This window comes from Syngnathus scovelli, chromosome 2 (assembly GCF_024217435.2).
Source record: "Syngnathus scovelli strain Florida chromosome 2, RoL_Ssco_1.2, whole genome shotgun sequence".
NCBI classification, from domain to species: Eukaryota; Metazoa; Chordata; class Actinopteri; order Syngnathiformes; family Syngnathidae; genus Syngnathus; species Syngnathus scovelli.
Window position 1 is genome coordinate 22,926,487 of NC_090848.1, and position 113,514 is coordinate 23,040,000.

Genomic DNA, 113,514 nt, shown 5'->3' on the forward strand with positions numbered 1-113,514 from the left:
GTCACGTGACTAGAATCAGGAAGTAAGGGCATGTTTCAGCACAGTGTTGAAAGAGCACGCTGCTTGTTCAATTCTCTCCTGCAGTTCGGCAAAACAACTACCTACATTTTGTGTTATACAAGGCATCGTTGGTATGTAGCTTTGTTTAAGTTATTATGTATCGAAATAGATCTTTTGAGTTCTGAAATGATAGTTTTCTGTGATGTTAGACGATAGGATAAAAGCATGATTGAGATTTCGTGTCGATTTGGTTCATTTGGTTCGTATGACTGTTTATACAATGTGGTCTGTATTCTCCCAGTTTCACCCTTTCCCTTGTTATTAAACCTGGAGTCAACCTTCAACCTGGCCTTCAGAGTCTTGATGAGTGAAAGTGGTTGAGCTTACTGTCTTTGGATATTCAACATATTTGGAGGGCAGGATAGTTATTATTTTAATCTTTAACTTTTCTGGTAGTGCAATTGACAACATATTCTCATTTGCAATATCAACCTATCTGCAAAGGATATAGTAAAGGATATATTTACATATTTACAAGTTCCTTCACAATAGTAATGGTTCGTGGAATGTCAGTGCGAATGGTCGGCCCCTATACAAGACTCTCTCAGAAAATTAATGCATTAATGGTGCACCTCATAGTCCGGTGCGCCTTATATATGGACAAAGTTTTAAAATGGGCCATTTATTGATGGTGCGCCTTATAGTCCGGTGCGCCTTATAGTCCGGAAAATACGGTAGTCATTGCCCTGTGTACTAATATGATGTTGTCCCGGGAGGGGGTTGGGGGGGTGGGACCGAGGCCTTTTGAACAATGGTGGGTGGAGCAGGGCGAGTCCTTATTGAAAGGAAATGTTATTCATGACACCAATAAATGTGTTGAGCTTTAGACGTGACCAACGGGACATGTTTGGAGTCTGAGGAGTTGGTGCTTCAGCTGCAAAACGTTTATTGATTGCCTCAGCAATGAAACTTGAAAACAAACATTTTGATAACTAGTACAAAGTCAATAACACAAATGAATATGTATGTATATATGTATGGTAAAACTAACCTGTCTCACAACGGTCTAAACCCAGCTCACATTCCCTACTAGTGAGTGAACAATCCAACGCTTGGTGAATTCTGCGTCACAATGATAGGAAGAGCCGACATCGAAGGATCAAAAAGCGACATCGCTATGAACGCTTGGCCGCCACAAGTCAGTTATCCCTGTGGCAACTTTTCTGACACCTCCTGCTTAAAACCCAAACAGCCAGAAGGATTGTGAGGCCAAGCTTTCACGGTCCGTATTGAAAATCAAGATCAAGCGAGCTTTTTCCCTTCTGCTCTGCGGGAGGTTTCTGTCCTCCCTGAGCTCGGCTTAGGACGCCTGCGTTACTGTTTGACAGGTGTACCGCTCCAGTCAAACTCCCCACCTGCCACTGTCCACGGAGCGGGTCGCACCCCAGGCCAATTTGGGGGGGAGGCCCCGCCGCTACCACGCGAAAGGAGCGACGCAAGGGACCCGCACGCTCACTTGCCTTATTTGTCATGCGCTTGGAACCAGAACCGAGAGCACCCCGCGCGGGGTCGCTCGCCTTCCCCCCTCATCACGTAAGTGAGGAAACGATAAAAGTAGTGGCATTTCACCTGCGGCCGTGCCGGCGGAGTGTTGAGGTCCGTTTTTGGTGGTGCGTCCTCCCACTTATTCTACACCCCTCATGTCTCTTCACAGTGCCAGACAAGAGTCAAGCTCAGCAGAGTCTTCTTTCCCCGCTGATTCTGCCAAGCCTTTTCCCTTGGCTGTGGTTTCGCTAGATGGTTGGTTGGGACAGTGGGAATCTCGTTCATCCATTTATCCAATGTTTGGGTACCCTTTCCCCTAGGGCCTAGAGGTGTCAAACATACGGCCCGCGGGCCGGAACCAGCCCACAAGGAGGTTCGACCAGGCTCACGTTTGATCAGGCCCGCAGGGTATTTTTAAAGTGAAAAATCCATAAAAGACACGAAATTAATATTTTTTAATAATATGCAATTCATGGATTATCCGCTATGGGGCACACTGTTTTGATCAGAGTAGAAGACAACATTGTTTTGATCAGAGAAGACAGACCCAACACAGCAGACAGTAGCAATGCGCCAATTGCTGCTTGTTAAGATGTTGTTTCTACCCTGGTCCCGTTCCTTTCACAATTGACGTGCAAAAAAATCATGGGATTGTGAGTTGGTTGTGAGGTACACCTTAAAAAATAAAAATGTTGATTTCCATGGAAAAAGATTTGAGATTTGGTATGGTGTTCAGGAGACTCATGTTCGAGTTCTGCTTTCTGTAACGTTGACCATTGACACAGAAGAATGGAATGTGTAGGACGCGAACCTGGTTTTCCTGATCACGAGACAGAAACTAACTACAAGACAGTGGGAACTCACTCTCCCACGGCAGTTATCTGTATTGGGCTAATACCGTGGACATACACTGGAAACAAATATTCATCCTCGAAACGACGGCATGTCGGCCGACGCGTAACATATTCACCTGGTGATCAGGCAATGAGGGTTTGACAGAGATGGGTACTCGAGTCACTGTGACTTAGTCGAGTCGCTGTTTTGATGACTTGTGACTTGACAAAAAATTTGCACCGCTCGCTAGCTACACACACCACAGCAACCGGCACCTGACATACATAACGCCCCTTCCTCCACACGCGCTCTGTGTGGTTGATACGGAGGGGGCGGGTGTTAATTGATATAAACCAATCGTCCTTCCCTCCTCACATGGTCCTGGCCTGAGTGGCCTGGCCTGTCTCTCTGATAGGCGCGCCGCCGCACCGGCAGAATTAAAGGTTAGAGCGAGCGAGCGCTAGCGGGCGAGCGAGGGCTAGCGGGCGAGCGAGAGAATACGCGGTATTAGTTGATTCAACAATGAGGTGTAAGTTAGGTCACCTATCCTGCAATTGTGCGCTTTTCTAAAAAGACACATTTTATCGTCCCACGACCATACACTGTCAACCATGAACGCGGCTGAGCAGACGGTAACGTGGCTCATTACTCTCGGGGTGCTGGAGTCTCCCAAGAAGAGCATCTCTGATCCAGACGCTTTCCTCCGGACATCTCTCCAGGACGGGGTGGTGCTATGCAAACTGCTGGAGCGACTGAAACCCGGGACGGCGGAAAAAGTATGTGGAAATACTAACAATGCAAACATATATTTCAATATCATACACAATTTAAACATAAAAACAAATTACCACGAACATAGATAATCTTTGTTTACTGGGGAAACGCTATGGCTTTATGTAATGAAGATCCGTAATTGAACTACTAGGTGTCAATTGTTTATAAAAGACATCTAAAAATAATTATTTCGAAATAAAGGCGTCCAACTGCATCATCCGCATGTGTGGTATTATGATCGACAGAAGCGTCTCGTTTGTAGCGAATCAATGTATTGTAGTTAACGGTGTTGCGTTTAGGAAATAAATTACATAAAAATCACAGTGAAACGAAATAAAATTACGTCTAATTGAATCTGTACTTTGAAACCTCAACCGGAACTGTGGCTAGGCACTCATGCTAGTGATCACTATCAACGAAGTGGCAAGTGCAACAAACCACGCTTGAATTAAAAGCTATTTCCGTGTAGAACAATTTTTATCTGTAAGTGCGGGGAAAATGTGGGTTGTATTCTGCTCTAATTGGGCGACTTCTTATGTATAGTTTTTTCAGGAACCGAGAAGTGACAGCGAGTATCAACTCAACATTAGCGAATTCATCAAAGGCATCGGGACTTTCGGCGTGAAGGTGGGTTACTTGTATTAATAATTTTATTAATATGCTGAAATGACATTTCATTATAGTTCCCACCATTTTCAAATACCCGGTTTCCGAATATTTTGGTATTCAGGTGTGCCTGCATGCTCTTCAGGTAACGGATAGGTACGCACTGTTTGGCAGGAAACGTCACCTAAACGCGGAAATAGGACATTGAATGTACTCATTCAGTATAATGTGAATTACAAATAATGTCAATAATTATTTCCAGGGTTTCCGTTTAATGAAAATTTGAGCCCGAGATAGAATTAACAGAACTAAGCACTAATAAAGTCGCCAGAGATAATGGAAAAGTGCAAATTGAATAACACAGGGTCCACTGCGGAAGTCCATAACGTCAGAAACGGGGAGGATAACCGCATTGTGGGAAACATGAGGGGTGTGATAGGGTTGGGTGTGTTGGGGCGTGCTCAATGTGAACAACAAAAGATGAAGGAGAGGAGAGTAGTAGGCTGATGTAATGCAGCTAGTGGAATTTCCAATCAAGTTGATTAAAAATCGACCATGATGCTGGATGCCAAGTGCTCCATTAGTGGCAGCCTGGCTGACAACAGTGTGGTAATTCGTACAATTCTATCTGTCTCCAGTAGTGGAGGACTTCTAATATCTGCAGGAACTGATTGATTGATTAAATAGCAATTGCAATCATATAGTTTGGCCCTTTGGTAAATTATTCGAATTACTAAATTAAAGGGCTAGAGACATCCCTTTTTTTTTTCAATTAGAACGGAATTTGATAGAATGTATAAAGTGAACACATTTGCCGCATTGGAAATTAAAAATGGACACCGATTACTAAGAATAAAGCTGAAATGAAATGCCAGTTTATCGATCGGGTCCCGCACGAAGCCAAACTGGCGGCGCCATTACTGTGACGTCACAAGTTGTACATCTGGATGTCAACAAACCCAAACAACATGGCAGATGATAGCGACAGCTCCGTTTCTAGCGGCAATATTAGCATCATTTTATCCGATTCAGAAACCTCTTTTGACGCAGAATATGATGAATCTAGCAGTTCACTTGGGCTGAGCTGAGCACATTTTCTGAAATGTGCCCCTCCCGTCACTCTGGTTAGGTTGGCATAGTAAACAGTGCTCTTGGGGGCTTTAGAGTGCCGAGTTGATCTCGGCACATGAAGACATGACCACCTGCAACGTTTGGTTTAGGTTTTATAAGCATTTTTAATTTTATTGCTTAAATCGCATTTTCTCGACGAGCTGAGCACGTTTTCTGAATTGTGCCTCTCCCGTCACTGTGGTTAGGTTGACATAGTAAAAAGAGTAGTCAAAGTCAAAGTCAATTTCTCCACATGCCAAAGACACACAAAGAAACCGAAATTTCGTTCCCCCCTATCCCACGGTGACAAGACATGGCTCACAACAGACAAACAAGTATAACAAAAGCGTGCTGAATAAATAATAAATAAATAACACAACAATAAATAAATAAATAAGAGGAGCAGAAAAAAAAGGAGCAAGTGCGCGTACAGCAGACATTCCCGAAAATAGCGCAACAGTGCCGCACGCTACGCAGAAGGGGGTAGCGAGTTCAGGGCCCTAACAGCCTGGAGAAAGAAGCTGTTGGCGAGTCTGGTGGTGCGGGAGCGCAGGCTCCTGTACCTCTTCCCAGAGGGCAGAAGGTCAAACAAAGAGTGAGCCGGGTGACTCACATCTCTGGCAATCGAGGTTGCCTTGCGGGCGAGATGGGAGGTGTAAATGTCCTTCAGGGAGGGGAGCGAAGCACCAATAATCTTACCAGCCGTATTCACTATGCGCTGCAGGGCCTTCAAGTTCTGTTCAGTGCAGTTACCACCCCAGACAGCGATGCAACTGGTGAGGACGCTCTCAATGGTGCCACGGTAGAATGTAGACAGGACTGCCTGAGGAGCACATGCACGCCTGAGCTTCCGCAGGAAGTACAGGCGGCGCTGAGCTTTCTTTGCCAGTGACGAGGTGTTTGCGGACCAGGAGAGGTCCTCACTGATGTGCACCCCCAGGAACTTGTTGTAGCTCACCCTCTCCACCACAGCACAGTAGAGTGCCGAGTTGACCACTGCGAATGAAGAAATTAACATCTGCAACGTTTGGTTTAGGTTTTAGGCGCATTTTTAATTTTATTTCTTAAATCGCATTTTTTTCGACGAGCTGAGCACGTTTTCTGAATTGTGCCCCTCCCGTCACTCTTCGACATACTTTTCAAAGTCAAAGTCTCAAAGTCTCCTTTATTGTCAGTTCCTCCGCATGTCAAGACACACAAAGAGATCGAAATTACGTTTCTCACTATCCCAGGGTGACAAGACAGCGTTCACAACGCACATACAAGTAAACAACACAGGAAAAATAAAACAAGAAGATGAACAATAAGAGTGATAGCACGCTAGCCGCTCCCGATGCACAGCAGAGTCCGGAAAGATAAGACAGAGTTCACAACGCACATACAAGTAAACAACACAGGAAAAATAAAACAAGACGATGAACAATAAGAGTGATAGCACGCTAGCCGCTCCCGATGCACAGCAGAGTCCGGAAAGATGACAGTCAACCAGGCCACTGTGAACACGAGCACGCAACAGGCGCGCACTGTCCGGTTCGTGGATCCTATCAGGCGAACTCAACCCATCTTGTCGTCCCGCGAACGAATGTACGCCAGGATAATGGAAGGCACGGCTAGGCGAGCTGGGTTGGCCGCAAACCTGGCCCGACGTCTACGCGCTGGCCCCTCTTCTCTTTTTGTTTACATTCACTGAAGCTAAACGCGTACAACTTGAGACGTCATGAGACGTCTCTTCCGGCTGGCGGCTCGGTGCAGTCAAACTCGTCTGTGCGGCAAATTTAAATTATATTTTTCAGAGCAACAGCTTCCTTTTCGTTGTTTCGAGCGTCAATTTATATTTATAAGCCCATAAGCTAACTAAAACCGATTTATACATATACCGGTGTCTCTAGCCCTTTAAGGTCTCACGAGAATAGCTGTCTGGCCTCTAAATTGTACCTTTATGCTCTTTTCAATTAAACCGTCAATATTGAGTCTCTATTATGGCTTCCTGTGCTAATGGAAATGGTGATAAATTAAAGTAATGTGTTTTATGGCTACTCTTCAATTGTTTTGTGTTTAAAGCGGGGGAATATGTTGTAACGCAGAGCAATCAAATGCAGCACTCTAACTACTACTCAACTAGGCTACATTAATCAATGAGCACTACATTGGAGTGCACAGCACTGGGGTTCTGGTTATTTTGAACAAATTCAAAGTGCTATTAAATACATAATATTCATAAGCCAAATGTAATATGCATTAAGTGCTCCAGTCACACCTTGGGAATGTCAATGTGTTTTTTCACAAGATTAGGTATTTTGACTGTCTCTGCATGTGCGCGCGCATGTTTTGTGTGTAATGGGGAGATTACCAGGGGGAGCTCAGACTTGGAGTAATCCCGCCTCAGACTGTAGATGGAATGACATGCTAAACCCCAACCTAAACACTGTGCAAGCCATAGTTTGATGTCTATTCTAAGAAGAAAATGCAATCGTGTGATTGTGCATCCCAAAAAGATCATGATGTTGCATATAATGATTCCATCTTCTAAATTCTGCAGCCTTTTGAGGTTAATGACCTACTTCAGGGGCTGAACTTCACCAAGGTCCTAAACTGCTTGGTTGCACTGAACAAAGCCACTGAAGGTAACAGTGTTTACATAGATACTCCTAAATGTATTGTAAAACTATTATTTTAATTTAAAATGGCTCTTTGTTGTCCAGATCCATGTGTTTCTATTTGCGTGCCACACTCCGCCACATTGAGGATTAAATCGTTTGATTCCGTAAACAGTCAAAGTCGTTCGTCCAAACTGCAACCGCCTCAGTATCACAGCCTTGTAAGTTATTACAGCAAATAGTGCTCACTTGATTAACAAACAGAGAAAATTTCACATTCTGTCCCCCTATGGTGCATGTGCATTTTTCTCTCTCACAGGACATGACTGAGGGCAGTGGGTGTGGCCATTTTCTTTTCAAGGCACGCTTCCCTTTCCAGCAGACAAATGAGGACGAACTCTCTTTCTCCAAGGGCGACATCATTAATGTGAGCAGGCAGGAGGAGGGGGGCTGGTGGGAAGGCTCTCTCAACGGCAAGAACGGCTGGTTCCCCAGTAACTATGTGAGGGAATTGAAAGGAAGCGGTGGGTGCAGCAATGTCACTACACCTCTATCATCTCATCTGAGATTATGCAAAGATGTTCGAAACAGTGAAGGCTCAAACACACCCATTCTCAAGCGAGATGATACAGTTGGAAGTTGTGTTTTTCTTTTGGGGGAAAAGAAAGGCAGGAAGGAAACTGGACTGACAAACAAAGCCAGGACGTTCCACAGATGCTGGTCGGAAAGGAACCTAGTCCATTGTAGAGAACTGCGATTAGTGGAGGGGCTGGGAGGCTGTGACTAACATCACTTGTTTTTGCTGTGAGGCTGTAGGTTACCGTCATACATTGTCATTGACAGACACCAAACGCAGTTTATAGCCAGCCTCCTGAAACACGCACACACACGCACGCACGCACACACACACACTACAGGATTACGGTATAATGGATCTGATAAAACGTCAATTCAATACTGAAAGTCTGAAATTCTGCTAAGTGCACTTGTGCTCTGATTATTTTTCTCCCATTTCCTTACTTTGCAGACAAGCCATTTGGCAAACCAAAGTCTGTGACGCTGAGAAGTCCCCCAAAAGGTTTTGACACTTCTATCATCAGCAAGACCTACTACAATGTGGTTAGTATCCTATGTTCATAGAAGCTATTGTCAGAAGTGGCGTGAACTGATCTCTTGTCAATCACAGGACTGATACGTATACTAAAGCTGACAAAATAGGTGCCCCTGAGATGGATAAAAACAAGTGAATTTTGCTGCCTAACTCACTTTCAACAAACACAATGTTAATTTGAACGGCAAGTTTAAACTTGTCGGGTACATGCAACATATTATTGTAAAGGAAATTTTTGGATTGACTTCCCCTTTTAAGTAGACGTCTCCATTAAATGAGGACATCGAGTAGCATCGCCTCCCCCCCAGCCCCCCATTTAATTTATATTTTCTCATCTCGCCACTCTAGTGATATGAAAGGATAAAATGAGCCCCTACTTGTACACTTGGGACTGCTATATTTACTAAATATAGAAATAAACACTGTGCCATGTGAGTTTTTTTTTTTTTTTTGTGCATGTCACTCGAGGTCATGCTTTGTGCGCTTCCCAGCGCATTGCATTCATATTATAAATCATTATTGATTTTATAATACGAATGAGTAAAAAAAAAAATTGATTTAACAAAAGATGAATTGGGCATCATGCCCTTATGTGATCTTTATTTAGTGCACCTCATGACAAAATTAAATTGAGTAAATTCAACATAAAGTCTATAGTGGCTGTATAAAGGGTTAGGGGTTAAGCTTAGGCGGTGTTAAAATAATATGGTTTTGGATTCAATTAAAAAAAAAAGAAAAGAAATAACATCACAATAAACCATTTCAAAAAAAATTTAACAATTAATGGGGCCTGTATCCTGTACAATTGATAATAAAAAATCTTTTAGAGCAGAAAAGTAAAAATAAATAACCGAGTGGATTGTAGTTAAATCAGAATTAACTACTAATCGCATTCAAATTCATGTTAAGTGGAAGTCGGCACAAACCTGCTCTTATTTCAGTTGCCTCTGATTAAACCCAAATAAATGTTAGATGTTCAAATAGACTTTCCTGACATTAGTCTAGTCACATTTTACAACACAATACATGATCCTCAGAGATTCCAAACCATGAGAGGGAAGAGAAGTATTTCCATGTTTGCTAGTATTTAGCAGGACACATACAGACATGGCATTCTTGCTGACATTCACACCTTTTTGGTACGTAGCCATCATTGAATATAACATGAAACACATGATTTTGCATGGTTGGTGGATGCTGGAATGACTGGGAGAAGTCACATGAGCTCATGGAGAACAGCTCCTTACAAAGAAAGGCCTGAGATAACTTTCAAACATAGAAATGTATGACTGTGAGACGACAGTGTCAAACTCATTACTTTCGCCGTGTATCTATTTTTAGTTCAGACCATATATGTGTCGTAACTTGTGATCTCGTAAAATGTCACAATCAATCATTTTGTGTGTGCTCGCGTATGTATGTGTGTGTGCGTGCGCACGTGCATGCGTGCGTGCGTGTATATGTATGTCTGTGTAATAATGTAGGTTATTTCTTCCGTTCCATTGGTTTCTGGGACAGCATTGCCTTAGGGTCGCTGCGCCTCTCTGTGTGTGCATGTGTTTTAAAAATGCAAGCTGCCCCAGTCTCCCCAGGCTTCCCACCTTCAGTTGGGGGTGGTTGAATCTACCTTACTAACAATTAGATGAACCTGCCTTGAGTAAAATGTCAACGAAATTTCTGCTTCTCCTCTAATGGATTCCTCTTAAAAGAATGAAGTGCTAAGAGGCTTTTAGCTTTTATCTTGTTTCTCAGCTTTAAATTTTGTGTTGTGAAGGTCCTCCAGAACATTTTGGAAGCAGAGAGTGAGTATTCCAGGGAACTTCAAAGTCTTTTGGGATCCTACCTACGCTCTCTACAGCCGACAGACAGGTTAGTTACTTTTTCATTAATTTCAAGTAAATCAACATTATGCTACAGAATGCAACACCAGTGAAGACACAATGACTGGAAATAGGACCAAAAGAGAACTTCTCAATTATGAATGACACCCCCCCGATTATTCTGCAGGCTGAGTGCTGTTGACATCAGCCACATTCAAGGCAATCTGGAGGAGATTTCAACCTTCCAGCAGATGCTGGTTCAGTCCTTGGAGGAGCATACAAAGTTAGTAGCTACATCTGTATTGTGTGCTAAGTATGCACCAATGTTACCATCGATGTTCAATCATAAGTAGTGCAGATAAAAAGTCTACATAACCCAGTTAAAATGCCAGGATTTAGTGGTCGAAACAAATGAGACCAAGATAAATTATTAAGATTATTCCACTGTTAATGCGACCTATAACCTATACAACTCAATGGTAATAGCACAAGTGTGCACACCCTCTTAACTATATGTGGCTGTGTTCAGAATTATCCAGTCACAGTTGAACTCATGTTATATGGGAGTCAGTATGCAGCTCCACCATTTCAAGTGCCTCGGATCTTCAAATAGCCTTCTTTTTTTTTGTTTTTGCTTGAAGGGTTTGTGTTCTAATACCGTAATTTTCGGACTATAAGTCGCGTTTTTTTTCCGTAGTTTGGGTGGGGGGGGGCGACTTATAATGAGGAGTGACTTGTATGTGAATTTTTTTCAAAAATTTTCCCCCCCAAAAAAGTGGAACCGCGATGTAGCAAGAGATTACTGTAATTTAAATTTCAAGTGACGTCAGCGGCGCGGCGTGGCGCGGCGGTTGTTTACAAAAAGGACAAAGATTGATTACGGGATGACGAAGATGACGAAGGGCCCCACGTACTACCGGCATCATTAGCGGCTTTGTTTCTAAGTGACACGGAGAACGAAGAGTTTGAAGGATTTAAGGATTTGGAGTGACACAGAAGGTTTGAAAAACTATTATGGCTTTTACGCACGCCCGGTCCTACTCCACGGAGCTCTCTTTCACCTCCGTGGATAGAAGTCGGGGGCCGGCGCTCGGCTGGGTGGCTGTCCAGGGACGGTGGATGGGGCTCGGTTATGTCTTTTACGCACGCCCGGTCCTATTCTATGGATCTCTGTTCCACCTCCGTGGCTGGAAGTCCACGACGCCACACGCCTGGAAGTTTGTTTTGTTAAATAAAGAGCCGTTTACCAAACCCACGTCTTTCCTTGTACTTTGTTAACGGTACAATATAGTTATATACTAGATCTGTGGAATAACGACGAGGCTGACGTCAGGGCGCACGCGCAGCATTGTTGACAAAGGACGAGGAATTTGATCAATGGATTTAATGATTTAGAGTGCACAGATGGTTTGATAATATTATTGCTTATATAATAGTTATTTGATATCTAATTTATATATCGTTATATGGACCTGTGGAATATTTTGAAGTGCAAGCGCCGTCAGCGGTATACACCCATTGTTGACGAAGGACGATCGATGGATTTAATGAATTGGAGTGACACAGATGGTTTTATAAATGTGTTATTCATGTGATAGTTTTTTTTAATAACTCTGAATGTTACGTCAGGCCCGTTCTCAGCTCTTCGTTTGTGTTTGTCACGTTAGCATACCTATCGTTTAGCCTGTTGTTGCTTGTTCATGTCTGTTCTTGGTGTTGGATTTTGTCGAATACATTTCCCCCCAAAATGCGACTTATACTCCGGAGCGACTTATATGTTTTTTTTCAAGTTATTGTACATTTTATGGCTAACGCGACCTATATTCCGGAGCGACTTTTAGTCCATAAATTACGGTAACTAGTTCATACCTTGAAAATCTGCTATATTCTTAGAATAAAGAGGGGTTAATGCAGAATTTGGGGAAGTATGCAATGGTGATTGTGAACTATCACTATTATTTACTAATATTAAGCGATAGCCATTGTTGAAGGCATGTAATGGAAGTCAGCTAACGTTACCTGCGCTAGCATTTACACGTTCCCACTCACTCTGTCCTGCGCTTTCAAAAGCCTGCCTCACCTGTGGCTGCTGTTTTATTTGGTTCAATACATGGCCCTCATCTTTTCATGCATGAAACTAGCAAACCACTTTGTCCTGATTGCTGATTCAGTACACACTTTATTCTAAAGTTTGACCAATAGAATCTTAGGGAAGAGGTTAAGCAGGTTTCATAGGCTATGTGCATTAGTTCAGTTTACTGTCTCTTTTTGGGTTAGTCACTTTGGTTAAAGAAGAATGAAGAAAAAAAATCAATAGCACCACATCTGCCTTAGAAAACAGCTGGCCAGGCAGGCATATGTATATGTATGCCCACTGGCCAGTCCAGCGCTGCCTTTGTGCCATATTTTCTTCCTCACTTGATGTCTTCATTCATATTATAATGCCTTGAAAATTCTTGTGTATGCTTCTGAATGATAAACCTTTCACCTGTGGTATCCTGCTGATGCCTTAGAACACAGGTGTCAAACTCAAGGCCCGGGGGCCAGATACGGCCTGCCATATCATTTTATGTGGCCCACAAAGACAAGTTGTACATCAAATTCGTGTCATTATTAGAATTGCAAATTGTTTTCACTTTTAATATCTTTTTTATTTTTTTTAATATTTGACCAGTTTTTACTCGTCTGATTTGAAAACGAGTTATTTGTCAGTTTGTTTTGTAGCTTTTACTGTATATAATATGAGGTGCTCATACATTTATTTGGGTTTACAGTCATAATGGCCCTCCGAAAGAAGCTATGACTACAATGCGGCCCGCGAAAAAAATGAGTTTGACACCCCTGCCTTAGAAGCTCTATGCAGACTACGGATTATGCGTCTGATGTGACTACAGAAATATCAGGAAAAGCCTACAGATGTATGTAGTTAATCAAAAGCGAATGGTGATGCACGTGTACTGAGTCTAATTTAACATCTAGTATCATCCATCCACCCCGCCGTCCACTGGTCCGTCCGTCCATTGGTCTCCCTATAATGTAATAATGTTTTAAACTTTTTGTGTTATGGTGCGTGATATCTGATGTTAGATTTAAGCAATGTAATGCAGTGTCAATGCAAAATTCACTCAAATCAACAAACGTGATTTAATCAAATATAGCCAATGTGCTATGATATCCGTATGTATTTTTTATATAGGCTTCCAGAAAATCAGCAGAGGATAGGAGGCTTCTTCCTGAGTCTAATACCCCAGATGAAGAATCTTTATGTGGCCTACTGCTCAAACCATCCATCTGCTGTCAGTGTTCTCACTCAGCAAAGGTCAGAAACTCCTTTTATAAGAGCATTTTAGGGGTAACCCATAATCTTCGGAACAGAGAAAGATGGAAAGAGGTTTCAGAAACATGTTGCCTGTTTTGCAGGGAGGAACTCGGGGAGTACATGGAAACCAAGGGGGCATCTAGTCCGGGTATTTTGGCACTGACCACCAGTTTGAGTAAACCCTTCACTCGACTGGAGAAATACCCAACCTTGCTCAAAGAAATGGACAGACACATGGAGGTACTTCTGTCCTGTTGATTTCATCCGATGATCTGTTACTGAGGAAACATAAAGCCACATTAAATACCTTTCTCGGGGGAACAAAAATCTTCTTGTTCTCAGGACCAACACCCTGACAGAGTTGACCTCCAAACTTGTATGGCATCATTTCAAAGCCTTGCTGTAAGACAAACACGTGGCCACCAGTCCACTCAAGTATTCCTGACCAAGCTGTGAAATGGTTCATGGAGTGTCGAGCCCTGCCTCTTTCTTCAGGTCCAGTGCCAGGAAGTGAGGAAGAAGAAGGACCTGGAGTTACAGATTTTAACCGAGCCAATCAGGAACTGGGAGGGGGATGACATCAAGACCCTCGGCCCTGTTCTTCACATGTCCCTAGCTGCTGTCTGCTCTCAAATCTGTCAGGTGATCTTCTGGAGCATTTTGATCACACACTGAGTTGCAACAGAGCACTGTGTGTGAAAGACACTTTGTTTTTTAGGAATCAAGTGAACGCTACCTTGTCCTCTTCCCTCATACGCTGCTCTTCCTTTCTGCAAGCATGAGGATGAGTGGGTTCATCTACCAGGTTTGCTTGAACACTATTTCCGGCATTGATATTAAATCAAGTAATAATTACAATAAACCTCTTACAGGGTCTTGAAGTGTTGCTGGAATGTTAAACAAATAACATTATCTTTGCAGGGGAAAATGCCATTGTCAGGCATGCTGATCTCCAGAATAGAAGATGGGGAAACCATGAAGAATGCTTTTGAAATTTCTGGTCCGTCCTTGTTCTGATAATCATAGCCTTTAATCTCTTCTTTGCTCTTGTGCCCATGGCTTGGAGCTGCTCTAAATGTGTCATTGGTTTTCAAAAAGCGTATAGAAAATGTAGGACATCATTTACAGGTATTGTATGCATATTGTGTGATGCACAGGTGCCCAATGTGACCGTATGCAAGTGGCATGCAACAATCAGCAGGATCTGCTGGAGTGGCTGGACCTTCTTACCAAACACACGCACACCCCTGCTGCAAACACTCACAAGACTCAGTCGGTGTGTCACACAGTAAGTCTGCCTTTCTTCTCTACTACAACCCAACTGAAGTTCATAATGGACTGCTCTCCTGTCTTTCCCTCCAAGTTGCCTTCCCTGCCTGTCACCCCTTCCCGGCACTCAGAGTCTTGTGGCGGGAGCAGTGCCTTCCACACCCTCCCTCATCTTTCCTCATATGGTGCCAGCCCCATGTGGGGGGCCCTGGAGCCACCTAGTCCCCCAAAACCCTGGAGCATGAGCTGTCTTCGGCCTGCGCCTCCTCTCTGGCCGTCTGCCGCCCTGTACAAGGAGGTGTGCATTGAGTGGCTGGTTTAAAACAAGCCACTCAACACTTTGCGTTTGTGACCATTTTGTTCTGTCATGTAAAACCACTCCCCTACAATGTACATTCATTGTTTACAGGACCTTAATAAGAGTCCAAAGAATATGAAGAAGCTGCTTCCGAAGAGGAAACCTGAAAGGAAACCCTCTGAAGAAGACTTCACTTGCAGAAAGAGTAAGAAAGTTAATGTAATCAGAGATGTGTATGTAAAAAAAGGTTGTTGGGTTGAAGAATCATTGTTTTTCAGGCACAGCAGCTCTCGAGGAGGACGCTCAGATATTGAAAGTGATTGAGGCGTACTGCACCAGTGCCAAGACACGACAGACCCTCAACTCCAGTGAGTCCCCACACACCTTACGTCTATAGAGTGTTGTGAATATGCATGCTCACCTTTTAAGTCTTTTTCTTCTCAGCTTTCAACTCTAACAAGGCTTTTCTCTCTGCTCCAATTTTTTCCATCCATTGATTCCTCCATTCTTCACTTCCTTTGCATTTTGTACATGACTGCTTTATGTTCAACAACCACTGTCCTCATTATAATTGTTATAATTTCTCTATTTTTCCTCAAATTCAAATGGATAACCCCCCTCCTGTTTTTTAACCTTTATATTCTAATTCGTTTTGGGCCCACACCTTTATTTAATTTTGTTTTGTACCCCAACTTCTGCGGTTTGTGTTTTCCCGCACCATTGCCATCTGTATTCCCACTGCTGATTGCTGGTGCAGCGTGGCAAGGCACTGACCTCATGCATAACCATGTGCTCGCTGACTTCAGTTTCGTCGTTGCTGGCATCCCGGACAACATGCCGTGTTCCGACCAATCAGAAGACTCGGATTATGACAGTATCTGGACTGCCACTAGTTACAGGACTGCCTCATTTTCTTGTAAGATTTCGGTGTAGCAAGTCAGAATATACTCTATGACAAACTGGCTAGCTTGCCAATAGTGAGCCCTTTAGTATCTGCATCTTCTGTGTTTGGTTGTGTGTGTATAAATCGCCTTGCTGTTTTGTTTGGATATTATCACATGATCTTTGAATTAGAGAGAGCATAGCTGTCGCTGTTGGCTTGTTTTGATCAGGTTCCAGCAGGAGGGATGTTCACATGTTGTTCCCAGAGGAAGAGAAGATCATAGTGGAGGAAACCAGGAGCAACGGACAAACCGTAGTGGAAGAGAGGTGAGACGAGTGTGTGGCTTGTGATTCAGGAGTGGTCACACAAAGTGTGAGGATTGGTCGCTGTGTTCATGTCATTGCAATGCGGTGTTGCTTTGCTGCTGCAGGAGCCTGGTAGACACTGTATACAGTTTGAGAGATGAGGTTCAGGAACTCAAACAGGTGAGTGTGCGCTTTCCTAAGATAGTGGACAGTATTTGTGAGAAACACGTCTTTCTGGTCCTGCAGGACAACAAGAGAATGAAAAGGACACTAGAGGAAGAGCAACGAGCTAGGAAGGAACTCGAAAGGATCATCAGAAGAGTTTTGAAGAACATGAACGACCCAACCTGGGATGAGACGAACCTCTGAAACTGACATCACTTTGAAACTTGGACTCTCTCAATGAGCTAATATCATGGAGGGAAATGAGGCGGCCCTATCCCAAATTACCTTATAGGTTTTCAGCCATAGAACGAGGAAGATGACATTGCATCCTTGTTAGAACGGCCTTCATCAGGCAGCTGACTGAACTGAAAACTGACAGATTTTTTTTTTTTTAGACAGCTAAAGGAAATAATCACAGTGAGTCGGGTAATTGGTTTGTGTGGTCTCTAAACCAAAGCAATACAAGCTGTGATTTTTACGATGCCAATTATGCAATTCACAAAATAATTTTGTTGTTAATGTTGTTTTTTATATTCTGTCCTGTTTTGATTTTGTTATTTTGTATACTTAACCTGGATCACATGGAACATTGCCAGCATACAAGGAAGACATTCCCTTTTTCAAAACTATAACAATGTTAACTGCAAAAATCTTTTTGCCATGCTAAAGACCTGCAATTTATAGGCCATATAATGCAATACAGGTGCAAATTACGTATTTGATAACAGCTAATAATGACTTCCCACAGACACACCTCTATTTCACTCGTGTTTCAGAAAAAAAAAAAAATTCTTCCACCGACGCAGTGTCTTCTGACATTTATATCAGAATCACACGATGTACATTGTACCTGGCTTCTGTTAGTTATGGATGAGTGGTTTAGGACTAATAGGACTTTTTGGAGGATATAACAGATCGGCTAGAAATAGAAAATTACAATCCCAGTCAAGGCATGGCTCAAGATATTGCATGAAGTTATTGTTGAAATGAATGAAATGCTTTGAAGATAGGATAATTAAATGAATTAAGGAAATTATGAAGGTTTACTGAAGGTAAACGTGTTGAGATAAACGAGAACAGCACCCAAGCTATGGGAATCAGCCATGTTTGTTTACATTCGCCTCGAACGCTTAGTCAGACCTGGGAAAATCTGAGCGGAATAAGTCAGATTTCCGACCTTTCTTGAATGCAGTCTGCCGTGGTCACTACGCATCAATGCCAAGGAGACAGATCATGCGCAGACTGGACGCATCTTGTTTACGTGACCCCCGTAAACAAGCTGCGTCCAGTGACAGTCTGCAAAAGGAATACACCACTCCTGTGAATTTCCTTTGTTAATCCCGATTGAGTTGTTTTCTCCAAATACACGAGGCTCGTGTGGTTTAGTGCAATAGAGACGACCAGCTGTGGAAACGCTATGCTTTAGGCATTACTGCCATCTATGGGTGGTGACAGCTCTCAACACATCAACGCTGTCTTGAACGCTTGATGAACTTTCTCTTTGAGCTGTTCAGACACGCTTCTCTGAGCAGCCAAACCAACATGTTTTCGACATAATGTTGGAACCTCTTTGTCTTTTGTTGTGCACTGAGCATCAAAGCTTTCTAAACTCTAAAGGTAATTCAATCCATTCCCACGGCGTACATATCATATGGTTTGTTTTCATTTACTACGAATGGTAGACGGATGCATATACTTATTTGCTTTTGCATAAAAGTGTAAATGTGATTGCATGAATGATTCTTTGATTTATGCACGGAGGAAATTGCATACATTTATTTAGATTCAACATTGTTTTGAGACTTCCAACTAAACGTGGGTAACTACTAAACGAGTCCAAACATAACTTTACTGTTAATGCTATATTTGGGATGGGTAGAGTTTATTTTCACTGTCTCAATTGGGATCTTATTCTTGCTTTGTCGGAACAGTGGAACCAACGTTTAACGATAAGCAACGTCATGCGGCACATGCTGTCACTTAAATCATCAGTAGATGAGACTTCGTGTGTGTAATTTACGTCACGACCAACCAATTGAACCTTGCAAGATGACGCAGATTCGAAAGCAATTCAATTCAATAGGGACAATTCAGTTAAGCTGATGGGTCTTGTGTATCGATATCAAACTTTGGACGTTTTATCACTTGATTTTGCTGATAGATGTTTAACGTTTAATTAAAACGATATTTTTAGTTCTAAATTTTCAATGTGGCGTCCTTAATTTGTTTTTGATCATCTGATTGGAAGTGTTTCTCCGAGATTGGGAAGATAAGACAACTGGGAAAGACATAGACTAACTAGTCTTTTTTGTCTCGTTTGTATATTTTTGTATAATTCAAATCAGGTAATTCACCTATGTTCTAAATGTTCCAATTTTCTTGGATGTGTTAAGATGAAAGGTAACAGTTAAGCTAATCTTTGGATGCAGTGGGGGGAAATAGATATGACAAAGTTGCAGCAATGTCAAGCCCCTTAATGTTGGATGGGAAATATCAGTGTACAAACATTTTCAGATCTCCGTCAAGATGTTCAGTTGAATTCAATTCCTGGCTCTGTCTGGACATTCACAGATTTGCCTTGAAGTCATCCCTAAATATCTTGGCTGTGTGTATATGGTCGTTGTCCTGCTGAAAGATGAACCGTCACGCCAGTCTAAGGTCAAGAGTGCTGGATCAAGCTTTCCTCCAGGATGTTTCTGTACTTTGCTTTATTCGTCTTTCCCTTAATCCTGTCTAGTCTCTCAGTTGCTGCTAACTGTCACCATTTTTTACTGTAGGGGTGTTGTTCACCAGGTGATGCGTGTTGCTTGGTTCCCCACATACATGACGTCTAGCATTAAAGCCAAAGAATTCAGTTTTTGTTCATCAGACCATCGAATTCAATCTCATTGTCTGAGTCCTTCAAGTGACTTTTGGCCCACTCCAGGCTGGTGGCTATGTGTCTTTTTGAAGGCCACTCTACCCTAAAGGCCTGATAAGAGACTTGCAAGAATGACTTCTGGAAGTTTCCCCTCTTTCCTTATGGGAAGGGTGGAGCTCTAACAAAGTGACCATCAGGTTCTTCTTTACCCTAAAATATAGTCTTTATGTCAGGTTTGTTGAAATGGTCAGTAGAAACCTTACATGAGTATAACTAGTGAAAAGGTCTCTGAAAAATACATCGATATAGCGCTTTCACATTAGGTTTCACAGTAACAAAGCGCCTTATAGAACATAAAATAATACAATAGAAGGAAAAAAACCCATCACTTTGAGGCTCCATCCTGTGCTACTTATATGAGAAATTTTAAGAAACCACAACCCTGTCAGGGACAGAAATTACCACCAGGTTTTATTTGCCTTCTACTCACAGCCATATCACAGAATGTTTTCCTTGGGTTTCACGAGATTTGCTGAAACTATCACAGAAAATCCATCTCCGGTTAATAGTAAAAGTAAGAACGTGGCTTATTTACAATGCACCTTATGTATAGTGTAGTGTTGCACCAGTAGTCTGAATTTCAGCTGGTAAAAATGACACAATACCATAATTCCTAAACACCGGCCCTTTAAAACACTAAAAAATGAAAACATAATCATCAGCCAAAGCGCTCCAACTCTGACAAGGCTGCCGCGTAGCACATCTATTGTCACACAAAGGCCGAAGGCCATCTGTGACACGTCAGTCAGTTAAACCCTCCTCAGGTAAGTAAATAAATAGTCTATATATTTAAGTTCACTGACACACCCGCGCTGTACATACCGCTTGTCTAATTTTGACGACCGTGTGGGAGCTTATTCCTTTCTTTTTGTCATCTGCTTTAATGCGTTCCTACTTCATGCATTTTTGCCAGTTAATATGGTACGTGATACCAGTTCCGGTGATCAAGGATAAATAAGATAAAGTTTGTTGTTCCGATAACTATACACCAGCAACCCTTGCCGGTGTACTGTCTAAGGTTTTTGAAAGCGACAGAGTTGTGGAGACTATTTCCTCTACTGATAATCATTTTGGCTTCAAAGCTGAGCATGCCACAGACTTGTCCGTATATTCCTTAAAGAAAATTAGGGTTAAAAGTAAATGCAGTCACTTTGACCCACTAGCATTGTGGGTGTAACTAAGAGACAAACCCTATAGGGGGGTTAATGATGCTGTCCCCCAAATGCAGCAGAAGTTGAGTGTTTGTTGTAGTTGTTTACTGCTGTCGCTGCGGTTTGCTTCTTTCAGGCCGTGAGACGCATATGAGGAAGACGGTCCACTAGGTTAGGTCCTTTTCATAGCACCAGGATGGGAGCAACGCTGTCTGTGGAAGGTGAGCTGGAGCAAACGCCGGAGGTGCTGTCAACAATCAGTGGTAGGAAACATCATTGCTTCATTGCATTGCAAATGTCTGATGAGATTACTTCTACGAGGTGTCTCTAACATCCAGCTAACCTTTTTGTTTAAGCTTGCACATTTGTTTTCTACTTTGTGGGCTGGTAAGATCCATTCCATTAGTTGACATTCGTTATCAAAGCAAATGATTTCTTTTAAAGTGTGGAAAAAAAAAGTGTCTCCTTCAAAATCACATCTATTACATGCTTTTGTCAAACCAAGCGAATCTGGAATATCATCACATTTTATTCATCCTCTTACCTATTAAGCTGTTTTAGTGGCAGTCTCATGTAAGTAATCTTATCTCACTCAGCCTATGCTTTGCCAGGTCAATGGTGAGCGCAGATTTCACTCGAATGACCAGTTGACTGAATCTCGCTGGCATGCTGCTGCCTACCTTAGACGACGAATGGTGACTTGGCAGGGTGTGGGGAAAAAAACAAGCGTGCCACGTCTTTGTCAAACACAAATCCCCTTGCATCCCCACCCGTCTGTCTACAATTTAGCCGAGCAAGTGTGTCTTGGTTATCAGAAGCTAATGCTGCTGCGACTGTTAACTAAATATAATCTGTACTAAGATCTATTTACCTTTCGCCATGCTTCTCTTTTGCTCTGTGACTACGGCCAGACGGTGTGCAAGTAGTTATGCCACATTGTTTTTTTCAGGTCACCAGATTTGGGTTTCTGAGTGAAATGGAACGGAGTGGCAATTCTATTGACAATGTACTGTACATGTATTATGTTTGAGGCAGTCCAACAAAATCCCAAACTATTTTAAAATTGACCCTGGATGTTTTATTAGGGCTCAAAAGTAGGATATGGCTGAAAAAAAGAGGACGTTTGGTCACCCTATTGTTTCAGCTGTTCAGTGGAAGTGCTGAATGGGTGGCTTGGGCAAATTTTAGGAAATAGGCTGGTAAATAAAGAATGTTTTAATAATTGATGGGTGGGCAGACGCACAATCCTCAAAACAAGTTTTCTTTTGTTCTTTGTTTTGCTTTTATTTCTTTCCTGCTTAATGTCTTATTTTATTTGTCTTTCTTTGTCTGTGTTTCTTTCTTTTTTTATGTTTTCTTTCTTTATTGTTTCATTCTTGGTTTCTTTCTTTCTTGTTTTCTTTCTTGTTTTCCTTTCTTTCTTTCTTTCTTTCTTTCTTTCTTTCTTTCTTTCTTTCTTTCTTTCTTTCTTTCTTTCTTTCTTTCTTTCTTTCTTTCTTTCTTTTTCTTTCTTTCTTTCTTTGCAGGTAAGTTTAATTTGACTTTCTTTAAACTTTTGAATGGACTTTTTAGACTCTTTCAGTGCTTCAGTATTTTTTTTGCAAAACTGGCAGTTCACAAACAAGGTGCTGAACAACCAAATTCACAGCGTGCGTTTGATACATACCTGGTGCAGTTACAGTTGGCAATAAAATCTCATCTTCATCATGCTGTTTGCATTTTGACCTCACAAGACCAAGACAACTTCTGACAAATGACCAACATTACGAAACAGGATCTTCTCAGAGGGAAGTTGCCACTGGGGTCAGACTGTCACATTGTCATCAGCTGTTGCAAAAAAGCAACTAGAATAAATAAATACAAATGAAGGTTCAAAGACCTCAACTACTGTGTGTGTGTGTGTGTACGTGTGTACGTGTACGTGTGCGTGCGTGTGTGTGTGTGTGTGTGTGTGTGTGTGTGTGTGTGTGTGTGTGTGTGTGTTAGCATGCATTATTTTTTTTGTCACAAATTTGTACAATTGGTCAGTTCACATGTCGGTCTGTTATTTTTACAAATTATTAACCAAATATTGAAGATGGCTTGCTGTGTTCGACAAACCAATCAGTCTGAAAGGCTAAAGAAGCATGCGGCTTTTTTGTCTTGAAAAGTGATGGTTTGGTAGATGTCAGTACTCTGCCCGACACCGGTGATATGAAACCAAACTACGCAATGAATTGACTTTTACACTTCACTTACATATGTGTATACTGTAAATATATATAATTAAGGTAGCGTCGCTTATTCGGTTTACTTTTGCGTGTATTTGTATCTCACTGGGTGAAAAACATGGGAACAAATGTCTTGCCAACCACTTCTGACAGTTGAGGAACAACGAGGTGTCAACTGCTCAAACATGCCACCTTTAATGATTTCCCTTAGCTGGTAGTTTCATAAAAACAATGCTATTCATTGACCATTATACAAGGCCTTTCCACTGATTGGTCAGTAGACTGGGAAAGCGGATATTTTAGCAAAACAAAACATACCTGCTGAGATTTTTTAAAGGCAGAAATCAGTGAGTGGAATCTGAATGTTGAATTGTTGGTTCAGTAAAGTCTATTTCCCAAACTAAATTGCTGCTGTTATGAAGCTGCTTAAAAATTAAGATTGAAGCGTTAAACCTCCTACACTGACTGACACGCTGGCCACTCTTCTTCCTTTGTCGTCGTGGAGTGTTTTGCGCTTCACTTGGTTGCTCAATTATGAAGTCAAGTCTATTGCTCAGACATGCGCTCATGTTCGTAAAAGACAATATAAGAAGTCATACGCTTTTGGTTTAACAAAATAAATTAAAGTAATAGTAATTCTAATGATAATCACATTATTAATACTTCCATGATAGAGTTAGTATGTTTTATTACCTTGGCAAGTAGTGTCAGTAAACATACACAGGAATCGAGTGGAACTAGGCGGTAATTTGCCTTTTTTTGAAGGCGCCAGTTAATTTTGAGTCAAACCCAGAAGGGCGTGTTGTAAATAAGTGGACACTCAAGCTTGCTTTGCAAATTCATTCAGCACATTAAGTTGAAAGGAGAGGGTGATGTCAGAGGACAACCTCCTCCTCTGGAAGCTCTGATAAAGCAACCCAGACATTAAGAAAAATAAACATGCGCAAACAGCAAGCGGTGGGGTTGTATTGGGCCAGCTGAGTCGTATTCATACAACATCAGTCGGCTCGGATCATGTCTCTGGTGGACTTGATTCAAGAAGTTCGAACTTTGTTGAGTCAATTGTTTCATAATTTGTCTTTTGGCACCCCCCCTCGATGTGCATCAAATATCAGTGGCGGCCATCGTCCCACCTCAGGTCAGTGTTCTCTTTAGCATGTACTGATCATACTGTACAGTAATGAACATAAATGAACACCTACAAATTAGGCTTCTTACAGTATGTAATACTTTTACTGACTGCAGTAGTACGTGGCAGCTTGACCCTAGTAACTGATTAGCTTTTGCATGTGGGTAATTTCTAACTAGACTTTATGCCTCCATACGCCCGCATGCAGATTTGTGGCTCTACTGACTTGCCACCACAGGTTGAGCAATGAACTGACTATAAGAGAACAAGGTCAGCAAATTATCAATCCAGCCGCACAAGCAAGTGTGTTTGTACTTTGTCATGGCTACCTGTCTTTGCTGTCGAGGAGTAGGTCAAAAAAAGAACCTTAAGTATTCACAGATAGACAACACGGGTGAGCGTTGACTTACAGTTGTTTTTGGTAGTTTATGACTTCAACAGAAGCTGAATTGTGTTTACGTCGGAACGTTTATCACACCTAATCCATTTTCACTCAAAGAACATGAAAGGTCAGAGGACTTGCCTTGTTTTCTGAACATTTTGTATTTGAGCATTTCTAAGCAAACTGTGTGAGCCCCTTGGGGCACTGATATGTGTCTTTTGAAGGCGCACGCGGCTGATTCTGTACCAGTAGTATTAGTTAGAGAGCCAACTTTGTGGAGCTATGCTAATGCTAATACTTAAGATTTGCTTGACAGTGGTTCCTGAAAGATTGTTCAATTTCTATGAGTTGAGCACAAGATTACATGGAAATAATGAATGCTTGTAATTGGCTGTGCAATGAGCAATTCAGATTGTGTGTGTGGTGTTGTGTGTGTGTGTGTGTGCGTGTGTGTGCGTGTGTGTGTGTGTGTGTGTGTGTGTGTGTGTGTGTGTGTGTGTGTGTGTGTGTGCGCGCGCGCGTGCGCGCACGCGTGTCTTTGTCAGACCGATACCTAGCAGAGGGGAGGGGCGGGAAAAGGAGGAGTGATCATGTGAGTTGACAGGTGTACTTGTGTATGGAGAGGGAGAGACATCCAGATGAATCAAATAAATTGAGAAGTGCAGGATAAGGTTGGTGGTACTTGTTTCTTTACCTGTGGAGATGGAGAATAAACAGGAGAAGGGTTGGAAGAAGCATGAAGGTGAGCGTTTTGTCTGCATCTCACTGCCAGAGATGGAGCGCTACTACAGATACACCCAGTGCTGTCAACAGCTGCATTGTAATTGTGTGTGTTTACCTTTTGTCTTATTTCGCCTACTTCCACTGTTACCTCAATGTGTTTGGCATGCATGCAAGCATAGAAGAAGCATTGACTAAGTGAACAATATTGGCGAAGTTATGAGCTACTTTCTTGGAATTACTGACATAATCTGTCACCCGGTGGTTTGAGAAGCTTTACTTGTCCGGTTTTGAAGGTCTTTAGGATGTGCTTATTGAATTTGAAAAAGAATTGCCAAAGTGCGGGCACCCTTAAAAACTTTGTCGGCCTTTTTGAGTGCTACTCCTCAATGTGAGACATTGCTGTGGCCTTTAAAGTGAACAATTTTGTTTTGTGAAGGTGTTGCTTCTGTGCCACAGATTACTTTACATAATTTTACGGCCAGGGAGGAGAACAGCTGGTTCGGCGGAAGTGCCATATCCTTATTTATTCAAGGTGGTTCGCAATGACATTTGCATAAATAGCGTGTGTGCACGCACGCACGCACGTGACGATTGATGAGTATATATTTGGACATTATTGCCTGCTTTGGCTACTCTGACCCATTTTCTTTGGTCTTTATTTAGAGCCAATCCGTTTATTTTTAGTATTTAAAAGCTGAAAGGAAAAGAAGACGACGACTACGGCAGTAATGCTACTCTACTACATGTGTTGCCTTTCAGACAGTTGTCATTACATATCTCCCTCTTACTGATTATTGCATTTACCCTAATTAATTTGGTAAATGGCTATTGGTATTAATTTGAATTGAAGCAACATGTAGTAAATTAACCTAAAGATAACGGCTTCTGACTCATTTTAGTGGTGCACTGGCATCTCTGTTGCTGCCGTACTGTATAGTGCGCTGGCTGGCCAGAGCAGTGCAGGCTTAAATGCCAAATTCCAATTTAGTCCGTCCGTCCGACCGTCCATCCATCCATTTTCTGAACCGTTTATTTTCATGGGGGTGCGGGGGTGCTGGAGCCTATCTCAGCGGTCTCTGGGTGGTAGGCAGGGGAGACCCTGAACTGGTTGCCAGCCAATCACAGGGCATACAGAGACAAATAACCGTCCGCACTCGCAATCACACTTAGGGACAATTTTCAATTTTTACGATCAGAAAATGCCATTGTGTTCACCACTCTTCTTTGCTTAATCCTCAGTGTGTGCCAATAAACAACAAAAACAATTTGAAAAACAATGTTGCTTTATTAAATGTGCTCGACCTCAGGGGAGAGACAAGGAGGAGCTTGGGCACCGGGGAGCAGCAAACTTAAGCGATTACAAAACAGTGCCGAACTCAATGCCAATGAATTAACAGCAACGTATTTCCATGGCAGTGTTTGCTGTATCCAATTCACACTTAGATTAAAAATTATTGATTCTGTCAAAACACGGAAAACATGTTATGGAGCAGCCAGACTGAAAAGGTGAGAGGAAAACGGGTGGTATACTTTTTTTTCCCCACTACAGTGGTTCTTAACCTTGTTGGAGGTACTGAACCCCACCAGTTTCATATGCGCATTCACCGAACCCCTCTTTAGTGAAAAATAAAATTCGTTTTTTTCAAATTCAAGACGTTGATGTTTTTTTTACTAGTGCACAAAATGAGCCGTGCATGAACATCACCTTGTTCAAAGAACAACAGTGCATGAACTCACGACAAATGACATACCTGCGAATCAGTGTGACTTCTGCTGTTGCCTTTGTGAGACCAGTTCAGATATACGTACGTCATCACAAATTTAAACGATAAATCAGGTGTGTTTGGCCCTCCCCAGTGGGGGCTCTACCGAACCCTTGAGCCCGACCCACCGAACCCCTAGGGTTCGATCCAACCCAGGTTAAGAGCCACTGCCCTAGTATAAGTGCAAAATGTGAAGACAGAGCTTGTCACTTAAAGAACAACTGTTTTTGTGGTGTCTCTGCAAGTGTCAAAGGGGATGTTAATTTTCATTAGTAGACACATGGTTGAACTCTAACAATAAATCAAATGCCAAGGAGTTGGAGTCAAGGCAATAACAAAAGACGTGTCAAATCCAGACTTAACCACATCTACTACAACCCTGGTTAGAACTTAGAACATTAAATGATATATGTTCAACATTTTATTGCTCAGGTGTTAAACCTTTCTCTTTCTTTGCCTCTTTGTATTTGCCATGATGGCTTGAAAGTCAATAACATTTCTTATACACATGCCGTTGAAGAAAAATCAATTATCCTTATTCTTTAAATCTCAAATAGTACAAACTAATTCTTTTCCACATGCAGTCACCTGGTTAAATTAAAATTGCAACAGGATATTTTAAGTGCTTGGGATTTGCACAAACAAAGCGTGTTGATCAGCTGCTCATAACAAATCAGCGTGTGTGTTCATTTGTGGTGTGTGTGTGTGTGTGTGGGGGGGGGGGGGATACTTCCTCTTCCAAAAAGAAAATCACAAGATTTATCACACTGTTATTCATTATTTCAGTTATGTAATCTGTTGTGGTTTTATTATGTTCCGTAAGGTGCAAAAGGCTTTGACGATCTTCAAGTGCTTTGTTTTAATTATCCCCCCCCCCCCCCCCCCCCACATTAGTTATTTTGAAATAACACAGTCAACACTAGTATCAAGCGAGCACCTCTGTAAAGGTTTCTCCTTTACACCATTCCAAAATGTTTTGTGTGTCAGTTTGACAGGTGATTAAGTGAAAACACAGCAGCAAACCAAGGAATGCAAAACTTAACCTGCTCTGTCTGGTTCTGCACTTGGCAGATGTAAAAAGCAAGCGAGTGATGAATGTGCCATGAGTGTATATCCTACTGTCACTTCTTTCTTCCTGAGTCGCCTCTCAATTGGCGTCTTCCTGTTTACTCTCCATCTACCAGCAACGGAAAGAGTCGATAGTGCAACAAATAAATACATTTTGTCTCGTCTGCTACCCACCCAACACACACATATGCACATACGCACACGTACACGCACACACACCCGTCTCATTTACATTCTGTCGATGCATATCTGTGTGCACCTGCCTTTTGTTTAAGTAATGAGGCTCAGCAGCGGTTACACTTCCTGAGAGTCCTCAGGAGGTACAACCTCAACACCGATCTGTTGCTGACCTTCTACCGCTCTTCCATCGAGAGTCTACTGACCTACTGCATGGTAGTATGGTTCGGCAGCTCCACCGCCGCTGACAGGGAGAAGCTGCAGAGAGTGGTGAAGGCAGCTCAGAGGATCATTGGCCGCCCTCTCCCCTCCCTTACGGACATTTACACTACCCGCTGCCTCAGCAGGGCTAAGGCCATCTCAGCGGACAGCTCCCACCCTGGCTCTGCCCTGTTTGACCTGTTGCTGAAGACGCTACAGGCAAATGAAGACCAGGACAAACAGACTCAAAAACCGTTTCTTTCCCAAAGCCATAGCCGCCCTCAACTCCAGCCGACACTGATGACACTTTCCTCCTGCACTACTACCGCACTTTGTCCGCACTACTGTTTCCGATTATTCATCTACTTTTCTATTATTCGCTTACTTGACTATGTTACTTGTATCTGCCTCTCATGCACTGGATGGAGGTCTCCAATTTCATTGTACTATGTAGAATGACAATAAAGGTTTCTGATTCTGATTCTGATTGCACACTTTCTTTAAATCCTATAAACTTCATTTCACTTCTCAAATATCACTGTTTGTCTGCTATATGGTATATTTAACTGAAATTGCTGATCCGAACAACCAATGATTTAATAATAAAAATCTTAAAAACGATCATGGGTGCTCAAACCTTTGCATACGACTGTATGTGTATATGTGTATATGTGTATATATATATATATATATATATATATATATATATATATATATATATATATATATATAATATATATATATACCGTAATTTCCGATGCATAAGCCGCGACTTTTTTCCAAAATTTTGAACCCTGCGGCTTATAGTCAGGTGCGGCTTATATAAGATTTTTTTCGGGATTTTTGTGATGACTTGATCACTTTTACTCTTAACACTATTATATACAGTAAAAGCTACAAAACAAACTGACAAATAACTCGTTTTCAAATCAGACGAGTAAAAACTGGTCAAGTATTTAAAAAAAAAAGATATTAAAAGTGAAGACAATTCACAATTCTAGTAATGACACGAATTTGATGCACAATTTGTTTTCGTGGGCCACATAGAATGATGTGGCGGGCCGTATCTGGCCCCCGGGCCTTGAGTTTGACACCTGTGCTCTAAACCCTTTCTCTTACTCTGCCATGTGACTCAGAGATTACACAAAGCAGTGGCGCTGTTTGGACCATCTGCATTGTATTAAAACCCAATCAATCAGCATTTAAATTCAATTCCTCTGACATTTTGCTCACCAAAAAACAAGTTGTAATGAATGTGAACTTTTAATGCATTTTATTCAGAAGGTTACTTTGAACCCTGAGGCTTAAATGGCGGCGCGGTGTACTTATGGATTTTTACGGCCTCCGGCCTCCAGGGGGCGCTCTAGCAGGAAGCAAGAGCGAGACAGGCGAAGAAGAGATAATGCGCCGAAGAAGACGTGCTAGTTTGTGTTTACAACATTTCGCGCATCACGCAGAACGCGATCAAGACGGACATTACTGAAAGGAAGCTTTTATACACAAACCGTCATTATGGGGGACAAAAGAAATGCATATGATGCCGCTTTTAAGCTAAAGGCAGTCAATGTTGATGACATTGTGTTGCGGGACCCTTTTCTTTATTTTGTGGTCCCGTCTACTTCGTGCATGAGTAAGATTAGCATGAACAGACCCTCATCATGGAAAATGCTAAAAGAAATGGATAAAAACGACGACGAAAGAGATACTGAGAAAGTGTGTGGCGAAGGATATCTAACGCTATTCCAATCGGAAATTGAAGACTTCGACGGTTTCAGTGCACAGGAGGAAGATGAAGATGATGAAGCTCTTTTTTTTACTTTTGCTTTAACCAGCCCTGTTAGTGCTGTCCTACCGTGTTGCTGCTGTGTTACCGCCGCGTCTCAGTGACTTTTACTGGTATGTTTTATTTAATCAAACCCTATTAGTGCTGTGTTACCTCTGTGTTGCTGCGGTATTACTGCCGCGTCACAGGCAGTTTTTGGAAAGAAATGTTAAGGTATGTTATTAAAACTTTAAAAAAGCTTTCTGTGTCCAGCATTTCTTAATAACTCGCGTGCACACTTCCGTGTTGCTGCAGTACTACTGCTGCGTCACAGGCAATGTTTAGAAAGACATGTTAAAGCATGTTATTCAAACGTTAAAAAGGCTTTCTGTGTACTGTCTTTCTTTGTAAAAAAACGTGCGCACGTGCGGCTTATAGTCCGGTGCGGCTTATCTAAGAAAAAAAACCTAAAATATCCCCGAATTTTAGCTGGTGCGGCTTATACACCGGTGCGGCTTATACACCGGAAATTACGGTATATGTCTGTATACACATTCAATAGTATATATTATATGCTTAATATATATATATAATATATATATATATATATACATATATATATATATATATATATATATATATATATATATATATATATATATATATATATATATATATACACACATAAATTACATATAATAAATGTATATATATATTACCGTATTGGCCCGAATATAAGACGACCCTGATTATAAGACGACCCCCTCTTTTTCATGACTCAAGTTTGAAAAAAAGACTTTTTGAACACCAAATTAAATTTTTATACAGAAAAGAATTACAGTACATCTAAAACAAATGATTATGACAATATATTCGAGAGAAAAAGCATGTTATTTTGCCTCATTCAAATCATGCAAAAAATGTCCATCACATCTTAATATCTGAACATTTAAATGTGTAAACTAAAGTGCAATCACATTTGTAAATGAATGGCTTCTGGTTTTTGAAATGCAAATAAACAAATCTACTGTGATAAAACAACAAAATTGCAATAACTGCATTAACCATCAAAGTGAAGTCAAACTGTAACTGTAGTCTTGAAACAAATCTGAATAAGAAAAAACATTGCAATAAAATAATGCAAACTGCTACCGCTATTATATTGGGGAGCCTGAGGACTGTATAGGGGGTTGGCTCGGATGGTTATGCTCTTTTCGCCCCCGGGTGTCAGTCAGAACACAGGAGGGAAGACGGTTCAGTTTTGATTGCTTTACTGAATTATTGGCAAAAAAGTAACAGTATCTATCTATCTATCTATCTATCTATCTATCTATCTATCTATCTATCTATCTATCTATCTATCTATCTATCTATCTATCTATCTATCTATCTATCTATCTATCTATCTATCTATCTATCTATCTACGATCTCTCTCTCTCTCTCTCTTTCTCGCTCTCTCTCTCGCTCTCTCTCTCTCGCTCTCTCTCTCTCTCGCTCTCTCTCTCTCGCTTTCTCTCTCTCTCTCTCTCGCTTTCTCTCGTTCTCTTTCTCTCGCTCTCTTTCTCTCTCTCTCTCTCTCTCTCTCTCTCTCTCTCTCTCTCTCTCTCTCTCTCTCTCTCTCTCTCTCTCTCTCTATATATATATATATATATATATATATATATATATATATATATACATATACAGGACTGTCTTGGAAAATTTGAATAATGTGATAACGTTCTTTATTTTCTGTAATGCAATTAAAAAAACAAATGTCATACATTCTGGATTCATTGCAAATCAACTGAAATATTGCAAGCCTTTTATTATTTTAATAATGCTGATTAAGGCATACAGCTTAAGAAAACTCAAATATCCTATCTCAAAATATTAGAATATCGTGAAAAAGTATACTAGTAGGCTATACAACTAATCACTTGAATCGTCTAATGAACTCGAAACACCTGCAAGGGTTTCCTGAGCCTTGAAAAACACTCAGCTTGGTTCAGTAAAGACAAAAGATAAAGACAGTATGGGGAAGACTGCTGATCTGACTGCTGTCCAGAGGACCATCATTGACACCCTTCATCAGGAGGGTAAGACACAAAAAGAAATTTCTCAAAGAGCAAGCTGTTCACAGAGTGCAGTTTCAAAGCACATCCACAAAAAGTCTGTTGGAAGGGGGAAATGTGGCAGGAAACGCTGCACAACCAAGAGAGATGACCACACCCTTAACAGCATTGTGAAAAAGAGTCGCTTTCAGAATTTGGGGGAGCTTCAAAGCCAGTGGACTGAAGCTGGAGTCCAGGTATCAAAAGCCACTGTTCACAGACGTGTCCGGGAAATGGGCTACATTAGCCGTATTCCCATGGTCAAGTCACTTCTGAACTCAAGACAACGGAAGAAGCGTCTGACTTGGGCTGTGGAAAAGAAGCACTGGACAGTTCCAAAGTGGTCCAAAGTCCTCTTTTCAGAAAAAAACAAGTTTTGTATTTCATTTGGAAGTCAAGGTGCCAGAATCTGGAGAAAGGCTGGAGAGAAGCAAAATCCAAGTTACTTGAAATCCAGTGAGAAGTTCCCACGGTCAGCGATGGTTTGGGGAGCCATGTCAGCTGCTGGTGTTGGTCCACTGTGTTTCCAGTCCAGAGTAAATGCAGCTGTGTACCAAGACATTTTAGAGCACTACATACTTCCGTCTGCTGAAAAGCTCTATGGAAATGATGATTTCATTTTCCAGCATGGTCTGACACCTGCCCACAGTGCCAAAACCACCAGTAAATGGTGTACTGACCATTGCGTTACTGTTCTCAATTGGCCTGCCAATTCCCCTGACCTGAAGCCCATAGAGAATTTGTGGGGTATTGTGAAGAAAAAGCTGAAAGACACCAGATCCAACAATGCAAATGAGCTAAAGGCCGCTATTGAAACATCCTGGGCATCCATAACACCTCAGCAATGCCACAGGCTGATTGCCTCCATGCCACGATGCATTCATGCAGTAATCCGTGCAAAAGGATTCCCGACCAAGTACTGAGTGCATTAATGGACAGTTTCAAATGTTTGATTTTGTTTTGCTGTTATATATATATATATATATATACATTTTTTACTTGGTCTCAGGAAATATTCTTATTTTTGGAGATAGAAACGAAAGACATGCCGGCTCAGACGTCGCCCGGACAAACAAGGTCTGCGTCAGGTGCTGGGGAACCAGAGCACCCTGATGAAAAATGGGCTACTGGAACAAGACACAAATGGGCGAGATGCGAGAATAAGGATCTGTTGGAATGCTACTACTCCAGCAACCCGAGCGAGAGGGGTTACATGCGGAGAATGCGGGAACAATGGCAACTTCGATACCCACAGTCAACACTATCAGCCAAGCAACTGGTAGCTCAATGTTCCAATATCCATAAACGGCACCTGCTATCACAGCTCCAGATTGATGAGATACAACACAAATGCCATAGCGAAGGTCAACCAGAGCACCAGGTCAGAGACGAGTTAAATCCATGTACAAGTCCAGAGGTTGGGTACGAAACCCCAATAAGCACAATCAAGCTGAACGAGGCAGCAACTGACCTGAAGAACAAGATCACGGTGAGAATGAATGCTCGGGAACCTAGATACACACTGCAGAGGCTAAGTGAAGTACCCTCAAAGTCCCCTAGAAGATGTGAATGCAGCACTGACAACAATTCCACAACCATCACTGAAACCAATGAGCTGATATACACCTCAGCAGCAGTGATCCTAGAAATGCTTGGCTGCAAGAAGAATGACCATATGCGACCACAACAGTGCCCACCATGGAAGAGAAGGCTGGAGGCCAAAATCAAGATAGCACGGAGAGAAGTGAGCCAAATGACAGAGGCCCAGAAAGGTGCAATGAAAAAGCAAGTTCCCAAGAAATACAGCCAGATGCCCATACCTGAAGCACTCGAAACTGCCAAACAAAGACTCCAAGCCTTGGCCAGCCGCCTAAAGAGGTACACAAGAGAGAATGAAGCCAGACGAATAAACAGGTTGTTCACAACACAACCAGCGAAAGTGTACGCTCAGTGGCAGGGGAATAATAGCAGAGCAGACCCACCAAGGCTGGAAACTGAACAGTACTGGAAGGATATATGGGAGCGGGAGGCATCACATAAGAAGGATGCACAGTGGCTGGTGGCTCTGAGAAAGGACCACAGCAAGCTCCCTGAACAGAACCCAGTAACCATCACAGTGGCAGACATCCAGAAAGAGTCTCAGGAATGAAAAACTGGACAGCACCAGGCCCTGACATGATCCACAGCTACTGGCTCAAGAAACTTACAACTCTCCATGAGCGCCTGGCAGCACAAATGAACCAGCTGCTAAGGGATGGGACTCACCCTGAATGGCTAACCCAAGGGCGTACGATACTGATCCAGAAGGATCCTTCAAAGGGTACAGTCCCATCCAACTGCCGGCCAATCACCTGCCTCTCCACAACATGGAAGCTGATGTCGGGCATAATATCAGATAAGATCAGCGGGCACATGGATCAATACATGAGCACCGCTCAAAAAGGGATTGGTAAAAATACCAGAGGAGCAAAACATCAACTCCTGGTGGATAGAACAGTCACCCAAGACTGCAGAACCAGACGTACCAACCTGAGCACTGCCTGGATTGATTACAAGAAAGCATATGACTCAATGCCACATACTTGGATCACTGAATGCTTGAGGCTGTACAACATCAATGGGACTCTGAGAACCTTCATCGCCAACTCGATGAAACAGTGGAAAACCACACTTGAAGCCAATGGCAAGCCACTTGCACACATTGTTAAGGTTTTTCAGATTATCCTTATCGTATGATTATGTTGGAATGCAACCGGTAATAAATAACCTACCTTGTCTCATCCTACACAAGGTCGTAAAACACTCCCTGATATGTTTTGACTAGAGCACAAGGGCTTCCTATTCAGTCTACTCTTACACCCACTCTGTTTCTCTTAATAAATATGCCCTTGCAGGAGGGAGGGTTTTAGATTTCATTCCTTGAACGAGTGAGCTCTCCACCTGCAGGTGTCTAAAAGAACTTGCTTGTCTCCCGTGTGGTTCTTGCAAAATAAGTTAGTGAGTTCAACTCTAACACACGTGACCATCAAATGTGGTATATACCAAGGAGACGCTCTGTCCCCAATGCTGTTCTGTATAGGACTGAACCCCCTCAGCCAAATAATCAACAAGACGGGCTATGGATACCAACTCAGGAATGGGGCCACCATCAGCCACCTCCTCTACATGGATGACATAAAGCTGTACGCTAAGAATGAGTGGGACATTGACTCCCTGATCCACACTACCAGGATCTACAGCTCTGACATCGGAATGTCATTCGGACTTGAGAAATGTGGCCGCATGGTGACTAAAAGAGGAAAGGTAATCCACACAGAGGGGGTCTCACTCCCAGAAGGAATAATAGCAGACATTGAGGACAGCTCCAAATACCTTGGAATTCCACAGGCAAATGGCAACCTTGACGAGGAAACAAGGAAAGCAGCCACAGCCAAATACCTCCATCGAGTAAGGCAAGTCCTAAGAAGTCAGCTCAACGGCAAGAACAAGTCCCTAGCCATTAACAGCTACGCCCTACCAGTAATCAGATACCCTGCAGGAATCATACGGTGGCCAAAGGAAGATATACAGACCACAGATATCAAGACACGGAAGCTCCTAACCATGCATGGAGGGTTCCATCCCAAGTCCAGCACCCTGAGACTGTACACTAGCCGTAAAGAAGGAGGCTGAGGACTAGCGAGCGTGAGAGCCACTATCCAAGATGAAACATCCAAGATCCATAAGTACATCAGGGATAAGGCCCCAACGGATCACGTGCTCAGTGAATGTCTCAGACAATGGGCATCAAAGGAAGATGAGGTGCTGGAGGGACCATCATGGGAGGACAAGCCCCTACATGGGATGTACCACCGAAACATAGCTGAAGTGGCTGATATCCAGAAATCCTACCAATGGCTAGGAAGAGCTGGTCTGAAGGACACCACAGAGGCACTGATCCTGGCTGCACAAGAACAGGCCTTGAGCACCAGAGCAATAGAGGCCCAAATCTACCACACCAGACAAGACCCCAGGTGTAGATTGTGCAAAGAAGGTCCTGAGACAATCCAGCACATAACTGCAGGGTGTAAGATGCTGGCAGGTAAAGCATACATGGAGCGCCATAACCAAGTAGCTGGAATAGTGTACAGGAACATCTGTGCAGAGTATGGACTGGAAGTCCCAAGATCCAAGTGGGAAACACCTCCAAAGGTGGTAGAGAATGACCAAGCCAAGATCTTCTGGGACTTCCAGATCCAGACAGACAGAATGGTAATGGCGAACCAACCGGACATTGTGGTGGTGGACAAAGAGCAGAGGAAAGCCGTTGTGGTTGACATAGCCATCCCAAATGATGGTAACATTAGGAAAAAGGAACATGAGAAACTTGAGAAATATCAAGGGCTCAGAGAAGAGCTGGAGAAGACCTGGAGAGTGAAGACTTCAGTGGTACCTGTGGTCATTGGAGCACTAGGGGCAGTAACCCCCAAACTGGAGGAGTGGCTGAAACAGATCCCAGGAAAAACATCTGACATATCAGTCCAGAAAAGTGCAGTACTAGGAACAGCAAAGATACTGCGTAGAACCCTCAAGGTCCCAGGCCTCTAGTAGAGGACCCGGGCTTGAAGGGAAAAAGAGACCACCCACGGGGGGTGAGGAAAAGTTTTTTTAATGTATATATATATATATATATATACTATATATATATATGTATATATGTATATATATATGTATATATATATATGTATGTCTATATATATATATATCCATCCATCCATCCATCCATCCATCCATCTTCTTCCGCTTATCCGGGGTCGGGTCGCGGGGGCAACAGCTTCAGGAGGGACTCCCAGACTTCCCTCTCCCCAGCCACTTCATCCAGCTCATCCCGGGGGATCCCAAGGCGTTCCCAGGCCAGCTGAGAGACATAGTCTCTCCAGCGCGTCCTGGGTCGTCCCCGGGGTCTCCTACCGGTGGGACATGCCCGGAACACCTCCCCAGGGAGGCGTCCAGGAGGCATCCTGATAAGATGCCCGAGCCACCTCATCTGGCTCCTCTCAACGTGGAGGAGTAGCGACTCTACTCCGAGTCTCTCCCGGATGACCGAGCTTCTCACCCTATCTCTAAGGGAGAGCCCGGACATCCTGCGGAGAAAACTCATTTCGGCCGCTTGTATCCGAGATCTCGTTCTTTCGGTCACGACCCATAGCTCGTGACCATAGGTGAGGGTAGGAGCGTAAATCGACCGGTAAATTGAGAGCTTTGCCTTTTGGCTCAGCTCTCTCTTCACCACAACGGACCGGTACAGGGTCCGCATTACTGCCGACGCTGCACCGATCCGCCTGTCGATCTCACGCTCCATCCTCCCCTCACTCGTGAACAAGACTCCAAGATACTTGAACTCCTCCACTTGGGGCAGGATCTCATCCCCGATCCGGAGAGGGCATTCCACCCTTTTCCGATCGAGGACCATGGACTCGGATTTGGAGGTGCTGACCCTCATCCCGACCGCTTCACACTCGGCTGCGAACCGTTCCAGCGAGAGCTGGAGATCACGGCCTGAAGAAGCCAACAGCACCACGTCATCTGCAAAAAGCAGAGACGCGATGCTGAGGTCCCCAAACCGGACCCCCTCAACGCCTCGGCTGCGCCTAGAAATTCTGTCCATAAAAATTATGAACAGAATCGGTGACAAAGGGCAGCCTTGGCGGAGTCCAACCCTCACTGGGAACGAATCCGACTTACTGCCGGAAATGCGGACCAGACTCTGGCATCGGTGATACAGGGACCGAACCGCCCTTATCAGTTGGCTCGGCACCCCGTACTCCCGAAGCACCCTCCACAGAACCTCCCGAGGGACACGGTCGAACGCCTTCTCCAAGTCCACAAAACACATGTGGACTGGTTGGGCAAACTCCCATGCACCCTCGAGGATCCTGCCGAGGGTGTAGAGCTGGTCCACTGTTCCACGGCCAGGACGAAAGCCACACTGCTCCTCCTGAATCCGAGGTTCGACCTCCCGACGGACCCTCCTCTCCAGCACCCCTGAATAGACCTTACCAGGGAGGCTGAGGAGTGTGATTCCCCTGTAATTGGAACACACCCTCCGGTCCCCCTTCTTAAAGAGGGGAACCACCACCCCAGTCTGCCAATCCAGAGGCACTGTCCCCGATGTCCACGCAACGTTGTAGAGGCGTGTCAGCCATGACAGCCCCACAACATCCAGAGCCTTTAAGAACTCTGGGCGGATCTCATCCACCCCCGGGGCCTTGCCACCGAGGAGTTTTTTAACTACTTCAGTGACTTCGACCCCAGGGATTGGAGAATCCGCCTCAGAGTCTCTAGGCCCTGCTTCCTCAATGGAAGGCGTGTAGGTGGAATTGAGGAGGTCTTCGAAGTATTCTCCCCACCGACTCACGACGTCCCGAGTCGAGGTCAGCAGCACGCCATCCCCACTGTAAACAGTGTTGACGTTGCACTGCTTCCCCCTCCTGAGACGCCGGATGGTGGACCAGAATTTCCTCGAAGCCGTCCGAAAGTCATTCTCCATGGCCTCACCGAACTCCTCCCACGCCCGGGTTTTTGCCTCAGCAACCGCCGAAGCCGCGTTCCGCTTGGCCATCCGGTACCCGTCAGCTGCCTCCGGAGTCCCGCAGGCCAAAACGGCCTGATAGGACTCCTTCTTCAGCTTGACGGCATCCCTTACCGCCGGTGTCCACCAGCGGGTTCGGGGGTTGCCGCCACGACAGGCACCAACGACCTTACGGCCACAGCTCCGGTCGGCCGCCTCAACAATGGAGGCGCGGAACATGGTCCACTCAGACTCAATGTCCCCCGCCTCCCCCGGGACGTGGGAAAAGCTCTGCCGGAGGTGGGAGTTGAAGCTCTTCCTGACAGGAGATTCTGCCAGACGTTCCCAGCAGACCCTCACAGAGCGTTTGGGTCTGCCAGGTCGGACCGGCATCTTCCCCCACCATCGGAGCCAACCCACCACCAGGTGGTGATCAGTTGACAGCTCCGCCCCTCTCTTCACCCGAGTGTCCAAAACATGCGGCCGCAAATCCGATGACACGACTACAAAGTCGATCATCGAACTGCGGCCTAGGGTGTCCTGGTGCCAAGTGCACACATGGACGCCCTTATGTTTGAACATGGTGTTCATTATTGAAAATCCGTGTCGAGCACAGAAGTCCAACAATAGAACACCGCTCGGGTTCAGATCAGGGGGGCCGTTCCTCCCAATCACACCCTTCCAGGTCTCACTGTCATTGCCCACGTGAGCATTGAAGTCACCCAGTAGAACGATAGAGTCCCCAGAAGGAGCGCTCTCCAGCACTTCCTCCAGGGACCCCAAGAAGGGTGGGTACTCTGAGCTGCTGTTTGGTGCATAGACACAAACAACAGTCAGGACCCGTCCCCCCACCCGAAGGCGGAGGGAGGCTACCCTCTCGTTCACCGGGGTGAACCCCAATGTGCAGGCGCCCAGCCGGGGGGCAATAAGTATACCCACACCTGCTCGACGCCTCTCACCGTGGGCAACTCCAGAGTGGAAGAGAGTCCAGCCCCTCTCGAGAGGGCTTGTACCGGAACCCAAACTGTGTGTGGAGGCTAGTCCGACTATATCTAGTCGGAATCTTTCTGCCTCGCACACCAGCTCGGGCTCCTTTCCAGCCAGAGAGGTGACATTCCATGTCCCAAGAGCCAGCTTCTGCAGCCGGGGATCAGACCGCCAAGGTCCCCGCCTTTGGCTGCCGCCCAGCTCACATTGCACCCGACCCCTTCGGCCCCTCCCACAGGTGGTGAGCCCATGGGAAGATATATATATATATATATATATGTATATATATGTATATATGTATGTATATATATATATGTATGCTTGTACCACCCAAAATCCCCCGGAGACACATGCCCAGCAATATCATGCTTTGGACAAAGAAGTCCAGGCTGCTTTTAATCGGGGCGGTTTAATGTCAGACAATATTTTCACGGACCAGACGTGCGGTTTAAATTAACCCTACCTATTCTTACCTCTTCTGTCTTGGGCCCTTTCTAGTGAACGGGCGTAGATTGTACAGGGGGGCTGTTGTGGGGCACTGCTGTGAGGTCGATGGCAAACTGAGGTTGCGATGATTAACAGAAGCCTGGTCTGTTGTGCGCCCAGGTCTGCCCCGATTAAAAGCAGCCTGGACTTCTTCGTCCAAAGCATGATATTGCTGGGCATGTGTCTCCGGGGGATTTTGGGTGGTACAAGCACTCGCCAGTGCAGTGACAATTACATCATTGCTAAGAATAGCTGACACGATATTGCGAGCTGACTGGTTCATAATTGCGGCAGCAACAAAATGCATGTACAAGATGGCGGCAATGATGACGTCAGTCAAGTTTCATTCAATATATTCCGAAATTCATTCAATATATTCCGAAGTTCATTCAATATATTCCGAAATTCATTCAATATATTCTGAAGTTCATTCAATATATTCAAGGTTCATTCAATATAATCCGAAGTTCATTCAATATATTCAAGGTTCATTCAATATATTCCGAAGTTCATTCAATATATTCAAGGTTCATTCAATATATTCCAATGTTCATTCAATATATTTGTCACGTCTCGCCCCCAACTGCTCCACTATGTGTCTGTCTTGGTTTCTGTCTGTGTGCTCGCCCCTCCCCTCCTGTGTGCCCATGATCAGTGTGATTGTTCCCACCTGCCTCTCGTTACCTGTCGTGTATAAAGGTCCTGTCTGCCCCTCTCTCCCTGTCGGATCATTGGTATTGGTATTGGTTTTGGTATTGGTTGGTTTTGGTTTTGGTTGCTGTCGTTCGGTGTTGGCGTACTGTCTTGATGCCGTCATGTCCTGCTGTCTTCTTGTTTCACGTCCCGGTCAGTCAGTCAAGTTATTGTTTGTTAAGTAATGTCAGTTTGCCTTTTGAGTTGCTTCAATAAACCCTGGTCCAAGCTGCACTTGGTCGTCCTGCTCCATGCTCCACCCCCGACCGTGACAGAATGATCCGACCACCAAAACGACCAGCGCTTGGACCACCCTTCACCACCAGCTCCCGCTGCGACGCCCGATCCACATCCGAGCATGTTCCAGCGCCATGGGCTTGCAGCCGCCATCGGATCTTGCTCCAGCGACGCCGGACTCACGGCCGCCATCGGAATTCCCCCCCAGCGCCATCAGCTCCGCGACCGTCATCGGACTTCGCTCCCGCGACGCCGGACCCGCGGCCGCCATCGGAGTTCCTCCCGGCACCATCGCCTCTGCGACCGTCGTCGGACTTCGCTGCCGCGACGCCGGACCCGCGGCCGCTATCGGAGTGCCCCCCCGGCGCCATCGGACTCGCGGCCACCACCGGGCTCCATCCCAGCGTTGCAGGATCTGCGGGCGTTGCCAGACATCCAAGCCAGCTGCGTCGGACCCGCGATCGTCCCTGACTCCACTCCCACTGCTGCGGCGCGTGATGGCTCTTGCCGCCGCGCAGAGCCCCGCCTTCCGAATGTCGCCGATCACTGTACGGACTTTGTGAGTGGCCGCCGATCGCGATACAGACTTCCCAAGTCGCCGCCCCAGTGCGGTTGTGTTTCCCCGAGTTTCCGCGGAGTGCGGTTCTGTTTCCCCAAGTCACCGCCCGAGTGCGGTTGTGTTCCCCAAGTCGCTGCCCGGGCGCGGTTCTGTTCCCGAAGTCACCGCCAGAGTGCGGCTCTGTCCCCTAGGTCACCGCCAGAGTGCGGCTCTGTCCCCTAGGTCACCGCCAGAGTGCGGCTCTGTCCCCTAGGTCACCGCCAGAGTGCGGCTCTGTCCCCGCAGTCACCGCCCGAGTGCGGATCTGTCCCCGCAGTCACCGTCCGAGTGCGGTTCTGTCCCCGAAGTCACCGCCAGAGTGCGGATCTGTCCCCGCAGTCGCCGCCAGAGTGCGGATCTGTCCCCGCAGTCGCCGCCAGAGTGCGGATCTGTCCCCGCAGTCGCCGCCAGAGTGCGGATCTGTCCCCGCAGTCGCCGCCAGAGTGCGGATCTGTCCCCGCAGTCGCCGCCAGAGTGCGGATCTGTCCCCGCAGTCGCCGCCAGAGTGCGGATCTGTCCCCCGAAGTCGCCGCCAGAGTGCGGTTCGGTTCCCCCAAGTCGCCGCCCGAGTGCGGTGCGGTTCGGTTCCCCAAGTCGCCGCCCGAGTGCGGTGCGGTTCGGTTCCCCAAGTCGCCGCCCGAGTGCGGTGCGGTTCGGTTCCCCAAGTCGCCGCCCGAGTGCGGCGCGGTTCGGTTCCCCAAGTCGCCGCCCGAGTGCGGCGCGGTTCGGTTCCCCAAGTCGCCGCCCGAGTGCGGCGCGGTTCGGTTCCCCAAGTCGCCGCCCGAGTGCGGCGCGGTTCGGTTCCCCAAGTCGCCGCCCGAGTGCGGCGCGGTTCGGTTCCCCAAGTCGCCGCCCGAGTGCGGCGCGGTTCGGTTCCCCAAGTCGCCGCCCGAGTGCGGCGCGGTTCGGTTCCCCTAGTTTTTTTTTTTTTGGGATGTCGGGAGACGTCCCTTGTGGGGGGGGTTCTGTCACGTCTCGCCCCCAACTGCTCCACTATGTGTCTGTCTTGGTTTCTGTCTGTGTGCTCGCCCCTCCCCTCCTGTGTGCCCATGATCAGTGTGATTGTTCCCACCTGCCTCTCGTTACCTGTCGTGTATAAAGGTCCTGTCTGCCCCTCTCTCCCTGTCGGATCATTGGTGTTGGTATTGGTTTTGGTATTGGTTGGTTTTGGTTTTGGTTGCTGTCGTTCGGTGTTGGCGTACTGTCTTGATGCCGTCATGTCCTGCTGTCTTCTTGTTTCACGTCCCGGTCAGTCAGTCAAGTTATTGTTTGTTAAGTAATGTCAGTTTGCCTTTTGAGTTGCTTCAATAAACCCTGGTCCAAGCTGCACTTGGTCGTCCTGCTCCATGCTCCACCCCCGACCGTGACAATATTCAAGGTTCATTCAATATAACCCGAAGTTCATTCAATATATTCAAGGTTCATTCAATATATTCAAGGTTAATTCAATATATTCCGAAATTCATTCAATATATTCCGAAATTCATTCAATATATTCAAGGTTCATTCAATATATTCCGAAATTCATTCAATATATTCAAGGTTCATTCAATATATTCCGAAGTTCATTCAATATATTCAAGGTTCATTCAATATATTCCAATGTTCATTCAATATATTCAAGGTTCATTCAATATATTCAAATATTAATTTCCTGAACGGCATGCCATAATATATATATATATATATATATATATATATATATATATATATATATATATATATATATAAGCATTAGAGATATCCTTTGTGCAGAAACAGTGTGAAATGTGAAACTGGGGGCGGAACTTCTAAAGCTCCTCCTACCATGGGGAGACTATGTATTCAAGTGTGTGCGTGCATGTGTGAGTGTGTTCACCACTGTGTGGTGACAGGTCAGTGAGCCGCCTCAGTCCTCAGCTGTGCAGAAAGGACTGCCAATGCCGGAACTTCCATTGGGATGTTCTCTGACAACTTGCGGCTGTGTGTGAGCGTGTTCTAGAATATGTGCACGAGCGTGCGTTTGTGTGTACATGTATCGGAGAGAGGGTCAAATAGGTAACGGCAATCATGGCTGTCAACCGAGTGTCTCAACTGTGCTTTGAGATCACCAGGCTTTGGCTGCAGCTGAAGATGATGACAGGTAGAGTGACTTCTCAAGCGTTCATTTGTTGTTTGTTGTTTTGCAGCTTCTTTTCATCCTATTAAGTGCACCGCTGTAACATCAGTGTTCTATGATGTGGTTTGTTGGATTATGTTTGTGTAAGCCTTTTTGATAGTTTTAGTTGTGCTTCTGATAAAAGTGTGTGTTTCCCTGGAATAACTAGCAAAGGAATGAATATTAGCAACAATATTGAATGTGTCCACAAATAGTATAGAGTGTCATAGTCACAGTTTCTTTGTTTAATATTTTGCAGGGGAAAAACAATTGTGGCTAGCGTTAAACCAAGCTGATTAATTGAAATGAATGTTTCATAGCGTAAATGTAGAACATTTCTAGAGATGACATTACAGGCTATTATGTTGATGGAGTTGTAAGGAAGCAGGCTAGTATAGTAATCTAGTTGCCCGGACTCAAACCATGACTCTTTGGTTCCAAATCGTAATGTAGAGGTTTGACTGTACTTGCTAAAGTTGTTGAGAGGAACATCTTCCTACTTAAACACCTGATACAGATTATTTGTAGGGAAATGGATTAGATAGAGCCACAAATGAGGTCATGTTCCATGAGACATTGTCATCTTCTTGAATCAGCTGATTACTGCTCACTCTTCCCTTAAGGCCCAAGGATGTTCTGTATGACATGAATGAAATATCATGGCTTGACTTTGTCATCATCGATTGTGTCTGATGAAAGCAAGATGCTTCTTCTTCTGAAAGCATCACTCACTGTTCATCTGCCTTACATAATGCAAGCCATGCATTTTGTCCCGAGGTTAGATGCGCATATTGAAGGAGTGTGTGTGTGTGTGTGTGTGTGTGTGTGTGTGTGTGTGTGTGTGTGTGTGTGTGTGTGTGTGTGCGTGTGTGTGTCTTAGACTGTGTGCAGATTTTTTTTTTTTTTGTCCTATTAACCTAGAGTGCTTTCAATCGTTCTCTTGGGGAAAAGGTTAGAGCACACTCCACTTTCTGTGTTTGGATGTCAAGTTCTCGTTTGTGTGTTTGTGAGGGGGGGGGGGTTGCTGTGCAGGCAGGTGGCCTAACCCTCACTCACACATAAAGACAGTTAAGTTACCACTTAGTTTAGCCAAGTCAAGATTATGAACTGCTAAACTGGCATGTGCTTGAACACTAAGCGCACTTCCACCTAGTGTCGACTTCATTGAGGATTGTAACGATTAGATGCGGATATCAATGAATTTACATGAATTTGACAGTAAATAGAAAAGAATATAAATTTAGGTTTACCTTCCGGTGCCACATACCGTAATGATATTATCTCGCATTGTAACAGTAAGAACACACAGCCCAAAAAACACTGTGTCCGGTTTGGTAGCAGCATTAGGCTAGCAGGACTACATTTCCTATGATTCTTAGACATGGAAGCAGGAACAAGTTCTTGTTTTAGGAGTGAGGAAAAACATAGACGCCTGCTATGTGGATGAGAACAAAATAGGAAGGAATTTGAATTAAAGATGACAAATTGAAAACAATTCAAGCATAAAGTGCATCGGATAGCTCTGGTTTTTTAGAGTTAGAATGAATTTCACATTCAGGTAGTGACCTTTCAGCCAACGGATCGCCTTCCCTCCCTCAGGCAATAGTTGACCTTTTGATTGGGGCCCTGTTAACTTTAGCACTACCCCACATGGTGTCAGCTGCATGTGGAAGGTAACATTTGGATTTCCTTTTTTTAATGACTACAGATCAGCCCTGTGTACCAATAGTCAGCTCTTGTCCAGTTCACTCTCAGTTGGCATATTTGGCTTTCGACTTACCGTATTTGCCGGTGTATAAGTCGACTCGGTGTATAAGTCGACCCCCTAAAATTCGACGGAAATTTACGATTTTATGATATATCCTTTGTATAAGTCGAGCTCAATTGTTGCATTATATTAAACTTCAAAATTCAATCAGAAATATGCGAAATTTATTGATGAAATGTGTTCAAATTCGCGAGTTTGTAGCGAGAGATCTATACGCCATTTTAAATATTATTTACTTCATGACCCTGTGATATTACGTGCCGAGAGAGACTAACAACAATGAACACTCTTAGAAACTGGTTTATTTTTAGTTAAGAAACTACAAATTATAATTATAAAGTGATTGCCGGTACATAGAGTTCAAAATTCGTCTTCATCGTCGCTATTTCCGAAAAGCTCGTTCCATTCGTTTTCGTTTAGTTTGTCGTCATAAAGGGCATCTTCTTGGTCTTCTCTATCCTGAGAGCGTTTGGCGAATATTTTCTAAGTGCCAACGGCTCTTGCGCCATAAAGAGTCCGCCCCGGCTGGTTCCCCATGTCGGCCAGAACAAGTGAAAATTCGGCCTCTTCCCCTGGAAGTCTGGCCAAGTTTGGCGAATATTTTCTAAGTGCCAACGACTCAACCGCCGTAAAGTGTCCGCCTCGGCTGATTCCCCATGTCGGCCACCACAAGTGAAAATTCGGCCTCTTCCCCTGGAAATCTGGCCAAGTTTGGCAAATATTTTCAAAGTGCGAACGACTCAACCGCCGTAAAGTGTCCGCCTCGGCTGGTTCCCCGTGTTGGCCACCACAAGTGAAAATTCGGCCTCTTCCCCTGGAAGTCCGGCCAAGTTTGGCGAATATTTTCTAAGTGCCAACGACTCAACCGCTGTAAAGTGTCCGCCTCGGCTGGTTCCTCCGGTCGGCCAGAACAAGTGAAAATTCGGCCTCTTCCCCTGGAAGTCTGGCCAAGTTTGGCGAATATTTTCTAAGTGCCAACGACATTCATTTAGACATGGCGATTGAATGTTTACGTACCGGTAGTTATTGTCGTTGCTTGACGCGTGATGACTCGCACATTCGCTCAATACCCAGTACTTCCCCCTAGCAGTCATCGTCGCTGCCTGGCTTTCGATGTCCGTTATTGAGGTGAGAATATTTGAAATTGTTGCTGAGGATGCGTGTTAATGCGACGAACGCTTTATAATGATTCAGTTTCTCGCTGTTTGATGAGCCTGACGGACGCACACCCACGCACAATGAGATGCATGAGAAACGGCCTTGGTTACCATCACATTTGAAGCGATGAATACGAAGTTAAATTTTATGACTCGGTGTATAAGTCGAGGTAGATTTTTTTCGGGCGATTTTGGATCGAAAAAGGTCGACTAATACACCGGCAAATACGGTAGTTAAGCGCAAAGGCAGTTAACATCAGTTTTCGCATTGTTATAACCATCATTTTCTTCGAAGTGCACGCTTGTACATGAAAATATACATTCAAAGCCCAGTATACTTAAAAAGGCCTAATCCAAATTGTCGGTCAGTTTAAAGCCCTTGTGCTCTATTTTTGTATTTTTTTTCCCCTCCTCCTTAATGGTTTGACGAGAAGTACTTCCACCAACAGCACCCAAATTATTTAACTCAACCAAAATCGAAGTTGCAGCTTGATACTCTCCATGTTTTTTTTGTTCTTTTGTGACCAGCCTTTTTAGATGCAGTTTTCCTTGATCCCTAATTCTATCTTTGGGATGAGGACTGGACAACACATACACATTCCAGATCACTGGGTGACCTAATTTTTTTGTCAAGCATTTTGTGCGTGCATGTGTTCATGTATCAGTGACAGATGGCATTTTGGTAAAGCCTCACTATAATGCCCGATAATAGAGCTCTGCTTCACTTATGACACGCACACACACGCACGCACGCACGCACGCACGCACACACACGCACACACACACACATAAGCTGCACAATGGCGGGTAAATCCTGGCATCTCTTCATGCACACACGTGTGTGTTGAACTACAACTGTCCATTTCTCAGTTGGAACTCGATGAGCCAACTCCGGTGGTGTGTGCACATCATCCACACTAACTTACATGCATTTGTTTGTTTGCATTGCCCTCAAGCAAGGTTTTTTGCTCGTCTGTGCATGCGTACACAGTGCTCGACACACTCCTGCTTCCTGGGACTTTGAACTTTGACTGGCCATAAGTGGTTGGAGCCATTAACAGCTGGCTGCTATGTTTGAACTGGCAGTGTGTGTTTAGCAAAAATAAATGCTGCGGGTAACAGAGAGTTGGGTGTGTGTCCCTGTGGTTTGATGCTGTAATTAAAAGTATTAACTGGGCCTTTACTGCCGGATACAACAAATTGATCTTGAATAAATGATTAGGTTTCAAAAAGGTTTACAACTGTATAAAAATCACAAAAAAAAACCCCTATGGTGTCAAGTAGCCTATGTTTTAGTTCTAATCACTGCCAAAACATGGATTGTAGTGTTTTTTCTGTCAATTGATGCTTGTTGAGTGTTGGAAAGTTTGATAGTGTTGTTGAGCCATACGTAGTGGGAACACATCACAAGTGTGTTGGAAAGTTTTATGGTGTTGTTGAGCCATACATAGTGGGAACACATCACAAGTGTGGACAAGCAGTGGGCCAACACATTAAATATGTAGGTATGTGTAAAGAAATCCCTTCCTGGGTCACCCACCTCCGTGCTCTCCTCCTCCGCTTCACTTTCTCAGCCGTAATACTACACAGTCTCCGGCAAAACAACAACAAAAAAGAAAAACAATTAATGGCCCGACATTCTCCACATCCTTGTTGAATTAACAGGACATGATGGGTTATTTAGGTATGAGGATCAATTTCCTTTTTACGCATGCCTATTTCTTGCTACTAAGTCTATGAAAAAGCATGAAAGGAGGAAGGGGTGTCCGGTTGGGGGGGAAGGGTATGAATAAGCTGAAGGACATTCTTTCCTCACTATTTGTGTGTGCCCCACTTCCACTGTGAATGTGTGTTCTCTAAAGGGTTTAACTCACAGCAGAGCAGTCGCAGTTTGTCATTCATTGGGCTGAAAGCAGACAGTTCAGCAGCAGTTAAAAAAGACGCCAGCATGGCTGACATCTTTCCTCACACGGATCAGCCTTTACGTCTGAATTCTTTCTACAGAATACTGTATTTGACCTGTATTGGTGTTGGTCTCCTCAAAATATTTTAAGTAACTTCAGAGAGCCAAGTAAGCTGTCCCAAAAAAACAAAGTTACCTTAAACACCAATAAGTGCATGTAAAAGTCAAACTGAAAGTCACAACGAGCAAAAATTCATATGCGCACTTGGTACATGTGTGAGACAAGGCATGTGTGGTTGCCCACCACACTGGGAGCATGTCGGACAGACTCGCTAACAGCTGCTTTGAGCTAACATGTAGCCAACAAACAAACAAATGCATGCATGCAAAGCTTGTGTTGGAATAAAAAAAAAAAAAAAAAAAAAAAAAGAAAAATCTTCATAAGTTGCTCTTCGTTGTGGAAATTTGTTTCACTCATGTAGTAGCCGATAATTATAACAGAATGGTTGTTTTTGGTCAAATTAGAGGCTTCTGGGCTTTCCTGGAATGCTTGAGGTCTAACTCTGCCGAGTGGCCCTGCGGCTATGCCACGTCTCCATTTTACCATTGTCCATACGTTTTGCTGCATGTTTTTCCTTCTGTTTCTCCTTTGCCTTCTAAAGGGTTTCAGCACGCTATAATTTCCGTCCATTTTCTGAACCGCTTAGTCCCCACGGGGGTCGCGGGCGTGCTGGAGCCTATCCCAGCCGTCATCGGGCAGTAGGCGGGGGACACCCTGAACCGGTTGCCAGCCAATCGCAGGGCACACAGAGACAAACAACCATTCGCACTCGCACTCACACCTAGGGACAATTTGGAGTGATCAATCGGCCTACCAAGCATGTTTTTGGGATGTGGGAGGAAACCGGAGTGCCCGGAGAAAACCCACGCGGGCTCGGGGAGAACATGCAAACTCCGCACAGGGAGGGCCGGAGGTGGAATCGAACCCGCACCCTCCTAACTGTGAGGCGGACGTGCTACCCAGTGCGCCACCGAGCCGCCCTACGCTATAATTTATTTTCTAAAATAGAGACAGGTAGTACCTCTGTTTTGCCCCGTTGACTTGAAAATTGCAGGTTTTTCAGCCCTCTACACAATCAAAAATGTACAAGAGTTATTACTATTTGTGTCCCTCAAGGTGCAATCCGCCCTAGTATACCCTTTGGGTTGATTCCCGAACTCGTGGGAGGTATGTTCCATGTTGACATCAGGGGGCCGGGAGATGTGGGATTACAGAGTGGCTTGCTGAGTACACTATAATTCCACACTGTGCAGGGTTAGGTTGCAAATTTGAGTCCTTGGCTGGATGACACTGTGGATTGAGTGACACAATTCAGGTTTTGTAGTCTTAAGTGGCACAAATGGAACATGTGTCATGGCAGCGTAAAGATCAAAATCTGATATGTTGCTGATATCGATATCCAGCGTGAGTGCAGCCTAAATGTGCTAATACAGCAGATAAAATGACTATGTTTACAAACCGCATCAATAAAAAATGACACAATAGATGTTTAGGGACTTTTGATCTTATTTGCACTTTATTGAGCATTTGCATGCTGTATTTTGAGGACATGCATAGTAGCCCTACTCTGGCCAGTAGTTTGGCATGGTGATGAATCTGACTCACAGGAGGTCAATGAAAGCATGTCTCCTATATTATACATGTGCTGCCAATTTATTAACCTCGGTCTTAAAGGCTGCAGGATCTCAGAATCAAGCTTTATTTGTTTTGGTTGTGTGGCACAGTTTTCATCTCATTCTGTGTTTATGGCCGTGAAAGACAAAATAACAGTTATAATAAATTTTTTTTAAAAAGACTCCCCGTTTAGAGATCCTGCAGGGCTGATAAAAATAGCTCCATTGTTCTAATAAAAGAAACAGTAATGGTGTTGCCATTATTAAAAACTTTAAACTCTAAGAGTGATCCGTGAGGCACAATTTCTAAAACTGTTGATAACTCTCGCAAAACCACTCGCAGTTTGCAAAACTCCAAGCACAAACACTGCTTAGTTTGCAATTTTGTAACACACACTTTGAGTACCCAGCACTCATTTTGCAGACTTGCGAACACAACTCACTACATAGACTCAATTTCTAAATAAACAACTTGCAAACTCCTTCCAAAACAAGAAGACTATTCTGCAGCTTCCACACTTTCACAGTAGAAAACGGAGATAATTACTGTAGTTCGCTTTGCCATCAGCCTGAGTGAAGACACCAGTAAACTGGAAAGAAGGCAGAATGAAATTATGAGAACGAAGACGTAGAGCTGCCCGCAACTCTCCGTCTACGATTTCATTCAGCAGCGCAATGGCAACTACCGTCGCAATTATGTTTCGGCATGTGACGCCCCGCCCCAAATTGTAATTCTAATTCCCATATACCGCCCAGAAATGATTGAAGGGGGGGGCATGAAACTGTTTTCTGTTTGTTTTAATGTTTACAGTAAATACAGTAAACACATTGAATATCCGTACTTTCATGTTTGAATCCCTGCAGCGTGTTTGAAAAACTGATAAAAGTGTGACTTCAACCTGACACAGCCTTCTGCAAAAGCTAGGTGTGTTATTCATTCTCACAAAGCCACCATAAAAAATAGACAACAAATTAGTGAAATCCCAATTAATCACGCCATTTATTTAAAATGCATAATACAGCAGTTCTAATGCCTGACATGCATGTTGAAGCCTTCAATCGATAAAAACAAGTGTATAAATGTCTCTTCCCAGATAAAATTTTGCAGACAGACGATTTTCCTCTGTGTGCTGCACAAATTGGCACCGAACTCCAGAAGCAGTTTGCCACCCTGCCAGGTTTGTCTGTTTTCTTGGTCTTCTACACTGCACAATCATATTGTCTCATCCAGACAAAGGTCTTCCTCTTGCACAATGTTTCAAACTTTTGCACTCAAGACGTGCACAAGCACCACACAATGACACTGTGCATTGGGTTGCCATGACGATAATGGCTGCTTCGTGACGCTGTGAATAATTAATCACTGTGATTATCTGCTTTGCAACTTGAGCGACCAGGAAATGAAGAATCCATCTGTGTGTTTGGCTTTTTTTGATTTTGCAATTTTCCTTTATGCGCACTAGTGATACTGTAGGTATAGGTGATAGAAGTATGAATTGTGTCACAATCAAGTCTAATGGTATCCTTTAGTTGCGTACAGGGAAAAGCTGGGGTCTTTTATCGTACGTTTGCTCTCGCCTCTCCACCTGCTGAATGCTCAACTTTCTGTCCAGCAAACGTTCATTGTGAATGCAAGTGTTACTGAGTCCACCTCTGCCCGCAGGAGGCCGTGGGACTGATGGCAGCCCTATCATCATCTTCCCAGAATTCCCAACTTTCAGCGAACTGGAAGAGGACGAAATCAAAAATGTGCTTAACTACCTCACTACTGTGCCCAGGTCAGGTTCATATTGTGTCCGCCGTTAATACTCTTTGTCAACAGCAGAGGACAGCACAAAACCACAGTGCTGCCTGACGGATGACATCACTTGTGATTTAAAAATAGATCCTAGCGCTAGCATAAGAAAGGAGAAAATAGACATGAAAGAATTTTGCGTAAGAAGCGTAAAACAACAACGTAGTATAAATACATATACACCTATGCGTTTGTGTGTTTCATGGCACACTTTGTATGGTTTTTTTTGTTTTTGTTTTTTGCGGCTGTCGTTTTTTTTATATCCTGCAGCCCTCTCCGAGTCCCCTCCCTTTTTCTCACTTGCTCTTTACACCCAACTGCCGAGCTGGCTCCTCTCTCGAGCACCAATTGGCTGTGGAAGAACGGTAAGATGCAGAGCGTGTCTCTAATTGGCTGAGATGGGATGCTGGTGGTGGAGGAGGAGTTGTAGGGGGCGGTGGGGGTCTCTTTAAGGATGAGAGCAGCTTCATCTGCTGGCAGCAAACGGATGATCAGTGATGCAGGACAAAATGGAATAACGAAAATTAAAGGAATATATACGGATGATAACGTTGGGATATTGAAGTTATATGTTTTTTTTTAAAGACTGTAATTAGATGGATTATTGTAATTCATCTAGCTGGTTTGAATTTTTATCATTGTTGGGATGGATTGAAGATTTGCCGCTGCTGCTACATTCGCTAGGTAGCATTTCGCTAACATCTTTGTATGTGCTCATTTCAAATTCATCAGGCACTACAAGAAAACAATAATATTCACATTTCATGTTTGCATTGTGTGCTGTGTTTTGTTTTTCCTTGATTTGTGCATGTGGGATGGGAGCAGAAATGCCAAGGTCCGGCCAGACTTTTACATGCACACACGCATTCACTCACGCACACACTGACATGCATTATCTTAATGAGATTTCTGCATATGGCACTGTCCCTGCAACCGATAGGAGATATTGTTGCATACACAAAAAGGCAGAGCCAAGGTAATTTGGGTGCTCTCACTCACTACAATACAGCTGATTGCAAACATTGCTGATAGCAAGTTATTAAAACCACTGCTCTTAAAGCCTTGACTCCCAACACACACACACACACATGCACACATGCACACATGCACACATGCACGCACGCACGCGCACGAACAAAAAGCCAAAATAAAATGACCACATAAAATATTTAGAATCTTGTGTACTTGTAAAATGACTCTCTTTTATACAAAATGAAGGAAGAAACAAATAACCAATCATCATGCGCTTCTCTCTTGTAGCATTGCCGCATCAGGAATAGGATTCATTCTAGTCATCGACAGGCGACTGGACCGATGGGCTGCTGTAAGGGCTACCCTGCTTCGAATCGCAGTAAGACACTATATGCAAGTCATGTTCATGTCATAGGGCAGGCCTACACATGCTGTTTCATCTGTCAGTCTCAGCATGTTTGTTAGCTGAGAAATAGTCAGCAGTTTTTGCTCTTCTCACTTGTCTCTTGTATCTGCATGCATTCCTTTAGCCTGCTAGCCTACTTCATCTGCAGATCCCCAACCTTCAGTGGGCACTAGAATAGAGAACCAATAGGGAGATGTATCAAAGTCAAAGTCTGCTTGACTGTGTTAGCTATCGTTAAGCAGCACCCGCCCCAAGAGATGCATCTTTAGCATAGCTCATCCAATACATCTGTTGTCAATATGTTTATCCTGTGCAACACTCTTGAGCTTGTTAGTTGTGTGCATAATGTATGCTAATATATGCTAATTGGACACCAGGCTCATCAGGCCCTCAGTCTGCACATAGGAGGATTTTTACTGGTCTATTATGTTTGTGTATAAAATAGTAATCAGATTATTTTTTTGTAAGATTTCATCAGTGTCCTGATGATATCTTTAAGTGTGTGTGTGCGTGTGTGTGTGCGCGCGCGTGCGTGCGTGTGTGTGTGCGCGTGTGTGCACGTGTGTGTGCATGCGTGCGTGCGCATACGCGCTTGCCTGTTTGACCAATTAGCCAAGAGCAAGGCGACCTATTGCTAAGGGAAGGTCTGTAGTTGTCCCATGAGAACCTCCACTCCTCAAGGTCACCTGCTGCTATCCAGCTGGACGTAAAAAATGAGGAGAGCCCAGTGTTGACATGTAGATATAGGCAACAGTGTGAAAACGCTAATGACTTCTTTCTGCCATGTTGCTTGTGTCACAATATGCCAATTTTTGTTCAAACCAAAGATGATGAAGCTCAAGGAAAATGCTTGCCATTGAAGTCCATGTCTTGAGAGTGGATATGGTCCCTGCAATCCCACTCCAGGACAATCACAGTAGATCTGAAGCCACTCCTTTCATATTCGAACAATGTGTTTCGGGTCATTGTCCTGCTGAAATATGAACCGTAACCCCATGAGCATTCTGGGCCTTGTTTTCATGCTGGGTGTCTGTATATTGCTAAATGATCTCCCAGTTCTTACTGCTGAAAAACATCCCCATAGCACGATGCTGCCACCACCATCCTTCACTAGGATAGGTGTGCTATAGACCAGATTATGAGCTGTAACATGACATCTGACACCACCATCTAAGAGTTCAATCTTTGTCTCATCAAACCATTTCATTTTGTGAGGGTCCTTCATGTACCTTTGGCCAAACTTCTGGTGGGCTCCCATGTGCCTGTTACGCAAGACTGTTTTCGGTTTGGCCACTGTCCCACACAAGATTCATTGGTGGATTGGTCCAGAGATGGTCCAGAGATGGTGTAATGCTGGAACTCCATCAGGTTCTTGGCCACCCTCTGACTAAACACCCTCAGTTTGGACAGCAAGATTAATAAAGTTGAGTCTAAGTCTAAGTCTAAGTGTTAAGAATTCTCCATGTTATTTAGGTCATTCAGCCGTGCTTTGATTTGAGGTAGGGTGCTTTATTTTGAAGGCCGTTTTCAGGCGATACCACTTCCTGTTTCACGTTCGTGCATATACATGTCGGTTACAGTGGTACAGCAGTCATTGACGATAAACTGCTTGTTGCTTGTTGCTTACCTAAATAATCTTTCGTTCAACTCCACTGCATGGCCTTGTACTGGAGTGCATCATTCTAAATTAAACCAACAAATTTTCCTTGATGTCCAGCGTGCTTTTTGACAGAAGCCCTGTAGTGGTCAATCACTTTAAAGTCCAGCATTAGAGGTCGCTATCCTCAACAGCGAGCTCTAACAAGAGTCCCGGAAGTCCTGAATGGCTTGCATTTATCAAAGACTGTGCGGATTAGAATTTTCAAAGCAACAGGAACTTTTCTGTTCCCTTTACCAGAGATGGGACCAAGTCACACATGTGCAAGTCTCAAGTAAGTCTCAAGTCTTAACCATCAAGTAAGTCCCAAGTCCCAGGGCACAAGTTGGACACGCTGACACAGGCATGTGTAGAGCCTAAATGCAGTACTGTACAGGTGTGGTGGACTACAGAAATGGTTGAAATTGACTTTTGAGCAGACAAACACCAGCCATGAGCACATGAAAACATTCCAAGGTGAACCTTGTGGCCAGGGGAGAGGATGAAGGGAGCTGACAGGAAAATACAGGAAAGTCTGGGTCAGACAGGAATCACAACTGAAGATCAATTCACAGAAAGGAGAAAATGAATTGACAGTATATTGACTGTTCTAGTTCATCGGAAAACTGATAGATGTGGTTGCGTTCGGGCCTGTTAAGAACTTCCACTAGTCCAAACTTTTTGACTAGCGGGCCGAATTTGGTTCTAAATTTAGACTGGGGGGCCGAACCAGGAGCAGATGGATGTAGTGTTTGTGTGAAGTAATAGAAATTACATGTAAAGGTCATTGCATAAAAGGTTTGTACTTTTAGTAGATAGTAAAGCATGGATATTCAAAAAAAGCTTTTTGAAAACAAATGCATTTATTAACAGCATTAAAAAAATATTTCACCAAAAAACTACTATCAGTGATTCTCATTATTTACGACACTGTTATTATGAATAATAGTTTCCATCACTTCAGCGCCTGCAGGTCAGATTTATGAAATATGTTTATCTAATGAGGCGAAATCACATCAAACGGCAAACATTCTGACCAAGTACATCATCTTGAAGAATCAGTGAAAGAATACATCTAAATAAAGTAATAAAGAAATCAATAGTATTGTTGGTCTCCCGTTTTTGCAAGTGCATCATGGTCTGGAGTAAAATGTGTTGTGGTAATACTTAGGATAGAGCCGAGGTGTCGGTCCGTTAACCTAGATCTGTGACGGGCTTTGATGACGTTCATGTGGCTGAACGTCTGCTCACACACGTAGGTCGAGCCAAATTGTCTACTCTTTTTCTAAACACTCGGCACTCAGTGTCCACCTTTCTTTTCCTCGGGCCACTCATTTTAATGGAAGGATTCCAGGGGAAGGTTTGTGGGTGGCATTAGCGTAAAAACCGTATCTGAAAGTTCAGTGCGCGAATTACTAGAATGTTGACGTCACAGCCCACACTCGAAATTCGGCACTGATGGAAATAGAGTGCGGAGTGCGCCGGGTCCGTACTACTTAGTACGTACACGCACTTCCGGGAGTAAATGCACAGGCGGGCGCTTCCCCATCCATTGGGGAAACATAGTAATTGCAGGGAAAATGACCCCAAAAAAAAGTTTGATAATACAATTTATTCAGGTTTGGCGGGCCGGATTAAACGGCCCCGTGAGCCGGTTGTGGCCCGCGGGCCGTAGTTTGCCCACCTCTGCACTAGTCCATATAACCATATCTTGTTTTGTCACGTTAGAACAAAAAATGGTCTTCCCCACTATCACTACAAAGCTGAAAGCACAGATTTGTCCAAAAGGTCTTGGTAAGATAAAGAATTTCAAAATCATTAGGTGAAAAGGAAAATCACAGGATGCCTGATTGGGAAGTACATCAATATTAAAGTGTGTGCCATGTATTTTGGGCAGCTCAGAAATCGCAGCCCCCTTTGTCACAAAGGCTAGCTTGTGGATTAGCTCGTGGCTATACTGCTCCATGGAGAGCGACAAGCACATTGTTTGGAAGACGGGACTAGATCTTGTCCCTGGATGAATATAAATCGGCCTGGCCTGTAGAGAATGCTATTCTAAATCTTATAATTTATTTATAAGCACCTTTGATCTGGTAATCTGATTGTTTGTCTTGTGAGTTGTGCAAATCATTTGACTGTGAAAATGTGTATCAAGGGATGTACTCTATGGGTCTTCATTAGCATGTTGTGGCACACACTTTGCATTGTCATGCTAATGCAACAAGGCCACTCAGTATTTATTACTTTGAAGCAATTCCACTTGCCTAAACCGTATTGTGAACTGTGCTTTACGGTTATTGTAACGCTCAGTTCATCTTCGCAAAATGACAAACCAATATTTTTTGTTTTTTTTGTGTGTGTAACGCTCTCCGTTATCCCCCACTCTGTACCCCTTTTTTCCCACGGAGATTGGTTTCCATGGCAACTTCATGCATTTCATGACTATGAATGTGTTGGTCATCTTTTTAACTCAGTTGCAGCTACGTGTGCTCCTGTGGTAGCACACGAGTGCTATTCTCGGCAATGTGTCGAAGATGTATGTCTTTTCTTTTTCAAGGAAGCAATAGTACCAAAGAAAGCACTCCAGCCCAATGGCTACTCTGTGTCTACTTTACTCCAGACAAATGCTAGCATTATTTCCAATGTTGTTACATGTGTATTTTCAACAAATGTTTACTGTATTTTATTTACATATGGTTATATATTATATACCGTAATTTTCGGACTATAAGTCACGTTTTTTTTTTTCACAGTTTGGGTGGGACGGCGATTTATACTCAGGAGCGACTTATGTTTTTTTTTTTTTCACAAATTTTTACTTGATCATTAACACATCACTTACAAGTATAGTTGACCACTTCACATGTTATTTTTAGTATAGTTGATCAATTCACATGCTTTTATATCTTTATCTTGAACATATTCAAAACATGAAAAATAGAGAAAAAATCAAATAAAGCAATTTGTCAGGCTGGGGACAAGGCGGAGGACTCGGATGCAGAGTCGTTTCTTTCTTGGATTTATTCCAGCAAGCACACTGATCAAAAGTACAAATCAAAGCGCCTCTTGCGAGGGAAAACACGTGGCAAAAAGTACAAACAAAAGGCGTCGCACTGAGGCGAGACAAAAAGGCTATGGGGATCACAGTACTAACAAAAGGCGTCGCTCGGGGGTGAGACAAAAAGGCAATGGGGATCAAGGCACTAACAAAGGCGTCGCTCTGTGGCGAGACAAAAAGGAGGGGTCTTACTGAGAGCTCGGACGTCAAGGAATCGCTGGTGGTCGGGACGAGGCAAGACACACTGGCACAAGACAAGGGGAAGACACGGACTAAATACACACAAAAGGGCGGGGACACAGGTGCTGACAATTAGTGTCAATTACGCAGGTGCACACAATCGGGATCAGGGAAGACAAGACAACCAAACACCGAGGAAGGAAACACGAACTGAAACGGAAGGGATGACAAAATAAAACCGGAAGTAAAGTTACGACATCGACGAGACAAAAAAACGGAAAAATAAACGCGACCGCATGACAGAACCCCCCCCCCCCAGGGCCGGATCCCAGACGGCCCAGGAGCTTCAGGGTGAGCCGCATAAAAGTCCTCAAACAGTCCCGGGTCCAAAATATAACTAGGCGGCACCCATTGCCGCTCCTCCGGCCCATAACCCTCCCAGTCCACCAGGTACTGCCAGCCCCGGCCTCTTCTGCGCACGTCCACCAGTTCCTTCACGGTGTAGGCCGTCCCACCTCCCACAGTCCGCGGAGGCGGGGGCGGTGCAGGGTCCGGCACCAATGGACTGTCCACAACCGGCTTGATCTTCCCGACGTGAAAGGTGGGGTGGACTGCAAGAGACCTGGTGGGGGAGATCCTTGGCGGACAGCCAGACGCGTTGACCTCGCTGGTACACGGGCGCCGGACGTCTCCTCCGGTCAGCCATCCGCTTGACTCGGTCCCCCTGTCGGACCAGCGTGGCCCGTGCCGCCGACCAGACGCGACGACAGCGGCGCACCAAGGCGTGGGCCGAGGTCACCGTCACCTCCGGCTCACTGTCAGGGAAGACTGGGGGCTGGTAGCCATACACACACTTGAATGGGGACATACCTGTAGCCGTGGTGGGCAGGGAGTTGTGGGCATACTTCACCCAGGTGAGGTTCTTGCTCCACGAGGAGGGGTTCTGGGAGACCAGGCAGCGGAGGCTTGTCTCCAACTGCTGGTTGATACGTTCCGTCTGCCCGTTTGCCTCCGGATGATAGCCTGACGTGAGACTCACGGTTGCCCCTATGAGCCTGCAAAACTCCCTCCAAAACCTGGATACGAATTGGGGCCCCCTATCAGAGACAATGTCTTTCGGAAACCCATGAACCCGGAATATGTGGTCCATCATCACGGTGGCTGTTCGTCTAGCGGACGGGAGCTTGGGCAAGGCGATAAAGTGAGCCATCTTTGAGAATCTGTCTACTACCGTGAGTATGGTGGTTCGCCCATGCGAGGCCGGAAGCCCGGTGACGAAGTCCATGGATATCTCTGCCCACGGACGCGAAGGAATGGGTAGGGGATGCAGCAACCCCATACGGGCGCCGTGGGAGTTCTTATTCCGAGCGCAGACGGGACAGGCTGCCACGTATTCTTTGACGTCTGCCCTCATGGAGGGCCACCAGAATCGCTGCTGGATGACAAACAGGGTTCTGCGCATGCCTGGATGACAAGAGAGTCTGGAGGTGTGAGCCCAATGGATGACTTGGGATCGGAATTGATCTGGGACAAAAAGTCTGTTTTCCGGGCAACCACTAGGGGGTGGCTTGTTTCCATTGGCCCGCTGTACCCGGCCTTCGATTGGCCAGGTCACTGCTCTCACCAGGCAATGCGGAGGCAGAATGGATTCGGGTTTCTTAAGTTCTGGATCTGAGTTGTAGACACGGGAGAGGGCGTCAGGCTTGGTGTTTTTGGATCCCGGTCTGTAAGACAGAGAAAAGTTAAAGCGATTGAAAAAAAGTGACCAGCGGGCTTGGCGGGAATTCAATCTCTTCGCTGACTTTATGTATTCTAGATTTTTATGGTCTGTCCAAACCAAAAAAGGCTGCTGTGCACCCTTCAACCAATGTCTCCATTCTTCCAATGCCAGTTTTACTGCCAACAGTTCGCGATCCCCCACATCATAATTCTGTTCGGCGGGCGTCAGCCGTCGAGACAGGAACGCGCACGGATGTAGCTTGTTGTCGCTCTTGGCTCTCTGTGATAGGATGGCCCCTACTCCTCGATTGGAGGCGTCCACCTCCACCACAAACTGTCGCGACGGATCAGGAAGCGTGAGGATGGGAGCGGTGCTGAAGCGGTTCTTTAGCTCCTGGAAGGCCGCCTCCGCCGACCAGCGGAAGGGGACCTTAGGAGACGTGAGCGCGTGCAAGGGAGCCGCCGTAGCACTGAAGCCCTTGATGAACCGCCGATAAAAATTGGCAAAGCCCAGGAATTGCTGCACCTTTCTGCGTGAGTCAGGGGTAGGCCATTCCGTAACCGCGCTAACTTTCGCCGGGTCCATCTCAACTTTGCCCGGGGCCACGATGAAGCCGAGAAAAGATACGGTGTTCTTGTGGAATTCACTTTTCTCGGCCTTTACGTATAGCTGGTGTGCAAGGAGACGTCGCAGCACCGTCTCGACGTGAATCCTATGGGTCTTCAGATCCGGGGAATAAATCAAAATATCATCCAAATATACGTATACAAAACGGTCCAAACAGTCTCTCAAAACATCATTTATCATGGCCTGAAACACAGCGGGAGCATTGGTGAGGCCAAATGGCATGACTAGGTATTCGAAGTGTCCTCGATGGGTGTTGAACCCTGTCTTCCATTCGTCCCCTTCCCGGATGCGCACTAGATGGTATGCGTTGCGCAAATCTAACTTTGTAAACACACGGGCTTGCTGTAGTTGGTCGAACACGGTCGACATCAGTGGGAGCGGATACCGGTTCTTGATTGTGATCTGATTGAGAGGACTATAATCAATACAGGGACGTAGGGTGCCGTCCTTCTTGCCCACGAAAAAGAACCCCGCCCCCGCAGGCGACGATGATGGTCGAATCAGTCCTGCTTGCAGGGAGGAGTCTATATATTCGTTCAAGGCTTGCTTTTCAGGTCCCGAAAGAGAATAAAGCCTCCCCTTGGGTATAGTTGAACCCGGCAGGAGTTCAATGGCGCAATCATACGGACGGTGGGGAGGTAGGGAGGTAGCCTTGGCCTTGCTGAATACCTCGGCCCATGGGTGGTAACACGCAGGGACCCCGGTTAAGTCTGGGGTTTGCGCGTCTAGAGCAGGAGGCACATCGCGCGGGTTAGACCTGATACAGGAATCATGACAGTCGGGCCCCCATCCCGTTATTTCCCCTGATCCCCAGTCTATGGCGGGGTTGTGGCGTTGAAGCCATGGATACCCGAGAATGAGAGGGTTCATTGGAGAGGTCACGACATGTAGCCTTATATTCTCCTGGTGGGGACCTATCGACAGCGAGACTGGTTCTGTTATGTGAGTTATTTCAAAAAGTGCCTGTCCATTGAGTGCCTTAGCTTTCACGGGAGTGTTCAGCAGCTCAGTCTTTACCCCCCACCGGCGAGCAAATGCCCAGTCTATCAAGCTTTCATCCGCTCCTGAGTCTATTAGTACTTCAAGTTCTATTTCTTTTCCCAACTGTGTAATCCTGCCCTTGGGGAGCACTCGCCCCGGGGACAGAGCCGCAGAGAAGGCGCTTACCTTCAGGGTCCTCCTCACTGGACAAGAGAGAAGGAGGTGTCCGAGCTCACCGCAGTAGTAGCATCTTCCCTCTCAGCGTCGCCGTAACTTCTCCTCCTCTGTTAACTTAGCTCTGCCCAACTGCATCGGTTCTGGCTCCTGGCGCTGCCGATCCCCGTCCGGCCTGGCGTGGTGAACGTCTAGGACGGCAGGGCCGGCTACTGGGACGAAGGCGGGGGCGTTCCTGCTTCGGTGCTTCCTCCACTCTTGCAGCCGGTTGTCTGTGCGGATAGCCAGAGCGATGAGGGCGTCGAGGTCGGTGGAAGGTCTAGGGGGATTAGCTGATCCTGTATGGATCCAGAGAGGCCCCGGAGGAAGATGTCATATAGTGCCGTCGCGTTCCAACCGCACTCCGCGGCCAGCGTGCGGAAACGGATGGCGTAGTCTCCGACGGTGTCTTGTCCCTGGACTATCTGACAGAGTTGGCGAGCCTTTTCTCGGTCAGCGGAGATTGGATGGAACACCGTTCGCAGAGCCTCGATGCAAGCGGGGAGAGAGTGACAGGAGATGGAATCCCTGGCCCATTCCGCGGTGGCCCACGTGCGGGCCCTTCCCGTCAGGTATGATACCATGTAGGCCACCTTGGAGCGCTCGGTGGGGAAATCTGCTGGGGACCTCTCAAAGTGCATCCCGCATTCTGTAATAAATGCCCGGCTAAGGCCGGGTTCACCGGAGTAGCGCTCTGGAGGAGCCAGTCTGGCACCGCCGGTCATGGGAGCTATGGCAAGGGGAGTAACTGGGGAAGCAGCGGGTGTACTGGAGGTCGCTGCTGGTCCCGCGTTTAAGAGCGAGAGCACGTCCTGCATTTGCTGACCCAGCTTTGCTACTTGGGTGGCGACCGCTCCTCTGAAGTCTTCTTGACACTTAGCGAGTCCTCGGATTTCTTCACCCAAGTCGCCCACTTGCTTCTGGTGCTGGGCGAGCTGTGAGGCATGGGAGCGCACTGCGGCGCACAGGTGCTCCGACTCTGCCGAGTCCATGTCTGGCCAGTGTGTACTGTCAGGCTGGGGACAAGGCGGAGGACTCGGATGCAGAGTCGTTTCTTTCTTGGATTTATTCCAGCAAGCACACTGTTCAAAAGTACAAATCAAAGCGCCTCTTGCGAGGGAAAACACGTGGCAAAAAGTACAAACAAAAGGCGTCGCACTGAGGCGAGACAAAAAGGCTATGGGGATCACAGTACTAACAAAAGGCGTCGCTCGGGGGCAAGACAAAAAGGCAATGGGGATCAAGGCACTAACAAAGGCGTCGCTCTGTGGCGAGACAAAAAGGAGGGGTCTTACTGAGAGCTCGGACGTCAAGGAATCGCTGGTGGTCGGGACGAGGCAAGACACACTGGCACAAGACAAGGGGAAGACACGGACTAAATACACACAAAAGGGCGGGGACACAGGTGCTGACAATTAGTGTCAGTTACGCAGGTGCACACAATCGGGATCAGGGAAGACAAGACAACCAAACACCGAGGAAGGAAACACGAACTGAAACGGAAGGGATGACAAAATAAAACCGGAAGTAAAGTTACGACATCGACGAGACAAAAAAACGGAAAAATAAACGCGACCGCATGACACAATTAACACTTTAAAGCGCCATATCGAAGTCCACTGTCTGCTGTATGCACACCTGCTCCATTTTTGCTCCTCTTATATTTATTATGTTATTTGTTTATTTATTATTTATTCATCACTCTTATTTATTCATTGTTTGTGCCTTCTTGGTTTTTTTTGTGTTGTTTACTTGTATGCATATTGTGTACTATGTCTTGTCACCGTGGGATAGTGGAAACGTAATTTCCATCTCTTTGTGTGTCTTGGCATGTGAAGAAATAGACAATAAAGCAGACTTTGATGAAACAACCAAATAAACAAAACAAAAAAACTACATCTGAAATTTTTTTTATTTTCAGACGAAACTGGATGAGGGCACTCTAAATGGGAAGGGCTTAAGAAAAATGGCACAAAAAAGAAACTCATATTTTGCAGGTAACAAACTTCAAGTTGTAAAATATGTAGCCGAAAACAGTAATCGAGCAGCAGAAAGAAAGTTTGGAGAACCGTGATGTACCAAAGCATTACTGTAATTTGAATTTTAAGTGACGACAGTGGCACGGCGTGGCGCGGCGGTTGTTTACATAAAGGACAATCGTACCCACGTACGTACTACCGGCATCATTAGCGGCTTTGTTTCTAAGTGACACGGAGGACGCAGTGATTGAAGGAATTAAGGATTTGGAGTGACATAGAAGGTTTGAAAACTATTATGGCTTTTACGGACGCCCGGTCCTACTCTACTGAGCTCTCGTTCACCTCCGTGGGTCAAAGTCGGGGGCCGGCGCTCGGCCGGGTGGCTGTCCGTGGACGGTGAATGGGGCTCGGACATGGCTTTTACGCACGCCTGGTCCTATTGTATGGAGCTCTCATCCACATCGGTGGCTGGAAGTCCACGCCGCCACACGCTTGGAAGTTTGTTTTGTTAAATAAAATGCCGTTTACCAAACCCACGTCTTTCCTTGTACTTTAACGGTACAATATAGTTATATAGTAGATCTGTGGAATAACGACGAGGCTGACGTCAGGACGCACGTGCAGCGTTGTTGACAAAGGACGAGGAATTTGATCGATGGATTTAATGATTTAAAGTGCACAGATGGTTTGATAATATTGCTTATATAATAGTTATTTGAAATATAATTTATATCGTTATAAGGGCCTGTGGAATATTTTGAATTGCAAGCGCCGTCAGCGGCGCGCACCTATTGTTGACAAAGAACGATCGATGGATTTAATGACTTGGAGTGACACCAATAGTTTTATAAACGTGTTATTTATGTAATAGTTCTCTTTAATAACTCTATATGTTACGTCAGGCCCATTCTCAGCTCTTCGTTTGTGTTTGTCACGTTAGCATACCTATCGTTTAGCCTGTTGTTGCTATCGTATCGAACGATCGATGGATTTAATGAATTGGAGTGACACAGATGGTTTTATAAACATGCTATTTATGTAATAGTTGTCTTTAATAACTCTATATGTTACGTCAGGCCCGTTCTCAGCTCTTTGTTTGTGTTTGTCACGTTAGCATACCTATCGTTTAGCCTGTTGTTGCTATTGTTTAGCCTGTTGTTGCTCGTTCATGACTGTTCTTGGTGTGGGATTTTGTCGAATAAATTGCCCCCCAAATTCATGCTCCGGAGTGACTTACCGCAATTTCCGGACTATAAGCCGCAACTTTTTTCCAAAATTTTGGACCCTGCGGCTTATAGTCAGGTGCGGCTTATATCAGATTTTTTTGCGTGATTTTTGTGATGACTTGATCACTTTTACTCTTAACACTATTATATACAGTAAAAGCTACCAAACAAACTGACAAATAACTCGTTTTCAATTCAGACGAGTAAAAACTGGTCAAATATTAAAAAAAAAAGATATTATTAAAAGTGAAGACAATTTGCAATTCTAGTAATGACACACAAATTTGATGCACAATTTGTCTTCGCGGGCCACATAGAATGATGTGGCGGGCCGTATCTGGCCTTGAGTTTGACACCTTTGCTCTAAACCCTTTCTCTTACTCTGCCATGTCACTCAGAGATTACACAAAGCAGTGGCGCTGTTTGGACCATCTGCATTGTATTAAATCAATCAATCAGCATTTAAATTCAATTCTTCTGACATTTTGCTCACCAAAAACAAGTTGTAATGAATGTGAACTTTTAATGCATTTTATTCAGAAGGTTACTTTAAACCTTAAACGGCGGCGCGGCGTACTTATGGATTTTTACGGCCTCCGGCCTCCAGGGGGCGCTCTAGCAGGAAGCAAGAGCGAGACAGGCAAAGAAGAGATAATGTGCCGAAGAAGACGTGCTAGTTTGTGTTTACATTTCGCGCATCACGCAGAACGCGATCAAGTCGGACATTACTGAAAGGAAGCCTTTATACACAAACCGTCATCATGGGGGACAAAAGAAATGCATATGATTACGCTTTTAAGCCAAAGGCAGTCGATGTTGATGACATTATCTTGTGTCTACTCTGGAGTGTACTTATGGATTTTTACAGCCTCCGGTCTCCAGGGGGCGCTCTATAGCAGGAAGCAAGAGCGAGACAGACGAAGGAGATAATGCGCCGAAGAAGACGTGCTAGTTTGTGTTTACATTTCGCGCATCACGCACACACCCGCATTCACACAAAGACAGGAAGCTTTTATACACAAACCGTCATTATGGGGGACAAAAGCTTTTAAGCTATACGCGTCGCTCGCTAGTTTAATGTAATTTAGCGCTTCGTGCATGAATAAGATTAGCATGAACAGACCCTTTTCACATTCGAAGAAATACATAAAACCGACGACGAAAGAGAGACTGAGAAAGTGTGAGGCGAAGGATATCTAACGCTATTCCAATCAGACACTAAGGAGGAAGACTTCGATGGTTTCAGTGCACAGGAGGAAGATGAAGACGGCTATTTTTTTACTTTTACTGGTATGTTTATTTTAACCAGCCCTATTAGTGCTGTGCTACCGTATTGCTACTGTGTTACCGCCGCGTCTCAGTGACTTTGCTGTGTTACTTCCGTGTTGCTGCGGTATTACTGCTGCGCCACAGGCAGTGTTTGGAAATAAATGTTAAGGTATGTTATTAAAGCTTTAAAAAAACTTTCTGTGTCCTGTCTTTCTTTGCTAATAACTCGCGTGCACACTTCCGCATTGCTGCGGTACTACTGCTGCGTCACAGGCAATGTTTAGAAAGACATGTTCAAGTATGTTATTAAAACGTTAAAAAGGCTTTCTATGTACTGTCTTTCTTTGTAAAAAACTCGTGCGCACGTGCGGCTTATAGACTGGTGCGGCTTATGTAAGAAAAAAACTGAAATATCCCTGAATTTTAGCTGGTGCGACTTATAATCCGGTGCGTTTTATAGTCCGGCAATTACGGTATGTTTTTTTTTTTTTTTTTCACTTTTTGTGGCATTTTATGGCTGGTGCGACTTATACTCCCGAGCGACTTATAGTCCGAAAATTATGGTATATGATTATAAGCCTCATGAGGAAAAATTAGGGGAACTTTTTAAAAAATTTTTTTTTATAAATAAGCCGCACCGCACTAAAACCCGCACGTGCACGCGAGTTATTTACAAAGAAAGATGGTACACAGAAAGCCTTTTTAAAGTTTTAATAATACACCTTAACATTTCTTTCCAAACACTGCCTGTGACGCGGCAATAATACCGCAGCAACACGGAAGTAACACAGCACTAATAGGGCTGGATAAAAAAACATACCGGTAAAAGTCACTGAGACGCGGCGGTAACACAGCAACAGCTGGTAAAAAAAAAATACCAGTAAAAGTCACTGAGAGCCGTCTTCATCTTCCTCCTGTGCACTGAAACCATCGAAGTCTTTCTCCTCAGTGTCGGATTGGAATAGCGCCAGATCTACAGTGGGGCAAAAAAGTATTTAGTCAGCCACCAATTGTGCAGGTTCTCCCACTTGAAAGGTGACCGATGGCTGTAATTGTCATCATAGGTACACTTCAAATATGAGAGACAAAATTGAAAAAAAAATTCAGAAAATCACTATGTCTAATTTTAAAGAATTTATTTGCAAATAATGGTGGAAAATAAGTATTTGGTCAATAATGGCCTCAATATGGGGCTCCACGCAAGAGCTCACCCCATGGGATCAAAATGATCACAAGAACGGTGAACAATAATCTGAGAAAAACACGGAGGGACTGAGTGAATGAAGTTTGACATTCCATATGACATTCTCCCAGTCCTCTTCTGGATGATCCAAATGCTCTCTAGCAAACTTCAGACGGGCCTGGACATGTACTGACTTAAGCAGGGGGACACGTCTGGCACTGCAGGATTTGAGTCCCTGGTGACGTATGTTACTGATGGTAGTCTTTGTTACTTTGGTCCCAGCTCTCTGCAGGTCATTCACTAGGTCCCGCCGAGTTTTTCTGGGATTTTTGTTCACCGTTCTTGTTATCATTTTGACCCCACGGGGTGAGATCTTGCGTGGAGCCCCAGATCGAGGCCATTATTGACCAAATACTTATTTTCCACCATAATTTGCGAATAAATTCTTTGAAAATTAGACAATGTGATTTTCTGGATTTTTTTTTTAATTTAGTCTCTCATAGTTGAAGTGTACCTATGATGAAAATGACAGCCATCTGTCACCTTTCAAGCGGGGAGAACTTGCACAATTGGTGGCTGACTAAATACTTTTTTGCCCCACTGTACTTCGCCACACACTTTCTCACTCTCTTTTGTTGTTGCTTTTATGCATTTCTTCTAGCATTTTCCATGATGAGGGTCTTTTCATGCTAATTTTATTCTTAAAAACATATTAAGCAGACATATTGTTGCCCTTTTGTTGTAACTATTGATTTTTTATTTTTTTTTTCCATTTTGTTTTGTCCAAATGATTTATCTTAAATAGAATTTCACATTGCATTGTGCCCAACGGTAGAATCTGCGTCGGTTACTGCACAAATTAATGTTGCAAAATAACGAGGAATATTTTTTGTGGCAGACGCTGGATTAGTTAGCTCTTTTTGAGAGTTAGTTCTGTTCATTATAACGCATTGAGTTCTTTTGTTATTTTGACGCTGATTTGGTCGTTACAAACATCAATCATGCATTTATGATAGAAGTCACGTCTCATTTTATGATCTGGGCTTTAACAAAGAGACTATTGCTTTAAAAGCACTATGTATCTATCTATGCCGACGGCCGCTTGCTTAAATTGTTAGTGTTAATTTTACGTTAAAATAACTTTAATCTCCATGATCGCTCGTCATACAACTTCAAATCCATTATTTGTGTGTGTGTGTGCGTGCGTTCCTGCGAGCGTATGATATATATATATATATATATATATACACATACATACATACATTTTCTGTACCACTTGTCCCCTCCTGTCATGGGCCTGTCCCAGCAGTCATCGGGCAGTAGTGAACTGGTTGCCAGCCAATTGCATGGCACACAGAGATGAACAACCATCCATACTTGCACTAACACCTATGGGCAATTTGGAGTGCTCAATCGGCCTACAAAGCATGTTTTTGGAATGTGGGAGGAAATCGGAGCTCCGGGTAAAACTCATGCAGGCACAGGGAGAACACGCAAACTCTACACAGGGAGGTGGATTGGAACCCGCACCTTCCTAACTGTGAGACAGACATCTGGATTTTCCATCCATCCATCCATTTTCTGAACCGCTTAGTCCCCACGGGGGTCGCGGGCGTGCTGGAGCCTATCCCAGCCGTCATCGGGCAGTAGGCGGGGGACACCCTGAACTGGTTGCCAGCCAATCGCAGGGCACACAGAGACAGACAACCAATCGCACTCACACTCACACCTAGGGACAATTTGGAGTCTTCAATCGGCCTACCAAGCATGTTTTTGGAATGTGGGAGGAAACCGGAGTGCCCGGAGAAAACCCACGCGGGCCCGGGGAGAACATGCAAACTCCACACAGGGAGGGCCGGAGGTGGAATCGAACCCGCACCCTCCTAACTGTGAGGCGGACGTGCTACCCAGTGCGCCACCGAGCCGCCTACATCTGGATTTTATTAAACAAAAAATTATGATGAGGTTGGATTGCCTCAGTATTGTTGTTGAACTCATAAAATGCAATTACTTTAAACAGGTTCACTTAAATAGTAGATACATGAGAAAATGATCATATAATGTAATGTAATTGTGATGAATTTTACATTGTGAGACCTAATAATAATAATAACAATGCTCCTCCAGGGATCCTTCCCAGCGACTGTAAACTTGGTTCTGGTGTTGCGTCCCACTACTTTGCTGCAGCGGGCACTGTCAGACTTCCTCTTCAAGTTCAACAAGGATGAGTTCAAAATGAAGGTGGGGTTTTCCTTCCTGTAATTGTCATTTCCGTGGCTTCCCTCATATTAATTGGGTCAATTTCTTTCTCCTGCTTGACTCACATGACCCCCCCCCCCCCCCCCCCCCCCTCCTCCTCTTGTTCCAAAATCCATTACGTGTCATCACAGGTGGTCATGCTGAGTTCGGTGACCGAGCTCCATGCCTATATCGACCCAGGACAACTAACCACAGAATTGGGGGGCGCACAAGAATACTGCCATGAAAGCTGGATTTCACACCGCACTGTAAGCACGCACGCATACACGCACGCACGCACGCACGCACGCATACACGCACGCGCACACACACACACACACACACACACACATCAGGATTACATCTTTTATGAAACACGCCTTATCAGTTTTAGGCACCGATCGTGTCTGTGTTTCTGCATTTCCGATGCAGGCAATTGAAGCATTTGCACTGATGGTGAAAACGACGGCTCACACTCTACAGAACTTTGGCACCGAGCTTGCAGAAACCGAATTGCCCAATGATGCTGAGGCCACCACCAGTCTGCTGCACTCACATTCTCTCAAAAAAGACAAAATGAAGGTCTCTTTCTTGCTCTGTTATGGGGAGGAAAGCTTGTCTCATACTTAGGGCAAGCACTTATTTAAGATTTTGGATCATTTGGTTACTCATTGTGATCATCAAATACGTAGGTACATACTATGTGTTTTGAGGGCTTTTTGATTTGTTTTCTGTTGTGTATGTTGTATAATTTTAAGAGCCAAGATTAAACGAGAGCTAGTGCAATAATCCAGAACCAAAAAGCAGTTTTGGCCAAAAATACTCAAGAAACATGAATTATCTGCCTAAATCTACACCATGCTGGTCGGAACTTTCCCAAAGGTGAATTTCCGATGTTTATACACTATTAAAGAGACCTTTTGTCATATGGTCACGTGATTGATATATTAAGAGGAAATAACTCATTTTGTATCATTTGTATTTTCCAGGAGGACCTACGGGTGTCGCAGTCACAAGGCGCCAGTCTCTTGGATTATATTAATGAGCCTTTTCAGACTGATACAGAATACCTTATGACCCATGACGAACTGGAAAACTTAGCCACTGTACAGCGGTAAGGGCTTGTGCACTATGTATGCAAGTAGGATTGTCTGCAACATGTTCCTCTTTCCACTCTCAGACTCTTGGGTCAACTGGACGAGACAGAGACGGCATTTGATGATTTCTGGGAACGCCACCGTTCCAAGCTGGAACAATGTTTGCAACTTCGACGATTTGAGCAGCACTTCCGCGAAGTGAGTTGAGCAAAATTCAAGCCCATGCATGCTTGGCAAGAAAATATTCTCTAAAACTATGCTTTGTTGTTGTGATGTCACTCACAGGTGCGCTCCCAACTTGATGCAACGTCAGAACGGTTATGTGGTTTCTCAGAGGTCAGCGTAAATCCCTCCCATGCTGAGCACGTCCTCCGTGAGCTCAGTAGTCATGAAGAAAAGGCCTGTGTAAGGACACACTTGCGCACTCACACACTCTCTCACACACACACACACACACACACACACACACACACACACACACACACACACACACACACACACACACACACACACACACACACACACAGACACACACACGCACACACACACACACACACACACACACACACACACACTGGACTGGTAACTAGTCAATTGCAGGATACATACAGGAGTGTATAGCCAAACTGTTCAATGAACCTAACAAATATGTTTTTGACATGTGAGAGTCAGATGGAGTGCCTGGACATGCTAATGCGATGCTAATGCGATGCTCCAACAGGATGTTCTGGATTATGCCTTGTCGCTTGCCAGCGAAGGCGACGGATTGATCGAGAATGCTCACTATGCGGAGGACTCCATACGGCCCAAGTGCTGTGAACTAAGGGCAGTATGTGAGGTGATCAGTTCGACTCTGAGGGACAAGAAGAGCTTTCTTCTAACGGCGATGGAACTCCACCATGCCTTGGAGAAGGTGTTCGTCTTTATGGCATACAAGATGTATTTCTATGCAAACATATCAAAGTGTTTAACAGGTTTGTTTTATCAGGCCTCCCGTTGGTGCGAAGAGGGAATTTATCTGCTGGCGAGCCAGCCAGTGGACCGATGTCAGTCTCAAGATGGAGCTGAGGCTGCTCTCCGAGAATTAGAACGCTACCTGGAAACTGCACCGCTGCACACCCTCATCGACTGCAGCGCTATCTGCTGCCAGTATGAAGCGGTGCTCACCACTCAGCTCAGGGTCGGTCAATTATATACTTGGTGTTATTCCAAGAATGCGGTGACACTAAAAAAAAAAAAAAAAAAAGACGAATGAACTTGAAAAGAAATCAGAATAAAAAAAATCTTTATTGTGATCATTGTGACGCATTTTGATGTCTTCCATCAGGACCAGGTAGAGAGAGTTTTCCAGAAGCAAGGTTCTGTCCAGGAGATGTTTGAAAAGAGACGCGTCAGTCTGAAAAAGCTTGCTGCCAAACAGACACGACCAGTTCAGCCAGTGGCTCCAAGACCGGAAGTCAAATCTCCACAGGCATCTCCCAGTATGTTTTCAAGCAAATGTGATCAAAGACACGAATCAATTTTGTTTAGACCTTCAAACCTTTCTGTGTGTCAGATCAACAGAGAAAAGAGAGGAGATACTCGGCAGATAATGCCCTCTGCAGAAAGGTAAATGCTGTTGTCCTATCAAGACTCAACGTTACATGTTGGAAACTTTTAACACGCAACTTAGAAAGTATATTTGTCCAGATGGAGTCTCCCATACCCAACGGTGGCACGAGACATGCCTCCCTCTCCGAGGAAGACGAAAACTTGGCAGTGCTGCGACGGTGAGGGCCTTCGCTCTTTCATTTACATATAACGACAGGTGACTAAAAAAATAAATAAATAATATTTGTGCGCTTGTATTTTCTAGTCACGTGATGAACGAACTGCTGGAGACTGAGAGAGCATATGTGGAGGAGCTCCTGTGCGTTTTAGAGGTAAGCTTACTTATGGTCTGCTTTGTTACTGGTGCGCCTTCACCACAGTCTTCACACATTTACTGATGGCGCACACACACACGCACACACACACATACACACACACACACACACACACACACACACACACACACACACACACACACACACAGTCTTTGAATGACGGCGGTCATGTCGCTCCAGGGCTACGCGGCAGAAATGGACAATCCCTCCATGGCGCACCTCATTCCTAGTATGCTGCTGAGTAAGAAGGACATCCTGTTTGGGAACATGTCAGAAATCTACCAGTTTCACAAGAGGTATGTTGTATTCTAGAGAAAAGGACTGGTATTCGTGTATTTTGTATATATATATATATATATATATATATATATCTTAACCTTGACTAAATTCAACTTTCAGGACATTTTTGAAAGAACTTGAGGCTTACACAAACTGTCCTGAACTTGTGGGCCACTGCTTTTTAGAACGAGTAAGCGCTTTGTGTTTCACCAAGAAGGTTGATTCAATGATCGTTTTTGCGCAAAAGCAAACTGGCTGTTTTCTCTTGTCAGATGAAGGACCTACAGATCTACGAGGCTTACTGCCAGAATAAACCTCGCTCTGAGAGTTTATGGCGGCAGTGCTCGGATTGTGCCTTCTTCCAGGTTCTTTCAGTTATTGAAACCAAAGTCTGATGTTGTCATTTTACTTGCTTACTGTAATGTACAGTATCATAGACATGAAGTTCTATCTTTACAAAAAAGGGGCACTTAGGAAAATGTCCTCTAGATGGTGCTAGTGTCCATCTTTGTCTGTGGATCCATTTTCACAATGATGAATCAGAACATTCTAACGTTCTATAACAGCAACAAATAAATAATTGATTTTGGCACAGTTTTACGATTTATTTTCTGTTTTTGTTTCATCAGGAGTGTCAGAGGAAGTTGGAACATAAGCTTGGATTGGACTCCTACCTCCTTAAACCTGTCCAGAGAATCACCAAATACCAGCTGTTGCTAAAGGTATGCTGCATTCAATTGGACGTGATGGCGCGGAGTCAATGTGTGAAGACAGAGAAGACTGGCTTTTTTCCCCCATTTTACCTTTCAGGAATTGTTAAAATACAGTAAAGGTTGTGATGGCTGTGATGACCTTCAGGAAGCTCTCTCCTCCATTTTGGGCATCCTGAAAGCTGTCAATGACTCCATGCACCTCATTGCCATCACAGGATACGAGGTCCGATTGCACTTGTTTTTGTATCTACATTTTTTCTTATTTTGCCTTTGACTTTCTGTGCCGTGAATCTTTTTGCTTTTTGCTGACAGGGTAACCTGTCAGAGCTGGGTCGCTTGCTGATGCAAGGCTCCTTTAGCGTGTGGACGGAGCACAAGAAAGGACATGCCAAGGTTAAGGACCTAGCCAGGTTCAAGCCCATGCAGCGGCATCTGTTCTTGCATGAGAAGGCCCTGCTCTTCTGCAAGAAGAGGGAAGAGAACGGCGAGGGATATGAAAAAGCTCCATCTTACAGCTTCAAACACTCTCTCAACGTGAGGCACTGCCATCTTTGCTACACGATACCACATATTCAATGTTGTAAAACTCCTGCTGTGATTTTCCCATCAGATGAGTGCAGTAGGAATTACAGAGAGTGCTAAAGGAGACAGCAAGAAGTTTGAGGTTTGGTGCAATTCACGAGAGGAAGTTTTTATTGTCCAGGTATGCTTTATTGCTCTAGTAAGATCTGGAAACACTTGTTACTTAACTTGCAGTCAATGCGCATATATGTGTGGGGGGTGCATACAATTTTATTATGTGTTATTCACAACAATAATACATTTTACATGAGAAAAAGTAAAAGTTTCAATCAAACTTTTTTTAAACCATTAATAAATGATCCCCTCCGTGAGTCGTCACCTTATCGTGGTGGAGGGGTTTGCGTGCCCTTATGATCCTAGGAGCCATGTTGTCGGGGGCTTCATGCCCCTGGTAGGGTCACCCATGGCAAACGGGTCCTAGGTGAGGGGCCAGACAAAGCACGGCTCACAGAAGCCCCTTATGACGATTGAAATAAATGGACTTCGTTTTCCCTCGCCCGGACGCGGGTCACCGGGGCCTCCCTCTGGAGCCAGGCCTGGAGGCGGGGCTCGAAGGCGAGCGTCTGGTGGCCGGGCCTTCGCCCATGGGGCCCGGCCGGGCATAGCCCGAAAAGGAAACGTGGGTCCCCCTTCCCATGGGCTCACCACCTGTGGGAGGGGCCAAAGGGGTCGGGTGCAATGTGTGCTGGGCGGCAGCCAAAGGCAGGGACCTTGGCGGTCTGATCCCCGGCTGCAGAAGCTGGCTCTTGGGACATGGAATGTCACCTCTCTGGCTGGAAAGGAGCCCGAGCTGGTGTGCGAGGCAGAAAAATTCCGACTAGATATAGTCGGACTAGCCTCCACGCACAGTTTGGGTTCCGGTACGAGCCCTCTCGAGAGGGGCTGGACTCTCTTCCACTCTGGAGTTGCCCACGGTGAGAGGCGTCGAGCAGGTGTGGGTATACTTATTGCCCCCCGGCTGGGCGCCTGCACATTGGGGTTCACCCCGGTGAACGAGAGGGTAGCCTCCCTCCGCCTTCGGGTGGAGGGACGGGTCCTGACTGTTGTTTGTGTCTATGCACCAAACAGCAGCTCAGAGTACCCACCCTTCTTGGGGTCCCTGGAGGAAGTGCTGGAGAGCGCTCCTTCTGGGGACTCCATCGTTCTACTGGGTGACTTCAATGCTCACGTGGGCAATGACAGTGAGACCTGGAAGGGCGTGATTGGGAGGAACGGCCCCCCCGATCTGAACCCGAGCGGTGTTCTATTGTTGGACTTCTGTGCTCGACATGGATTTTCAATAATGAACACCATGTTCAAGCATAAGGGTGTCCATGTGTGCACTTGGCACCAGGACACCCTAGGCCGCAGTTCGATGATCGACTTTGTAGTCGTGTCATCGGATTTGCGGCCGCATGTTTTGGACACTCGGGTGAAGAGAGGGGCGGAGCTGTCAACTGATCACCACCTGGTGGTGGGTTGGCTCCGATGGTGGGGGAAGATGCCGGTCCGACCTGGCAGACCCAAACGCTCTGTGAGGGTCTGCTGGGAACGTCTGGCAGAATCTCCTGTCAGGAAGAGCTTCAACTCCCACCTCCGGCAGAGCTTTTCCCACGTCCCGGGGGAGGCGGGGGACATTGAGTCTGAGTGGACCATGTTCCGCGCCTCCATTGTTGAGGCGGCCGACCGGAGCTGTGGCCGTAAGGTCGTTGGTGCCTGTCGTGGCGGCAATCCCCGAACCCGCTGGTGGACACCGGCGGTAAGGGATGCCGTCAAGCTGAAGAAGGAGTCCTATCGGGCCGTTTTGGCCTGCGGGACTCCGGAGGCAGCTGACAGGTACCGGATGGCCAAGCGGAACGCGGCTTCGGCGGTTGCTGAGGCAAAAACCCGGGCGTGGGAGGAGTTCGGTGAGGCCATGGAGAATGACTTTCGGACGGCTTCGAGGAAATTCTGGTCCACCATCCGGCGTCTCAGGAGGGGGAAGCAGTGCAACGTCAACACTGTTTACAGTGGGGATGGCGTGCTGCTGACCTCGACTCGGGACGTCGTGAGTCGGTGGGGAGAATACTTCGAAGACCTCCTCAATTCCACCTACACGCCTTCCATTGAGGAAGCAGGGCCTGGAGACTCTGAGGCGGATTCTCCAATCTCTGGGGTCGAAGTCACTGAGGTAGTTAAAAAACTCCTCGGTGGCAAGGCCCCGGGGGTGGATGAGATCCGCCCAGAGTTCCTAAAGGCTCTGGATGTTGTGGGGCTGTCATGGCTGACACGCCTCTACAACGTTGCGTGGACATCGGGGACAGTGCCTCTGGATTGGCAGACTGGGGTGGTGGTTCCCCTCTTTAAGAAGGGGGACCGGAGGGTGTGTTCCAATTACAGGGGAATCACACTCCTCAGCCTCCCTGGTAAGGTCTATTCAGGGGTGCTGGAGAGGAGGGTCCGTCTGGAGGTCGAACCTCGGATTCAGGAGGAGCAGTGTGGCTTTCGTCCTGGCCGTGGAACAGTGGACCAGCTCTACACCCTCGGCAGGATCCTTGAGGGTGCATGGGAGTTCGCCCAACCAGTCCACATGTGTTTTGTGGACTTGGAGAAGGCGTTCGACCGTGTCCCTCGGGAGGTTCTGTGGAGGGTGCTTCGGGAGTACGGGGTGCAGAGCCAACTGATAAGGGCGGTTCGGTCCCTGTATCACCGATGCCAGAGTCTGGTCCGCATTTCCGGCAGTAAGTCGGATTCGTTCCCAGTGAGGGTTGGACTCCGCCAAGGCTGCCCTTTGTCACCGATTCTGTTCATAATTTTTATGGACAGAATTTCTAGGCGCATCCGAGGCGTTGAGGGGGTCCGGTTTGGGGACCTCAGCATCGCGTCTCTGCTTTTTGCAGATGACGTGGTGCTGTTGGCTTCTTCAGGCCGTGATCTCCAGCTCTCGCTGGAACGGTTCGCAGCCGAGTGTGAAGCGGTCGGGATGAGGGTCAGCACCTCCAAATCCGAGTCCATGGTCCTCGATCGGAAAAGGGTGGAATGCCCTCTCCGGATCGGGGATGAGATCCTGCCCCAAGTGGAGGAGTTCAAGTATCTTGGAGTCTTGTTCACGAGTGAGGGGAGGATGGAGCGTGAGATCGACAGGCGGATCGGTGCAGCGTCGGCAGTAATGCGGACCCTGTACCGGTCCGTTGTGGTGAAGAGAGAGCTGAGCCAAAAGGCAAAGCTCTCAATTTACCGGTCGATTTACGCTCCTACCCTCACCTATGGTCACGAGCTATGGGTCGTGACCGAAAGAACGAGATCTCGGATACAAGCGGCCGAAATGAGTTTTCTCCGCAGGATGTCCGGGCTCTCCCTTAGAGATAGGGTGAGAAGCTCGGTCATCCGGGAGAGACTCGGAGTAGAGTCGCTACTCCTCCACGTTGAGAGGAGCCAGATGAGGTGGCTCGGGCATCTTATCAGGATGCCTCCTGGACGCCTCCCTGGGGAGGTGTTCCGGGCATGTCCCACCGGTAGGAGAGCCCGGGGACGACCCAGGACGCGCTGGAGAGACTATGTCTCTCAGCTGGCCTGGGAACGCCTTGGGATCCCCCGGGATGAGCTGGATGAAGTGGCTGGGGAGAGGGAAGTCTGGGAGTCCCTCCTAAAGCTGCTGCCCCCGCGACCCGACCCCGGATAAGCGGAAGAAGATGGATGGATGGATTAATAAATGATTCAAACTGATGGATGATCACTTTGACCATACACGTTTCACTCGGCTCTTATGTTTTATTTTTGTTTAGGCTCCAACATCTGAGATCAAAACATTGTGGGTGAATGAGATTCGCAAAGTTCTCACCCAACAGCTCAAAGCCTGCAGAGGTAATCATCAACACTTCAGCCAATGGCAAAAGCTGTCTGTTTGTAACCTTTTGGTTGAAACATTTGTAGATGCCAGCCAGCAGAAGAGCGATTCCCCAAACCACACCGCCAACTGCTCCATCTCCCTCAGGTTGCTCTTTTGGGCAGTTCTCTTCATGACAAACCATTAGACCTTTATATATTGCGGTGGTGACTGTTTTGTTGTCTAAACGCAGTCCTTTTCGGAGCAGCAGTCAAAAGAACCAGAAAAAGCAGGAGGAAAAGAAGGCAGAGGCCATCCCTGTGTCCGACAGCAATTCTATGCTTGCCAAACACAAAGGTGAATACGCTTTCAAGCGTCAAGGTCCCACTTTAAAGATGCTTTATAATCTGTCACTGATCCTGTTATCCTGCTCTTCTCTTCACCACCCTCATCTGTCATCTTTTGGGCACTTTTTTGTGCCTTTACGACTGGTGTCTACTCTTCTTGTTTCCCACATATCAACTCATTGCTTCTAGATGAGTTGGTGACAAGCCCAACCGCGGACAGGTCCTCAGTGGCTAAAAAGCGTTTTACTTTGCAGGGCTTCAGCAATCTCAAGAGTCCAAAAGGTAACATGATCAATCTTGACAGGACTATTCATAGAAGTGCTGCGGAAGCTGTAAAAATTCTGTTTATTTATATCGTGCCAAATCACAACAGAAGTTGTCTCGGCACCTTTCACATAGAGCAATTCTAAGTCCACACACTTCACTTATTCAAACGGAACCTCACATGAACAAGCATTAAGCAGCAAACGCAAGGAAAAAATAATTTTCTTTTAAGAAGGAAGCTCAAGCAAAACCGAGGCTCAGTTTGGGGCGCTTGTCTGCCTCCATCACTTGAGAGACAGAGTTGCCAATTTTTGGGCTGCACCTTTCCAAGCACGGCCGCCTCCTACTATTAGGAGGAGAGAGAGGCGTCCTCATCCTCAGTCCTATTCATGATATAATCCTCCCTCTGTCTCCGTCCACTATTTTCACTTGACAGGCCTTCCGTCACCAGTCCGCCCCTCGCTCATTGTCAGTCAGTTTCCCAGTCCAAAAGATGAGAAACCCAGATGGATTGAAATGGCAGATTGTATATCTACACCATACGGTGCCTTTACAAAGCCTCACTTTCACTTATTTTGCAACCTTAAAACGCCCCCAAAAATGGCTCACTTTAACCAGGATCCCTCACTAACCAAGCGTAGAATCAAATCCAAGCTAGTTATTGTGTTGTCGTACAAATTGTTATCTGGGGGGCATCCTAAAGCTGAGCAGACGTCATCTCTTGAGGCAAATGCTTTTCTTTCTCTTTAACGTTCACATTTGTTCTGAACATATGGATTGCACACCCAAAACAAAACGGAAACGAAACCCCTATCTTTGGAAGACTTCCATGTTAGCGTGCCGAAACGGTCGGTCGGACGGGCTGAGAGTTTAGCTGGCACTTGACCCGATAGGGACGATTACACAGACCAAAAACCACTTCCATCTGTCTTCAATCCGTCATTTTTTTTCTACTTGTCCCTCTTCCTTCATCCACAAAATGGGCGACTCTCCGAAATGGAACATTCTGGCCCTGGCCCACCTCATGAAGTTAGTCTCATTGGGAGATCAGAACTGAGAAACAGGAACATACAGTATTGCTGCCATCTAGCATTTCAACTAGAAATCACGCTGACGCAGAAAGCAAACAATAAATCAGCAAAAAGAAAAATGCAATAACGATATCTGTTATGGTGTTAAATCTATTTTGTTTTCAAGGGTTCAGTCTGGATCGGATCTAGATGGATATTGGTTTGACATTACACTTTCTGACCATCCGTATACAGTACACTTGTTTGAATCTGTTCTGATTTGACACGTATGCTAGAATAAAAAAGACATTTGGTTCCCGATATTTACAATGTTATTTGTATGTGGAACACGCGTGCATTTGAAAGAAAGAAGATTATGTTAATTTTTGCAATTCGCTGGCCAGCCTGGTCCATATCCATCGCAAATGGCGTGGCTTGACTGTATCATGAAAATGACAAAACCCACATTGAAATTTAAAAACAAATAATAGATGTATTGAATCTTCAAAGATAACTAAAATGACCTATTTGGCAGCGTAGTTAGTCATGCCTTGCTCATATGTGATGTGAACACTGTCTCCTAGCGGCCATGGTGCAGAATTGCACGAGTCTGTGGAGCTCTTGAGAAAAGCGTATGAATCTTGTTTGCCTCTATGTCTGCTCTCCCCCCTCCTCCCCCTCTCTTGACTCTCCTTGCCCGTGTGGCCAGGCTCGGGCATGAGCCCAGAGCATATTGCCAAGCGCCACTTGGTCAAGAGTGACCCGACTCCATTTGGGTTCAAAGGTATACGTAATGTTTTCATTATTCAACAAGGTGTCAGTCTACCTACCATTACTCATCTGTCTTTCCATTTTTCAACCATCCCAACCTCTTCTTGCTTTGTGTGTTATTAACACAGTCCAGTGGTGACAGGCTGAGCTGATGGAATGAATATCCATTCATTAATACTAGAGGGACTGATCCTGAGCATTACAGTTGACATTGTCATTTGTGGAACTACGTAGTATTAACCACAAGTCGTAATCATCATCATCCGGTCTTTTGTTATTTGTGGAGTTTGTCCCTTTTCCGCAGAGAATGTCTCTCTCAGTGATTGCTGGCTTTTTGTCCTTATCCAGCCTCTCACATCAGTCTGAGCAAAGTCAAATGGGCCAGCGCCTCTAGTCTGTTACAGAACAAGCGGCGAGGTACAGCGCAACCATTGTGGGCTTTTGCTGTAGTTTGCTGTGCTTGTTCTTTGGGTTGTCTTGGTAAATGGTGGTCCAGATTTTGGGCTCTTGTGTAGGTCATACAGTTTTTTGGTTCCAAGAGGCATACTGCTGGCTTCTGGCAAATGCTCCACACACATCTGTGTGCCATTCTGTCACTTCTTTCAATTCTGTCCCCCCCACCCCCATACGCACCTCTAATGCTCATGTCTTCTTACAGGCTGGACTAAAGTGTCGCTCTTGGTGGATGCCTCTGAAGAAAATGATGGATACTCCAGTGGTGAGGAGCCATTGAACTCTGACACGGAGGAAGATGCAGGACAGAAGCTGGTGAGAGTTGCAAAAATTAATTGCCCAACAGGGGAACCTCTGATGCTCATAGAGCACTTTTGTGTTTCACTAAAGATTTGGGTTGTACTGTACTTCAAATGTTATGGCCTCAGGGTTTTTTTTAATTGAGAGGTTCCACTGTATAAAATGGACAAAGACTTGCTTATTAGCATTTGAGTCAAGTAATGCTCAAAGTGCTTTGGCTTTTAGATTCCAGGAAAGTACACGGCGGTGGCAGACTCTGAGAAGGCAGGACCTCAGGAGCTGTCAGTCAAGAGCGGAGACATGGTGCAGCTCATCAGAGAGGGAGAGGAGGGCCAGTGGTAAAAGTCCTGTTATGCTCACAGAGTAGAGTTTTTTTTTTGTCACACCGTCACAGCAAATGCGCTCTTGTACAGGTTTGTGAGGAACCTTCGCAGCAGCAAGGAGGGCTGGATGGCCCATGCAAACCTACTCGGCCTAGTTTCTGACTCCAAGTCATCTCAGTCAATAAGCAGCTCAGGTCAGGCTCAGCAATGAGTTTGCACATTTCATTGTGCATTCTGAGTTCAAGTTTAATTTGTCCCGCAGATGACAGTGTCTCTGGAAACCTGAGCACTTCCTCCAGCTGCAGTGAGACCTACACCAGCTTCTCAGACATCAAACCTTGACCTATCCAGCACCACAGGCAACCAAGTGCTGCGACATCAACGATCGTCACCAGTGTTTTAGCTGAGTGTTATATGCTCATTACAGTCTCTATCTGTTCAATTATGTAGCATTGACGTGGACACGTCTCAAGAATGTCTGCGCTGGATATTTAAAACGTACTGCTGGCAGTGAGTCATGGCAAACACAATTCTCCTGAGAATAGCAGAGATGGCATTTAGTGTTCCATGTCGATCAGCACTGGGAAAACTGCCAATAAGCTGCAACTAGCATCTACTGACTCGCAGCTCAAAGGCACGAAGAGACCGCAAAACATATCCGAATAGGCTTCTCTGATACATTTGCAGCTGTTCCTATCAATATTGAATGCTACGCTGCTGGAATCACCAGCACCATCTAGTGGTCAGACACTTCTCTACTTTCCACAAAGTAATCTGAGAGGATGTGTACATTGTTCATTGGAGAGAGCGCGCCGGGCTTACCTCTCAGCTGCTCTGGATTAACCTCTGAGGCAGCACAGGGCTGGCAGGTGTGACTACATTCCAGCCCCGCTTGGACTAAAGTCTTATGTGTGCACGTTCTTGCACATCTACATGCAAATTTGCTTTTCAGAACAAATCCTACATGCTTGGTATCGGATTTAAATGTATAGCTTCATTAGGAACACTCAAGGAATTGTTTCAAATACTGCTTATCCATCTCCGGTTTGCACTACTTAGCAAAATAACAGGCTTTCTGACATTGTGCTGCTCCCAGCCCAACTCAGGCATGTGATAGTCGTCACTTCTCTTAAAGCAACGAGACCCAGACCGGCTTAGCTTGTTTGTCCCATCAGCCTGACAAACATCTTATTTCTTTACTACAGTCCTGTCATGTCACAGACAGGAAGGTGCAAACAATACGAGATATATATACTACATACAAACACGGTTGGTTCTGAGGAGGTCGGTTACGATGCACCTCAACTTGCGACAACCATTGTGAGAAAGGAAACTTTGCTAGTCTCAACAATGAAAATGCCTCCTACCTTATTTGACAGCCATTTTTTCCTCCAACCCGCTACATTTATTGTACTCGCACGTTTGGTTACCATCCATGTTATGTGAGGCACGCAAATCCAATGCAGCTCACTGGCAGTAAAATCAGCCCCACCTGTTTCTTGCTTGGAATCAGGTCTATCTGTCTTGTGACAAGCCCGTGTGACAGTTATCAGCGTTCTTGATAATGTAGTCTCCCTGTTTTTGTTGAGAACCACAAAAAGCGATTTTTTTCCTCAGTCCAATGTAATTGTCCACCACAGAATGCATGTCTTCTCTGTATATGGACTTGTTGACGTCTCACATGCTAATCTGTGGCTGTCACTGTGTGTTGGTAATTCTAATGCAGAAATGTTGCTCTTGTACTGTCTTCTGACAAATACCTCACCTCAATTGCTAGGCGTGAATAGTCGAGAATGTTTTTGTGAGTGTCTCCCCCAGGAAAACATGTTACCAGCCATTGTTGTGCATTTGGGATGTTTATTTTCTGCCCTCATATGAATGCTGTCACACGCACTAGTTGTTAGTGTTTGATCACAGTCAGGCAATTTGTACTGTCAACATGGAGGGCGAAGAGATTTTGTTTATATTTTGTACTTTCTTTTTACACAGCACATTGCAGCCCCCACAATCTTTATTTTCCTACTGTATAGCTACGGATTATGGCATTGATATAAAGCTATTATCTCTGTATATTTGTAAATATGTAATTGTGTATTGTATGTAAAATCAGAAGCAGCTTTAATAAAGTCAGATGGTTTCCTCTTTTACATTTATTTTGTTACTGGAGAATCACCATTGATGCCAGTTAACCACAATTACCAATCCATCCATCCATCCATCCATCCATCCATCCATCCATCCATCCATCCATCCATCCATCCATCCATCCATCCATCCATCGTATTTTTTAAAATGCATGTATTACTTTTATTTGGTTTGTGGTTGAGCTGGAAACTACCTCAACTGGCTTTGCATGAAATGCAGGGTACAGGACTGGCATTCACTTTAACTTTGATTTTTGCATCCAAGGACAGTTTAGTGCCTTCACTTAACTTAGAAACGTGTTTGGAATGTGGGAGAAAGCTGGACAACATGCAAACTCCAAACAGGAAGGCTGGAGCCTGGATCCAAACCCCTACCGCTGGCCACAACATGCTGTATGACCGACCACAGTCAACATTTGCTTAATGACGAAAAAACAGTATAACTATGATATCTGTGTGTGCGCGTGTGTGTTGAACTATCACCATAGAACAGGCATTACATTAAATGGAACAGACGTTAAATCAACTTAAAAGTACAGTACTTTCTACATGCGAAACCTAATCATCTTGATAGCGTATACAGGTCCACATGGAAGATACGAATTAAGAAAGCTTGCAAAAATGGAAAATAAATAAATTATCTTTAAACTGTATTTCCTATGTGTAACTAGGACAATAAAAATCTGCACAAGTGCAGAAAAGGTGTACTGTTGAGCTTAATTGCATGAGACCTATACGGTTGGAAAGCTACTGCTGCCATGCAAGATCTAACCAAAAGTGGCGCACAGTAAAATCATTTTGTATCATTATATTGTAATAGCATAGCAAATCATACTTGTAGTTATTTTTTTTTAATTTGACCCAGAAAATGTTCGAGTTTTCAACAGGTTTCCATTTTTGTTCTTTTCTTTCCAATACTTCAGCAATAGGTTAGCATTTGGACTGAAAATTCATTTTTATATGAAAACCTTTAAACCGGTTTACACCGGAAGTCGCGTGGTTTGCCCTTGCTAGCTCGACAAAGGGCTGGAACGTAACCAGATGGAATTCTGCGCTCCTTTCTTCACTGATTCCTCTCGTTTTAAATTGTTTGGCACACTTTTTAACTGGCGGCCCAGTGGACTAACAGCCCTGGTGTGAAAACCAAAGTCCACCAGAGCGGCTGTGAAGCGGGACCGAAGCGTTGTAAACGCTCAACGATACAGATTCTTTGCACTGTAAGTATCCTTTCGAGAATAGCTGCTTGTAAACGTAATTGTATGCTTTATGGCCCTTGGTCGTCTTGTGTAACGTCACTCGGGGTCAACTCGTGGATTTGTTCCTATCTTTTTCATCACCTGTTTGTGGTACATGGAGACAACTGTGATTAGCTTTGGAAATCCGTCCGACAGAAAGCGACTTGAGCCGCAGGGCGAGAGGGGTGTAGCCTTGTCAAATCATGTTGTCTGGCACTCTTTGTATATGCGGTCTGCTTCCCAAATGTCTCACAAGCACGATTCTGTTGAGACGCCGTTGGCACATTTAAATATCAATTAGTTGATGTGCGACGGCAGTTTATTTTGTTTTGCTCGTTTCCACCCTGCTCTTACTTTAGACGTCAGTTATCAGGTTAACCACCATGACATAAAAGAGCTTCCGGTCATTTTCAATGTAAAACCCGGAAGTTGTAATCATGGCTTCAGTTTTAGAGAGAAGTCAAGGGGGAATGTCGCACATAAATGAAAAACATAAATGAAGCATATGCATGTTGAGCCCTTTTTGATGTTTTACTTTTTTCAAAAACGTCTTCATTAAGTATTGATCCATTATTTCTTTTGTTACTGCATTTCTTTCAGAGTAACAATATGACAATATAATGAATGAATAATTGGTTTAATTTTCTTGAATCATCAGTTTTTATTTCTTCAATTCACATTGTTTATAGCAGAAAACGTTTTATTTTATTGTCTAGAAGCAATGCCAAATGTGCTGTATCGTAATTTTGAGAACATTTATTGTGCAGACCTCAAAGGTCCAATGCAAAACTCCGGATTCAATTGTGAAAACAAACAAATAACATTACTGATTATTATCATACTATCAATGTAGTTTTAATCTCGGAAAATTATTACCATTCAATTTAGCTTTGCTAAGGGGCTGTTTTTTATTTGTTAACTAGATTTCTACACATAAAGGAAAAACCGACATCTTTCCATGAAAATACAAAGTTTTAATGAAAAGAAGCAGAGTGAATAATGAATATGATACTTTCTGACCCTTTTACCTGGAAATATTTGCCTTACCACATTTGAATAACACAATAAGCAATATTCCATTATGAATTTTACGCTTTTACACTTGCCATTGCTGTCAGGACCAACAGATTCAATTAATAACATGATATGAATTTCAGGCTATCGCTGAGCCCCCAATCTCTGAAGCGGTTGAAGCTTGCTTATAACTTTGAAGGCACAGTTAACACCATAAAATTTCCATTGTTCCCTTCGCCAATGACTACATGTCCGCAACTTACCTGCACGCTTTCGCCAATGACTACATGTCAGCAGCTTACCTGCTTGCCTTTCTGCGTAACCACGCTCAGAACGGCAATAAAATGTGGGTACAACTAGTGTGAAATAATTGATCTAACCAGTTGATGTTATGCTCGTTACCAATAATTAAAAAAAAAATAAGATCCCATGCTTGACATACAGCTTTTTAGCCATTATACAATAAAAAATATAAAAAAAAATTACATTATGTTTTGCTATGAACGAATTGAAATTCTGGGTAAGCATACTGAGGCACTCGGACTGCAAGGATATAGAGTTAGTGTCGTAGGTGGTGAATGGCACCTTGTGGAAGCAATGGGTTATCAAGCAGAACCTTTTTTTATAATGACAACGTATCATGAATTACGGACAGAATTGCACTCGATTAAACGGTATTTTGTTGTATTGACGTCATTCTGCCAGCTTAGCATTTTAAGAATAGAATGAGGTCTTAATTGAATGGCTGTGTTAGGTCATGAACAGGAAGTGGCCGCAATGGCTATTTTTCGTCACTCAAATTCATTCACACACAAACGACATCACAAACCTCAGTCTAAGTTCTTTATTTTATCTCTGCAATAGGTCAGCAATGTTGTAGCAATGAAATCTGGCGATTGGTTGTAAAGGGAAGGAAAGAATCACTCTCAAAGTGAGTCAGTGTTTGTTCATGTAATTGGACCAGACCTTTGGAAAACTACCCATATCTCTTTTCTGTTACATCAAGCTATGACCTGGCTGAATGAAGCTCCTCCCCTGACTGCAACATAGTCTGTTGGCACTAAGTTGCTGCAAGATGATGGCACCAAAGACAAAACTTTCATTTTTGCTTGGACACAAAACAGTAGTTGTTTTGAGGATACGTTCCAAAATAACTGGCACACAGGTGAAATCACAACCGCACTGGGGAGCACTGTTACATACATATCACTATGCTAACTGTTCTATGGCAATGCTGTTGACAGACAAGTGCATGGGATGCTCTTCATGGACATCAAACTTTGTATTCTCTGCAACAGAACAACATTAAGCTCAAGCCTTTCATCAATCACTCACCTGTGTGTAATTCAGCGTGTCTCTTGTCCTCACATGAAAAGCAGGCGCTCCCATGTTGACCAGTCTGACACATTAAGGCCGCAATGGTAGTGTAACAAGCTTCCACGATGCCCCCTTCTGTGAAGGCAGCCGTGTGTCAGAAGCTTAGTTCCGTTGCGCAGGCGGTTCTGGAATGTCTCTTGCAGGTGCTAAAGGACTGCACAGTCGCCCTGACAACCTGCATACGAACGGCTGAGTTATCTTTGGCTGTTATCATCTTGGCTGACGTTGCTATTGATCACCATGTAAGCTGATGTGGAATGGAGGAATGGAAGGTCACAAGATCCACCTTACCCTATGGAAACTGAGACTGGCGGACTGGTTTGTGGGAAATTTTCTGGAAAGAAAATATGCCTTAAAAATAAAACTGTCTTTTCAGTCTATCCTCGTATATGACATCCCCAAGAATACACTTGTTCCTTCATTCATGTTGGACGCAGCAAGCAACATTTAAAAATCACGAATGGCAACGCAGTGTAAATATACGGGGTTGTGCTGCACAAGAAGGCACACTCGGTTATCGCTATCATCATACTTGATTGTAGTAGCGACTACCGTAATTTTCGGACTCTAAGTCGCGTTTTTTTTCATAGTTTGGGTGGGGGGGGGGGCAAGGCGTCTTATACTCAAATTCAAAAATCCATGATGTAGTGAAACCGCGATAAACGAACCGCGATGTAGCAAGGGATTACTGTCATTTGACCTGCAAGCGACGTCAGCAGCGCGGCGGTTGTTTACATAAGGACAAAGGATTCTATCACGGGATGACGAAGATGACAAAGGGCCCCACGTTTGAAGGATTTAATGATTTGGAGTGACACAAGGTTTGAGAAACGTATTTATGTTATAGTTATTTGATTTATTTTATTTCGTGTAACAACTTGTATATGTTTTTATCGTTACAGTTCAGTAGTTGTTGGCTCGTTGAACTCTTGTTTTGTTAAATAAAGAGCCGTTTACCAAACCCACGTGTTTCCTGGTACTTTGTTAACGCTACAATATAATTGTATACTAGATCTGTGCGGCGCACACGCGGCGTTGTTGACATAAAGACGAGGAATTTGATCGATGGATTTAATGATTAGGAGTGACACAGATGGTTTGATAATATTGTTGTTATATGATAGTTATTTGAAATATACTTTATATATCGTTATATGGGTCTGTGGAATAATTAGAAATGCAACTTACGAGTCCGACGTCAGCGGCGCATATGTGGCGCATACGCGGCATTGTTTACATAAAGGACGATCGATGGATTTAATGAACTGGAGTGGTTTGATGAACGTGTTATTTATGTAATACTTATTTGAATAACTCTGAATGTTACTTGGGCCCGTTCTCAGCTCATCGTTTGTGTATTTGTCACGCTAGCATACCGTATCGTTTAGCCTGTTGTTGCTTGTTCATGTCTGTTCTTGGTGTTGGATTTTGACAAATAAATTTGCCCCAAAAGTGCGACTTATACTCCGGTGTGACTTATATATGTTTTTTTTCACTGTATTGTGCATTTTATGGCTGGTGCGAGTTATACTCCGGTGCGACTTATAGTCCGAAAATTACTTGTATTCACAATGTCATAATGATGTCCAGAGTGTGACCGACTAGATCAGTGATTCTTAACCTTATTGGAGGTACCGAATCCCACCAGTTTCATGTGCGCATTCACCGAACCCCTCTTTAGTGAACAAATATTTTTTTTCAAATTCAAGACATCGTTGTTTATTTATTACAGGTGCACAAAATGAGCCATGCATGAACATCACCTTGTTCAAAGAACATAACCAATACAATGCATGAACTCAAAACAAATTACATACCTGCAAATCAGCGTGACTTCTGCTGTTGCCTTTGCGAGACCAGTTCAGATATGCGTCGTCACGAATTTACACAATAATTCAGGTGTGTTCAGCTCTCCGCAGTGAAGGCTCTGCCGAACCCCTGAGACTGACTCACCGAACCCCTAGGGTTCGACCGAACCCAGGTTAAGAACCACTGAACTAGACGCTGTTACACATGGATGTCACTAAATCTAAAAAAAATTGTAAAAAAACCCCTCAAAATTCTTAAGAAAACACTGACAAATATTCCTAATGTGTTTTCTCTGGAAGACGGGAGGAAATGTAAAGGGGATTTGTTTTTTTCCCTTGGGTAACTACTTTGCGTGTGTGCGCGTGTGCGTGCGTCCATCTAGTGGTGTTTAAATTTCTAATTATAGTATATACTATAATTAGAAATTTACTGTATATACTTTTTGTATGTTGCAGAATTTTGTTTTTCGTGAGTGATTCTTATTGTAGATTTATTTGCAGAAATGCCATTGGTGTATCAAAATAATCTTATCAAATTGTATCATTACCAAAAGTCAAAATATTGCTTTGCGTCAAATCTTTACGCCTTATTTCATAAGTATCGGTAAAAAATGTATTATTGCATCCTTATTGATTACCTCATGATAGAATAAGTTCTGACAACAGCAATAACTGTTGACAGTTTGTGTATCAATGCATTGTTGTGGATCCCTGGTGTTCTACTACTGTTTGTGTCTAAACTGCATTCCGTACAACAGCTATTTTTGAAAAGCATACACATAAGTTGAGCACTTGTTTGTACCCTTGCATGTAAGCAAAATTGTACAAATATGGTCCCTTTTGGGTGGGGACAACTCATGCCATCTCCACTCGTGTCTCAAAGCACCGCTATATGTATTTAGTACAAGTTTAAAATTGGCTTTTTCTTGAAATTAATTTACATGCACACCTCTTAGGACTTGAGGCGAGTGTGCAGACATCATGCCTCTGTTTGGCAAATCCCACAAGACTCCGGTGGAACTCGTCAAGACCCTCAAGGAGAACTTGGCTGTGCTGGTTAAACAGGACAAGAAAACAGAAAAGGTAGGTGCAGGCAATTGTGAGCCAATTTGATGCCCCACCCTTACAACTGGCTGTCCAGATTGAAGTTCCATTTGGCCACCTCCCCCTGCTCTGTTCTGCAGGCATCTGAGGAGGTGTCCAAGTGTCTGGTGTCCATGAAGGAGATTCTATATGGGAGCAACGATAAGGAGCCGCACACAGAGACGGTGGCCCAGTTGGCTCAGGAGCTCTACAACAGCGGCCTACTGATCACGCTGGTGGAAAACCTGCAGGTCATTGACTTTGAGGTGAGAAAAGGATACAGGATGCAGTTAGAGTTAGAATGCCTTTATTTGTCATATAACAAAATATGTCTCCTTTGGTGCGTAGTAGAAGGGAATAAAGTGTCAAACATAAAATTAGACAGCATAGATCAGGGGTGTCAAACTCCTTTTTGTCGCTGGCCGCATTGTAGTCATAGTTTCCCTCGGAAGGCCATTATGACTGTCAACGTCTTCAATATGCATACAATATAGGCTACACAACAAACTGATGATTCATCAGTTAGGTTTGAAATCAGAGATGAGTAAAAACTGTTCAAAAGTTTAAAAAGATAAATGATAATAAAAATTGCTAGCAATATCTCTTATTTTTAAAAATAGATGCTCGCTTGAGTCTGATTTGATGCATGCTCTTTCAGGGCAAGAAGGACGTGTGTCAAATCTTTAACAACATATTAAGGAGGCAGATCGGAACCAGGAGCCCCACTGTGGAGTACTTCTGCTCCCATCAAGAAGTTCTCTTTATTCTGTTGAAAGGGTAATTCTCTCTCTTTCTCTCACACACACACACACACACACACACACACACACACACACACACACACACACACACACACACACACACACACACATCCTTGTTAACCTCCCTCTGCAGGACCCAACTTAGTTTACCGAGTTCTGGGGTCCACCCTTTCTAGTGGTCCAAGAACTATGAAAAAAATCAGGCAAGTCCCAAAAAAAATCTTGTTACTAAAAATCACTTTCAATAAACACAATTTGAAACTTTTTTTTTCATGTCAGTTTTTCAGTCATATCTGGGGCCTGTTTCTAACATTCCGGCTTTGCGGGGTCCACCTTTACACACATGAGATTTTTAGTCAGTTATGGGGATCGCTTTTAATATTTCAACCTTATGAGGTCTACCTATACACACATTATTTTTTTAGCCAGTTATGGAGCTTGCTGTTAAGATTTAAGACTTGTTAGGTCTGCCTTTATAAAGAGGATCTATCAAGTTCAACCCCAACCCTAATCTAACCCAAACATGCATTTGTGTGGACTTAATCATTTGAGAAAACCTAAAAATTTTGTTAGTGTTATTAATACTTTCATCTGGCTAAATATACTAGATATACATTGAAATGTGCATTCTAAAATACATTCTGAAGTCTTTATTCAGATTCTGGTCCATTTTCCTTGGTCACAGTCTTAATATTCTTCAATTTGTTCAGTCATATTGGTACATTTTAAAATATTTAAATTCTGCATTTTAGCTAACTATAAAGTACACAGGATTTACAAGTAATAATTGTCTTGAGTCAAAATTTTAAATGGACACATTACAAATGTAGCCAATGAATAAAGGAACTTATTTAATCTAACATTTACGAACAGGAGAAGTGGAGCATAAAAAAAATCACAAACAAATAGTGAACAAATGGTGAAACAGGACCAGCCATGTGTTTCTATCTCTGTTAAGGGAAGCTGTTTCACTCATATTTTCTCCTCATGGTGGTTATTCTCTTTTTGACAAAGTACTTAACAGCTCGGTGCTTGTGGTTCTGCAGCAATGCATCTCTCGCAGTCAAGCTTACCAGGAACCTGATTTGTCAATATATACTTCCTTGAATGTTTATTTACTGCAGCACATTCCTCTGGGGTCCAGCTTCTTTTCACAACTTTTCCGTTACCTAAGGGCATAGGAAGAGCACTTTTTAGTTTACAACTTAATTAGAACAAAATTGCATAAAGAATACATTCACTTTATGTACAATTATCCGACAATATAATTCAAATGAGATATTTTATAACGTCAACTATCTTTGTCAACAGTGATGAGCCTACAATAGACATAAGTAAATCAGTTAATATCTGAGATATTAATCCGGTCATTTAAGTTGCTAGGTGGTCTTCAGTGTCAGCTGTTTTGATATTAACAAAATTAAAAATAGATGCACAAAAGGGTAACATTAGAATGCCCCCAGTTTTGGTGGTGGGGGAAAGAGGTCTCTCATTTTCTTGACTACTTTTAAGCAGTTTTGCATTTGACCAGAATGTCACTGCTGGTAGATGAAGCAATTCCTGGACCCTACAGAGGTTGCACAGGCAGTCAAACTCCACCATGGCAGCACATTGGGATGCACCATTTCTCTGACAAAACCATTAAGAACAGATACAAGTTGTTGCAAAATCAGGGAAAATAAAAAATAAAAATCAGAGAAAAACTTTTTTCAGACAGTGTTTTACATGTATGGGGAATTTGCTTTGATAACGTGCTACACATGGACAAACAAAGATGATAAAAGTAAATTTGGAAATATATAGTGTGTAAAAAATTAAATGCAAGCTGTATAAGAATGGTATCTGCCTTGGTGTGACAATGTGTGAATTTGCATATTCACTAATAGGTTAATCTAGAGCAATTTTTCTTTCTCTCTTTTGAGGTAAATGTGTCATGTATACATTACCCCTATTTAAAAATAGATGTAAACAAACATCTCACATATAATCAAGGTTAGCAATGACCTGTAACTCACATGAGAAAGGATGGGTCAATTTTCATTTTATGACAAAATTCAAAAGTTTAGACCTTACATGTCTAAGAAGAAAAGTCAAGTGGTGTTTAATATATCTTGCTTGGGTCATCTAAATCTTAGTAAGCAGCATATGTGAGGATAATTAGATACTGATACAGTAGTAACAATTGGGCAATTTAAAAGCAACTGTGATAAAGTTATATATTGAAAAGGATTACTCTAAACTCACCTCCCTTTTTGGCAGACTTTTCATTACTTGGGCCACGAGATGCGGAGGTACAAGAGGTCACTTCTATCACTTCTGGGATCAGCCCATCTGAAATGACGATTTTTAAGTACAGAAAAAAAACACAGTATAGCAATATTCTAAAACAAAAATTAACTGCACCTGTATAAGAATGCTTGGTCAAATTTAATATACTCTTGTTTTGAGCAGATTGATTTGCAGAGGTACAGAGCAGTCCTTTTGGGAATCATTGTCAGTATCATCACTGTCTGAGTAGTCCACTTTGAGAAACTCCTTTGATAATTGATAGCTCTATGGAGGGAATTAAAAGAAATGTGTTGTTAGTTTCTGCAAGATACTCTTATATGCTGTATTAATATAAAGACTAGAATTTCTTTGCTCAAAATAATTAAAATTTCTGTCCAATATCTTAACTGGTAGACGACCGGTGCTGTACACATCCTCTGAAATATGCCAAAACCTTATATCACAGGAAATTTTACATATAAAACATGGAAAAGGCTCCAAAATTTACAACAAAGAAGCCACAAGAAACCATATTTCAGAAATCTGTTATGTGTGTGTGAATGATTGGCTTGGTTGGAATAACCATGACAACCTTAGATCCATACGGAGGGCCCCACAAGTAGCCATCAGAAATCTGTTATGTGTGTGTGAATGATTGGCTTAGTTGGACACCCATGGGCGCATGTTTCAACAATCCATCTATAGGTGTGTGTGCCACTGGTTCGTTTGGGCTCTATGAGGAGAACCACTAAAACCGTGTGATCCAATGGTTGGCTGAATGCTGTTTAAGGTACCTTCTGACTAAAGAACAGCTTTCCAACTAAAAGCTGTAAACTAAGAGAACAAGAAAAGGTCTACAAAGTTTATTTCTTACAACAAAGTCGCACTGAATGTTACCTGTTGGCTGGCATCTTGTTTGATGTTATCATCAGGGTCAGAGTCCTGCCAAGTTCTGGCTGGTTCAGGCAGCGCACCATCAACAGGAGCCTGAGAGCCTGTCACCTGGAATTAAAACCACAAATAACTTACCAACATCATACAGACACCACAAATGACAGACTCAAGACCTGTATAGTTAAATCATGTGAAGTTAGTCCCCGAAACCAAACAAGCTTTTCTAACTAAAGTGTTCCAGTCAGTTCTGGATGTCTAATCAGGTCCTATAACAGCATCTTTATGGATGTAGTGGAGCATCCTTCAGCATGACACTTTAGCCGTTTAGCTGTTGAGGATGTGTGGAACTATAGCTGTAATATAATCAGCCTCCATAATGTCCATAACCAAAATATGATCTAAAAACATGAGACAACCTTCGATCCATACGCAGGGCCCCACAAGTAGCCATCAGAAATCTGTTATTATGTGTGTGTGAATGATTGGCTTGGTTGGAATAACCAAGACAACTTTCGATCCATGCGGAGGGCCCCACAAGTAGCCATCAGAAATCTTTTATGTGTGTGTGAATGATTGGCTTGGTTGGACACCCATGGGCGCATGTTTCAAATATCCATGTATAGGTGTGTGTGCCACTGGTTCGTTTGGGCTCTATGAGGAGAACCACTAAAACCGTGTGATCCAATGGTTGGCTGAATGCTGTTTAAGGTACCTTCTGACTAAAGAACAGCTTTCCAACTAAAAAATGTAAACTAAGAGAACAAGAAAAGGTCTACAAAGTTTATTTCTTACAACAAAGTCTAACTGAATGTTACCTGTTGGCTGGCATCTTGTTTGATGTTATCATCAGGGTCAGAGTCCTGCCAAGTTCTGGCTGGTTCAGGCAGAGCACCGTCAACAGGAGCCTGAGAGCCTGTCACCTGGAATTAAAACCACAAATAACTTACCAACATCATACAGACACCACAAATGACAGACTCAAGACCTGTATAGTTAAATCATGTGAAGTTAGTCCCCAAAACCAAACAAGCTTTTCTAACTAAAGTGTTCCAGTCAGACCTGATGTCTAATCAGGTCCTATAACAGCATCTTTATGGATGTAGTGGAGCATCCTTCAGCATGACACTTTAGCCGTTTAGCTGTTGAGGATGTGTGGAACTATAGCTGTAATATAATCAGCCTCCATAATGTCCATAACCAAAATATGATCTAAAAACATGAGGCAACCTTCGATCCATACGGAGGGCCCCACAAGTAGCCATCAGAAATCTGTTATTGTGTGTGTGTGAATGATTGGCTTGGTTGGAATAACCAAGACAACTTTAGATCCTTACGGAGGGCCCCACAAGTAGCCATCAGAAATCTGTTATGTGTGTGTGAATGATTGGCTTGGTTGGACACCCATGGGCGCATGTTTCAACAATCCTTCTATAGGTGTGTGTGCCACTGGTTCGTTTGGGCTCTATGAGGAGAACCACTAAAACCGTGTGATCCAATGGTTGGCTGAATGCTGTTTAAGGTACCTTCTGACTAAAGAACAGCTTTCCAACTAAAAGCTGTAAACTAAGAGAACAAGAAAAGGTCTACAAAGTTTATTTCTTACAACAAAGTCTAACTGAATGTTACCTGTTGGCTGGCATCTTGTTTGATGTTATCATCAGGGTCAGAGTCCTGCCAAGTTCTGGCTGGTTCAGGCAGCGCACCGTCAACAGGAGCCTGAGAGCCTGTCACCTGGAATTAAAACCACAAATAACTTACCAACATCATACAGACACCACAAATGACAGACTCAAGACCTGTATAGTTAAATCATGTGAAGTTAGTCCCCAAAACCAAACAAGCTTTTCTAACTAAAGTGTTCCAGTCAGTTCTGGATGTCTAATCAGGTCCTATAACAGCATCTTTATGGATGTAGTGGAGCATCCTTGAGCATGACACTTTAGCCGTTTAACTGTTGAGGATGTGTGGAACTATAGCTGTAATATAATCAGCCTCCATAATGTCCATAACCAAAATATGATCTAAAAACATGAGACAACCTTCGATCCATACGGAGGGCCCCACAAGTAGCTATCAGAAATCTGTTATTATGTGTGTGTGAATGATTGGCTTGGTTGGAATAACCAAGACAACTTTAGATCCATACGGAGGGCCCCACAAGTAGCCATCAGAAATCTGTTATTATGTGTGTGTGAATGATTGGCTTGGTTGGAATAACCAAGACAACTTTCGATCCATGCGGAGGGCCCCACAAGTAGCCATCAGAAATCTGTTATGTGTGTGTGAATGATTGGCTTGGTTGGACACCCATGGGCGCATGTTTCAAATATCCATGTATAGGTGTGTGTGCCACTGGTTCGTTTGGGCTCTATGAGGAGAACCACTAAAACCGTGTGATCCAATGGTTGGCTGAATGCTGTTTAAGGTACCTTCTGACTAAAGAACAGCTTTCCAACTAAAAACTGTAAACTAAGAGAACAAGAAAAGGTCTACAAAGTTTATTTCTTACAACAAAGTCTAACTGAATGTTACCTGTTGGCTGGCATCTTGTTTGATGTTATCATCAGGGTCAGAGTCCTGCCAAGTTCTGGCTGGTTCAGGCAGCGCACCGTCAACAGGAGCCTGAGAGCCTGTCACCTGGAATTAAAACCACAAATAACTTACCAACATCATACAGACACCACAAATGACAGACTCGAGACCTGTATAGTTAAATCATGTGAAGTTAGTCCCCAAAACCAAACAAGCTTTTCTAACTAAAGTGTTCCAGTCAGCCCTGATGTCTAATCAGGTCCTATAACAGCATCTTTATGGATGTAGTGGAGCATCCTTCAGCATGACACTTTAGCCGTTTTGCTGTTGAGGATGTGTGGAACTATAGCTGTAATATAATCAGCCTCCATAATGTCCATAACCAAAATATGATCTAAAAACATGAGGCAACCTTTGATCCATACGGAGGGCCCCACAAGTAGCCATCAGAAATCTGTTATTGTGTGTGTGTGAATGATTGGCTTGGTTGGAATAACCAAGACAACTTTAGATCCATACGGAGGGCCCCACAAGTAGCCATCACAAATCTGTTATGTGTGTGTGAATGATTGGCTTGGTTGGACACCCATGGGCGCATGTTTCAACAATCCTTCTATAGGTGTGTGTGCCGCTGGTTCGTTTGGGCTCTATGAGGAGAACCACTAAAACCGTGTGATCCAATGGTTGGCTGAATGCTGTTTAAGGTACCTTCTGACTAAAGAACAGCTTTCCAACTAAAAGCTGTAAACTAAGAGAACAAGAAAAGGTCTACAAAGTTTATTTCTTACAACAAAGTCTAACTGAATGTTACCTGTTGGCTGGCATCTTGTTTGATGTTATCATCAGGGTCAGAGTCCTGCCAAGTTCTGGCTGGTTCAGGCAGCGCACCCTCAACAGGAGCCTGAGAGCCTGTTACCTGGAATTAAAACCACAAATAACTTACCAACATCATACAGACACCACAAATGACAGACTCGAGACCTGTATAGTTAAATCATGTGAAGTTAGTCCCCAAAACCAAACAAGCTTTTCTAACTAAAGTGTTCCAGTCAGCCCTGATGTCTAATCAGGTCCTATAACAGCATCTTTATGGATGTAGTGGAGCATCCTTCAGCATGACACTTTAGCCGTTTTGCTGTTGAGGATGTGTGGAACTATAGCTGTAATATAATCAGCCTCCATAATGTCCATAACCAAAATATGATCTAAAAACATGAGACAACTTTCGATCCATACGGAGGGCCCCACAAGTAGCCATCAGAAATCTGTTATTGTGTGTGTGTGAATGATTGGCTTGGTTGGAATAACCAAGACAACTTTAGATCCATACGGAGGGCCCCACAAGTAGCCATCAGAAATCTGTTATGTGTGTGTGAATGATTGGCTTGGTTGGACACCCATGGGCGCATGTTTCAACAATCCTTGTATAGGTGTGTGTGTGCCACTGGTTCGTTTGGGCTCTATGAGGAGAACCACTAAAACCATGTGATCCAATGGTTGGCTGAATGCTGTTTAAGGTACCTTCTGACTAAAGAACAGCTTTCCAACTAAAAGCTGTAAACTAAGAGAACAAGAAAAGGGCTACAAAGTTTATTTCTTACAACAAAGTCTAACTGAATGTTACCTGTTGGCTGGCATCTTGTTTGATGTTATCATCAGGGTCAGAATCCTGCCAAGCTCTGGCTGGTTCAGGCAGAGCACCGTCAACAGGAGCCTGAGAGCCTGTCACCTGGAATTAAAACCACAAATAACTTACCAACATCATACAGACACCACAAATGACAGACTCAAGACCTGTATAGTTAAATCATGTGAAGTTAGTCCCCAAAACCAAACAAGCTTTTCTAACTAAAGTGTTCCAGTCAGACCTGATGTCTAATCAGGTCCTATAACAGCATCTTTATGGATGTAGTGGAGCATCCTTCAGCATGACATTTTAGCCGTTTTGCTGTTGAGGATGTGTGGAACTATAGCTGTAATATAATCAGCCTCCATAATGTCCATAACCAAAATATGATCTAAAAACATGAGACAACTTTTGATCCATACGGAGGGCCCCACAAGTAGCCATCAGAAATCTGTTAGTGTGTGTGTGAATGATTGGCTTGGTTGGAATAACCAAGACAACTTTAGATCCATACGGAGGGCCCCACAAGTAGCCATCAGAAATCTGTTGTGTGTGTGTGAATGATTGGCTTGGTTGGAATAACCAAGACAACTTTAGATCCATACGGAGGGCCCCACAAGTAGCCATCAGAAATCTGTTATGTGTGTGTGAATGATTGGCTTGGTTGGACACCCATGGGCGCATGTTTCAACAATCCTTCTATAGGTGTGTGTGCCACTGGTTCGTTTGGGCTCTATGAGGAGAACCACTAAAACCGTGTGATCCAATGGTTGGCTGAATGCTGTTTAAGGTACCTTCTGACTAAAGAACAGCTTTCCAACTAAAAGCTGTAAACTAAGAGAACAAGAAAAGGTCTACAAAGTTTATTTCTTACAACAAAGTCTAACTGAATGTTACCTGTTGGCTGGCATCTTGTTTGATGTTATCATCAGGGTCAGAGTCCTGCCAAGTTCTGGCTGGTTCAGGCAGCGCACCGTCAACAGGAGCCTGAGAGCCTGTCACCTGGAATTAAAACCACAAATAACTTACCAACATCATACAGACACCACAAATGACAGACTCAAGACCTGTATAGTTAAATCATGTGAAGTTAGTCCCCAAAACCAAACAAGCTTTTCTAACTAAAGTGTTCCAGTCAGACCTGATGTCTAATCAGGTCCTATAACAGCATCTTTATGGATGTAGTGGAGCATCCTTCAGCATGACACTTTAGCCGTTTTGCTGTTGAGGACGTGTGGAACTATAGCTGTAATATAATCAGCCTCCATAATGTCCATAACCAAAATATGATCTAAAAACATGAGACAACTTTCGATCCATACGGAGGGCCCCACAAGTAGCCATCAGAAATCTGTTATTGTGTGTGTGTGAATGATTGGCTTGGTTGGAATAACCAAGACAACTTTAGATCCATACGGAGGGCCCCACAAGTAGCCATCAGAAATCTGTTGTGTGTGTGAATGATTGGCTTGGTTGGACACCCATGGGCGCATGTTTTAACAATCCTTCTATAGGTGTGTGTGCCACTGGTTCGTTTGGGCTCTATGAGGAGAATCACTAAAACCGTGTGATCCAATGGTTGGCTGAATGCTGTTTAAGGTACCTTCTGACTAAAGAACAGCTTTCCAACTAAAAGCTGTAAACTAAGAGAACAGGAAAAGGTCTACAAAGTTGATTTCTTACAACAAAGTCTAACTGAATGTTACCTGTTGGCTGGCATCTTGTTTGATGTTATCATCAGGGTCAGAGTCCTGCCAAGTTCTGGCTGGTTCAGGCAGCGCACCGTCAACAGGAGCCTGAGAGCCTGTCACCTGGAATCAAAACCACAAATAACTTACCAACATCATACTGAGAGTAATTCAAATAAAAGAGACAAAAATCTTCCTTTTTTTAATAACAAATTAATATTCCAACTTGCATACTTGATCTTACTGACTTACTTTTTCACGCCATGGCCATTTAGAATCACCATAGTTGTAATTGATTTCAGTTCCCATTTCTATGTTTTTGATGGCAAAAAGGCACAAATGGGGCTCGTCATTTACTATTTTTTTCATGGTGCAGTTTGGAGACTTGTGGTTGTCATTCACTAATCTTCCAAGAGAGCCATCCTCTGTTGATGCATCAATACTAGGAAAGAAAAAACAGAAATCAAACATTTTGTATCATATAACTAGTTTTTTAGTAAAATAAAAGTTGGCTTACAGAAATAAAAACTTGCAACATTTCAAAAGAAAAGTTGAGAGGGAAACAATGTCTTTTTGAACGTCATAGCACTAAATAAAAAAAATTGTTAATGCCACAATCCTGATGTGTTATTGAAATATTGCTTCTGAGTGACTCACTAATTTAGGGTATTTTATTCCAGTCTCTTTCTAGAGTTCATAATTATTGTATAGAAAATATTTGGATATACATACCACCAGTAATGATTCTGCCATTCAAAGTCAAAGAGAAATGTACTCTCCTTTTCAGAGTACTTGCTTGTTTGGCATTTTTCTACTGACAGAAGTTGACCCCTGTATTATAAGATGAACTCTCCTTGTTCAAAGTGCTGGGTAGCAAACACGCCTCTTCCTGCAAGGACATTTTATATAAAACCATTGGTTATGAGAAAATATTTCTTTAAGATACACCTTTAACCAAATAATTGTGGTGTTATCTTACAATTTTAATACTAAGTTCTCGCTTAGAAACAGAAATACAACAACCAATCTGAATTTGATTGTTTTTTGTGTTGTTTTATAAAATAAATAAATATATACTTAATGGATAAATGGTCTAAAAAGGAGTTTATTACCTTTTTGATCATCAATAAATCTTTCCACTAGTCCAGGTTTGTCCTTTGAGGATTAAATGTAAAAGGCTGCTTCATCAGCAGGCTTTTTTCTTGCTTTCCTTTTGGACATTTCTGGCTCTAAAAAATAATTCAAAACATGGCAGAGAGAACTTTAACAAGCACTCTATATTAATTTTAAAAGATTTGTAATCATCCACTGTATAAAGACTGAAGGAATAAGCCTGGCCTGAGAACTAACAGAACAAGAGTGATTAAAGAAAGAATATTTTTCAGAAAATACTGATATATTAATGAAAATGTTTGTCGGTTTGAAGCTGAGCTTTGTTACTTTTAACTAGTCACAGTTCCAACCAGGTGCTGCATCCAAAGAAAAGTTATTTCAATAGTTTTACCAGTATAACTCGTTATACTTTTCAGGAGCTACCAACTCGTTTTTATTATGTTTGTGTTTGAAAAGTGAACGTAGCATCCTGATTAGCGGTAGCTAATTAGCCAATAAGCTAGTTTCCGGATAGTTTTATTTGCGTCAGAATGCTTGTGTTATTTAAAGAAAGCATTCTTACATGATAGAAAACCACCGAGAAATACAGAAGACATGCAGATATATCATAACACTGAGCACACACGTGTTTGACGAGTTTTGAAGTGGTTTCGGCAATTACGGCCAGAGTCCGGTTCTGGGCTTAGCAATTATGAAACATTAGCACATCGAAATCATCCTGAATATAGCACGGATCAATTATACATTCTGTCGTTCTCTTTTACACCATTGTTTTTAAAACCACTGCAAGCTAAGATGAATAACAAGTTAAAAAGCCGGACTGTCTGAGGGGAAAACGTTACGCCATCCGAGTGACAATATACCGAATCCGAAGCCATAATCATTGCATATAAACCCCTCGGGGTCTGGACAAAAAGCATTTCTACATCAGTTTCTTGTACTTAGTATTTACATGCAGTTGATTTACTCACCGTGTATGTTGTGTTTCGTTATGAGCAGCGTGTCTTCGTCGCGGAGCAGTCTCAGTCTGGCGGCGTCACACGTGGCGAAGTGACGTTAAGCTGGTGGTTTTAGCCGCATGAAGCTAACACATGCAATACCTGCTGATTTAACTAATATGTAAACTGATGGTAAAGAATAAATTACTATTTATTTATACCTTTATTTTTATGTTTAGAACATGAAAAATGCACGAGATGCTGATTTAACTAATATGTAAACTGATGGTAAAGAATAAATTACTATTTATTTATACCTTTATTTTTATGTTTAGAACATGAAAAATGCACGAGACAGTTTTTAAAATAAGCCTAATAGAATGAGCGTATTTTTATAAAGCAAGTGTAATGAATATTAAATAACGTAGATAAATTGCAATTGTAATGCAGGAATTTTATGTTTACAGTATTATTTTAGCTGCAATGGTTACTAAAATAATAATTACCTGGTTTAAATCTACAGGAAATAGCATTTTATTTTCTTAATCAACACTCGGATCACGAGGTGCCCTGATTGGTTGAATCACACACACTTCCGGTAGTGTGTATACTTGCAATACCACTTGCCATGGTCGGGGGGCCGCTACTGAGCACACACACTTCACACACACAATTCTCAACATTGCGACCATGAGGGGTAAGTGAAAAAAATTCGTGAGGCATGTTGTTAGAGCATTTCAAGCTGTTTTAGAGTGGTTTCCCGAGTGGGGTCCATGATTTTGGACCCCACAACGACACAGGGCCCCACTTTGTTGGTGGGCTCCCTGTCTTCGGACCCCCCATACTAATAAAAACAAGTACACACACACACACACACACACACACACACACACACACACACACACACACACACACACACGCAGCCTGGGTCTTCAATGGCCTTCAGTGACTCATGTCCACGTTGGTTTTAAAGGTACGAGGCACCCCAGGTGGCTCTCAACTGTGGGATCATGCTGAGGGAGTGCATCCGCCACGAGCCGCTTGCCAAGGCTGTTCTGTATTCGGATCATTTCCACACGTTCTTCAGCTATGTAGAGATGTCCACCTTCGACATCGCCTCTGACGCCTTTGCCACCTTCAAGGTACCCCTGGCCTTTCCTAAAGTCAATTCGATGGCTTGTTTATACCTAACCAAACGTCAAAGTTACTGTGTTGTTGTAGGATCTCCTGACAAGGCACAAAGTACTTGTAGCGAAGTATCTCGAAGAAAACTATGATGCGGTGAGTGATTGTGCAGCAGCGCCGTCCGACGGATGGAGACTGTTTTGGGGCTAAATATGACCTGCGTTGAACTTTTGTGTCACTGCAGGTGTTTACAAACTACGAGAAGCTTCTGCACTCTGAGAACTACGTCACCAAGAGGCAGTCGCTCAAGGTTTGTAAACTCACGGGTGGTTGGGCAACCCAGTCTTCCTAGTGGCTGCGGGTCATCGTGTGACACGTGGGCCTCCCCTGCAGCTTCTGGGTGAGCTATTGCTGGACCGACACAACTTTACGGTGATGACGCGCTACATCAGCAAGCCGGAAAATCTCAAGATGATGATGAACCTGCTAAGAGACAAGAGTGCCAACATCCAGTTTGAGGCCTTCCATGTCTTTAAGGTAAAATTAAGACCACAATACACTAAGTATAGATATACCGTAATCTCCATACTATAAGCCGCACCGGACTATAAGCCGCACCAGCTAAAATTCGGGGATATTTTAGTTTTTTTTCTTACATAAGCCGCACCGGACTATAAGCCGCACGTGCACACGAGTTTTTTACAAAGAAAGACAGTACACAGAAAGCCTTTTTAAAGTTTGAATAACATACTTTAACATGTCTTTCTAAACATTGCCTGTGACGCAGCAGTAGTACTGCAGGAACACGGAAGTGTGCACGCGAGTTATTAACAAAGAAAGACTGGACACAGAAAGCTTTTTTAAAGTTTTAATAACATACCTTAACATTTCTTTCCAAACACTGCCTGTGACGCGGCAGTAATACCGCAGCAACACGGAAGTAACACAGCACTAATAGGGTTTGATTAATTAAAACATACCGGTAAAAGTCACTGAAACGTGGCGGTAACGCAGCAGCAATACGGTAGCACAGCACTAACAGGGCTGATTAAAAAAAACATACTAATAAAAATAAAATAAAGAGCTTCATGGTCTTCATCTTCCTCCTGTGCACTGAAACCATCGAAGTCTTCCTCAGTGTCCGATTGGAATAGCGTTAGATATCCTTCGCCTCACACTTTCTCAGTCTCTCTTTCGTCGTCGCTTTTATGCATTTCTTCGAGTGTGATGAGGGTCTGTTCATGCTAATCTTATTCATGCGCAAAGCGCTAAATCACATTAAACTAGCGAGCGACACGTATAGCTCCAGAGTAGACGTGACCACGAAATAAAGAAAAGGGTGCCGCAACACAATGTCATCAACATCGACTGCCTTTAGCTTAAAAGCGGCATCATATGCATTTCTTTTGTCCCCCATAATGACGGTTTATGTATAAAAGCTTCCTTTCAGTAATGTCCGTCTTGATCGCGTTCTGCGTGATGCGCGAAATGTTTAAAACACAAACTAGCACGTCTTCTTCGGCACATTATCTCTTCTTCGTCTGTCTCGCTCTTGCTTCCTGCTAGAGCGCCCCCTGGAGGCCGTAAAAATCCATAAATACACCGCGCCGCCATTTAAGCCTCAGGGTTCAAAGTAACCTTCTGAATAAAATGCATTAAAAGTTCACATTCATTACAACTTGTTTTTGGTGAGCAAAATGTGAGAAGAATTGAATTTAAATGCTGATTGATTGGGTTTTAATACAATGCACATGGTCCAAACAGCACCACTGCTTTGTGTAATCTCTGAGTCACATGGCAGACTAAGAGAAAGGGTTTAGAGCACAGGTGTCAAAGTCAAGGCCCGGGGGCCAGATACGGCCCGCCACATCATTCTATGTGGCCCGCAAAGACAAATTGTGCATCAGATTCGTGTGTCATTACTAGAATTGCAAATTGTCTTCACTTTTAATATCTTTTTTTTTTAAATATTTGACCAGTTTTTACTCATCTGATTTGAAAAACGAGTTGTCAGTTTGTTTTGTAGCTTTTACTGTATATAATATGAGGTGCTCATACATTTATTTGGGTTGACAGTCATAATGGCCCTCCGAAAGAAGCTATGACTACAATCCTCCGAATGAAGCTATGACTACAATGCGGCCTGCGAAAGAAATGAGTTTGACACCCCTGGTTTAGAGCCCTTTGACGCAGGTCAACTAGCGTGCATTCCTACTAAAGCTCATAATAGTCACAAGCAAGACAGCCAGAATAAGCAGCAGTCATAGTAGTCTTTCAAAATAGTATTTTTGTTGTTTTTTTCTTCAAGATACCGCACAACAGTGGTCCACAGCCTTTTTACGAGTGTATAAAAGTGATCAAGTCATCACAAAAATCACGAAAAAAAATCTGATACAAGCCGCACCTGACTATAAGCCGCAGGGTTCAAAATTTTGGAAAAAGGTTGCGGCTTATAGTCCGGAAATTACGGTATTTGTCGAGAAGCGACCCTTTAAAGCTAGGCACACCTGTAGCAATTGTTAATATCTTATATTTTTAACATGTGAGAGAATCCACTCTCGATAATGAAAAATGTGTTCATACTGCCCCTATAGTGTGTGGTGTACTCGAGAAGCCCCACACAACACACCACATGTATGTTGGCTCTCTAGATAAATAGTTCCTTCAACGCTGACTGGTGAAGAGCATCACAGTGACTTAGGGCATCTGGAAAATGTAAATGTTAGAAGATGAAGAATTGGATGAAGTCGGGCTAACTCTTTGCCATTGAAATGTTTGTCATTTTGAATGGGGCGTAATACTTGCGTATACAAACATTGAGCTCTATTATTTGCCCTATTTTGTGTCTGACAGCAGATTTGCTTTTGAATCATGTATCTTTATGCATATTGCATCATAGAGACTGTGGAAATATTGTTATAAATAGCTGAGTTCCCATTACCGTTTGAATTGCGCAAAATGCAAACTATGCAATAGAAAACTCCTAATGGAAACCTAGATCTGTTGAAAAACCTCTAAAATATCGTAAAAAAATGTATGCTTTCGTGAGATGTGTCAGACAGACATGTCAACAAATACGTATAGTGCAAAAGAAGGTTCTCTCCCATGTCCCAAAAACATGCATGGTAGGCCAATTGAGCACTCTAAATTGCCCTCGGGTGTGAGTGTGAACGGTTGTTTGTCTCTGTGTGCCCTGTGATTGGCTGGCAACCAGTTCAGGGTGTCACCCGCCTACTGCTCGATGACTGCTGGGATAGGCTCTGGCACCCCCGCGACCCCTGTGAGGCGGTTTGGAGTATAACAATAATAATAACACATATACTATATAAACAGTTTAAAAATACTTTTTTTACTCAAAATAGTCGCAGATTATAAGGCGCTGGTTCTTAATGACTAATATAGTCAGTAAAGAACAATGCTTATGGGTAGTTCGTTGTTGGTGCTCTTCTGGGCTAGAAAATTCTTACAAACAGACATCCTGTCTTCAATTATATTTGAGAACCGGGGTCATTAGCGAATCAGAACAACTCTTAACCTATGCACTAAATAAAATGGACGCAATGACGGAAACGTGGTGAAAATAACATTACAGATTATAGTTTGGTACATCTTGAAAAATGCAGGACTGATGACGAATAGGTGCCCGAGCCGCTGATGTATGACGGACTGGCAACATTTAGTACCGTAAATCGCCCACCTCTGCTTTATGGTCAACAGACATGGGTAGCTGGTCACCCATGCCCACTCATTCCCTGCCCACTAGGTAGCCAGGAAGCCTGGATTTATGCTACATGTGGCACAACTGGACATGTAACATTTATACATGGCGTAGTGTTGTTCGGGATTATTTTTTCGACCAGTTTTGTTTTAACCACAGGGCCGTTGGACTTCTGAGGTTCCATTGGAACCTGGAACCATTCCATATGTCCATCAAAACTTGCGTGTTCAAAGTTGACTGTGCATATGTGCTCGTCCTCAGGTGTTTGTGGCCAATCCAAACAAGACGCAGCCCATCGTTGACATCCTCCTCAAGAACCAGACCAAATTGATTGACTTCCTGAGCAATTTCCAGAAGGACCGCACGGACGACGAGCAGTTCAACGACGAGAAAACCTACCTTATCAAACAAATCAGGGATCTTAAGAAACCAGCCTCCTAGAGAAGCCCCTCTGCCCTCTAGTTCAACTGTTTATCAATAGGAACCTGTAGGGGGAGAAAAAAATGCTATTTAAAAAACCAAAAAACAAAAACTGATTTGTATTTTTGCTTCACTAAAAATGTGTGCAAGAATAGTTCACTCACCTTTTGTATATTTTTTTTCAATAGTTGGTATGTAGCAGTGCCACGACTTACTTGGTTGGCAGCATCTGATTAGTTGAGTGGGCAACATCAGCAGTTAAAATACCTCTGATGGCCCTGGGGTTGCTGGAGTAACCATGCACCATTTGCGTGTTGACATATTTTTCAAGTTTACCAAGTTCTTTTTGAATGATATGGCTGGACAACATTAGTCACCCCTCAACACTTAGTTGGTCAAACAAACAAGTTTGGTTACTGAGGTGACACCAAACTAAACAAATGCCCCGTGCAAAGGATATGTGTAAAGGCCTGCGGGCACCATCATTTAAACGCACGTCAAATGTTGCCAACAGTGATCATTCTTGATTTTCCTTTAATTGGGCTATCGCTGATTCTATTCACGGCACCCCATAGCACTTTCTGTATTTGTAATTGTAAGTCTGGGCTAATCAAATACTCTTGTATTCTTTTATACAACGGTGCAGAGACCGAGTGAAAAGCTGTCTTTTGTTTCAGTCCGATTCAGATATTGAGTGGAAGATTCAGAAGTGCCATTTTAGGTTGCGGTGTTTTTATATTTTACTTGTATCTTTAAAGGAGGAGCTTAATTGTTAAAATAATCTGCTTCGGACAGGATTTTTAATGTGATTATTCATGAGCCGGTATACATCTGCAAAGTCGGGCGGCACGGTGACACACTGGTTAGCACATCCACTTCACAGTTCAGAGGTGCAGGGTATGATTCCAGTTCTGGCCTTCCTGTGTGGAATTTGCATTTTTTCGCTGGGGCAGTGTGAGTTTTCTGCGGGTACTCCGGATCCAAAAAATTAAATAACGAAATGCCTATTGAGCACTCCAAATTGTCCGTAAGTGTGATCGTGAGTGTGAATGCTTGTTTGTCAATGTGTGCGCGGTAATTGGCTGGCGACCAGTTCAAGGTGTCTCCTGCCTACCACCCAAAGACGGTTGGGATAGGAACACCCGCAACCCACGTAAGCATGAGGTTCGGAAGATCAAAGAACGAAAATAATAAAATAAAATCTATAAAGTTTTGTTCATGCCCAATATCTTGATAACTGGAGTGGAAAATGTGACAAGCAACATAGACAACAAAATGCTCAAAATCATTAAGCATGAAACAGTAGGTTCAGAAACAAGAAATTGCATCACACGACACTTAAGCTTTAATGAAACGAGTTTATTTCCTAGTGCAAGTTTCACCAAGTCCTGTATTCTGGATCTTGATGCTAGCTTTTCACCTTGGACAACAGAGCTTAGTGTGTACTATACTGAGAACGAATAAAAGGATTGAAACGCAGTCTTTTCCATACCTTTTATTTATCACGAAAGTTAGTCAGGCAGCCTCGAGTCATTCAATACAGACAAAGGCATCATGACCAAAGCATCATTGTCAGACAGGTAAAAGTAAGTTGTTTGTCAACTGTCAAGTTGGTTATAAACTGCCAAGTTGTTGGTTTTCCCCACTTCTTTGCCCCAGTTCTTTATATATATATATATATATATATATATATATATATATATATATATATATATATATATATATATATATATATATATATATATATATATATATATATATATATAAAACTTTTCCTCACCCCCCCGTGGGTGGTCTCTTTTTCCCTTCAAGCCCGGGTCCTCTACTAGAGGCCTGGGACCTTGAGGGTTCTACGCAGTATCTTTGCTGTTCCTAGTACTGCACTTTTCTGGACTGATATGTCAGATGTTTTTCCTGGGATCTGTTTCAGCCACTCCTCCAGTTTGGGGGTTACTGCCCCTAGTGCTCCAATGACCACAGGTACCACTGAAGTCTTCACTCTCCAGGCCTTCTCCAGCTCTTCTCTGAGCCCTTGATATTTCTCAAGTTTCTCATGTTTTTCCTAATGTTACCATCATTTGGGATGGCTATGTCAACCACAACAGCTTTCCTCTGCTCTTTGTCCACCACCACAATGTCCGGTTGGTTCGCCATTAACATTCTGTCTGTCTGGATCTGGAAGTCCCAGAGGATCTTGGCTTGGTCATTCTCTACCACCTTTGGAGGTGTTTCCTACTTGGAACTTGGGACTTCCAGTCCATACTCTGCACAGATGTTTCTGTACACTATTCCAGCTACTTGGTTATGGCGCTCCATGTATGCTTTACCTGCCAGCATCTTACACCCTGCAGTTATGTGCTGGATTGTCTCAGGACCTTCTTTGCACAATCTACACCTGGGGTCTTGTCTGGTGTGGTAGATTTGGGCCTCTATTGCTCTGGTGCTCAAGGCCTGTTCTTGTGCAGCCAGGATCAGTGCCTCTGTGCTGTCCTTCAGACCAGCTCTTTCTAGCCATTGGTAGGATTCCTGGATATCAGCCACTTCAGCTATGTTTCGGTGGTACATCCCATGTAGGGGCTTGTCCTCCCATGATGGTCCCTCCAGCACCTCATCTTCCTTTGATGCCCATTGTCTGAGACATTCACTGAGCACGTGATCCGTTGGGGCCTTATCCCTGATGTGCTTATGGATCTTGGATGTTTCATCTTGGATAGTGGCTCTCACGCTCGCTAGTCCTCGGCCTCCTTCCTTACGGCTAGTGTACAGTCTCAGGGTGCTGGACTTGGGATGGAACCCTCCATGCATGGTTAGGAGCTTCTGTGTCTTGATATCTGTGGTCTGTATATCTTCCTTTGGCCACCGTATGATTCCTGCAGGGTATCTGATTACTGGTAGGGCGTAGCTGTTAATGGCTAGGGACTTGTTCTTGCCGTTGAGCTGACTTCTTAGGACTTGCCTTACTCGATGGAGGTATTTGGCTGTGGCTGCTTTCCTTGTTTCCTCGTCAAGGTTGCCATTTGCCTGTGGAACTGTAGCTATCCTCAATGTCTGCTATTGTTCCTTCTGGGAGTGAGACCCCCTCTGTGTGGATTACCTTTCCTCTATTAGTCACCATGCGGCCACATTTCTCAAGTCCGAATGACATTCCGATGTCAGAGCTGTAGATCCTGGTAGTGTGGATCAGGGAGTCAATGTCCCGCTCGTTCTTAGCGTACAGCTTTATGTCATCCATGTAGAGGAGGTGGCTGATGGTGGCCCCATTCCTGAGTTGGTATCCATAGCCCGTCTTGTTGATTATTTGGCTGAGGGGGTTCAGTCCTATACAGAACAGCATTGGGGACAGAGCGTCTCCTAGGTATATACCACATTTGATGGTCACGTGTGCAAGTGGCTTGCCATTGGCTTCAAGTGTGGTTTTCCACTGTTTCATCGAGTTGGCAAATAAGGTTCTCAGAGTCCCATTGATGTTGTACAGCCTCAAGCATTCAGTGATCCAAGTATGTGGCATTGAGTCATATGCTTTCTTGTAATCAATCCAGGCAGTGTTCAGGTTGGTACGTCTGGTTCTGCAGTCTTGGGTGACTGTTCTATCCACCAGGAGTTGATGTTTTGCTCCTCTGGTATTTTTACCAATCCCTTTCTGAGCGGTGCTCATGTATTGATCCATGTGCCCGCTGATCTTATCTGATATTATGCCCGACATCAGCTTCCATGTTGTGGAGAGGCAGGTGATTGGCCGGCAGTTGGATGGGACTGTACCCTTTGAAGGATCCTTCTGGATCAGGATCATACGCCCTTGGGTTAGCCATTCAGGGTGAGTCCCATCCCTTAGCAGCTGGTTCATTTGTGCTGCCAGGCGCTCATGGAGAGTTGTAAGTTTCTTGAGCCAGTAGCTGTGGATCATGTCAGGGCCTGGTGCTGTCCAGTTTTTCATTCCTGAGACTCTTCTCTGGATGTCTGCCACTGTGATGGTTACTGGGTTCTGTTCAGGGAGCTTGCTGTGGTCCTTTCTCAGAGCCACCAGCCACTGTGCATCCTTCTTATGTGATGCCTCCCGCTCCCATATATCCTTCCAGTACTGTTCAGTTTCCAGCCTTGGTGGGTCTGCTCTGCTATTATTCCCCTGCCACTGAGCGTACACTTTCGCTGGTTGTGTTGTGAACAACCTGTTTATTTGTCTGGCTTCATTCTCTCTTGTGTACCTCTTTAGGCGGCTGGCCAAGGCTTGGAGTCTTTGTTTGGCAGTTTCGAGTGCTTCAGGTATGGGCATCTGGCTGTATTTCTTGGGAACTTGCTTTTTCATTGCACCTTTCTGGGCGTCTGTCATTTGGCTCACTTCTCTCCGTGCTATCTTGATTTTGGCCTCCAGCCTTCTCTTCCATGGTGGGCACTGTTGTGGTCGCATATGATCATTCTTCTTGTAGCCAAGCATTTCTAGGATCACTGCTGCTGATATATATATATATATATATATATATATATATATATATATATATATATATATATATATACACACACACATACACACACACACACACACACACACACAAAACTACAAACTAAAGTCTAATTTTAATATTTCATGACATAATTAGAGCATTGAATAAGTCAATAAGTCATGGCAATAGGATTTTTTAATGTGTGTGTGTGTATGTATGTATGTATGTATGTATGTATGTATGTATGTATGTATGTATGTATGTATGTATGTATGTATATATATATATATATAGATAGATAGATAGATAGATAGATAGATAGATAGATAGATAGATAGATAGATAGATAGATAGATAGATAGATAGATAGATAGATAGATAGATAGATAGATAGATAGATAGATAGATAGATAGATAGATAGATAGATAGATAGATATATATATATAACAACTTGCGACAGTAAATTATTACTTTGATCCCTCCTTTTCCTCAATTCTTTGTCTCTTTTTGACGATCGTATGAAGAGGACAAGCGCTGCTCTGTTTGTATTTCCCACAAAAAGGTCATCACTTCTTCGATTTCTGATTGGGGGGAATGGTTGTCAGCTGGATGAACAAGAGCGCCTTCTTCTGGTCAAAGTCGTCTTCACCGTCGTTTAAAAAAACAAAACAAAAAACCACTAATCTGCTCTAAACTGTGTATTCCAGCGTGGTGAAAGTTATTATTCACATGGATGGTGGGATAAAAGAAAGCATCCGTCATGTTTTTCGCCCATTATCATATTGCTCGGACGCAATGAATTGTCCAATCAGGATGTTTTGCGCACACCCCACAGGATGAGCTTTCTTTCGTTTTTCATTTCCCGGAAGAGTTGAATACGAAAACACTAGAAACAAATAAGTTGCGTTCGGTCTTTTCATCTGTGTACTTGTTCACTTTAAGGCTAATATATATTTTTTATTATTTGGGGAGAGCCGCAAACGGATATGTCAATGTTGGTGAAGGTGAGTAAGGTCCTCTCAGGGTACACATATGGCAACTTGTTGATTTTGGTAAATTACCTGTGTCATTGTGTGTATTTATGGACATGTGAATTTTGTTTTAGGGAGAGCGTCAAAAAAGACGTGCTCCTACTTTAATGCTTGAAACACAAATCAGTGGGCATCACCTCCCACCAGACAAGATACCAAAAGTCAGCACTCCTTCACAAGATGACCTGTGGCATCTTCCTGGACAGCTACGTGAGTTATTTCTACTTTACTGCACTTACATGCCTATTTCAGAATTGTGAGAACGTTTTCTGTCTCTTCCAACACCTCCTCTACATGAATAAAAACCATGCACAAATTACAGAAACAGACATTTGTATACATTATAATATCCTAAAACAAAATGAAGCTATAGTAAAAAAATATTCCCGAATAGGCTTAGACTCAACTTTATTAATTCCTTGAGATTGTTCCCTGAGGAAACCTGGACAAATCAAATCATTACATAATGATTTTCTTACCTATTTTGTTATGCCAGCACAAAAAAAGATAAATGGTCCGTTTTTCATAGACAAGAAGTCAAGCAACTGTTTTGAATCAACT

At 43.9% G+C, this 113,514-nt stretch overlaps 4 protein-coding genes across 17 annotated transcripts in view; all 4 read left to right on the plus strand.

The window, feature by feature from the left end:
• The first annotated feature begins 2,753 nt into the window (after window positions 1–2,753).
• LOC125988883 (rho guanine nucleotide exchange factor 7) lies at window positions 2,754–18,837 on the plus strand. 3 transcript variants are annotated; one of them, XR_007488522.2, is made up of 22 exons: window positions 2,754–3,155; window positions 3,697–3,780; window positions 7,409–7,493; window positions 7,572–7,687; window positions 7,786–7,990; window positions 8,494–8,585; window positions 10,352–10,446; window positions 10,585–10,680; window positions 13,594–13,716; window positions 13,818–13,956; window positions 14,059–14,118; window positions 14,212–14,358; window positions 14,435–14,521; window positions 14,638–14,716; window positions 14,874–15,004; window positions 15,080–15,283; window positions 15,395–15,488; window positions 15,562–15,651; window positions 16,090–16,199; window positions 16,396–16,492; window positions 16,597–16,651; window positions 16,718–16,810. XR_007488522.2 is itself a non-coding variant. In XM_049754620.2 (22 exons), exons 1-22 carry the CDS (start codon window positions 2,991–2,993, stop codon window positions 16,838–16,840), a joined length of 2,526 nt encoding a protein of 841 aa, XP_049610577.1. In that variant the 5' UTR covers window positions 2,755–2,990; the 3' UTR covers window positions 16,841–18,837. The 3 variants fall into 3 exon arrangements, 2 of the variants coding, with proteins under 2 accessions (XP_049610577.1, XP_049610578.1); XM_049754620.2 differs by having other exon boundaries at window positions 2,755–3,155; window positions 16,041–16,199; window positions 16,718–18,837; XM_049754621.2 differs by lacking the exon at window positions 16,090–16,199 and having other exon boundaries at window positions 2,756–3,155; window positions 16,718–18,837.
• On the plus strand, window positions 18,124–83,884 carry LOC125988868 (guanine nucleotide exchange factor DBS). Of its 11 annotated transcripts, none has more exons than XM_068649894.1 (34): window positions 18,124–18,253; window positions 20,844–20,970; window positions 51,501–51,584; window positions 52,070–52,184; window positions 53,462–53,552; window positions 69,779–69,892; window positions 70,042–70,158; window positions 70,322–70,471; window positions 70,879–71,003; window positions 71,070–71,184; window positions 71,272–71,391; window positions 71,708–71,899; window positions 71,975–72,166; window positions 72,314–72,467; window positions 72,542–72,594; window positions 72,676–72,755; window positions 72,842–72,908; window positions 73,092–73,207; window positions 73,311–73,380; window positions 73,463–73,555; window positions 73,820–73,912; window positions 74,001–74,126; window positions 74,216–74,437; window positions 74,514–74,606; window positions 78,229–78,307; window positions 78,377–78,437; window positions 78,523–78,626; window positions 78,806–78,898; window positions 80,600–80,674; window positions 81,010–81,078; window positions 81,320–81,429; window positions 81,640–81,752; window positions 81,828–81,931; window positions 82,000–83,884. In XM_068649894.1, exons 2-34 carry the CDS (start codon window positions 20,904–20,906, stop codon window positions 82,077–82,079), a joined length of 3,537 nt encoding a protein of 1,178 aa, XP_068505995.1. In that variant the 5' UTR covers window positions 18,124–18,253; window positions 20,844–20,903; the 3' UTR covers window positions 82,080–83,884. The 11 variants fall into 11 exon arrangements, with proteins under 11 accessions (XP_068505995.1, XP_068505998.1, XP_068505994.1 ...); XM_068649897.1 differs by having other exon boundaries at window positions 20,844–20,928; XM_068649893.1 differs by lacking the exon at window positions 18,124–18,253 and adding an exon at window positions 19,208–19,294.
• A 984-nt stretch (window positions 83,885–84,868) lies between these two features.
• On the plus strand, window positions 84,869–108,961 carry cab39l (calcium binding protein 39-like). The gene is made up of 9 exons (XM_049754813.1): window positions 84,869–85,098; window positions 90,272–90,398; window positions 90,500–90,664; window positions 91,057–91,175; window positions 103,193–103,361; window positions 103,441–103,500; window positions 103,589–103,654; window positions 103,738–103,881; window positions 107,324–108,961. Exons 2-9 carry the CDS (start codon window positions 90,297–90,299, stop codon window positions 107,501–107,503), a joined length of 1,005 nt encoding a protein of 334 aa, XP_049610770.1. The 5' UTR covers window positions 84,869–85,098; window positions 90,272–90,296; the 3' UTR covers window positions 107,504–108,961.
• Window positions 108,962–112,242: 3,281 nt separating this feature from the next.
• etv7 (ETS variant transcription factor 7) overlaps window positions 112,243–113,514 on the plus strand; it is a 5,339-nt gene continuing 4,067 nt past the window's right edge. The window contains exons 1-2 of one of the 2 annotated variants that reach the window (XM_049754751.2): window positions 112,243–112,926; window positions 113,028–113,163. In XM_049754751.2, coding sequence (XP_049610708.1) covers window positions 112,909–112,926; window positions 113,028–113,163 — 154 coding nt within the window. In that variant the 5' untranslated portion in view covers window positions 112,243–112,908. The remainder of the gene's footprint in view (window positions 112,927–113,027; window positions 113,164–113,514) is intronic. The other variant, XM_049754752.2, reaches the window with a different exon arrangement.

Bases quoted from the DNA above. Each gene is read 5' to 3' on its own strand.
- cab39l (XM_049754813.1), top strand. From the start codon at position 90,297: ATGCCTCTGTTTGGCAAATCCCACAAGACTCCGGTGGAACTCGTCAAG. The intron at 90,399-90,499 runs GTAGGTGCAGGC...TCTGTTCTGCAG, and splicing joins AGGACAAGAAAACAGAAAAG to GCATCTGAGGAGGTGTCCAA. The intron at 103,655-103,737 runs GTTTGTAAACTC...CCTCCCCTGCAG, and splicing joins CCAAGAGGCAGTCGCTCAAG to CTTCTGGGTGAGCTATTGCT.
- LOC125988868 (XM_068649892.1), top strand. From the start codon at position 43,817: ATGGCTGTCAACCGAGTGTCTCAACTGTGCTTTGAGATCACCAGGCTT. The intron at 70,472-70,878 runs GTCTCTTTCTTG...TGTATTTTCCAG, and splicing joins TCAAAAAAGACAAAATGAAG to GAGGACCTACGGGTGTCGCA. The intron at 73,556-73,819 runs GTTCTTTCAGTT...TTGTTTCATCAG, and splicing joins CGGATTGTGCCTTCTTCCAG to GAGTGTCAGAGGAAGTTGGA.
- LOC125988883 (XM_049754620.2), top strand. From the start codon at position 2,991: ATGAACGCGGCTGAGCAGACGGTAACGTGGCTCATTACTCTCGGGGTG. The intron at 3,156-3,696 runs GTATGTGGAAAT...TCTTATGTATAG, and splicing joins AACCCGGGACGGCGGAAAAA to TTTTTTCAGGAACCGAGAAG. The intron at 15,284-15,394 runs GTGTGCATTGAG...CATTGTTTACAG, and splicing joins CTGCCGCCCTGTACAAGGAG to GACCTTAATAAGAGTCCAAA.